General features: G+C 39.1%; 1 protein-coding gene and 1 pseudogene across 2 annotated transcripts; both read right to left on the bottom strand.

Moving 5' to 3' along the window:
• Positions 1–45969: 45969 nt before the first annotated feature.
• On the bottom strand, positions 45970–97641 carry GASK1B (golgi associated kinase 1B). 2 transcript variants are annotated; one of them, XM_057729090.1, is made up of 5 exons: positions 97468–97641; positions 95111–96243; positions 76920–77134; positions 51598–51824; positions 45970–48641 (listed from the first exon to the last, which is right to left on the bottom strand). In XM_057729090.1, exons 2-5 carry the CDS (start codon positions 96018–96020, stop codon positions 48434–48436), a joined length of 1560 nt encoding a protein of 519 aa, XP_057585073.1. In that variant the 5' UTR covers positions 96021–96243; positions 97468–97641; the 3' UTR covers positions 45970–48433. The 2 variants fall into 2 exon arrangements, with proteins under 2 accessions (XP_057585073.1, XP_057585074.1); XM_057729091.1 differs by lacking the exon at positions 97468–97641 and adding an exon at positions 96951–97067.
• Positions 97642–119771: 22130 nt separating this feature from the next.
• On the bottom strand, positions 119772–120630 carry LOC130849700 (SUZ domain-containing protein 1-like; annotated as a pseudogene).
• Between the last annotated feature and the right edge of the window lie 21698 nt (positions 120631–142328).

The following is a 142328-nucleotide window of genomic DNA, read 5'->3' on the forward strand; positions in this document are numbered from 1 at the left end:
GCACAGCAAAGGAAACTATAAGCAAGACAAAAAGACAACCCTCAGAATGGGAAAAAATATTTGCAAATGAATCAACAAAGGATTAATCTCCAAAATATATAAACAGTCCATCCAGCTCAAAATCAAAAAAATAAACAACCCAATCAACAAATGGGCAGAAGACCTAAATAGGCATTTCTCCAAAGAAGACATACGGATGGCCAAGAGGCACATGAAAAGCTTTTCAACATCAGTAATTATTAGAGAAATGCAAATCAAAACTACAATGAGCTATCACCTCACACCGGTTAGAATGGGCATCATCAAGAAATCTACAAACAGTAAATGCTGGAGAGGGTGTAGAGAAAAAGGAACACTCTTGCATTGCTGGTGGGAATGTAAATTGATACAGCCACTATGGAAAACAGTATGGAGGTTCCTTGCAAAACTAAAAATAGCACTACCATATGACCCAGCAGTCCCACTACTGGGCATGTACCCAGAGAACACCATCATTCAAAAAGACACATGCACTCCAATGTTCATTGCAGCACTATTTACAATAGCCAGAACATGGAAGCAACCTAAATGTCCATCAACAGATGAATGGATAAAAAAGATGTGGTACATACATACAATGGAATATTACTCAGCTGTAAAAAGCAATGAAACTGGGACATTTTTAGAGACATGGATGGACTTAGAGACTGTCATACAGAGTGAAGTGAGTCAGAAAGAGAAAAACAAATATTGTATATTAACACATATATGTGGACTATAGAAAAATGGTATAAATCAACCGGTTTGCAAGGCAGAAATAGAGACACAAATGTAGAGAACAAACATATGGACACGAAGTGGGGAAAGCGGGGAGGGTTGGGGGGGGAACGAATTGGGAGACTGGAATATCAAACTGTACACTCTAAATATATGCAGTTTATTGTAAAAAATAAAAAAATAAAAAGTGAAAAAAAAAAGAAAAGAAAAGCTCTCTTCCAGGATCACCTCTAAAATAATAATAATAATAATATATAAGTCAATGCTTGTACATACACAGACTGACTCTGGGGGGACACTGAAGAAAATCGTAATGATGATTGCTTCCAGGAAAGATAACTAGATAGTCAACTGACAGCAGTCTTATGGGAGATTTAATTTTACAGCATATCATTTATTTTAAATTCTGTAGTCTATTTGAATTACCAATTCAAACAAATAAATAAAATGCATTCTTAAAGAAAACTTACACTGATAAAATAATTGCCTGCTTTGAAATCAGCAATGAACTTATAGGCTAAATTATTGCCAAAAGCAAAAACTAAGTATTTGTGATATTTTGATTAAGGTGACAAATGAGAATAACAGAAGCAGGATTACTGTGAAGTCGGGAAATCTAAAAAATGTCCATGCTTTTCTAAAATTTATTTTATTTTCAAACACAGCTATATTTATCTATACCTGCAACACTATATTTTTATAATATTTACTGTATCACAATCCTTGGAAGTAAAATTATGCCTTTGATGAGCCTGCATTTAATTTAAAAGTCAAAATAATTAGTAGAGTGGTAACAATCCCTTTTAGGACACGCACCAGCATTTTCTAGTTTCAATAGCTGAGGATCCTTAGATGCTAAGGGGCTCAAAAAATTCCCTGTAACAATGATGAATGCATTCATCTGCAGATGTGCTTAGAAGCATCCCATGAAAGGACTTGCCTGGTGTGAGAACCGATTCCAATTCCTGTCTCTCTCTGGAGTACTTTTGTTAGAGCGTCTCTTTAATCTCAAAAGCCATTCACTTAAATTGTCCTTGATATACGTTACTCATCACTCTATGATAGACTTTCAGACTTCCATCAACTTGTACTCAGAAAGCTCTGAATCATTAAATTGAGGACAATTTCTTTCCCAAGTCTCTCTATTCACCTCACTTAACTGATAGGGACAATTCTACCTCGCAACAACCCTACAAAAACTGTATAAGTACATTTTATATTTCTAGAGTAGAATCTATAATTAGTGAAGACATTAAAGATTGCCTTTACTCAGGAACTGGACACTGGCTTATCTTGAACATATTGTGATCTAGTTGAAAACAATATTATGTGTTGTTAAGAAAGTGTACAGAGAGAATAAGAAAAGAAAAATACAGAATAACACTAATGCAGATTTATACTTCCCCAGATCTGGATCCCAGAGAATTTAAAGTATTAGAAAATTAACTAAGTACTCAGCTAAAAAAAAAATGAACACTTTATTTTATCTGAAAATGTTAATAAGATATTCCAATATTTCCTTGTTTAATAATTGAGAAAACAACTGCTAAAGTGAATGGTAACTAGTAATGTGATTTGATTTACAGAATTCAGGGAGACAATACCATTAACCTTGGTAATACTTTGAAAGGAAATACTCCCATATGTATAAATAGATACGTTGAAAACACAATGCTATTCCCAACTTTTGTACATAACAAAAACAATAAAAAATAAAACACAGCCAGATAAACAGGAATGAATCGGTATTGATTTTTCTTCCACATGGAAGGGAGGTGAGGTAAGCTGTTGTGTTGTTTGATCTTTTTAACTGTGATTTGTTTCAGTCATCAGGAAGCTTTTCCTGTAAAGAGATAGGTAGTAAATATTTTAGACTGTGTACCCCAAATGGCCTCTGTGACAAGACTCAAGCCCTGCCCTGGGAGTGCCATAGACTACAGGTAAGCGAGTGGACATGGCTGTGTTCAAATAAAACTTTATTTACAAAAGAGGAGGCAGGCCAGATTTGGTTTGTGGTGTGTGGTCGTTTACCTACTGCTGATCTATCAGCTAGAGATAAATGATTCATAAAGGTAGAGTGAGAAGCAAATAATAATTCCAAGTCCCAAATTTCATCAGCCACGTGTCTTTTGTGACTCCATGAATATCCCATCCCATATCGTCTGACTTGACACCATTTTATTACCATTCATTCATCCTTCTTTCCCCTTGGGTATACATCAATTATAAATGGTAGAATTGGTGGATTAATATTTTTGGCTTCACAATTTATTTTTCTGATCTACTGTGAAGATCTCATAAAGAAAATCGTATTGTTCTAGCAAATATTTTGCAGAATCCCAGTTCTCTTACTGGCTATTGTAAAGAATGCTGCTGTGAACAGGTGGGTGCAGAAATCTTTTCAAGTTAGTGTTTTGCTTCCTTTGGATGTATTTCTAGAAATGGAGTTGCTGGATCACATGGTAGTTCTATTTTTAGTTTTTAAGTAACCTCTGTACTGTTCTCCACAGTGGCTACACCGATTTACATTCCCACCAACAATGCACGAGGGTTCCCTTTCTTCCATGTTTTTGCCAACACTTGTTATTTGTTGTCTTTTTGGTAACAGCCTTCTAACAGGTGTGAGGTGATATCCCATGGTGGTTTTAATTTGCATTTCCGTAATGACTAGTGATGTTGAGCATTTTTTCTTGTACCTGTTGGTCTTTCATAGATCTTCTTTTGAGAAATATCTGTTTAGGTTCTTTGTGTACTTTTAATTTAGTTATTTAGTTTTTTGCTATGGTGTTGTATGAGTTATTTATATATTTTGAACATTAATCCCGTAACAAATATATGGTTTGCAAATATTTTTTCTCATTTCATAGGTTGTTTTCACTTTGTTGATGGTTTTTTTTTCTTAAGATCTTTTAATCCTAGTCTCTCTCTTGATATCATACTCCATACATAGAAATTGTCTAGGTAATAAGGTAATGAGCAGTACATACTAGATGCAAATACATGCTAGTTTTATTCTACTCTGTCTATTCCTTCATCATTTATAACAAATAGCAGTCTCTTTGCTATAATTACACAGTTACAAACATTTTCTCTTTGACCAGCTTGGCTGATGAACATATCTAGATGGTTATGGGATACACTGAGAGAATTTTAGACAAGTCATATCTTCATTAATATTTTATGGGAAAAGCTTTTTTTTTTCTTTTTTTCACTGAGCCACTGAGCCATACGGGATCTCTCCTAACTCCCTGAACAGGGATTGAACCCAGGCCCCCTGGAGTGGAAGTGTGGAGTCCTAATCACTGGACCGCCAGGGAATCTCCCAAATGTCTTTTAAATAGCAGAATAATTATATGCCCCAGTACATTGTACTTAAGACTCTGTATATTCTAGACTACTGCAAAATAACTGATGAGCAGTGGAAATTTCGGTCATGCTTACATAGCATAATGTTCCCAAGTACCTTATCATTATTAACAAGCTTTATTCTTTCAAATTCTGTGAAGCAGTTAGAGTTGGTAGTAATACTGTTGACCCCTGAACGAGGCGGGAGTTTGAGGCACAAACCTGCGTGCAGTCAAAAATCTGAGTATAACTTTACAGTCCGCCTCCACAGCAGGGGTTCTGCATTCCTGGATTCAGCCAGCCTTGGAGAGTGTAATCCTGTATGACAAATATTTATTGGAAAAAATCAGCACGTAGGTAGACCCACACAGTTCAAACCCATGTGCATTTCGCAGATACAGAGATGTGCTCCCAGGGGCTAAATAATGCCTATAGAATCAGACAATTAGTTAACGATAGAATCAAAATTAGAACTCAAATGTTCTTCCTTTCTTATTGGATGCAAAATCTATTAAATTATGGAAGAGTTGTCGAGATAATAATATCAAGCTATTAATATCAATCATATCAGATAAGACAATAATATCACATAATACGCACTATAAATGTGACTCTAAACGCAGCACATTGAGGTGTCTCCCAAGGGCGAGGAGGAGACAATTCAGAAAAGCTGTATTGGGCACAGGGACAGAAAGGGTGGAAACATAGTCAAGAAAAGATCTTTTACAGCAATTAAACTACTATTTTAAGGAGAGAAGTAAAAAGGCCTCGTTTTTAAAATACAAGGCTGACAAAGAATGAAATTTGCCCCAGACGATGGGTGGAGGCGAGCAGAGATCTGTCTGCTCTGCTTCTACGTATCCTGGAGGAGCTGGAGCTGGCACCCTGGCTTCTCCCTGAAGGGAGTCGAGGAGGCTGTCCCGCCTATCCTCCATGGAAACTATGGGGCCTCAATCCTCTATCCGGAGAACAGTCAAATTTATTTTCAGCTCCTACTGCCTCTTGGGCAAAGGGGTAATGACACGGGTATATACCTACCACTCAGCCTGATTTGTTTTGTCCCAAGAAAAGACAAGGCAGTTTGCCATTGTTTGGGGACTTGTTCCTAACAATTAGGAATTCTTATAAAAGCTTTTCTCTTTCCCAGTGAATAGAGAATCAGTTCTCTTTCAAGCAAGGTTTTGCATTTTCGACGCATGACTGTTTGTTAGAAACAAGAGAAAACATTTCCTCTTCATGTACTACAGGAAACTATATGAAAAGAAAAACAAAATATGTTCTCCATGCAAAGAGTTTTGGTAACAATAGAAGTTTGAGTTCTTTTCCAGAAAAACTCTGTGTGTGTGTGTGTCTGTGTGTTTTCCCCATAAGTAGGGTGGCAGTTGGACACTGACCTGTGCTCACTCCCACATACATTCTCAGATATCACTCCAGTCTTGCAGGGAGAAAGTGAGAAAAATTCAGTGGTCAGAGTTCTTAGACACCATGATACGACATTACAAGTTGCTTTTAGTAGGCCATTTTGCCTTTACAAAGGCTAGACTTTTAGTAGTTCTGTGAAACTATGTGGAATATAAAACCCAGACACAATGCTTCAGCCTGGCTTCCTGGTTTAACCATGAGGAAGCCTAAAGCATCACATTTGCGCACTGTGGCCCTACGTGTAGAAGCTCAAAGCAGAGACAATGGCTTTTCATGAAAGTAATAGAACAGAACTGTAGAGCAAACCATTCCTGCAACACCCGGTCTATATAACACCCTGTGTTTTCTCTACATGGATTGACTCATTCATTGATTGATTGATTGATTTGAAGTGCTGTTGATTTACAATGTTGTATTATATATTCTTTTTCAGATTGTTCTCCATTCTAGGTTATTACAAGATATTGAATATGTCTCGTGCTACAGAGTAGGTCCTTGTTGTTTACCTATTTTTTAATACAGTAGTGTGTGTATGTTATACAAACTCCTAATTTAGCCCTCCTCCACCCCCTTGGGTAACCATAAGCCTGTTTTCTATGTCCGTGGGTCTGTTTTGTAGATAAGTTGATTTGTCTCATATTTTAGATTCCACAGATAAGTGCTATCATATGGTATTTGTCTTTGTCTGACATACTTCACTTAGCAGATAAACTCTAGGTCCATCCATGTTACTGCAAATGGCATTATTTCATTCTTTTTCTTTTGCTGAGTCATATTCTACATGGATTTATGTTATCACACTGTGCTGTGCCTCTCCCCACAGGGCTAGAACACCAACACCCCAAACTCACCAGGTTCACACGAAACCATTCCTCCCTCCCCCTGGGAAATACACCTTCTCTGTTTCCTAGTTCAGATAATGACAACAGCATACTCCAAAGCTGTACAACCCTGTAGTGTTCTCACCTTCCCTTGCTCACCCTCCAGATCCAGATGGTAGCCATCCCTGCTCACTGTCGACTCCTGTAGCCATGATTCTCATTCAGACTTTCAATGTCTCTCACCTGGAAAATCACAGTAACTTCCTTACTTGGTCTTCTAGTCTCTACTGTCTCCCCTTCTTATTTCCTCCTTCACACAACTGCCCACAATCTTATATTTGCTCTTATTGATTCCTTACTGCTCTCAGCACCACTTCCTTGGGAAATCAGGTTTGGCTTGGGCTAAAATGCTTTTAAGCAAGGGAGAAAGAAGGAGGGAAAGAGATAAGAGCAAAGACAGTTGGAAAAAATAAAAGTATCTCAAAATCTACAAATTATTTTTACTTCAAATTTGGCTTTGGGTTTTATTTGGGTATATTTAATGGACCTATTGCACAAAACAATCCTATTTAGAGAAATAAGAAAACATAGATATCTGCTTATTTTTGCAAAAACAATCAGAAAAAGAATAAATCTGAAACTAATGTAATGAGTTAGTTACAAGGGAAAAATGTAGATTAGATTAAAAAGTTAACTTTCCTGAATCATCTAACTATATTTGGTTATGTAAGAGAATATCCTTGTTCTTAGGAAATAGTATAACATTAACAGATGAAGGAGTGTGGCATATGCAGTCTACTCTCAGATGGTTCAGATAAGAAAAATGATAACAGTGTGTGTGTATATGTGTATACATGTGAAAGAGACAGAAAGAAAGACACAGAGACAGAGAGAATAACAAAGCCAATTTTGCTAGATGTTAAAAATTGGTCAATTGAGGTCAAAGAGACAGAATATCTATCATTTATTGCTGCTGAGGACAAACCAGAAGACTTCTCCCCCATCACAACATCTATTTCTCATCACTTGGAACCTTGATAATTTGCTAATTCTGTAGATGGAAAGACTGTCAATGTTTGAGTAAAGTTCCTCATCTTCGACCATGGGTTTCTGACATATGTTTAGTGAGGGATTATTTTTTGCATATTTTCTCTTTGGTAGATGTGTGACCCATAGTTTAACTTTTATTCAGTTTTCAGATTTATTCCTGGTCCCTCATGTAGGACATGCTTGTGAAATGAACATTTCTGGGCTTAAATTTCCTCATCTGCAGAATAAGAACAGTTGGGTAGTCAATAGATTACATCTCTAAGGTCCTTTATTCCCCGAAATCTCTTTTATATTTTACTACCTAAATTTTCTTTTTAATTCCAAATGAATTTAATTATCTCCCTTGCAGCATTTCTGTCTCACTAGGGAGGAAAAAGCAATGCATTGGTGGTCATGATTAAGGTGAAACAAGGTTTGTTGTCATGCTTGTTCTTTCCTATTGAGTCTAGAATTGAAAGAAGCTTATTATAACAGGGATTCTAAAAATACTAACTCTTGCCTAAGATTGCTTGCATTCCTACAAGTAAAATTGTTGAAATAATTGATTTGTTGCCAGTCGAATGCTTTCAGTTTTTATTACTTCTCAGCACTGGCTTTGTAGAGTCATTGTTGCACAGCTTTGCTGCAGTGCTAATTTAGCATTGACTAAAAATACCCAGCATGGGGAAGGAATGATGTGCAGTATAAACATTGATAGTTGGAGACAGTATTTCTAATGGTAATCAATGTTTGTTTGTTTTGTAAATCATTGGTTAAACAATGTAAACGGCAAATGTGTTTCCTCTTCCTTTTCTTTCTCAAGAATCTGAAGGGAATGGAAGGCAAATGCAGCTGAGATGTAGACCTGTGACCTCTGACAGGCACTGGGTCTAGTTGGAATTCGCAGGGTGGAAGAGGTTAAAGGGCAAAGGGCTCACAGACCAATAGCTGCAACCCTGTGGGAGGTCTATGTCCAAGGGTTTGTTTCCTGCTTTCATTAATAACACTCACAGACACCCTCGGCTATAATAAAGAGCCTACTTTAGGGAAAAAAAATTAATATGTAAAAATGTATCAATAATAAGGAAAGCAAGGAGGAGGGCCTTGTTTCTATCCTCTGGGTCCCTGAGTCTGCATCCCTTCAGAGCACAATGATCTCTGCCAGCCCCAGGGAGGCCATCAGGAAGATGCTGACTACAGGGACCAAGCTAACAGCTAGGAGGAGGACGAGGCCCTCAGGACGGCTGAGCCAGGCAGATAAGCCACCTCATCACTCTGGAGGGCCAGACTTCAAGAACCCCTCTCCAGCCCTCTGCCCCGGACCAGAGGGGCTGGGAGGATCCTAGCAGGGGGAGAGGGAGGGCAAACCCTTCACCCCATTTGCCAAAGTACCCCCTACCCCACCTTCCTCCTCCCTCCATCCCTGATGGCTCTGAATCCTCCAATTCCTCTTGGGGTGAAGCAGACCAAGTTTATACCATGTACTCAAGTTTGGGGCAGCCTTTATTTTATAAAATATACAATCATATTGATACTTTTAAATAAAATCAATGTTAGATACTAGGATTAAGTTGAACAGGGTGGAAATCATTTTTTTAAGTCAATGAAAACTCACCAATTAAAAAATAGCTTTAATTCACTCGTTCAATAAACATATATTAAGTATCAATACTTATTACACGCCAGGTTCTGTGGTCCACAAGATAGATCTCTGTGCTCAGGAAGCTTACAGGTAAAGCATTTAAGAAAAATTTTACCCCTTAAGTATTAATTTTTTAAAATAAAAAGAGATTAATTTGTGGTGGTTGAAATTTTTTAATGTGTGTTTTTATTGTGAAAGATTTGTTTAAATGATAAAAATGCCAAGAAAATAATTTAAAAAATTTTGTTTACGGATTACAAGTGATATTGTTCTTGAAGACCCTTTGAGAATAGTCTGGAAAAATATACTAATAATGCTTTTTATAAGTCATTTTTCTAGTGTTTTCATTTATATTGTAATTTATTTTGACACTCTACAAAGAGTGTTAAAAATCAAACATGTTATTTCCAGGAATCTGCAGGATCAATAGATTAGAATATTGCTGTTTTGCAGAAAATATTTTTATTTCCTGCTGTGACATCCAGTTCACTTCAAGTTTTAAAGATTCAGACACCTAGCTGGTGTTGACAACATTATTAACTTTCCTACAGAGACATTCAGGGGAAATTACCAAGTCAGGGTAGGAAAAAGTTAGCGTCATTTAAAAAATGATTTCTATTCAAACAATATTGTCATTGTCTAAATGCCAAGGTCTTCTTGGAACTGTAAAACTTTTCATGGTATCAGGCTCTACTCTTTGTTATGCAATAAGCAGTTCTTGCTTTCCAAAATATGCTCTGTTTCTTCCCAAGACATGCTGTCTTTGAAGGAGAAGATGGCATTATTTTAAAAGTACTGCTTAATGAAATCATTTTGCTATGATTGATTTTTAATTGATTTTTCAATAAATATAAAACCATATTGATACTTTTACATAAAAATCAATGTTATCTATTTGGTTGAAGTAGAACAGGCTCTACATTAAGAGTGGAAATCATTTTTTTTGTCAGTTAAAACTCACCAGTTAAAAAATAGCTTTAGGGAAACCACCCTCATTAACTTTTTTAAGAAGCCTGTAACTCAACCATAAAATGACAATCCAATTAAAAATCAGGCAAAGAATATAAATTGGAATTTCTTCAAAAAACATATACAAATAGTTTATAGGGGGCTTCCTAGATGGTGCAGTGGTTAAGGATCTGCCTGCCAATGCAGAGGACACGGGTTTGATCCCTGCTCCAGGAAGATCCCACAAGCCATGGAGCAACTAAGCCCGTGTGCCAAAAAAAAAAAAAAATTCCTATAATGAGGAACAAATAGTTTATAAATACATGAAAAGATGGTCACCTCACTAGCCATCAGGGAAATGCAAGTCAAAACTGGGGGATAGCCCTCCCCTGTGACCACCAGGATGACTTACAGTTTTCATATGGTGTAGCCTGTATGACCAGAGCTCTATGGAAATATATTTTAAGAATTGTATTTAATTATTAAGTTATTAGGGCTAGTAATCTTTAATACTAGTGTTTAGAAGTATTGCAATTAGAATGCTATTACCAAAAATATTGGAATACCTCCATATTCCTGGATAGAATTCTAAACATATATGCTAATAACAGTATACATTTAAAATATTTTGATAAAAATGAGTAACATGAATTTGAGAAATTAATATTCTAAATGCTTGATGGAAATACTTTGGCTTTGCCCCATGAATAAGAATGTCTCTCTGCTTAACTTCATTACAGGTTAGCTATAAAGAGAATGGAAGGAAAATTAACTCTATTCCAAAAATCATTTATGAAATAGGGGAGCATCTTAGCCAGATGTGATACTGAAAGCACGTTTGTCTATTTACAACTCTATTCCACTGAATAAAATGTCGGAAGGAGAACGGTCACTTCTGAGACAGGACCTGGCAGCCTTTCACTACTACCACAGAACTGTTTGAAAGCAGAAACAGGAATTTGCAAAACTCAGGTGCAGGACTTCCCTGGTGGTGCAGTGGTTAAGAATCCATCTGCCAACGCAGGGGACAAGGGTTCAATCCCTCGTCTGGGAAGATCCCACATGCCATGGAGCAACTAAGCCCGTGTGCCACAACTACTGAGCCCATGCTCTAGAGCCTGAGAGCTGCAACTACTGGGCCCATGTGCCACAGTTACTGAAACCCAGGTGCCTAGAGCCTGTGCTCCACAATAAGAGAAGCCTGTGCACCGCAATGAAGAGTAGCCCCCGCTCTTCACAACTAGAGAAAGCCCGCAGGTAGCAACGAAGACACAACGCAGCCTAAAAATAAATAAATAAAATTAAAGATAAAAAAGCAAGTGCAGTAGATAAAACAAAAATTAGAAGCACATCAGTAACTAAACTAAAAGAACTAAAACCAACAAAAGTAAATTGGGCACTGAATCTTAAGGGAAAAGATTCTGAAATTTTCACACACACAAAAATAGCTGATAAAGGCATTTGTATCATAGAAAGTTTGCTTCATCAAGGACCACAAATCATTCATAAACACTTAACTCATGGAGAGTTTCCATGGAGACACACAAGGCCCAACATGGAAACATTTTTTAATAGGTTCTTAAGCCACATAATGGCCAAAACTGTCTAGAATCATGGTTACAGCTCAAGATATAATGGCCACAAGCTATTCCACAGAAAATTCATTTCATTAACAATAAAGAAATAATAAATCACAATATTCTAACGCAATAGATCACAAATACTGAAACATACATGAGGAGTTGCTGTACAAGATGACACGTCCATGTTTCTTAAAGTGCAGACTATTGATAAAACTGTTGATTCTGTCTCTTTCCTTTAATGCATTTCGTATGATTCACTGTGCTTGAATAAAACCAACATTAGCTGTTGCTATGGTACTTATGTACTCAGTATACATTTCCTACAAAACAGTTTATGAAACTAAATTTATGTGGAGACATTTTTATTTCTATGTTTGGGGATACACACAGAAGTAAAAGGTATTATATACAGGGCACAGATGAAATGCTATTTTACTCTAGTTACTCTTAACCTGTTTTAAATAATCACTACCGGTCTCCACACTTCCCTCCTCTTTCATTTAGTGGAAAGCAAATTGCAGGGCTATTTTGTGCCACTAACATAGCCTTTCCTAGATGAGACAATTACTACAATGATTTTGCTTCATTTTTGGGTTTCTCTAGCCTATATCCCCTTTCTATATTGGAAAGAAAAGACATACTTTAGAGTGGATTATTTGAGTCGACACACTGCAATTCTCTTTCCTCTCCATCCCACTTCTAATATCCCTGAACAAATTGAGAACTAAAATGCTGTTTTATTTCTTTATAAGAGTCTCAGTTACACTATCTATGAGTAGGTAGGATCTGGTGGTTTATTTCATTGTTTCTTGCATTCACTCCAGAGGACTAGAATTATGAAAAAAACTTACCTTTTCCCCTCCATTATTCTATAAGTGCTAAATATAAGCAGGACTTTCTTTATCCTTAATTATTTTTATTAATTAAAAGAACAGTGATTTCAATTTTATTATTACTTTGTACATATTAAAGTTGGATTTCTTAACATAGAAGCTGATCAATCTTATAAAACATCTTTAATAGAGTTGTTGAAACAGGCATATTCTTTTAATCTGTTTTATGACAATCTTCTTGATCCAGAAGATACTTATTGGGTTGATTTATCTTATTTTTTTATTTTTAAATTAAATTTAATTTAATTAATTAATTTATTTATTGGCTGCATTGGGTCTTCATTGCTACACACGGGCTTTGTCTAGTTGTGGACAGTGGGGGCTACTCTTCGTTATGGTGCGTGGGCTCCTCATTGCGGTCGCTTCTCTTATTGTGGAGCATGGGCTCTAGGCACATGGGCTTCAGTAGTTGTGGCATATGGCCTCAATAGCTGTGGCTCACAGGCTCTAAAGCACAGGCTCAATAGTTGTGGTGCACAGGCTTAGTTGCTGCGTGGCATGAGGGATCTTCCTGGAGCAGGGATCGAACCCGTGTCCCCTGCATTGGCAGGCAGACTCCTAACCACTGTGCCACCTAGGAAGTCCCTTGGGTTGATTTTTTAATCAGAGACTGTTACACTATCCATTACTTTCAATGACAAAGAAATCTAGGGATAGCAAAAGCAGCAGTAGGGCTGCATTTTTAGAATAAGGGTAAGAAGAGAAGTAATACAAGAATAACCAAACAGGGGAAAAATAACTCATGAAAGGAAGAGGATGAAAAACAAAACCACAGAAGATGAGAATAAAGGTTTAATTGTAAGAAATTGAGTTGCAAATTGTAAAACTCTGATACTGGAAATACTTTAATTTAGACAGTATGTTAATATTCAAGAATTGCAAGCATCTTCTTTTTTAACACAGTTTCTAGGACTTTCCAGGTATAAATGCATTTACGCCTCACAGCCCACACTGAGTAACACATGTCCATACTGTGAAGCTCATGACCACGACCAAAATGAGGCATAGATCCATCTCCCAAATGTGCCATCACTTTCTCTCTTCCTCCCTTCCTCCCACTCAGGTAAACGCTCCTGCTTTACATTACTATAGACTAGTGCATATTACATTACTATAAATTAGCATGTTACTGTGAATATAGCTAGAGTTATATATAAATGGAATCACAAAGTACGTGTTCCTCTTCTGTCTGGCTTCTTTTCCTCAGCAGAGTTATTTTAAAACCATCCGTTCTGATGCATGTATGAATAGGTTATTACTTTTTATTACTTAGCCATGTTCTGTTGTATGAATGTACCACTACTTGTTTCTCCATTCACGTGTGATACCCATTTAGATTGTTTTCAGTCCTTGGTTATTACAAATCAAGTTGCTATGAACATTTGTGTACAAGTATTTGGGTAATTTTCTTGAATAAATGCCTAGGAACAGAATGACTAGCACCTGTGATAGCTATATGTTTAACTATTAAAGATACTGCCAAGTTGTCTTCTAAAGTGGTGGTATCATTCTACATTTTTGCCATCAGCGTATGTGTATTGTATTTCTCCACATCCTTGCCCACATTTGGTGTGGTCAGTCTTTTAAATTTTTGTCCTTTTTGCACAGTCTGTAGTGACATCCTATTGTGGTTTTAATTTTCATTTGCCTAATAATTAGTGAGTGAGCATTTTTGTGTGTGTACTTATTTGCCATTTGTAAATCTTCTTTTGTAAAGTGACTCTTCAGATTGTTTGCCTATTCTTGATGACTTGGTTCTTTTTACTTATTGAGTTTTGAGAGTTCTTTATATATTCTGGATATAAGTCCTTGAATTTTCTCCTGGTACAAGGCTTGTCTTTTCTTTCTCTTAAGAGTGTCTTTTGAAGAGCATATTTTTTTAAAAAATTGACGATATCCAGTTTGTCAATTTACTCCTTTGTGAATTATACTTTTGGTAAGCTATCTTTGCCTAACACAAGGTCACAAAGATTTTCCCCTAGGTTTACGTCTAGAATTGTTACCATTTAGGTTTGACATTTAGGCCTATAATCCATTTTAAGTTAATTTTGTATATGCTGAGATATAGTATGGATCAATGTATTTTGTTTTTGTTTTTGTATATAGATATTTAATTGTCCCAGCATCAGTTATTGAAAGGGCTATCCTTTTTCCATGGAATTACTTTCACCTTTGTTGAAAATCCATTGTTCCTATTCATGCAGGTCTATATCTGGACCTCTATTCTTTTAATAGATCCATTTGTCTTTCTTAATGGAAATACCACACTACTTGTTTACTGTAGTTTATTAAAGGTCTTGAAATCAGTTAGAATTTGTCCTTTAAATTTGTTCCTTTTAAAAGTTGTTTTCATATTCTAAATCCTTTGTACTTCAATATAAATTTTAGAATCAGCTTGTCAATTTTTACAAATAACCTACTGAGGTTTTGATTGGGACTTATTTTATGACTGAGAATATGATTTATCTTGGTAAGTATTCCATGTACAGTCGAAAAAAATGCATATTACTCTGTTGTTGGGAGGAGTAGTCTATGAAGTCAAATAGACCAGGTTGGGTAATAGTGTGGTTAAGTCTATAATATTTTTGTTAATGTTCTCTCTGTTTGTTGTGTTATTTACTGAGAGAGGTGTATTGAAATTTCTGACTATCGTTAAGGATGTTTGTACTTTTTCTTGCAGTTTTATCTGTCTAGCCTCATGTATCTGTTACTAGAGGCATAAAGTTTAGAATTCATATATGCTTTTGATGAATTGATCCCAATCTCTTGTATTAAAGATTGAGATCTCTTCCAACTTTGGAAGCATCTTGGCCATTATTTCTTCAGATGTTTTTCCTGCCCCTATACTTCTCTCCATTGGGAACTTGAATTACATGAGACTGCTTGAAATTTTCCTACAGCCCACTGGTGCTTTTCATTTAATTTTTTTCCTCTGTGCTTTTTATTTGTATATTTTCTGTTACTATGGCTTTAAGTTCACATTTTTTTTCTTCTGTGATGTCTAATCCGTTGTTAATTCTATCCAATATATTTTTATGTCATACTTTGCAGCTTTAGCCTCTAAAATTTTGAATTAGGTCCTTTTCTATGTCCCTACTGAACATATGGAAAACAGTTATAACTATGTTAATGTTCTTTTTTGCTAATTATAACATCTGTGGCAGCCCTGGGTCAGTTTTGATTTTCTGATTACTGTATTCTCTTCACTACGCATTATATTTTCCTACCTCTTTGCATGCCTGGTAAGCTTTATTTTAATAACAAACATGGTTTAATTTTTTATATACTACTATACACACTACTATACATAAAATAGGTAACCAACAAGGACCTGTATAGCACATGCAACAATACCCAATATTTTGTAATAACCTATAAGGGAAAAGAATATGAAAAAGAATATACATATATTATTTTATATATGTATATATGTACACTAGAAACTAACACAACATTGTAAATCAACCATACGTCAATGAAGAATAAATTTAAAAAATGATAAAATAATAAATAAAAAAATAACAAACAGTGAATTTTGCCTTGTTTTGAGCTTTATTCTAAGATGCCATCAAGTGCTTGGAAATAATATAAGTTTTTTGATCTTGCCTTTCTGGCTTTTTAGGCAGATCCAGAGAGGTGCTCAGTCTAGGACTAATAAATTCCTGGTACTCAGGCAGGACCTATCTTGAATTATGAGTTTTTCCAGTCTAGCTACTGGAAACGGGAACTATTCCCAGGCCATGTGAGTGCCAACCACTGTTCCCTTCAGTATTTTTGGTTGGTTATTTCCTCAGGCTTGGATAGTTATTTCTTCCCCTGCACAGACCAGTGCTCCAATGATGACTCCAGGAAAAATCTACTCTTTAGATCTCCAGGGAGTGAACTCTGTGGAGCTCTCTAGGCTCCAGGGCTCTGTCCTGAGAACTCCAGCCTCCTTGGTCTCCCCACACGAACCCCCAGATCCAGCTCTTCAAGTCAGGAGTCCACTGGGCTCTGCCTGGGTTCCACCCTCCACCCCCAACCCCCCCAACCCTCCCAACACCCCTCCTCCCCTCCCCTCTCCCTCCCTCCCCCCCCCCCCCCCCCCGCTGCAACCTGGGGCAGTTAAACTGGGGAAATGACTCATTTTGTTTCTTTTTGGGGATCATTATGCTTTAAGTCTGAATGCCAGTGTCCTGAAAATGCTTTTTATGTACTGTCTTTTTTTTTGGAGTTTGGGTTGGGATTTTGTTTTTATCAAGCAGGCAGGTATTTTCAGTCTCTGATACTGTATCTGGTGCAGAAGAGAAAGTTATCCCTCACCTTTTAAAAGCAACTAAAGGAACAAAGGAAAAAAGCAAAAGACAGTTAAAGAGAGAGCAGGTAAAGGCTGAAAATGTCCTCTTCCTAGTTTGTTTTAATAATATACAGTACCTAATAGATTAAATCTCTGTTGCTGTTGTTACAAATTATCATAAACTTAGTGGCTTAAAACAACACAGTTTTATCAAGTATAGTTCTGTAGGTCAAAAGTCTGACACAGGTCTCAGTGAGCTAAAATCAAGATGTTGGCATTTCATCCTGGGAGTTTTAGGAGAGTATCCATATTCTTGCATTTTTCAGCTTCTAAAGACCACCCACACCCCTCGACTTACCGCCTGCTTGCTCCATCTTCCAAGACAGCTTGCTCCATCTTCCAAGAACGCAACTTTGCACCTCTCTGTCCATTCTTCTGGAAGCATCTCTCCCTCTGAAACCGCAGGGAAAGATTCCCTGCCCTTTAAGGACCCCTGTGGTTAGATCGTGCCCACCTAGATAATCCAGTGTGCTCTTGACAACCTCAAGATCATTAACGTAATCACCTCTGCCAAGTCCCTGTTGCCATAGAAAGTAAAATATTCATAGACGTTAAGGATTAGGAGATGGATATCTTTAGGGGAGCATTATTCTCCCTAGCACAACTAAGATCTGGTGACTTAAGCTTTACTATTCTATTCATTTTAAGCAATGAGAATGACGTTCACAGAAATCCTTTTAAAAACACTCAAATTCAAATTTTTAAGAGAAGAAATTCGCCAGTTTTTCCGTTCCACCCAGTTGATAAAAAAAATTACTTGGACAGACCACTTTCTCTACACAATCTACTGCTAAGCCCTTCTACACAATCTACTGCTAAGCCCTCCTTTATTGGCTCGTAAAACTGGTTCCTTCTCAGTCATCAAGATTAAAATAGTAAAGTCTAACATGTAATAAGTTCTATATATATTTATATATAGTTCTGTATATATTTATATTATAGATACAGATATAGTTTACGGTTGAGTTTTGCTTCTTAGCATTTATTTCCAAGAGTCTTCTCTAAAATTGTTGGGTTGGTTAATGTTGCTTCTCAAACTAATTTCATAAGTAATGTCAGTAATGCAACCATAGTCAATATTTATTCAGCACTTACTATTATATAAGTCAAGCACTTGATTTAACCTAAATAACTCCTTGAGCACATGTAGTAGCTGCTATCATTTGATGAGTGAAGAGATGATGCAGAGAGAGGGTAATTTGCCCAGCATTTCCAAAGCAGTTTGCATGGAAGTCAGATCAAAGCCAGGACAAGCTGATTCCTGGGTCTGCACCCTTGATCCCTATTTTCATCGCATTTTTAACTTCCTGGAAGACAGGGATCATGCCTTAATATTTTGTTTTACTCCTTCAAAGCATCTGGACAGTGCTAGCTAGCGCTTAAGCATATAACTCTTACTTGATCAATTAATATTTCCTCCTTTCATGTCTTTAACTATTATGCAATTTAGATAGATCTAGTCCCCAAGGTCCTCCCCTGATTTTCTTGGGAGGAGGGACATGAGGAAGAAGTGACAGAGACCATAGAATATAACTGCCATTACATGTTGGCTCAATAGACAAGTAATGTTACATGGTTGCTGTGAGAGCTAGTCAGCCACATGAGGGGTCTCATGATAGCTCATTGAGATTTGTTGTTCTTTGTCCTTATAAACACACATATATACACCTGAATCTGGAATACTAGGAGTGATTCCTATCTTTTCATCTTAAAATAGTTAAACTTTGAAATCGTTTTCACTAAAACAGTAGAAAGCAGAGAGTCACAAAGTTCACAAACTGTTGACCCTGTTGTTGGCAACTGTGAGCAGCTTCTAAACCTAGGAGGGAAAAAAGACTCCCTTTCTGGCGATTAGTGAGAACATTGAGCTCAAGGCCAGAATCCTCAGGTTTCTCAAAACCCGGTTTCCATCAGTGAGGAAGGAAATAGTTAGCTGACTACCTGAACTTTTTTTCTATAATTTGGATTTATTTTAGGCTCACCATTCAGGACAAAATTGTTTGGAAGAAGTTTCCTACCTATATTGGTTTCCTAGAGCCACCAAAACAAATGATTACAAACTGGGTGGATTACTGCAACAGAAATGTATTGTCTTGCAGTTCTGGAAGCCCTGAGTCTGAGATCAAGGTGTCGGCAGGGTTGGCTCCTTCTGAAGTCTCTGACAAGACATCTACTTTGTGCTTACCTCCCAGCTTTTGATCATAACCGAGCATCCTCGGTTCCTTGGCTTGTGGATATTTCCTTCCAATCTCTCCTACCATCCTCATAGTGTTTTCCCTCTGTATCTGCATCTGTGCCCCATTTTCCCTCTTTATATAAGGACATCAGTCATATTGGATTAAGATGCATGATCATGACCTTATCTTAACTTGATTAAATCTACAAAGACTCTATTTCCAAGTAGGATCAAATTCACAGGTGCTGGGAACAAGGATTTCGACAGATCATTTGGAGAGGACACAATTCAACCCATAGCACTACCCCTATTTGTTGAAGAATTTACACGTTAAGAATCACTTAAGCCAGGATTCCATTTAGGCCTGATTATTTGGATACTTTACAGAATTCAGTGATTTGATCACATGATATCTATTATACCTGGTAACTATAAAAAAAAGATACAAATGAACTTATATACAAAGAATATATATGTGTATATATATATATCTGAAATTAATAGTGTTGTAAATCAACTATACTTCAATAACAATTAAATTTATTTTAATTTAATTTAAAAATTATTATTAAAAAATAATTTAGTGATTTGGTTTCACTCTGAAGACTATCACCTCAGGCATCAAAGCCCTCATAGAAATCAAGGAAAATGGTCAGTTCAAATACAGGTCATTAAAATATGAAATGTGTAATCCTTCCTTCCTCCATACCACTTATGTATGATTCATCAATCATGTGGCGCTTGTATTCCCTTTTCTCCTGTGTTATGTGGTTACCCCCAGGTTCACCTGCATCTGATTCAACTGCCACTTAATCAGAAGCTATTTAATGGCTTCCTATGTGCTCAACACTAATTAAGAATCATGAGGTGACTGAAATTGCAATGAACGTGACTTGAGAAGGGGGTCAATGAGTCCAATCTTTTCATGGTGCCCAGAGGAGAAAACTAAGACCCGGAGAGGTTAGTTGTTTCTTTCTTTTTTTTTTTAAGTTCTCTGAGTCTGTTTGTTTTTTATTTATTTATTTTTATTTGTTTATTGGCTGCATTGGGCCTTTGTTGCTTCACATGGGCTTTCTCTAGTTGCAATGAGTGGGGGCTACTCTTCATTGTGGTGTGAGAACTCCTCATTGCTGTGACTTCTCTTGTTGCAGAGCACAGGCTCCAAATGCGTGGGCTTCAGTCTTTGCGGCACATGGACTCAATAGTTGTGGCTCACAGGCTCTAGAGCACAGGCTCAAAAGATGTGGTTCACGTGCTTAATTGCTCCGCGGCATGGGGGATCTTCCTGGAGCAGGGCTCGAACCCGTGTTCCCTGCATTGGCAGGCAGATTCTTAACCACTGCACCACCTAGGAAGTCCCTAGTTGTTTCTTAAGTTTATCCTCTAGTTACTGACAGAGCCAGACATCCCCAGGTATCAATTGTACCTAATCTATTCTTTTTTTTCCTTTTTAAAAAAAATTGTATTAAAATATAGTTGATTTACAATGTTGTATGAGTTCCAGGTGTACAGCAACTCAACTATATATATATATATATATTCTTTTTTCACATTCTCTTCCATTATAGGTTATTACAACTGGCGTTCCCTGTGCTATACAGTAGGTCCTTCTTGCTTATCTATTTTATTGATATACATAGTAGTGTGTATCTCTTAATCCCAAACTCTCAGTTTATCCCTTCCCACCCCCTTTCCCTTTGGTAACTGTGAGTTTGTTTTCTATATCTGTGAGTCTGTTTCTGTTTTGTACATAAGTTCATTTGTGTCATATTTTAGATTCCATATAAGTGATATCATATGATATTTGTCTTTGGCTTACTTCACTTAGTACGATAATCTCTAGGTCCATCCATGTTGCTGCAAAGGGCATTGTTTCATTCTTTTTTATGGCTGAGTCATATTCCATTGTATCTATGTGCCATATCTTCTTTATCCATTCATCTGTTGATGGACATTTAGGTTGCTTCCATGTCTTGGCTATTGTGAATAGTGCTGGTTGCAGTTCACTACCACCCCACAAAACCTATATAACTCATAAGAATGCATCTGCAGCAATGTCACTCCTATTTTTACTCTCCTTTGCTCTCCATCTCTGATTACAGACAGTGTGGAGGAGAGGGCCCCTGATTTTGTCTCCAGGAGAGGAATTCTCCCCTCTACGTCTCACTCTGAAGACCTAGAGTACATTAAAAAATGTCAATATGGCAAACATTTGCTATTATCACTCTTTACCTAATAAATAACTGGTAGGAAAAGCCAAAAACCTCATTCAGGTTTTATGCAGCTGCTTAAACCATCTCAGTCAGCTTTCATCCTGAAACTCTCCTGATTCGCAGCATTTTAATTTCCTCAAAAGAGCACTGAAGGGTTTGCTTGGGCAGCTGCGAAGGTCTAGCTCTGAATATAAAAAAAGACAGTTACACAAAGAACAATCACGTTCTTAATCAAACAGTGATTTATGCCCTTGAAACTGAGCAATAAAAATTCAGATTGATTTTTTGTAAGTTATGGCTTCCTCCCTGCAATTCACTCATCCTTTCTCCAATTTTCATTTTCTATGCAATCTGAAATCTCAAGCAGTATTGTGGCTTTACACTTGCAGAAATAAATTTTTAAAGGAAGCATGATTAATTTTGCCTCAATCCCTTTTTTAAAACCAAAGAGGAAACACGAATTTCAAAGTGTGCAAGTGTCTTTGCAGCACTAAACACATTCACTGATTAAGTTAGGTAACCACAGTTCAAAAAAAGGGAAGGATTGAGAACCTACATGGGAGGAGAGAAAATTCAGTCAAAATTAAAGGTAAAGCCATTCAGTTAGTTACTTAGCTACTGAGCCAAATATCCCTTAAAGTTATTGCCAAGCATAATTTTGATAAAAGAATTAGACCAATAAATTTGAATATAATCAATCTACAAAATTAGCTTGGAGCTCATAACTTGTATCTTTAACAGAGAAACATGCTAAAATTTTTTGGCAATAGCCAGATAATTTTATTTTCAATCTGTATAAATTCCACCAAAAGGATCTTTGCAGAGACACCATATAGCATAACATGTAAATCAAGAGCTCTAAAGTTAGGTTTCCTGGATGTAAGGCCAGGCACTGCAGTTTACTAGGCCATATAACCTTGCACAAATTAATTAACCTTTATAAGCCTTCCTCAATTTTTTTGCCTGTGAAACAGAGGTAATAAATTGTACCTGCCTCACGGGAATGTTGTATAGACGTAACAGGATAATGTATGTAAAGTACTTGTAGTAAGTGCTACATGGGTAATTCACTATTCTCTGCCTGAAAAAGCGATGTCAAATAAGGCATTTGGAGCATAAAATATGGAAAATGGAAAATAATGGACAAAATGCAACAAGATATTAACATTGGTTAACATCAGAGTGGTGCAATTATGACTATTTTTTTTCCATTTCCAAAAAAATTTAAATGCAATTATATTATATATAAAACAGAATATGATTTTATAAAATTCATTAGGGCAATACCTTACAATGGAAAACTTTAAGTTAATATTTTTTCCAATCTCTAGAAACCAGAATCCTCCCTACTCCCAACCCTACCCAATATACACTTCTCACCCGAAGATGAGGCTTTACCAAAGTCTACACCCCATAGGGCACGTGGAGAGAACTCATAGTATGGCATTGATTCAGCAGCCCTTTACAATTAAGAGTTCTGTTTTAAAACATCTCTAGAGGGACTTCCGTAGTGGCGCAATGGTTAAGAATCACCTGCTAATGCAGGGAGCATGGGTTTGATCCCTGTCCTGGGAAGATTCCCACATGCCCTGGAGCAACTAAGCCCATGTGCCACAGCTACTGAGCCCACGTGCTCTAAGACCTGTGCTCTACAACAAGAGAAGCCACCACAATGAGAAGCCTAGACAACCCAATGAAGAGTAGCTCCCAATCACCACAACTAGAGAAAGCCCACGTGCAGCAACGGAGACCCAATGCAGCCAAAATTAGAAATTCATGTTCTGCAGATCTCAAGAAAAATAGAGCTGATTCATTTGTATAGGATATGTATTAATGTTATCATATCAAAATTCTGGATTTACATTAAACATTTTCTTGTAGTATATTGTCCAAATGTGACTTTACTAAAAGTAACTGCTATTGATTGAATATTGCATTAAAGAATTGGGAAAAGTAAATATTTAATTTGGGGGATGGCTTTTTCAGTGTCAAGATTATTCATGTCAAGTTCAATATTTTGAAGTCTAACTAAGGTGGAGAGAAAGGGGAAAAACCTGCTGTTTATTTTTCAAAAATAGGAAATTCAGAAATAATTTATGGCAGCTTATAGAAATGCATTTAGTATGACAACTATGTCCACATAAGAGAAACTTATTTGGAAAGCCAATTTATAGCTTACAATTAGTGGATTTATGAATAGTTCATTTAAAGTATGTAAAAGCCATACGTCATTAACATGTCACAGCTAGTTATTTGATTTCTTATCCTTTATGAATTTTGAAGCAATATTTTGTTATAATGGGAAAAATGTTATACATAAAAATGGCTAAGAGGCTTTTCATAAAATTTCCTAATGAAGTTACAAAAGATGAGAATTTGGCCATAAAAGGTGAAATTTAACCTGGGGTTTTCTTTTTTTCTTCCTGGTAGCATTCTAAGAAAGTGGCTTATTTGCTCCCCTGGAATTTAAAAGTGTAAAATATCAGCGTGTTGTTGGCATAAGCTTCTCTGAAGACAGGTGAACAGAGAAGGCACAGAGGACTAGCAAGCACAGAGGACTGCTCCCTGGCAGCATTCTCTAGCGGTGAAACAAGGTAAAAATAAACATCCACAATGTCAGGAAGTGACAAATAAGCCAAAAGAAATCAAACAACCTGCTGGGACTTTGCCCCAAGACTCTTCAATCTTGCACCATCTGCAAGAAGAAGGGGTGGTCATCGACACCTCTTGAAAGTGATAAGTAGAGTTTTAAGTATTGGCTGCACACAACATCTTTTCTCTTTTCACCTACAGACAGGAGCCACCTCCTTACCTATCTTCCTGAGACTCCCAACAGAACCACATGAGCACAAAGTGTGAGTAACCCTGAAGGCATGTATACTCGAGAGGCGCATTAAAATGAAGTATGAAAAAATAAAGAGCTCTTCACTTCCTGCAAAGATTGGTGATAGCAAAGTAAAAGAGAAAGCATTCTTGAACTATTATTATTTTGACCATCATTCTGAATTTTTACAAGATCAAATGCAGATACCTGTGGGTCGGGAAGCTGAGACAGTCAGAGATTTATGCCCTTCCAGGAAGCAAATGTATGATTTATAAATATTTTTCACCTCCAAAAATAGTGAGCAAGTTTTCCATTAATTTTTTTTAGGGATTAATTTCTTTTTTTATTGAAGTATAGTTGGTTTACAAAGTTGTGTTAGTTTTAGGTGTACAGCAAAGTGATCCAGCTATATATATATAGCTCTTTATTTTATATATAGTAGTTTGTATCTGTTAATCCCAAATTCTCTGTATATCATATGACATCATATGATATTTTCTTGCAAAATACTCTTATTCCCATGAAATCCTTTTTTTTTAAAGGATTTACTTACAAAATGTTGAGAAACCCATCTTATGTTCTTGACAAATAACTTTGGCATTAGCAACTGCAGAAGCAGGTTCCTGTCCACACTGTTATCCAAAAAGAATAAACAAACAAACAAACAAACAAAACGCACCAAGTTCAGAGCTCTCTGAAAAAAATCCAATAAATGACAGACGAAGAAAATTACAGAAAATGAGAGATGTACAAGAGTGGCATGAACCAGTGATTCTGTCGCCTGACTACACTGACCTCAGGAGAGGAAGAAAGGCAGCCCAGCAGCATTCGCTGAGGTTAGTTTTATCAGGAGCTCCTCACTTGGAATTGTAAAATCCTAGCAAGCTGCTTTGTAATTAGGGCAAAATCTTAATTCCAGCTTCTTGAATTATTGCGGAAGCTTTCCCCACTATTCATTGAGATAAATAATTTTTTTTTAAACCATGAGTAAATGCAAACTCCAATCTGCAAAACAGACTATTTACCTTGAGGACCAAGCAACAATAGAGATTCATCCAATATCAAATGGCTGGAATTAAATGAGATAACTTTGCTGTTACAAAAGATAACCTTGAAAGAAATGATGAAGGGTGTTTCCTCTGGCTGCACACATCAAAGGAAATGCTACCCAAATGCCGCTCTTTTGCAAGTTTGTTTAGGTATGTCTTTTACAGACTTGGATTTAGGCAATAGGTTAATCCTTTGCAAAAGAAAAAGTGAACAAATGTCAAAGTTACGGAGGATCAAAGCTAAAATCTACCAAGTGATTAATTTGCTCTAGTGAAAAGTAATTCTGCAGAAGCACTTGCAAATCCAATGGTGTGTAAAAAATGGTAAATAGATGCTTCCTGACCAAGGGTTGCATGGGATTTAACTGCGATTTCAGCACTTACTAACGATTCCTCATGCTGATCTGATATTGCTCATGTCAGTTTAGCTATGAACGTCCAGCCCAGACCCAGTCTCAGTGTTTGGAGATGGGGGAGAGAAAAGCCCACGTGGGGACAAGTGAACATGTGGATTAGCTGGGACAGAAGCACAATTTATATTTCCTGCTGGTAAATTCAGGCAGGCAGATATCCTGACCCAGATTTAAGAGTCCCAGGAGGCCGCTGTCACCATTGGTCCCCCAGGCAAGAAGAAGTTGTAGTTTCCACAGGCAGCCTTGTTCCTTCACCTCTGCTCTGGGGTGTGGGGATTGAGGCCACTGTGAGCACAGGCTCAGCAACTGAGGCAGGAGGGGTTATGGCTTTACTTCTTCATACCCTCACCCCCTCCTCCCTGGACTGAAGGGGAACCTCGTTTTCTCCAGTTTGGCTGAGAAATGACTAGAGATATTCCTAAAAACTTAAAGAAAATAACATCTTTAATAAGGAGGCATTTCATGAAATAAGATTTTTGACCTACATGTAACTAATATTTTGGCTTGTGTGTAATACCTAGTCTCTAATTATTTTTATTAAAGAGTCACTTGATATTCAGAGAGACCACCCAGCACTAGATCCTAGACTTCTCAGTGGTGGAGCCTCTATTTTATCCATTGCTGTAAACTCCGCAGCATCCATCTAGCCCAGGGCCATAAATAAGGCCCGTTCCTGTCCTCAGCTCTCAGCATTGTACTGCACTGACATTTCCTCATCTCTTGTAATGTGGAAAGCAGATCCCATATTCTTCAAGTGGACACAGTCTATTCCAAGGATCCATGCCCAGGATTTACTTATTTTCTTTTAGTCCCCACCTCCAGCCATCTTCTCCAGCCCAGTTCTTTTCCGGTTATGTTTTTTGTGGTTTTTGTCAATCCTACTGCTGTTGTGTGCTTAGGCAGGTAACAGAGAAGATGCCGGAGTGAAGGGCAGCAATAAGTATATGCCATGGGGTTGACTGAAAGTCATCAGAGGAGGCAGAACAAGAAAAGTCAAGGAAGGTATGGCAGGAAGAAAACGCATATGGAACATAAACCAAAGTGGTGTCTCAGGGAGTTTGATCACCTAAACAGAGAACAAGAACCCCCGATACAAAACACAATAATCTAAAACTTACCGTACAGTTGGTCTTTATTTTTCTGAGAGTCAGAAAACTACCATCATGTGAGATATTTACAGACACCAATTAGTGAGAAGAGCACAGCCTGAGGCTTTCTGCTGGGGTATTCTCTAAAATATCCCCACCAATATTAAAGGAGTTTTCTCATTAAAGCTCCAGGAGTTCCTGTTTTTAAGGCCAGAAATAAAAAAAAGAGAATTATTTTTCAAGGTTGACTCTTCTCTTTGCCAGATAAGGATATTCTTTCATAGAATATATTGGTAGATTGGTATGTTAGGCTCAGAGATTCATAAAATCTTCAATCAAATGCCAGCTAGGAAGGCTCATTAGGAATACTGCAAATCAATGTTGTTTACATTTGAGGTGTTAAGTATAACTTCGTAACATTAAAATCTGCACCATGGTGATAGGTGTTATATCTGAAAATGTACAGCTTACCTAATAAATCATTTCATTTACTATGATAGGAGAAGAATTCGAGGCATTCTTGATTTTCCAGTTGGTTTGGTCATATAATGTACAAACAAGTCCTTAATGTATTAATTACTCTTCTTTGTCATTTATAGATCTTACCTCAAGGCTTGGGTGGGAAGAAATAGAGGAAAAAAATCTGGAGTATTATTAAGAATCCAAAAAATAATGTAAGAAAATTAGATTTTCCAGGTCATGTAAATTTCAAAATGAATTTATCATCTTAGACTATGTTTCGGTATATTCTTGCCATCTATAATTTCTCTCCACACATTTTTTTAAAACCACTCCAATTGGACTTTCACCCCCATGAACTTAGTGACACTTTGTTTGAAGGTCACTGAGAGTTGGTCAGTTCTCAGTTCTCAGGACAGTTTCTCATCCCTTCTCTTTGCCATGCCTTGTTTTTTGTTTTTCTTGGATTCCAGAGCACTAAATACCTTGGTTTTCTACCTACACTGTCATCCACTCTTTTTCAGGAGCCACTATGCCTAATAAACACCTCAAACTTAAAATGTTCAAAAGTGAACCTCTCCTCCCACCCCAACACCCATCCAGCCTGCAGTCTCCCCCATCATGGCCATCATTCATTCAATTCCTCTCAAACCCACAGACAGTCTGGCAGCTCCACCTTCAAAGTGTATCCAGCATCTGACCATCGTGGTCCAAAACATCATCGTGCATCACTTAGCAGCTTCCTTGTTGGCCTCCCTGCTTCTGCTCTTGCCCCTGTAATGTGTTCTCCACACACCAACCAGAGTGAAGCTGTTAAAAGGGCAGTAAAATGGTGTCACCCTTAAATCCTTCATTCTGAGTAAAAGTTAAAGGTCCTGCAATGCCACACAGGTCCCTACATGGCACAGCCCTTCAATTTTCTGATTCTATTCCTTCTGACTCCCCGCGTGGTGCCCTTTGCTCTGGTCACCCTGGCCTTCTTGTTATTCCCAGAATGCAGAAGGCAGACATCACGTCAGGACCTTTGCAAGGAATGTTCCCTCATCTTGGAATGCGCCCTTCCCAAAAACATGCGAACTCAGTCCCTCACTGCTTTCAAGCATTTCCTAAATGTCACCTTCTCATTGAGGTCTTTCCAAAATCACTCAGTTTTAAATTACCACCCTGGCACTCCCATCTCCTCGAACTTGCCCTAATTTTTTTTCCCAGTCCACTTGGATCCTTCAACCTTTTATGTAATCATTTGCTTTTTCTTTTAATCATCTGCTTCCCAACCACCCCCCACCCAACCCCCCCCCCCCCCCCCCCCCGCCAGAATGTAAGCTCCAAGAGAGTAGGAATTTGTAAACTGTTACTTTTAAATTAGGCACTCAATAATTTTTTTTTTTGGCTGTGTTGGGTCTTTGCTGCTGCTCGTGGGCTTTCTCTAGTTGTGGAGAGTGGGGGCTATTCTTCATTGTGGTGCACAGGCTTCTCAGTGCAGTGGCTGGTGGCTTCTCTTGTTGTGGAGCACGGGCTCTAGGCACGTGGGCTCAGTAGTTGTGGCGCATGGTCTTAGCACATCCTCAGGATGTGGGATCTTCTCAGACCAGGGATTGAACCCATCTACCCTGCATTGGCAGGTGGATTCTTAACCAGTGCACCACCAGGGAAATCCCTCAATAAATATTTTTAATTAAAGATTAGTATGAAAAATAACATGGTTTTCTCATGAAAAGCTGATACAGTGTCCCATTCATGGCCCTGATCTGTCTCTCTCTATATATATATTTTTTTCTTTCATTTCCTCAATTTTTCTCTCATATGTTTTATTTCCCAGTGAGTATCTGACAGAGGGTACATCTGTGAAGTATGGGAAATACTGATCTAAAAATCCAGAGTCAGACCCACCCCAACCAACTAGGGATTCACCAGTCTCCACTCAAACTTCCTCAGAAGCAGAGTTTATGAATAGTTCTGATTGTGAGAAAGTTTCTTACAGTGGAATGAAGTTAGGCTCCCTACAACTTCCAACCACAGGTCCTGTTTTGTTTTGTTTTTTTTTTGTTTGTTTTTTTTTTTTTTGTGAGGGAAGCCCTGAATAATTATTTTCCCTCTCCTGCATGCAATCTCTTCAGGTTTTGAATATGAAAATACTTTCCTATTGTTTCCAAAGTCTTCACTTCTTTTGCAAAATAGCACCCATTCCTCCTATTACTTAACTGGTTTAGAATTTTAAAATATAAAACTTATTCTGCGGCGTTTTGTAACATCTGCTCTATGGCAGACGCTCTAGCAGTGGGTACCTCAAATGCATTATTACCTCACTTACTCCTCACAGCAGTTCAAGCAGGTATGTGCTGCTGTCTTCATCCTGGGGTTCAGGAGATATGGGCAACTTGTCCAGGGTCACAGGGCAGGAAATTGGTCCAGCTGGGATTTGATCTCAGACTTGTCCAGCCCCAAGATTGGATTCTTAACTACTACACTTTGCTGTTCCTTGGCAAATTTCTAAACAATTAGAGCATCCAATGTCTCAGTCATTTCCTAAGGAAACATAGACTCTCTCATCTTCCCCGTGACCTCAGGGTTTGGAATACCAGGTCCGCTGCTCACTAGCTGGTGAAATTGAGCAACATATTTAACTGCTCTGGGTACCATTTTCTTCACCTGCAACACGTGATGATAACATGTCACATACGGAGTCATTATGGAAATCAACAGAGCTGATGCACAGGAGGACACCCAGCCTCGCAGTCAGAGCAGAGGCCCTAAGGTCCGACATTCTTTGCTTTGTGTCTGTTTCTCTCAGGCTCAGTCTTCTCACCGATACATCACAGGTCATCATCTTTTCTTCACACGTGATTATGAGACTTAAGACTAAAAATCTTTGCAAAGTATCTGCCACATAGAAAGAATTAGATACACTTGAGTTATTACTTTCATTACATAAAAACATCTGGCAACTACAAATAGTAGTCATTATTAATAGGAATACATACAACATAGTTTACTTGGCAGATGACAAAATAGAAACATGTAACCTAAAAAAAACCAGAAAGTGCAAAATTAAAGTTATACCAAGGACAGTGATCTTAACAATAAAATTAAATGACTAAAATCGACTTACTTAAAAGAGAAGGCTCTCAAACTGAACTATAAAACCATAGTTATTTGCTATTTAGAGAGACTTATCTAAATTCAAATAATACAGAAATGTTAAAAATAAGAATATAGTAAAATATACCAATGATATTTATGTTACAAACACAAGGACATAGGAAAAAAGTACACTAAATAATGTCTCTATGAGACTAAAGTAAAAATAATAATTTGAAGAGGAAATTTTAACAAAACACCATCAGCCGATGGTGGAAAACAAAAAAAATTCTGAAAGTCTTTGAGAGTGTTGTTGGTTTTTTTTTTACCTTTTAAAAACGACATTAACAGACAAATGAAATTTTCTAAGATTCAGAGAATATACCCATTTCAACTACTCATGCAATATTTACCAAATACTTTGGGATACAAAGAATATTTCAAATAAAATATAAATGTAAAGGCTATGTTTGATTACTGTAATTTGATAAAATCTGAAAAAAATGTTTTCATGCAACAGAGTTGATGCCTCGTTACTTTAATAAAATAAAAGGGAACTTAAAAAGTCAGACAAGTTACATTTCTTAACACCAGCTGAAAGATTTTGGGTGGAGGCTGAGGATCTCTGATTTGATTTGATTTGAAATAGACAGAAAGTCCCAAGATCAAATTATATATATAAAGAAGCAGAAGAGCTTTAAGTCCTAGTGTTAGATGGCCTATGTGCCCTGGAGGAAAATCGTTATATTTAGGTAGGTTGCTTTTTCTCTCTTTCCACTTGCATTTAGTGAATAGCAAAACCACTCAGGAACAAACATTCAAATATTAATCTCCAAAATATTCTTTTTTATTGAAGTGTAGTTGATTTACAATATAGTACTAGTTTCAAGAATACATGCTAGTGATTTGGATTTTTTGCAGGTTATATTCCACTATAGATTATTACAAGATATTGGGTATAACTCCCTGTGCTATACAGTAAATCTTTGTTGCTTATCTATTTTATGGACAGCAGTTAGTATCTGTTAATCCCAAACTCCTGATTTGTCCCTCCTCCCCCCTCTCCCTTTTAGTAGCCGTAAATTTCTTTTCTGTGTCTGTGAGTCTGTTTCTGTTTTGTTATATACATTAATTTGTATCATATTTTAGACTCCACATATAAGTGATATCATATAGTATTTGTCTTTCTCTGACTGATTTATTTCATTAAGCATAATGCCCTCTGGATCTATCCACACTGCTGCAACTGGCATCATTACATTCTTTTTTATGGCTGAGTAGTGTTCTATGGCACATATATATCTCACATCTTCTGAAGCCCGTCGTCTGTTGCTGGGCACTTGGGTTGCTCCTGTGCCTTGGCTGCTCCAATACCCTCGATTCACCTTCTCTCACTGTTGGTGTTCACCCAGGACGGCTCTTACTGACTCTTGTCATCTGTTCCTATTCCCTTTACTAGATGATCTCCCTTTTTAAAATGCTTTCCATTTCATTTCAGTGTTCTGCAGTTTCTCTACACTGTGTCTATGCTGAATGTATTATTTATCTTGCTTGAGATTTATGTTTTTTTTTTTCTCCACTTTGAGAGTTTGCATCTTTGATCAATTTTGGAAATTTGTGAGCATTATCTTTAATTACCGCCACTTCTCTCTAGCTGTCCTTTTGGAACACCTCAGGTACGTTGTAGGCCCTTTCCTTGCTGTCTTCCATAAAGAAGTTATCTTTCAGCTCTCTTTGGGCGCTGCCTTCGATTTATCTGTAATTTGTGATATTTCCTCAGCTCTGTCTTCCGGTTTCTTCAATTTCTCTAGGGCAGGAGCCTACTGTCTGATTTCCATTGTGTTTGCAATCACTTATCATAATTGCCATTTCAAGAATTCCGTCTTGTCCTCTTTATTTCCTGGCCTCTTGTTCTCTCTCTCTCTCTCTCTCTCTCTCTCTCTCTCTCTCTCTATATATATATATATATATATATATTATTTATAAGACAGGTGCTTGTTTTTGCCTGGGGTCTCAGGTGCTGACTGGTTCTGAGGATGATCCTCCAAGGAAGTTTTGCATCACTTCCTCTGCACATCCCAAAGGTATCCCAAGGACCACCTTTCATATTAATTTCTCAGCTGGACAGGGCAGCTCTGGCCTTCTCTGATCCTGCAAAGGTAGCCTCCAAACCAAAAGGGGACGCATGTTCAGGCTTCATATTGCTGAAGTGAGCCTTTTTCCTGACAGCGGACATAGGACCTTCCTTGTCAAACGCTGAGTGAGCGGTAGATAATTCATGTCCACCTTTCACTGAAGCGTCAGGTTTCTGCAGCCTAGCCTTTATGAAAGCATGTCTTTCAAGAGTTCCGAATCTTTTCCTTGTACAGTCCCTGCATAGTCCTTAAAATTCAAGTTCCATGTTCTCTTCATGTGGTAAGTAACCCTTCCACCTCCAGGGTCAGGGCTGCAGCATCAGAGACTCCATGTTTATTAAGTTCCATTCCTTCTTATTTTTATTATCATAAAATAGTAATCATATTATAATAATATAATATTATTGTACTATTGCCTGGGCGTTTTCTTTTGTTCTGTTCTCAGTGTTACATTTTGATAGTTAGATTTTATCAAGCATTTTAACCTTAGTGGGAGAGTTTCTGCATTTTTTGATAGGTTTCTGATATTTTTTTTTCAACTTGCAGGAATTGAAAGCCCCTGAGTGATTTCTTCTGCTTTCATGGATTTTAAATTTCATCTATATTTCAATAATTCCCAAATTATATTTCTTAGCCAGTCCTTCTCAACTGTAGTGGTTTTACCCCCCGAGGACATTTGGCAGTGTCTGCAGACAGGTTGATTGTCACACGGAAGAAGGGGTGTCACTGGCATCTGGTGGGCAGAGGCCAGGGATGCTGCTACACATCCTGTAGTCTCCAGGACATTAACCTCGGACCCAAATGTCAGTGGCACCAGTGCTGAAGGGCCCTGCCCAGCTCGTACCTCTCATCTGTGTTTAACGTCTCCACTCAAATGCACACTGTCTTCTGTCGGACAGAATATTCTTGTTTGTCTTTATTCACCAGAACTTTTCCTCACTTGATCTTTCCCATTTCAGTTAAGGGCACTGTGATGAACCTGGTTGCTCAAGTTAGAAGCCCTGTGGTCATGCTTGAAACCTCTATCATCAATCTGGTGGATTTCACTCTCAAATACACTTTAAATCCCTCAATTTTCCATCTCCACTCTCCCCGTCATGGTCCACCATCTCTCACTGGAGCTACTGGGTGGCCTTCTGTCCTGTCCCCCTCCCTCCAGATTGCCTGTCACCTGCTCATGTTCTACACGGACCCCAGAGTGATCTCACGGCACTTGTGATGAAATCCAAACTCCCTAGCAGGCCTTCAGGTCAGGTGTACATGACCTGGGCCCTCTGGTCTTAGCAGCTACCTTCTGTGCCTCTCTCATTAGCTACGTTTTAGAAAAATCAGCTTTGTGTCATTTTCTGGAGGACATTGAATGTTTTCCACTTCCGAGGTTCTACACAGGCTGATGCTTCTGCCTGAAATGCTTTTCCTTCAACTCTCAGGGTAACTGCTTCTCCATCCTCTGATCTCAGCCTACACATCCCCACCTCCAGGGCCTTCATTTCTGCCCTAGTCTGTAACACAGCTCCCCTCTCACAACTTTCACTGCAGTTTTCAATGTTACTGTATAAATCCGGCCCTAAAAACATCAAGAACCATGTCTGTTTAGTTCACTACTTCTTATTGGGTCTGGGATGTGGCAGGTATTCCGGAAATATTTATTGAAGGGATTAGTTACCAGAAATTTACCAGAAATTTACCAGGAGTGATCACTGCCTAACACAGACTGCAGAGCTCATGTGGATCTTGAACTTAGAAGGATTTCGAGCTCTAGGTCTGTATGACTGAACACATACTATGAAGTAAGTTATACACAGTTACTAAATAGTTAATGTATTTCATAATGTAGCTACATATATGCGTACTAGATACATTATAAATGCATGCATGTATACATTACACAAATATTTATGTGTAAGTGCATATGTGTATTTATTATGTATGTATTTTATGCACGTTTGTGTATTAAATATATACATATCTATGTATATAATATACGTAGACATAATATCTACATTATATGTATGTATAACCATATATCATATAATGCATTACATCTGTATTGATATATGATACAAGGTAAATATATTTTATACATTATAATTTGGTTTTAATCTTTAAAGCTAATATTAACATTGGTGAAGCTTTTATGTAGCTGTGACATTGAAGACAGTTCTCTCTCACATATTCATCCATCCTCGTACACTTCAATTGTGCTGGTCCTGAATAACTCACTGATTTTTTTTCTGTTTCATGATGTCCTATATCCAATACCAAGCTTTCAAAAGAATCACCTTATTTCTTAGTCTCTTTGTTTTCTGTGGATCAAAATTCAGCTTCCAAGCATTCATCATTTGCATTTTTATAGCTTAAGCATTTTGCTACTCCTGGCAAGTGAAACCAGGTGCTTCAGGTCCCTTTTGGAATGACATAGGGAAAGACATTAATAACAATAAATCAATGCTGTACAAATGCATGTCTTGATAGAAGGAATTTAGGGAGCTTTTTCAACAGTAGCCTCCTGTAAAATGGGTCTTGTATTAACCAATTCTTTGGGAATGGCTTCTCATTTTTACATATGGTGGTGGAACAGATTCGATCATCTATTGGCTTCATAAGAAAGAAGTGGCATTCTAAAAAAGCACCACATCTCCCCCTGAAACACTGTACTGAAGCCACGAATTTCATATTACTTTTGCATCCCACACTCAGATATCCCACTGGCTATGAGCTTTGATGTTGCTTCATAGCCACAATGAGACACATGGCTGCCTGGAGAGCCCAGGTTCTTAAAACAACTGTTCACAATGAGAAAGGGAGAGATGTCTATTTTCACCTCTCAATCTTCCACAATTCTCAATATAAAAGTTCCAAAACTTCCTATAAGCTGACCAGATAGATACTGGATTGTTGAGTATATATTGGGGACTTAATACCATTTTTGAATGTTGTCACTCATACAACTGGCAACAGGAATGCAAAAAAAAAATCAATCAAAGTTATGGTAACAAAACTTTTTATAAAGGATCACTTTTTGGTCATAAAAATAAACTTTTTTGTATGACTCTCAGTGAAAGTAAAAATTCTTTCACAGTACAGAGCTGATTTTATATGAGTTTAAATCTGTTCATTGCTTTCTCAATCTCTTGCTTTAAAACACACTAACTAATCAGTTGAACAAAGCTCTAACTGGCTATTATATCTACTTGCAAACTAGCAAATTCAGTTTTCGACATAACAACACAAAGTAAAATGAAGTGGAATGCTGTGATTTTAAGGGGGCTTTGTCCTCCTTTGTTCTGTGAACTTCACCAGCTTTCACACCATAGCAGTCTCACAGCCCTTTGTTCAAACTCACAACATCGAATGTAAAGAATGGCTTTACATTGTGATTTTCTTACCCGAGGAATCCAAATGCATCAAGAAAAATGCTCATCAAGGCTTGAAACAGAAAGAGGTATTTATTTTACATGTGCCTGAGTTCTGTGTAACTCAGCATCATGACAAATGGATTGAGATTGTAATTCTGAGTTGAAATTCTCTGTGTCCCATGAATCAGGAAGACCAAACACATGGCCCAAGGTGACAAAACTTTTAAAGATTAGGTACCCATTTTGGAGAACGTTGACAATAACCATTTCTTATACGTGAGTAGAATCAGACTTGTGAGAGATATTGCAAACTTGATTGGCTGACGCTTTTCTCAATTAGATGGCTATTAGTCAATGTTTCCACTTAAACACTTGCCCATGGTTTCTGCAATTTATCTCTGTGTGTATGAGAGATACAAATTCTCTCAGGGAAGTGAGTCACTGTGACAGAGTGGAGAGAGCCCTTGGATGGACTTAGGAAGGCTCTGTGGCCTGATTGTCATAAGCACAGGTTGTGAGGTTGGGCAGATTTGGATGTGAATATTAGTTTGTCACTTCCTGGCTGTTCTTAGACAAATTATTAACTTCTCCATCCTTTCTTTTTCTCATGTCAGATAGAGTCAAAAGGACTAAAGCTGATACTATTTTTGAAGTGTATCATACCATGCGAGTCTCATAGTGTAAACCTGATATGGGTATCTCTCTCTCTTTTTTTTTTTTAAGTTTTATTTTACATTGGAGTATAGTTAATTTACAATGTTATGTTAGCTTCAGGTGTACAGCAAAGTGGTTCAGTTATACATATACATATATCAATTCTTTGTCAGATTCTTTTCCCATTCAGGTTATTGCAGAATATCGAGTAGAGTTCCCTGTGCTATATACAGTAGCTTCTTCTTGATTATTTATTTTATATATAGTCGTGTGTATATGTTAATCCCGAACTCTTAATTTATCCTTCCCACCCTACCTTTCCCCTTTGGTAACCATAAATTTGTTTTCTATGTCTGTGAGTATGTTTCTGTTTTGTAAATAAGCTTATTTGTATCATTTTTAAGATTCCAAGCATAAGTGATATCATATGATATTTTTCTTTCTTTGCCTGACTTACTTCACTTAGTATGATAATCTCTATATCCATCCATGTTGCTGCAAATGGCATTATTTCATTCTTTTTTTGTGGCTGAATAATATTTCATTGTACATATATACCACATCTTTTTTATCCATTCATCTGCCAGTGGACACTGAGGTTGCTTCCACGGCTTGGCTATTGTAAATAGTACTGATATGAACATTAGGATGCATGTATCTTTTTGAGTTATAGTTTTGTCTGGATATATGCCCAGGAGTGGGATTGCTGGATCATATGGTAGCTCTATTTTTAGTTTTTTTGAGGAACTTCCATACTGATTTCCATAGTGGCTTCACCAATTTACATTACTACCAACAGTGTAGGAGGGTTCCCTTTTCTCCATAGCCTCACCAGCATTTATTGTTTGTAGACTTTTTGATGATGGCCATGCTGTGTAGCTATCATGATTAAATAGGACATCTACCATATTGCTCCATGTCACAACCCTCTAGAACCCACAGGTTATTATTTTCAAAATATAAATGAAAAAATTTTCCCAATGAGCCTGCATGATGACTAGATCTTCAACTGTGTCATTCTACCCATTATTTGTCTTTTGCTTTATCTCATGCTCTTTGCAGTTGATTTAAATGGTGTCCAGTACTTATTCAAGAAACATTTAAAGAGCTGAAAGAAAAGACAAGCAAGAGGTTTGTGGAAGTATTCCTAAGGCAAAGCTGATTTAGCTGTCATTGGCCCAGGCAGTAGAAACAAAGTTATAAATTTCTTAAGAGCCACAACATAGTGGGGAAAAGGATAGAGCCTTTGAGGGAAGCAAGACAACAGGGCAGAATATCAAAGGCTGTATCTCTGCATCTCAGAGAAAGAGGATAAATCAGCATTAGTGAAAAAGGGGAAGAACCACTGGAGATTTTACAAAAATGAAATAGCTATATATGGCAGAAAAGTATTTCAATAGTCAGATATTGCATTCAAGAGACTTTGAGACAAAATAGAATAGAAGGTAGCAATTCTGCAATGCACTAAAGTCAAAATAGAAAAAGAGGAAGATGGCTGATAATGGAGAAAGAGATCTGAGATACTGAAGGCAGTTGAAGGGGATTATGTTGCAACAAAGGGAAACAGGCTTATGGGACTGGCTTCTTGAACTTTGCTGTCTGGGTCCCATTACTCTTCCTCTTCAAAAAAAAATTGTCATCCATTTCTTTCAGGGCAGAACATTTTGCCAAATATGCTATTTAAATATTGATTTTAGAATATTTCCTTGATCTGAGAGCACACTAGCAAGATTGGCAAAAATCCAAGCTCTTTCTTTCTGGAGTCCTTGTCATGATTTATTCGAGGAGTTTTTTTTTTTTTTCCTACCAAAGATGAAATCAAAGAAGAACAGAATGTCAAGTGCACAAAACACACAATAAAGTACATTGGCTGGAGCTTTCATGAAGGCTATTTGAGATATTATGCAAGATATTCTGATTCAGAAATATATCTGAAAAATAATGTTCCTTTTTTTTTTTTTAGTAGGAACATTTGAAGAACAGAAAGGAAAGGCTAAAGGAACTCTATATAAAATTAGTTTTTCTTATGTTTTAGTTTTTCTTATTTTTTAGAAATTACTTAATGCCTCTGATTTCTGTTATACCACATATAGGCAGATATTAACTTTTACTGTTTCGTAATCAAAGATTTGAAAAAGGAAGATGCTGAAGAAAAATGTGCTCCCTTATTTCCCTCTGCTGGATCCCAAAATCTAAGGCAGTGCCTTACACATAGTTGGCACTCAAGAAATATTTATTATATAAATAAACCAATAAAGCCTTAAAGAAGTCAAGTTAGCAAATAAATTCTGTAATTATCACCAGCTCACAGCTAAGTGAGCCAGAAAATCCTGAGAGGTGGGTTTAATCTCATGGTTTGGGGCACCCCCATCTGAGTTCAAAGCCTCAATTCTGATAATAGTAAATTACTCAGTTTATAATCAACTGTGAAAAGAAATCAGCCTGTTCATTAAGAAACAAAAAAAGAAAAAGGAAAAGAAAAGGAAAAAGAGAGAAAGAAAGAAAGAAAGAAAGAGAGAGAGAGAGAGAGAGAAAGAAAGAAAGAAAGAAAGAAAGAAAGAAAGAAAGAAAGAGAGAGAGAAAGAAAGAAAAGAATCTAGCTCTGGATTTTTTGTCCCTTGTGTGTGTCTGTCTGTCTGTCCCTCTGTCTCTCAATCTTTCTGAATCATTCTCAATGATACAAACTCAGGTGACCTTCTCTAGTTGACATAGTCCCCTTTAGAGATGGCAACTGATGTGATATCTTCAGGTGCAGAAAATGCAGCCTGTTTTCCATAGTGTTTCTGGAATATCTTTTCAAGTTATCTCCCATAGCCATGACAGTTTTCTCAGTATGGTTAGTTAATACCCTTTGAATCTTAAAATATATAATGGCCCACAATTATGTATGAAAAACAGTTCAAAATTAGACTCCCTCTGTCTCATTCCTTGATTCCTTTGCACCTAAGTATCTTCTAGAGCTTCTAGCTCACTTCTCCACTTCTTCCCATCCCCCTCCCCAACACACACTCCTATTCACCCCAACAGACCCTTTTCTCACATGATTTCCTTTCTTAAGAATGTAAGAACTCTGCAAAACATAGCAGGGGAGAAAGGCATAGAGTTCTTCTTTGGAAACCACTGAAATGAATAAAGAAGATGGCAAAGGGAAAGAATGATGTCTCTAGTATAAAGCTATAAGATGACCAACATCAAAAGCAGAGAGCAGTGTGTAGATTTCTTTGAAAAATAAACAATAGGGTTCTGAGAAGCTAATAAGGGGAAGATGGAATTATACCACCAAAGACAAGGACATTTTGAAAGAAAAGTGACAGAGAAAGCAGGACAGAATGAAGGAAGGCTGTCAACCTTGTTAATTGCAGATCACGGGATTTCATAGCCTACATGATTCTACACGACAGAACCATAAAGCTCTTTGGTTATGAATGTGCACTATTCCTTAAGAAAAGGGAAGAAAGATGCTTAAGGTGATTCAGAGATCATCATGGCTGATCATCATCACAGTTCAAGAAGCAGAGCTAGTTCCTTCTGCTTTCACAGGGCCAGGATACCCCCACCCATGGCCCTCCCAGGTGTCAAATGGACAGGACCCTTTCAGAGAGCCACAGGGGCAGAGCTGTGGTGGTGATCCTGCCACCACAATGGCCCTGAGAGGTGGGACATCGGGCTAGAGAGGATTAGTCTCAAGACTTAAGAGCTAATGAAAGTTGCCTTTCTAGGTTTTGGATTTACTTGGGACCTGTCACCCCTCCCTTGTTTCCTATTTTTCCCTTTCTGAATGGGAATGTTTATCCTTAGCCTGCCCCATCACTGTATTTTGGCAGTACATAACCTGTCTGATTTCCCAGGTTCACAGCTGCAAAGGAATTTTGCTTCAGGAAGAATTGTACCTCAAGTCTCCTACATATGTGACTTAGATGGTATTTAAATGAGACTTCAGACTTTCAACTTTAGAGATGATGCTGAAATAATGTAAGACTTTTGGGGCTGTTTGCATGGAATTAATGTATTTCATATGCAAGAAGGATGTGAATGTTGAAGGGCTAGTGCTATAAACTGAATTATGTCACCCCAAAATCCATATGTTGAAGCCCTAACCTCAGTGTGATGGTATTTGGAGACTGGGGCTTTGAGAGGTTTAGATGAGGTCATGAGGGTGGAGCCCTAATGGTGGGATTAGTGCCCTTATCAGAAGAGACACCCAGGAGCTGGCTTCCTCCCTCTCCACCTGCACACCCCAAGGAAATGCCATGTGAAGACACAGTAAGGAGATGGCCATCTGCAACCCAAGGAGAGAGCCCTCTCCAGACATTGGACCTGCTGGCACCTTGATCTTGAACTTCCTGTCTCCACTACTGTGAAATGTAAATTCCTGTTGTCTATGGCATTTTGTTATGGCAGCCCAACCTGACTGAGACAGAGACCAAAACCCTAACCTAAATGTGCTGCCTGGTGGATGAGGTAGAGGGGGAGAAATCAGGGAACAGCAGCTTCTGCTGAGGACAGCACATGAAAATGCACAGAGACAGCCTGTGCTCTACTGCAGTGCTGGCCAATAGAGCTTCTACAATGATGGAAACATCCTCCATCTGTGCTGATATAATGACAGAGTATCTATTAAGCACCTGTGACTACTGAGCATTTGAAATGATGCTAGTGTGACTAAGGAAATAAAATTTTAACTTTATTTCATTGGAATTTAATTTGAATAGTTTCAGAAACTATTCAATACACTCTCAAAGAATATTTTTAAAACCCTTTGAAAAACTAGTTCAACTAAAATGAATGAAAAATTAAAAATCAATGGAGTTAATAAAGCAGAAAAAGATGAAAGCTGAGCTTTCCAAAAAGGAAATTTGAAGATAAATTTGTTAGAGGAATTAACACTAAGAAGCAGTAACAAGTAGACTAGGTGCCCCTGAAATAAAGTCAGAGATATAAAGAAAACCCTTGAGAAAATAGTACATTTTGTGAGGGAAAAAAATATAGAAAAGTAAGCAAATAAGGAAAATGCAATTGATTTGGAGGCAGATTCCATGTACCTATCATAAATATCTCTTTACCTGAAAACAGAAAAAATAGAAATAAAAGAATATTCAAATATATATTGTAAAAGTATTCCTGAAATGAGGAAAAATATAAATATGTTGATTTCCTGTTGTGTTCCAGGAAAATTTGATATAGAATGACCGACTTTAAGACATGTCCTGAGAATGTATTAAAAGTAAAGAATGAAGAAAGAACTCAGTGTGCATCAAAACTGGAAAAGCAAATCACCTACAAGTTGGAAAAATAATTGAAGGCTGGCCTCTGAAATCTTATCTGTAATGTTCAATGCCAAATGATACGGTAGCAGTGTCTACAGACCTCCAGGGGCATTTTGTTTTGGAAAAAAAAAAAAATGAAATCCAAATTTCCTATCACCAGGCTGTTGTTTAAATACATCAATAAAACAGAGTGTTATTCATGAAACAGCGCATCTCCGTGAGTATGGACCTCCTGAATAAGTCTGTAGAAATCATCTGATGAAGAAACCCATCAGCAAAGAGGTGAAGGAGAAAAAAAAACAAAGACCTCAGGAATAAGGAAGCTGTAACTGATGATGGGCAGGAAATCCATGCACACAAAGCAGTAAAGCACCTGTGACAGGTGTAAGCCGGAAGGTAAATAGTAAGAAGATTTACAATGTGAGCATGGTGGTACATATTTCAGAAGCTGCTTTGTGAAGGAAAGAAGTGGGGGGAAAACACTTAAGTGCACAGACACCTTCATCTGTCATAAGAAGAAATCACAACATGCTTTCTAAACTTGGCATTAGAAAAAGACCTACTTGCCTTAGAAACCAATCAGAGATTTTCTGCTGCTTGCAAGTATCAGAAAAACAATCAACCCAGATTAAGTTGAAGCAAAAAGGTGAATGAACAAAGGACACTGAGCCATTTCAAGGAAACCAAGAATTGGAGGACATCTCCAGGGCAACGAAGGCAATGGGGGCAACAAGACCACAGGCACCAGCCACCCCTCCTCTCAGCTCCTCTGTGGGTTCCCTTCCATCTTTCCTCTCTTTCTCTGCAATCAGCTTTCTCCAGCTCACATAAAGTCTAAGATCTCCAGAATATTGCCCTTTATTCCTTTAGTCCCACTTTTTCTCTTTCTCAGTTCTAAAATTCTGAGGCACGTTTTCCGATTGATCCACTTGGGTCAGGTGTTCACTTTGGAACCAATCAATGTTGATAGCAAACAGAGCTGAACAAAGAGACTGTGTTTGCCCAGTGGAAGTTACATCCCTGAATCTCCCAACTACGGCCTAGAGGCCCAAGCAGAGGGGAAGTGAGACGGGGGATTGGGGTTCCCAGAAGAAGAGGGTTATTGGATAGAGTAGGCATAGGTTGTATTTGCCTCAGATATAATCAGAGACACCATTTATAGCTTTCACCGTCCACTGTAGTTACCAATGTTATTCACCAAATAGTTCAGGTGTCCCACTTTGTGGACAGCTTTTGTCCAGTGACTTGTAACTGGATGTGCCAGCCCTTCAGAACTTCCCTTCACTCGGCCACAGCAATGGAAATATCCAGACTGCTCATCTGCTTGGGTCTCCAGTGTCTGTGAAACACAAAGCCTTCCTGCCAACCTGGGATGGGCTTTGCATGAGAAATTGACCTTTGTGGTTTCAAGCCATGGAGATTTGATGGCATTTTGTTCCTGTGACATTACTTAGTCTATTTTAGTGATACTCCATCCTTTTCTTGGATCTTCCACATGATTCTGCTCTGCCCATTGGCTGCTAACTGCATCCTAGTCCAACAATTCCCTTCTAATGCACTCATTACTCTCCTTCTCTCCTGTTCATAAGGAAACGCCCTCCACAATGTTTGACCTTCTGTTGGGGGGTGGAGGGGTGTCCCTGGGACTGTGAGGGCCCTGATTAGAGTGTGCCTTCTTTACAGACCAGTCTTTGTGTCAAAGGATACAGGCACTGGCCCCTGGGACGGAGGAATATAAAGCAATTTTACCACCACTCATTCCAAAATGTTTGCCCTGATATTTAATACATCCTATGTGCCTAGATTTATTCCTCAACTAAAATTTGTATTTTAGAGCCTAAGATGTCTCTTCATCCTGACTCTCATGTGACTTATTTCAAGATTCCTTTCCCCAAACCATCAAACCTCTTGGGGCTCTGTTTGGTGACATGCAATGTGGCAATCCATTCTATACATGAAATTTGACAGAGAAAATCTTCATGAACTGAATGTAAAAAGACAAAAGAAAATTAAAGGTTTACCTTCTATGAGGGGGCCTTTTATCAATAGCCTAAAAAGCAGTGGTTTTGAACCAGGGGATAATTTTGCCTCCCAGGGGATAGTTTACACTATCCGGAGACATTTTTGGTTGTCACAACTTGAAGCTATGTTACTTCTGGCAACTGGCAGGTAGCCTGGGGCCAAAGTCAAAATTTAATTAGTAATCTATGTCCTTAATCAGGCATTTCCTACTCTGGATGCTACTATGTCACTTCTCTTTAAACGTATTTTATCTCTACTTGCAACTAACAACAAAGTAAGACTAAGGAAATGACACAAATAGTACTGCCACAGTCGTCACCAAAACTCTTGGGAAAGTCCTATATTTTAACTGTCACTTGTTACCTGATGAAGAGAGAGGAAGACTGACTCTCTCCTAGGAGATGCTATAAATTATTTAAAAATTCTCTTTTGAAAGACCTGAATCTTGCAGTTTTCATTGTAATGTATTCTCGCCAAGTTAGAGAGGATATTTGAATCACAGTTTATTTTTTTAAGTACTATGCAATAAAAAAATAATGTTGACCTCAATTTTTAATACTCCTAAGGGTCTGAAATGAGGATACAGAACAAGATCTCTTGTTCTCCTAAACAGAAGTTGAGCCAATAACATAGAGTACTTTATGAGCCAGATAATGTCTGGTGTCCTGGAGCTGAAGAAAATGTTGGTACGTTTTGCAGAATCACAGCTGTTTCAGTCTCATTTAGTGACTGGTCCCACTCCCTGTAGCCCAGTTTGCCATTTGAAATATAGCTCAGCTAGCTATTCTGCAGTGTGACAAAAACACCCCTGACAAGGGAAGATTTTTTTTTTTAGCCCTTTGTCCCGAAAGCTTTAGAAATATTGACAAGTACTGCTAAGAAATTCACATTACTATTTTAGAAAGAAGATGCCTAGAGATTTCTTAATGTGTGCAAAACTGTGTGCACATTTTTATCAACAAATAAAATGCACTTTGGAAACATGAGAATAGAAGAGTTTCTAAGATGAAAAAAAATGTTGAACTAATTTAACCATATGCAATGCGGTGTAAGGAAGGATTTCTGTGACTTCATTCACTTACCATGTGCATTTTTAGGCTGCAAAACAAAGTCTGCCAGTAACCCGTCTGTCAGATCTTTCAAGTAGATAATCAACAAATAATTTTTAATAAATTAAAGGATTAAGTGAAAATATACTTAAGCTGTTGATCAAATGGTAGTATTCAGTTCTTAAAATTATGTGACCCTTTTGAAAGTTGTTAAAGTTTCAAACTTTTAAAATCATGGCTCTCAAGCAAATATGATTATATGACTCTGCAGTCAAAAGTTTATTAAAGCAACATTTTCAAAAAAGGTAAAACTGCAACTCCTATGCAAATGCACAATGAATGTATATCAATGATTTTATTCAAATAATTAACTAAGGAGGGAACCAGTAAGATGGTAAAACCAAATCAAAGAGTGTTTCAAAAGCTAAATATTTACAGGCAATGTTAGGATAAGATTGTGGGACTAGATATAAAAACTGGTTAATGTCCAACAGGGTAATAAAATGTAAAACCATTAAAGTTGTCTTTTCCACTAGACAGAAATTACTTGTATCTCCCTGGGATAAAAATTGACAAGTTAAAAAAAAAAATTGACAAGTTAACCTCTGCCTTAAAGCACTGTTAGTTAAATAGTCCATTCAATACAAAATCAAGCCCAGCATTGCACTGAAAGAACACTTTTTGCCATTTCCAAGCGTCTGATAACTTTTCTGACAAGTTGAATCATCTTTCATTTGTGAAAGCAGTTAATCCTTGATGACACTATTTAGTTTTTAGAGAAAGGTCTTCCATCACCTTTATTTGATCCATGTACAATTTCCATATCATATTTTCAGACTAGTGCCCTAAATGTGCCTTATTTGTTCTGTGCTGAGATAAATATTAGAATTTCATAAGACAGTGTGTAGATGAATGTAAATCTAGGTTATTTTATCATTAGCTATAATTTAATGTATATTTAAAGGCACAATGATATAAACAGGCTATTACACAAGTTCAGAGATTATAAATGTTTTAAGCATAAGTCTAAGACATTTTATATTTCAATAAGTTCCCCAGATACCTAATAAGCTTAATAAATAGGAATGCTATAAAGAAAAATTTAAACATCATAAGACTCACCCAACGCAAAGAAAACCCCAAATTAGTGTTTTCTTCTAGTTTATGATATCTGTTAACTAATTTGCATACCACCTAAAACAATGCTAAATGTACACCAAGACAAGGCATGACATCACTATTAATGATATCAAATATATGCATACACAAATACAATCCAGTATAATTCTTGACTTATTCAATTGTTTCTTTTGTCATGGAGAAAGGTAGCAAACATTCCCCTAGACCTCACTTCTGAAAAGCAACTCATCCACAAAAAACAAAGTCTACAAAATAATAAGCACACATCTTCAATTTCTAATATTTTTATTATATATGTATTTATTTTCATAACATCAGCTTAAAAATAATCACATAAGAATAAGCTTTTGTATGTCTGCCCAGGTAAATTGCTCTATTTTAAATTTATCAAGTTATAAATAAATCCCATAATGTGCTATGTGAACAAAAACACAGCATAATGAGTACACGTGAAAGGCACAGAGTTTTCCCATTGTTTCAGTAAGAGAAGAATATTCCTTATTAGAATGAAAAGTCTGGCCTTCAGTCATCCATTATTCAAAAATAATACAGCATGAAATATTCACAGATTCCAAAACAAAATACATTGTTGAAACGCAATGGTGACTAAGATAAATATGTGTTTCTGGACCTTTCATTTGATATTTGGCATTTCAGAAAAACTGGAGGCAAATAAACAATCAGACCCACTAGTGGGAGGACCAAGCTGCCCCAAAGTGGTGTAGTTTGAAATGCAAAATTAAAGCCGCTTCTGAGGAACCTGGAATTCCCAGCACCAATATCACAAATTTGGATAAGATGATATATTCCATAAAAAGCATCTTAAAATGCAAATATACCACCTTGATAAGACAAGGTATAAGGCAACGTGACAAAGAGTTATTTTAAAGTAGAGTATGGATTTCCAGACTTCTGTTAGGCCAATTTTTCATTAATATGCTGATTATTGAGACATAAAGAGATCTTAAAAAGCCCAAACACAGCAGGTAGAAGTGGAGACTCATGAAAGTCCAACAGTACTCTGAATGTGTAGGACGGGGGAGGCACTCAGGGCTAGAGAGGGAACAGTGAAGAGAGGATGGGTGCTGAGAGTAGGACTTGAATGTGAGACTAGAAAAGTTATAATTAGATGATCAAATGATCCCTTTTTGCTTGGCCTACATTCTCTTGCACTCAACATGTTATTTTGACAATTTGCCCTCATATATTTGTATAAATTAAAATCTATAGATATGTTAGCCTTTATTGTAATTCTTTAATGTTTCTAATTTACAGTGATATTGAGTAAGTCTTGATCAGAACACAAAAACAAAGTGCTCTTTAGGAATAACATGCAGAACTGAGAAAACAGAGGAGAGAATGCAATCTAAACATTCTTAAATTGTATTTTTAAAGTTCAGGGAAAGAAGTCAGTATATTAGCTTCTTAATAAGGGTTGGGATGGGGGAGGGTAATAATGATTTGTCCAAGATTTGAAATCTCTATGTGAACATCTATCAAACACCATGATGGGGACACCTCCAAGGACATGAAGACTCAACACATGAATATTACGTGTTCAAGTCCTTCCACCTCATTAAAAAGTTGGTAGAGTTTGGAGAGAATTATTTGAGGCTAAATGTTCTCCAATTTGCTGTTTCAGTTCCAGTCATGTGCTTCCATCGAGGAGAATCAGAGTTGGGTTTTAATTTTTGCTGTCCATATTTTCCATATTAGAATAAGCTAAACAATATATTTAAACACATTCGATGTCTGGTCCTATGGTCAATATCTGGACAATATCAATTAATTCTGCTTAAATACAATTACACAGAACAAATCCGCTATCATTAATGAAATATACAGAAAGTATAGTATATCCTTTGTAAAAATGACAAAACATGTAAAAAGAGAGCACATCCACCTAACAAAGAGACACTCTGTAAGTACAATTTCACATATGTAAATACCTTATAATTGTTGAATTTCTAAGCCACTAGATATACGTTGGACCAAAACTGAAAGAGTAAAACTACCTAAGGTATATAAATCATCGGATGTGGATGGTTTCTATACTGGCAACAAAATACATTTTTTGTTGCCAGTATAGAAAAGGAATTTCTAAAAAGGAATGGAAAATGTGATTCTTGCACTTAGGATCACAGAGCTGGCTGATCATCTATAGATATAATAGAATATACACTGGGGGCTTTACGAATAAACCACCATTTCTCCTAAGAATTACTGTAGGCTCTGAGATTTCTACAGATCACACACCTCCGTTTTCCAACGTACAGTTGCCTGTGGGTAGGGCTGAGCCAGCTCTCTGTTCTAACAATTAGCAGCAGAAGGACGTCCAGAACCATTTGCGTTAGAGCAGCAAAATGGCATCAAATCTGGTTTATTAAAGGAGTCATCACCTCTGATTCGCACTGTCCTGTTAACTGACATGACAGATGTTTTAACACAGCTAGCTGGGATAATAATTGCAACCACTCTGTGCTCAGATGTTGAGACTCACAGGTCATAACGTTAAAGGAAAATGTAAACAGATATTTTTTCAGCAGTGCATTTGTAAAAGCTTTTAAAGTCTGCTTGTAGTGCTCAGGCTCATCATATATACTTGATTAAATTCATTTAGTTTGTGTATTCTTCTCCACTGCCTCATCCCTAAAAGGACTCAAGGTTGATGTACTTGATTCCAAAACAAAAATGTATAAATATGTGTAGAACTCTAACCTCAAGACTTCTTGTTATTCATTCATAGGTAACACTTTGGCCCCATGTGCATTGATGTAGGTGAGAAGGATTTTGGCTCTCTGCTCTACTACATCGATAAGCTTTTCAATTCCTTGTCTACCTCCCTGACTCTCCCAGTAAACTTTATCAAGAAATAGAGACTGAAGGAGTTTCTGCCGTAAGTGCTGGCTCTTCAAAACAGAAACTGCAGATTCGGGAAACCTGAAAAGAGAAAATGATATTTCACTCTTCGTAATTGCCTGGAAATATTATGCCTTGCCCAAATGGCTCTGCGCTTCATTAATCTGCATAAATCATGCTATCAGATAATACATTGAGAACCAACATTTTTGTCACTGTCAGGCTAACACTTTTCTTAATAATTATATACCAGAAGAATAGGTTTCAAGGGAACTGAATTTTCTATATCATTGAGAACTTGACATAAATACCAACGTCTAACTGACATAACTTGACATAAAGTAAATACCAACGTCTAACTAACTTTGCCTCATCATATGTAGGCAAAGAGAGGCATAGAATTAGAAAGGATTCTGATAACTGGAAAAATACTTTCCTCAATCTTAAACTCCACTGGACCCATAAAAACCACTTTAATCTGTCAAGTAGAATCGTATCCTCATAAGTGTCAATGCAGGATTTTATGCAAGAAAATATGAGAAGCAAAATGCTGACAATTTCAGGAAAGTGCTCTTTCTGAAGAGAAGTTGCATAACTGAATTTAATGAGAAATAATCCAAAATGTACACGGTATAAAGAAAGAAAGAAATTCCAAAATGCCCAATAAAGTAAAGAACTGCCTTTGATTCAGATAATATTTCAGAAGTCTAAGAATTTGGGAACATTCTATTAAACTGGAATACAAAATTGTTTTCAAAGAAATTTAGCGAAACTCAAGTTTGAGAAGCCAGGGCATTCCACACTGAAATATCTCTCTGAAAAATCTAGGGTCAATTTAGAAGGCTCCTTGCTGAATCCCCTAAAGAGAGTGCTCTGTGATCTCTGCTCTTCATTTAGAAAGAGTAAAGCCAGGGCTCTAGCACAGACGTTATCTGAAGGACTTAGTAAAATTTCTGGTTCAGAATTATCAGCAATGTTTTGCTGAATCTCCCATTTGGCCTCTCTCCCAGTTTTCATTAAAATGCTGATGAAACCACAGCACAAAAATTGGGGTTTAATAGTAAACTTAGTTGTCCCTTAAAACCTAAAACAGAGCATATACTTGTTTCAAGAGTACAGTGTGCCAGGCGTTTCAGGCCTCTAAGCATCTTTTCCAAATGTCAGTGGAGCAAGCTGGGGACAGCGCTGAGGGAGAATGAATACCGCCGTCCGTGTGTCCCAGCGTTTCTGATGCTGCAGAGACACCGAAGGCCACAGAGCTGGATGCGCTGAACGGGTCTGAGTAAGTGTGGAATTAAATAATACTAATCAGATGCTCTGAGCTCCCCAAAGACATGTCCTATATAATTTAGTGACCACAGTATTAATTAAGTAAGCGTTTTTGCTCTGTGAAGTATTGATAATCCATGATTTATCAAGTCTATGGCCCTTAAACTAATTTAGCTGTGGCAGAATGTATGAGATAAAACCGCTAAAACTATGGATCTCTTTAGTGAATAATCCTTTTCATAAAAGAAAATTAAAAAAATTACCTGACTTTGCATTACACTGATTAATAGAAATAGTCTATGCATACATCTGGGTTAGCAAACTCTTCATTTTTGCTTTTGAATGTGTAAATTACTTATTCAAAGAAGATTTAACTTTAAACTCATTACTCCTCATAATGCATTTAAGGTTAAACCTTCTCTGAAAGCATAAATAAAATGTTATTCATATTTTTATGAATGCATGGGATAGATGGATTCTCCAGGTACGCACTTAATTCTAAGAGGAAATCCAGGGATTTAAAGAAGACCCCATAATACCAGCTCAATAAGTGATGCCTTTGGTATGCAAATTTTCCTACACATAAAATTTCCTGAGCTTATACACTTAGGAGAGAGAATCTGCCATATATATTCTACCTTCAATCCCTTCAATCCACAAAGAGATGTGAAGAATGAGTATTAACAGGGAAGGACATGGCAAAAACTCATGAAATTGGAGGTCTTGAAACTCTTATTGTCTCTGGTATTGGAAGTACACAAAATCCACATTACGTAATTCATTGTGCAAGGAAGAATTGTTGAAATATGCTTCAGAGTTTTATTAACAAGAGAAATAGGAAGAGCAGAAACACCACGAGTCACCGTAGAAGAGTTATTGGACTTGGACTTGGAGGACCTGGGTTCTACCCTCAATTTTAGACTTGCTCATGTGCCCCTCGCAGTCACTCAGCTTCACAAGGCTGGTTTCAATAAAGCATCTTTCAATCTTCAAGTTCAGACACACACCCCAGTTTCTCAGTCACCCTGATTTCTCACTAAGGTACAAAGACTATGAAGGGTGCTTATAAGGGGGACCCTGAAATGTAGCCTCAATCTCCGCAGCTGGCGGTGAATAGCTCAGACTCTGCAGGGAGGTTCCAGCCATCATGAAGTGTCTTAGTTTCCTTTGTTTCCAAATACTTCTTGAGTGTAAGCTTAAGATAGTTTTCCCCATAATCTATGTCTACAGAAGGATTTACAAATGCTCAGGAACTCTCCTACTTGAATGAAACAGCCATCATCCTTTGCTACTGTGTCCTACTCAGCTGACTGGCTCTGACTTCCCAGGTGTTAATCAAAGTCACTGAGTTTATTCTGCCTTTGGACATCCTGCCTTGTCAATATCAGCATGTCTGTTGGTTGCCCGGTCCTGTGCCCTGGTAAAGGAGCCTCTGACTGCCTGCTCCCCCTTGCTGTGTTACTTCCTATTCCAGAGATCCCTGCATGCTTCCAGCCTCACCCAGTGAATTTGCACTCTGAGGGTGGAGCAACATGATGGAGGTGAAATGCAGCAGGACCTTCATAGGCTGCACGGGTCAGTGACAGTGAAACCTGGATGTACACTTGTTTTGTTCTGCTTGGGTTTGGTTCCTTCTCTGGGTCTCCATTCCCAGATGTTCTTTAAGGGCTAAAGTGATCAGACACAGGATATGATTTTTCTCCAGCCCTTACTACTTACTCAATAGAAATGTAATGTCCTGAAGATGTTACTACATCAAGAAACTTACTCTTTGATGCCTTCTAACAGTTTGAAGTTCAAGTTATCTTCACTTCTGTCAAAGAAACCTTTGTTGTCTATAAAGACCAAGTGCCTTGGGTCCTGTTTTCGCTGGACAATGTGGGCTAGAGCCACAGCACCCTGGTCATCACATTTTGGCCTCTGTCCACTCTGTACACAGGCATCTTCCTTCCGAGGTCGGAACCCACAGCAATTTATATCCAAGCGATTATAAATCTAAAAAGGGAAAACAAAAACAAAATCCAAGATGCTGAGTAAAAACGAAACTTGGGAAAGTTAGAAGACTTCCAAAGAACGAGTGCTTTCTGAATAGCTGACTTGCCAGAATCTAATTGGAGCCAGGTTCGTTTAATTAAAGGCAACTGTTAGAATAAGTCCAAGGTTCATATCCTTCTGACTCAGCGATGGGTATAAGCATTTCCAGCTCTGCTAACAGTGCCAAAGGCAGATCATCCAAGCTAAGCATCTCCACCCTTAATATTCTGGGTTCCCACTGACATCATATGTCGATGCCTGGCCAGAAGCATCTCTGATGCTACTCAGGACAGAAGATAGAAACCATTGTACTTTGACACATCCAGAAAACCTGAGTTATCTCAGTGGCTGGAAATTTTACTGCATCCCCTAACCTCTCTGGATTTCAGTATTACAGTGTCTAATCTGAAATAACAGAGAACAAATCTACAGAAAAGAGGTGTGATCCAATAATGATAGCCAAGAACTTTCCATGCATAGAGCCCACAATTAGATTTTAAATAAGTGAGCAGAATGAGGAGAACACTTAGGCCTGTTGGAGTTTATTGTGGGTAATAGGGCTACTGCCCTATAAAAGAGGGTAAACATTAACTAGGAAAGGGAGAATTAGGTTTCTTCTATTTCTTTTGAGCAAGGGAAAAAATAATAGCTATTAATCAGGGTAAAGTAAAGCCTGGGCTCAGGAGTTAGATAAATTTAAACTCAAATCTCTTCTCTCACACTCTTCAGCTCCGTGAGCTTGTATAGATCCTTTTATGTTACTGACTCTCAGTTTAACTATCTGTATAATGGGAGTGATACTACTCACCTTGCACATGTAGTGGGAAGATTAATGCAAGTGCCTGTATACACTCCAGCCCTGACCCAGGCATCTAGAAGATACTCAAAAAATGAAAACTGTCCCTCGTATTGTTGAGACACACATGTGCACACTGTATGAAATGATCTACCGCAAAACAAGCTTCCAAGGCCAAAGGTAATTTCTCCATTTCAGTGAAGGAAAACTGAGCCGCAAAAAGGTTAGATAATCTTCTCTGCTACTTAAATATTAGTCAGTAGCAAAGCTAAGATTCAGACACAGTTGGGTTCGTCTTCAAAATGCCATGATTTGCCCCTAATCCAGCACATTGAATAGTTTAAGGCTAGACAAGATTGCACTTACGCTCAAGATTCAAAAGAAGGCTCGACACAGACCGTCATTTTTATTCTTTTATCACTAAACTCCCATCCTTTCTCCTCCTCCTGGGTTTTTGCAGATCCTGCGGGGCTGGCCAGTTGCAAAGACAGGAACGCAGAAAGCGTAGTACCAAAATTGAACCTACTCTGAAACAATCCTTCATTCATTTATCCAACAAATGTTTATGTTACATCTTCTACCACCTAGCAGTGGGCCAGGCACCAAGGCAAATGTCGCCCGTGGCCAACATGCCTCCACCCACACTACTTCCAGAGGAAAATGAAGTGGTTTAATTTTGCCTCACTACCACAGCAAACTTTCAGAACTGGACAAATGACCCTCTTCTCTGTTTTCTGCAGGTAAGTGGACTCGGTATCAAAGAGCATTCTTTGGGATGCAGCGATAAGATGAGAAGTTACCATAAGCCAATTCTCTGTGAAGTTTATATAAAAGCAGTCACGTGGGATGGGGTGGTCTGTGAGACACCAGGATTCGGACAGTTCAGAGGGTACAGTGTTTGTCGAGAAACAGTCTACAGATCAGAGAGGCCACTGGCAGAACGGGCTTCGGGCAGCTGATCCATGGGGTCGTGAGTCTAACCAGTGGTTTATCCAAAAAAATCACAACAGCTGACTCCAGGGCACGGTGAATTCCCAGGGCTAGTTCAAAGTTTCCCAAAGCAAGAGTGCCCCAACCACATCACTATAGGTTACATGAAAAAAGCATATGTTGGAAACTATTAGAAAAAATGCATCGAGCCCTGTCTCCTCAGTTTGATTCCTTTTATGTAGTATCCTGACTGCCTTTGAATATAAGAGAATCAAAATGATACAGAGCGAGTGTATTATGTTACCATCAGGGGGTCAGGGCAAATGTAAAAGATAACTCTTCTGGAAGCTGCTTCTCATCCCAGGTCACTTTTTTATATACATTAGCTAATAATTCTCAAAGATTTTTTATATTTTCCCATTATCACCATAGGTTTTCATCTAATTATTAATGACATTATATACAGGGAAAAAACCTTAATCCTATTTCATTTTGGCTACAACATCAAGGTGTATTATGTCAGATAAGTGTGTTTAGAACTTAATTTTTAAGGACAAATCTACCAGCCAGTTCTTAAATGGTGCTCTGAACCCTAAGCTCTTTCTCCATTGTCGATTTCTAGTAGCAGGAAAAGACCAAGACATCCAGCAACATTTCTGTTGTTTCTGCGACAAAGCCACAAGTATCATACATGTTATTGTTCAATAATAAGCCCTTTAGCATTTAGGCCCTAACTTTCAGTGCTTCTGTAATTACTATACTTTTCTGTTTTTAAAATACAAGAAAGCATTAATATTTAGAGGTCGGACAGACCAACTTAGGACATCTTTTTGCTCTCTTCTAACATTGGACTCTTTCCTACAGTGGATTTTTAAAGCGCTTTGTCTGATCTAATTTTGAATCACTCAACAGTCCGTGATGATTTCACCTCTTCCCTGTCAGACTGTTGCGCCCTTCAAGTCTCACAGAACTTGTTATTAAAAGCGGGTGTGTGCGTTCAGCTAACTTCTCTTCCAAAAATGTGTATCACTCCTTTTATTCAGATCTATGCATGACTCGGTGGGTATGTTAACACGTGTTGAGTGGGGGGGGGGGGTGTGTATGTGTGTGTGTACACCTACAGGTAGAGAATCAGACTATATGGCTTCAAATACTCTGAGTTTTACTTTGTTTTTCCTAGCCTCAAACTATAATAAATTGTGTTTTTGTATTATTATCCTTGTCTAGCAAGGGCTTAAGCAGCTGTTAAATCTTGTTCCCTAGCTCTTCCCAGAATTTTGTTTATAGTCTCTCTTTCAAATTAACATTCAATATACCCAAAATAATTTGACAACAAAACCATAATCCATTCCCTTAAATTCAATGCCATTTTGCTTGGCATTTAATTTAGTTATATATTGAATATATTTCTGCTTACCTTAAGGAGCATGTACCCATGCCTTTTTAAGGCCTAATAAAGCACATCCTAGACATCTATGTATCCATAAATATGGTTTTAACATATGTACTTGTTTAGTGCACACATTAAAACAATCTTTTCATTTAGCTGTCACATGATCAAGCACCATAGTTACCATCTATGAGTCTATGTTCTTAGATAATAATCCTACAAAGAAACCTATTTGGGGGTAAATGTTCTCAGTTAAGCAGTTACGTGTTGATCACCATTATTGCAACTTGTTCAAATTCACATCTTCTTACTCTTTAAAACAAAGAAAATGTTTTGCCAAACTGGTCTTCTGAATCTGAATGTTCCTGCTAACCATCATTTGCCATAAAATTATTCTTTCCTCTTTTAGGAAAATATACCTTTTCAATGTTTACCTAATTAAAATTATACTTAGAAAATTCAGGTGCTCCAGCTAAATATTTTGTTGATGGAGATATTTTTAAATATCTTGCCTTCTTCTCAAGTTTCTTTTTTTAATTCCATTGTCCTTTTGGTAGTATGAGTTTTGTCTGCAAGGAAAAGTACCATATGAGTGACTCAAGTTGTGTGCATAGAGCTGAAACCAGGATGCCTCGGCTGCCCCGACCAGCTCTCTAAGGCCCAGTAGAAATCTCCAGAAATCCAATCACTTTCCATGCTTCTGCACCCCACCCTTTCCACCTTGTCTTCAAAAAATGGATCTGTTAACACAATTGTGGGAGTCTTTTATCTATTTTTCCTCAAAGCACTTAAATGACTAATTTCATTGCCTGAACAAAGGCAATAAAAATATTCTAAACACACTGCTAATATTAATAACAAAAAATATAATAGGATTCATGTATTGAGTGTTTGGTATGTGCCAGGAATTGTATACTTAATTCTTTACGTGGATTATTTGATGTTCATACCAACCTTAAGAGCTAAGTGCTAACAAGAATCCCATCTTATAAATTAGGACGCTGAGGCACAGAGAGGCTAGTTGACTGACTCAAGGTTCCTCAGCTCACGTGTGATAAAACTCAGGATTCTAACCCAGGTGTCCATCACCCTGTATGTCCCAGGGGCAGCCTCCAAGGTGGTGCTGCAGAAACACACGTGCATTTGTACAGAATGTTAAATGATCCAACTTGCAGTAAATACTGGTCACAAGGTTTCAGCAGAAATACAAAGAACTTCAATGCAAGAGTTCAGGGAAATTCATGAAGGAAAGGATATTACAGCTGGGTTTAAGAGCTAGGCGGTATTAGCTAAAAAATAGGCAAAGGCATGAAGGGAGGAAATCAAAAGGCATCCTTAGAGAACCTGAGGGTATGTTAGACCAGCACTTCTCAAACGGTCTGCAGTGAAAAACCTGGCGTGTTTGCCTTTTCTCTCCCCAGGCCCCACATTCCATATGCACTGTTGCTTTGTTAAAAGATAATAAAATAGAGATTATCATCTTAAGTGAAGTAAGACAGAGAAAGACAAATATCTTATGATGCCACTGATATGTGGAATCTAAAAAAAAAGAAGAAATGATACAGATGAACTTATTTACAAAACAGAAATAGACTCACAGACTTAGAAAACAAACGTATCGTTTCCAAATGAGACAGTTGAGGGAGAGATAAATTAGGAGTTTCCAAATGAGACAGTTGGGGGAGAGATAAATTAGGTTAACATTTACACATTACACACTACTATATATAAAATAAACAACCAGGACCTATTGTACAGCACAGGGAACTATATTCAATATCTTGTAATAACCTACAATGGTAAAGATTCTAAAAAAGAATATATATATCTGTACATGTATAGCTGAGTTATTGTGCTGAACACTTGAAACTAACACAACATTGTAAATTACTTATACTTCAATAAAAAATAAATAAAACATCATCGTTCATAGTTAGAAGTGCTTAGATTAAATTCATTTAGTCACCTCAAGAACTCAGGGATCAAGAGCTTCATAAAGACCATATTATGATAAATGCTCTTTAAAAAGTATTCACTATCCTTTTTTTGTTTGTTTGTTTGTTTGGCCAAACCACGCGACATGTGGGGGATCTTAGTTACCCGACTAGGGATCGAACCCATGCCCCCTGCAGTGGAAGCTTGGAGTCAACCACTGGACCACCAGGGAAGTCCCACTATCCTTCTAATGAAACTTAAAAAAAAAAGAAAGAAAGATAATACAATAAAATAAAACAAAATTTATTATTAGAGAAATGAAATTTTTTAAAACATAAAATACCAACCAAATATGTTATTAGATCCAACGGACAAAACGACTCTACCAAATGGACATCAAAGTTTCTAAATGCTCGTCTGTGATGTTTGCATCCCTCTCTCCATGGATGGGTCTGGACTGACCAGGTCCCTGACTCACACCTGGAGCAGCACAGTCTGAGTCCACGCCATGCAGGTAAGGGGAGCATGAAGGCAGGGAGTCAGAGCCAGAGCTGAACAAGGGCCCAGTGCCTGTCTGCAAGCTCCACTACCATCTTCTCCTGTAGGGCCGGAAGAGAGGTGAAAGGCAAGGGAGCAGAGAATCAGGAGGCGATGTCAGAACAAAAGCTGAAGGGAACCAAGGCAGGATGCGCTCAGAAGCTAAAGAGAGAGTAAAGTGAACATGTATTATCTAACAGAGATGAGAAATCCCCTGGGTCCAAAAATTTCTCTCATTCAATTCTTTTAGCTAAATTACATCACGCTATTTTTCTACCTGTTTTCCTACCCCTCTTTAACGGTCTGAGTGAGCCCACACATGTGTGTGTGTATGTGTACCTATGTGTGTGTGTACTTGTGTGTGTGTACCTGAGTGTGTGTGTACCTGCATGTGTGTGTACCTGTGTGTGTACCTGTGTGTGTGTACCTGAGTGTGTGTGTACCTATGTGTGTGTACCTGTGTGCGTGTGTGTGTACCTGTGTGTGTGTACCTGTGTGTGTGTATGTGTACCTGCATGTGTGTGTGTGTGTGTGTACCTGTGTGTGTGTGTGTTCCTGGTTTGTTATCAGTTTCTCAAGCTTCTCACCATCTCTTTTCAAGTTATTTGTTTTAAAAACTGCACCTTTGGGGGAGAAAGGATAAATTGGGAATTTGGGGTTAAAATATATACATTACTATGTATAAAATAAACAACAAGGATCTACTGTATTGCACAGGGAACTATATTCAATATTCTGTAATAACCTATAATGCAAAAGAATCTGAAAAAGAATATATATATATATAATTGAATCACTTCTCTGTACACCTGAGTCATTGAAAATCAACTATTCTTCAATTTAAAAAGGAAGAAAGTGTAAAACTATAAAAAAATAAAATTAAAAAAAGTAAAAACTGCTGCAACTTTACAAAGAAAACTGCATTTTAGAGAGAAAGTTTAAATTATGCAATAAAACATGTAGTGAGTGTAATTGAACAATTCACTGTAGTAACTTATCTGATGTGTGGCATGGAGCAGGTACTTGATAAATATTTATTATTGAGAGAATTCTCCTGATAGTTGGTATCCACTTTGCATTTGGCTATTTCCAAAGCTCCACCAAAACTCTGTCTTCTATTGGGAAGAGTCAAATAAAGAAAATGATGCTGGCAGAGTAAGAAGTTGGTCTTTTTAGAACAGCATAAAGTGACTGGAGTGGAAAACATGGGCAGGGAGCAAAGAATGAAGCTGCATGTGCTCGTCATTTGCTCCTAGTTAGCATCTTTACGTGGGTTTAATTTCACTAACCGTGGACCACAGAGTCTCACATCCCGCAGGGAGTCCACGTAACACCCTGCTTGTAAGAGGTACTTGATAAACACTCAACAAGCAGATGTGACAGAAAAAAAAAAAAAAACAATAGGACTGTAATTCACAGTTTTCTGGAAGATTCCTTTGAATTCCAGTGATCTCATTTGACACCTCATTTGTTTTTGGAAAATGAACATAGAGAAAAATTTCAGTAATTACCTTATTTCTGAAAGGTAAAAACACAGTGAGCATTATCAGCCCCATCCTAGGAAGACAGAAACACAAACATATGGGCTTAGTGATTTATTAGCTAATAACTCACATTGGAAAATCCTTGTACTTGATTTGTCTTGATGTCACTCAGTGCATGGTTGCCATGTTACCAGTGGAACCAGATTAGGATCCCTGTGATCTAATGGGTATGTGGTTCTCTGCTAGATCACAGGGAAGGGCAACCTCAGACAAACCTCCTGGCCCGCATGGTACTTGTGATCACAGACCTAGCCCCATCCCTTGGGAGCTCAACAAAGCAAGAGCAAAAGCAGCATTCTCACCAGCCTGCACCTGTATCACTGGGGAACTCTCACCTCAGAAAATAATAGGTTTAACTTTTGTTCTGTGCTACTATGGCAACAAGTAGCCTGTTAAATGAGTATGCATGCAAATGTGACCCACAGAGCAGCTGATGAACGATGAGAAAAGTGAAAATCGTTTGTAGTGTACACATTTGACTACGGGCATTGGTTCCCCTGTGCCTCAGCCTCTGTAAACAGCAATCAAGGCTCTACATTGCCTATACTCCAGAATTCCACATTTAAAAATAATTATCAATGTGTACCAATTCAATGCAGACTCTCCAGTTTCTGTCCCACGACTGAATCATAAGTAAAGACACAATGGTATTTCTTTATGTATAAGTAAAACCATTTTAAATGCTACAATACTTTTGGATCTATTTCTACAGGTGCAATATTTGAATTCATGTACCTCTCAATAAATACCAGAAGTCAAACATCATTCTGCCACAAAAAGACTGGAAAGAGTCACCAGGCAAGTGACAATCTATTTTTAGAGAAAGAAAATTCACGTTCTGTAATTTGCACAAGCAGAGCTGCATGAAAATAGCCTCTGTCAAAGGCACACCCACCTTCTCATAAAGATTTATAAAGAGCACCTGGACCAAGAAAAACAATAATTTTTACATTTTATGAAATTCTGATTTATAGAATGGATTTATAGGAAGCAAATAAATTTAAAACAGCAGTAAAATAACCTTAATATAAGTACAATTACTTAAAAATGCTTCCTTTCAATGAAATGAAACAGCCTTTTTAATGATTTAACATTAAACAGGGTCGCCAATAAGTTTAAAATGATGTACATTTACATCTCGGAACAGTTTGTTAAAAGCTTTTCCTTTGTTTGACTTGATGTATATTCATTTTCAGCATTCTTATGGAATTTCTATCAGTTTTATTTTCGCCTGTTATGTAGTATTTTACTATAAGGATAGTGACAAAAATAAGCAAAGATAAACTAAATGACTAAAACACAATTCTGATTATGGTGACACAGCTTCTTTGCTTGACCAAGCTTGAGTCAGGCTCCTGAACCTCTCCTAGGCCTATCTGTGTACTTCCTTATAAAATCAAGTTTTTGCAAGAACCCTGCAAAGTCAGTTTAACAAGAATCCCTCACCCTCGGAGATACCTGGGGTCCTCAGCTTCCACCATCCCAAAGGTGATGTCTGAGCACCTGTCTTTAGCAAGAATCCGGTTACACCACTTTACCTAGAACTCCCCTGTCCCTATGTTTGCTCTTAGCCATTTTCCACCCCATTCTGCCCCCTGAATATAAATTCCCACCTGCACTGCTGTATTCCGGGTTCAGCCCCATCTCTCTCCCCCACTGTAAAAGTCCACTGCAGTGGTCCCTACAACTAGTGTGATGGTCCTGAACAAAGTCTGATTTAGCATCTTTAACAAGCACCATGGAATATTTTTTCTTCAACAATGATTAACACATCTAATGTAACATATCCCAAAGTTATTTAAACTCATTTTTTATGGAAATAGGTTCTCTTTCTAAAAAGTTAATTCTGATAGACTGATTATTTTCTGGTGATTTAAAAATAAATACTGCTTGAGAGTAGGATGGTGGTTGTCAGGGGCTGGGGAATGGAGGAGATGAAAGATGCTGGTTAAAGAGAACAAACTTTCAGTTAGAAGATGAATAAGTTCTGAGGATCAGACTGCATTTAATAATATTGTATTGTACACTTGAAATTTGCTAACAGAGTAGAGCTTACACATTCTCACCACACACACCCACCCACACACACACACACACACACACACACACACGGTAACTCTGAGGCAATGGATGTGTTAGTTAGCCTGACTGTGGTAAATATTTCACAACATATAAGTAAATCAAATCACCCCTTTGTACAGTTTAAGCATATTCAATTGTATTTGTCAATTATACCTCAATAGAGCTAAAAGGGAAAAAAAAAAGAGAAAATAAGTAAATGAATTCTGCTTTACTAAATGAAACTTCTTTTTAAAAAAAAGATTATTTTTACACATATGTATAGAATTTCCCACTTGAAAATGGACTTGTTTCTATGTTCCTTGGGTTGGCAAACAGCTATAAAGTAAAGCCCTTTATGTAGGTTGGATACAAAATCCCAGGATACTGCTTAAGTACTTAATATCACACAGTTACTAATTATCAAAATAAATCAAAAGGTTAGGTATCACATTACAAATAAAGAAAAAGTTCAGAGAGGCTAAGTAGACTTCCCAGGGAGACACAGCTAGAGAATGATGTGGATTTCTACCAACTTCTGCCTTTTCCACACTGCCTCCCAAGGTAGAGAAGACAAGATTCCTGCTTTCATGGAGATTCCAACCGAACGCCTCTAAATACAATTCACTGTGTATCCTCCACATCAACCAATATCACTTTTTTGAGCAGCGAACATAATAAATGTTTGCTGGAAAAAATGAAGGACTGAATGCCAGTTCCTACTGAAATCTGTCTAATGAAGAGAGCTAACTACTAAAAGACCTCCATGTTTTCCTCTATCCAGTACCTTGTAAAAAGACCTGCCTGTTAAAATAAAAATCAAAGCATCTTAGAATTACAGAAATGTAATACTGCTGAAGTTACCAGAGACTATACAGGCAAAGGTCAGGTTATTTCAGAAAAAATTACCCTAGAGCCATAGTTCTAAAACTTTTTTATTTCAGAACATTTTGACACTCTTAAAAGTACTGAAGCCCCCACAAAACCTCCTTTATGTGGGTTATTTATAATATAGAAATTAAAACAAAAAAATTGAATAGTGATGTATTAACTCATTTAAAAATAACATTGATGCACCCATTATATGTTGACATAACATATTTTTACAAGAAATTGCGGTATCTCTAAAAAAATAATAAGAGAAACAGAATTGTTCCTGCAAATTAAAATGGTGTTAAAGTTAAAAACAGCAGCGAGTTCAGGTCCTGATTCAAACAATTGCATAAGTGATTTTCTTTCTTCCCACTGCTCTGCGGGAGTCAGCAGAAGTGTTTTATATACACTTTCCACTCTGTCACCCAGAATATTAAAAAGATGGACACTTACAGGTAGAGACTTAAGAACATTAACAGTTTTTATTGCTTCATCAAGGACTTTCTTAAGTGAACCAGGCATTCATCCCATGTGTATTTTCATGGGAGTCCTTTGGCCACGAAGAACAGTGGGACTCTTGGTAGAGCCTGGTGCCAGCTTTAATTCATCCCAAGGCACCAACAGATTCACCCACGATTACAAATTTTGTAAATATTGTAAAAAAAAAAAAAAAATCAAAAAATCTTTCAACATTATTATGGAAATACTTGTGATCTCATGGACCCCCCTGAAAGGGGCACAGAAAAGCCACTGTCCCAAACAGTCCCATTCAATGTGACCACAATCAGTAACAAATGTTAAAAGTTCCATTTTTCTCTTAGTTATCTGTGTCCATAAACAACTTGAATATTGTTGGGAAGAGCCTGGCACTGATAGAATCCTTATGGACCAGCTCTCCCTTCACTCTTGCTGAGTCTACTTCATTGGGCAAAACAAACCACAAATGTTTTAAAAATGATGACATACAAACATATATATATATATATTGAGCCAGATAGATAGCTGCTTGTCCTCTCATTGTGGCTATGGCAATACTGTTGTGTTGGCTTTTCCACAGTCTTCTTATTTACCTCCTCACAGATTTTATCTAGAGGTCCAATGTTTAGACCTCCTGTTTTCTTGGAACACAGCAGTCAAGGATGGTTTCAAACTATGTTTCATTGGCATAGGATCAGTGGTGAAGCCAATCCCAAAAGCTAGCTCAAACAATGCATTAAACAATATTTGAGGCTTAAAAGATTAAGGACTCACACAGGCTTCCTCCAACCCCTGATCTCTCTAGCCCAGTTATGGATACAACAAGATTTAGGACTGACGTGTACTGACTACACACTGATCAATTTCAGCACAGGCTAAAACTTCCATGGCAAGGTTTAAATAAGCAAAAAGGACCTATAATTAAGGAAAATAGACTGTGCTTTTAATAATTAAATTAGAATTGACCCAGAAATGCTCAGCTGGTTGCCACTTGGCAGTATGAGGTTTATGAATATGATGTATTTGACTGGACATTTCCCCTTTGAGTCCGACAGATACAAGAGCAAAGACCTATGTCAACCAGCCTACATTTTATGCAAATGATGCTTTAGCATAATCCATGACAGGAATCTCTGAGAATAAATGCTCAGAGGTGGAAAGGACATGTAACATTCTAAAGGCTTGGAAACTGGAAGCAGACATCTGAGCATCTCTGTGCTTCTTCATGGGAGGGAGGTGCTTTGAGGCACAGAGAACCTTAACAGGAAGTGGGCTGGGATTCAGAGAAATACCTTCTTGTTGCAGAGGCCAGGTGGCTCATAGGCTACACCTCTGCCACGGACTAGGATTGGTGTGGCTGGGTAACTCTTTCTCTTCAAAGTTGCCTCCATGAAAAATCAAATAAATAGCTTAAATTCTGTAGAGTGAGAGAATGTGGTCTCTAAAAGGTCTCCACCAGAGAAATGATGTCAAAGCCCAAAAGACAGATTGACAAAGGTCAGGGCTTTTGTATTTACTTTCTCCATGCCGTCATGTTCTTGTAGAGAATTTTTAGCAGCGGAAGTACAATCCACGAAAGGGCCATAAAAAGTGAAACTATTTGCGTGTTGAAATATAGGCCAATACAATTCTACTGTTGATTTCCTAATCTCCCCAAGGTTTGAGACGGCCTAACTTCTCAGCGGGTAGGATGATCTAACAGGTCAATGTCTGTAGGAGGAGATTTTACCAACTTCCTAGATGGAACTGGGCGTGTGTATCAACCAACGGACCATTTGGGAAAGAATCACACTGAGAAATGAGGGAACAACAGTTCCCAGGCCTGGAGGTGACATTGTGTCAGATTCAAGAGCCAAGACACAAAATCTGAAATGATGCCTGAGGCCCACAGATTGGTTGGGACTTGTTTAGCTGGAACACAGAAATCCCTCAGTGCAAGTTTGTTGAATTTAACTGAACTCTATAAGCAGTATCCTGTATGCTTATAATTCCTAGTTTGGTTTATAACCTAAAATGAAAAGTACTAAGAAATGCTAACAGGAAAAACAGAACAAATGGTTATAAAGCAAATGATTTAAATAGAACACCTATGAAGTCAAGCAAGCCTTTCATATAATGTTGAAGAGTCCAAAAGCAATACTGTGATATTTATCACATTAAGACTCCAGTTCCAATCCAGAGAAAATTTCTTGGCTGTTACCTTGTAGACCTATGTTCTCGGGAATAGACCTCCCGCCAACACCCACCTCCCATCCCCCGCCATTTCTGGCATCCTAAAACCACAGCCTAGCTGGATCCTGCTCCTCTCGAATCATTAAAAGTAGAAGCAATTGTGAAAAAAACAGCAAATGAAAAGTCACAGAATAATGCATGTAGTCAACTGCATTTACACTATGTAAGTTAAAAAAAAACAAAAACACAGAGATAGTCACCTATTATGCAAGTAAAATAATCTTTAAATTGGCTGGAAAGGTGTATACTAATCTCATGACAGTGATCACCTTGGGGAGAAAGTGTAGGAAGGGACATGAGGAGATGGTCAAAGGGAGTTTAACTGATTTTAATGTATTTCTATCTTTAAAGGAATTTCTGAAAGCAAATATGCACAAGAAGTTGACAAGATAATTCTAGAAGTTGGAAACACAATACTTGTTAGGTTTGTCATTGTTCTTTGGTATTTTTTTTTTTACATGTCTTGATGAGGAGAACTTGAGGAATAGAATCTCGGCGTAAAATTCCAGCTAGCTTCCCAAATGCTGTCGGCTAAGGACCCTGCAATTAATGAACACAGAAGAAGGTATTGTCTGTAATTCCCCCATCTACGCAAAAATGCCCCTCACCCCAACCCGACTGGGATGGCAGGTCCATGGAAACTGCCTTCCATGCTTTCATGGTTTCCTACAGCACCAAAGGCTACCATGAGCAGCTCTATGCTGTAGAAAATTCAAAGACAGACCTACATGATCCTTGCCACTAAAGGCTTGCAGTATTTGGAGATGCAGGAAATCATAGCTCTCTCTCTATATATATATACACACACACACACAATTCAAATTCTTATAAATGCGGTGGTTCTAGATGATAGCAATTCTGATCTATTGAGTACTTACTCTCCGCCAGCATCTTAGTCCGTGTAGCTGTTATAACAACATCCTGCAGACTAGGTAGTTTATAAACAACAAGCATGTATTTCTCACAGTTCTGGAGGCTGCAAGTCTGAGATCAAGGTGCCCATGTGGCTGGGTTCTGGTGACAGCCCTCTTCAGGGCTGCACACTGCCAACTCCTCATTGTGTCTCCTGTGGCAGAAGGACTCGAGGTGGGGTTGGGGCGGGGCTTTGTTGGGATTCTTTCCTAAGGTCACTAATTCCATTCATGGGGCTCTGTTCTCAGGACCTCATCACCTCCCAAAGGCCCCACCTCCTAATACTGTCACCTTGGGGTTAGGAGTCACCTATGAACTTGGGGGGAACAAACATTCAGTCCCTGAGAGCCGGGTACTGTGATAAGTACTTCATGTGCATTATTTCATGGTATTCTCACAACAAATCTCCAAGGGAAACAAAATCATTTTCTTTTTCATTTAATAAGAAATTAAGGACCTCCTAGATGGCTCAGTAGGTAAGAATCGCCTGCCAATGCAGTGGACACGGGTTCAATCCCTGCCCCAGGAAGATCCCACATACCGTGGAGCAACTACACCCATGTGCCGCAACTATTGAGCCTGCTCTCTAGAGCCCGTGAGCCACAACTATTGAGCCTATGTGCTGCAACTACTGAAGCCCACACACCTAGAGCCCGTGCTCTGCAACAAGAGAGGCCACCACAATGAGAAGCCCGCACACCACAAGGAAGAGTAGCCCCCACTCGCCGCAACTAGAGAAAGCCTGTGTGCAGCAATGAAGACTCGACACAGCCAACTAAATAAATAAATACATAAATAAATACATAAATAAACAGAAATTAAAGCTCTGAGAGATTATAAACTTGCCTAAGATTACAGAGCTGACTATTGAAGAAGCTAGGACTTGAATCCAAGTCTGTTTTACATAAATGCTATTCTATGCCATTTCTCTATGAATTTAGTGAACTGAAAACTTGTAGAATTTCTTTTTAATTGTATTAGATGTTCAGAGGAGAAAGGGAACTTGCGCAGGTTAAGTTAGTCGCAGAGGCTCTGCTGAGATGGAATTTGAGCCGGACTTGGAGCGTTGGGCAGCCTAGGCATCAGGGAAGAACAGGAGCAGGCTTTGGGTCGTGACTAGAGAATGAAAAAGAGTGTGGGAGCATGGCCAGTCACTGACAGTTTGGAATAAACCACACTACAAAATTCACACACACAAACACACCACAGTTAACAAGCACATATCTCCCTATTGTGCTTGTTAACTGCACAGTTCTCAGCCTACGGTACACAAATACTATACAAGAGAATCTGACAGATGAGAATAAAAGGGAAGTTAGAAGCTTAGGTCATGGTTTTTCTTAAAAGTGATGCTAATTTTTTTCTATATAAACTGACCACTAGATAAACAGATGCAACATGACCTTTACCACTAGAGAACCAGATAAGAGATGAAGAGAAATTACTCCCTGAAGAAATATCCCAACTAATCAATGAAGAAGGAATGGTAGAATTAGAATACCCCCATTTTCAATGCTTAGTGAATGCATGGATCAATACTCAGCATCTAGAGTGGCTACTCTCATGAAAAGAAGGACTAACTTCACATCCACCAGCATCTCCCAGTGTAATACACTACTATCTATGATGAAGTCTAGATAAAATCAATTATATCTAAGCCTGATCAGGTCTCTAAGCCTGACACCAACGTATATGGAAACAGATAAAAGAAGGATAAAGTCACCAGAAATGCAACCAGCAAATTGCAGAGTCTAGGACTCTAAAAACGAGCAACCTGATTTCTTCAATGAGTAGATCCATAGGGAAGAAAAGAGATGAAGTGTTTATTCATCAAAAGACATACCAACTGTTCACAAAGTGTAGCCTGCATTTAAATCCTGATTGAAATCAACTGTGAAATAAATGAGTAGATAGATAGATAGATAGACAGGCAGACAGGCAGACATTTAGGAGACAATTAAAAATTTGACCACTGACTAGATATTTCACTGAAATTATTATTAACTTTTCTTACAGGTGTGATAATGGTTATGTGCCTGTATGTTTTATCTTCTAAAGATAAGTACTGAAATATTTACAGGTGAAATATGATGTCTGGGACTTGCCTCAAATAAATGTGGGCACAGGAAGTATACAGATATAGAGATGAAACAAGACTGGCCATGAGTTGATTGACTGTTGTATCTGGATAACAGGTACATGAAGCTTCATTATAACATTGTATCTACTTTTGTGTATGTTTACTTTTTCCATAAATAAATTTATTAAGGCATTTAAAATTTACTTTTCCATCAAATAGAAGCCTTAGGAGATTTTTTTCACAAAAGCAATATGATTAAGGGATGTAGAAGAGAGAAATTCAGCAGTGATTTGCACAACAAATTGCCATTGGGGAAGGCTAGAGACAAGGAACTCACTTAGGAGTCTCTTACAGTATCTTGATCCATATGGATGAGTCTGATTTGGGTCTGATTTGTTCTTAGCATTAACAAGAATGAAAAGAAAAAGTGATTGGAGTCATTTTGGAGATCTGTCAAAGTTCTGTGCTATTCAAATATGAAGCACTAAGCAAAGGAAAATTCAAAGATGACTCGAAAATTTCAAACCTGGCTGATTATAAAAATAGGAATTCATAAATAGAAATAGGTAAGTCGAGAAAGCACATTGTTAGGGAAGGAGGTGACAAATTTGCTTCCAGACTTCAAGTTTGAGAGCCTGAAGTGACAACTCGCTTTTATTAAAAATAAAAGTTTGTCAAAAATAAAAAGTTTTACTTTTATTTGTTAAAAGTGAATTACTGTTTAACTACACATGTATAAAAATGATGTCCTTTGTGCTCTCTCTCCAACTGGGATGACTTATTTAAAAATAAAGTACCATAAATTAAAGTTGTATAATAAAATAATTAAATAAAAAAATGTAAGTCAAATCTTCTTGGAATTAATATTAAGATAGCCTAAATCCTTCTTTAATAAAAATGCTTTCTTGGCATGGTTTAGCCATTTCATTTACATCCTTTTTCCTGCAAAAATCCCTATATTCTTTGATACCATCAGAAGGAAATCTATATGCTTCTGTTACCTCAATTCCCTATCTCTACACATATAAACATAAAAAGAAATAAAGACACCATAGGGCTCAATACATACCAAGTTTTCTAGTCAATTTGCTCACATATTGCAAGCAGTACTCAGAAGAATGAAACTATAGTGTCACAAGAAAATTTGGCAAGTCTTCTGAGGCCTCTTTAATAATTCCTGTATTGTGTCATTAATACTAAAAATAATTTCTCCTAGTGACAGTGTGAATATATATACGTATAATAGAAATTATGTCAAAGTCAGACTTTTCAATATCAAAAAGGCAAATTTAAGCTTTACACCTTGAAAATTTTATAATTAACCAGAATATATTCAGTGTATTTCAGCACATGTATGTCTGCAAAGTTAGAAGTTTGTCATTTTTAAAGCCTAGACTGACATATTCTCCATGTCTTTTACCTTAGTAAGTGACTCTGTAGTCAAGTGATCCGCTGTGATTTTTCAACAAACAATAAAAAGCAGGAATGTAATGTTCTCTAAATCTTCTCATCCTTGGCAATCTCTGCCAATAAATACAGGGCTAGGGACCATTTAGAGTGGCAGTGTGCTAATGATGTAAAACAACAAAACTGACCCAAATTATGTATTTGAAATCCCAGTGTCTGGGCCCCTGGATTGCTATGCCTTTTGCTATCAGAGCACCTACTTTCTTGTTAGTGTTTTTCTGCACTGACCTCTAAAAGTTGGAAGTGACGCCCTGGATCACTGAGTCATAGGGATAAAGGGAGGGGATGTTTGGAAGACCATCTTCAAGTACCATGGAGACCACAGTTGGAATCTTTCTTTGCCGGGCATATAGAATGTTTCTACAGAAACAATATTTTTTTATTGAAAATTAATGTTTCCTCTTGTTTAGGTGATAGTTGGTTGGAATTTTTACTTCTACTATCATCACACCATTAAGAGGAAAAATGACCCACAGAATCAAGGAAGGGGAGGATAGGTCAAAGATTAACACCTATGAATTTAATTTGTTATATTGAGGAACTAAATCACTAGGCAGGTCAAAGTTAGGAGAGACAGCTCTAGGTGACCAGATGTACCAATTCATACTGTTGCTGCTTATTGAATTTATGAATATAAGTGTTTTCTTCACAAACATCTTAATGCTTGAGGGAAATTATCTTAATGGAACAGGAAGTTTCCAAAGTACCATTTCTTCCACTCAGTGAGCTCTTCTTCACTTCTGGCCCTTTGTTAGAATCCTTCTCTCTGAAACTCTCTTTCTGACTCTTGTGCTCACCTGATTTCTGCAAGTTCTTCAATTTCTATGTTAAATGTTACATTCCCGGTCCATACTTTTTTACCTCAAGTGCCACAAGAACTAATAGCATCTTGTTTCTATAGGATGTTAAGCTCAATTATTAGACCTGATATATTCCACTGTGATTATCTGTCTCTTCTATTAGACTGTATGACTCTTGTGGGCAGGGAGACAGTCTCAGTCATATTTTTATCACCAGCACTGAGCCTGCTGAGTGTCTAGAACAGAAAAGAGCTCATTTGGGGTTATCATACACACACTACTATATATAAAATAGATTACTAATAAGGACCTACTGTATAGCACAGAGAACTCTGTTCAATATTCTGTAATAACTTATATGGGAAAAGAATCTGAAAGAGAATGAATATATATATATAGATTCATATATATATATATATATAAATCACTTAGCTGTACACCTGAAACTAATACAGCATTGTAAATAAACTATACTCTAATATAAAATAAAAATTAAATTAAAAATAAATAAAAATAAATTTTTAAAAAAGAAAAGGGCTCAAAAAGCATCCGTCAAATTCAAGTTGAAAGAAATACATGTAACATATTTTGTTAATGGTGGAAGCAAACATCTCCCAAGTCACTTCTCTGTTGGTCCCCTCTATAACATCCCTTAATTTCTCATCAAATAAACAGAAAATATAAATACAGGGAGGACTTTATTAATAGTAAAATATTAAATATTTTCTATTCATTTGATTTTTCATTTTCTGAACATCTCATTCTCTTCCTTTAAAAAAACTTTACTTCTTTACTGCAAGTAGGCTTTTATTTCTTTCACTTTTAACACTTTTGACACTTGGGATTTAATATTTTGATATAACTAGGTAAATTTTCCTTGATAAAAAAAAACAATGCCCTGAGTAACTGCGACATTTTCAGACATGCTGCTGTTAATTGAAGGGTTACGAAGTTGAATACGACAGGGACTTGCCCTTGAGAAATTCACAGCTTATTAAAGAAGACAGACTGGTCAAAAATAATTAAAACTTAATAGGGTAAAATCTAAATGTAAGTATGAAAGTATTACATGCAAATAGAAAAATGAAATGGTTTGGGAGTAACACAATTTAATAAGTAAAAGTAATGATAAAATACTTTATTTAATTCTTACATTGATATTTACCCTACTATTATTTCTGGATGATCAATTTCTTAATTAATATGAAATAGTCACTGAGCACCTGCTCTGTAACAGGCATTATTCTAAATCCTTTATGTGTGTAAAAGTACTGAATCCTCTCAACAGCCCTCTATTGAGAGCTATAAGCAATATTATTATTCCTACTTTACCGATGAGGAAACCAAGGCAAAGAGAGGTTAAGTAGCTTCTCAATGTTCAAAAATTAGCTACTGGCAGTTGGAATTCAAACTCAGCAGGCTGGTTCCAGAATCTCCGTTTCTACGTATTATACAGACTATATCTGAGGTCAAAAAGCAAATTTTCTACTTCCTAAATCTTCTTCTGTTATATTATTTAGTCTTTTGAAAGAAATTTGACCAAATCTTGGAAACTCAAATGCTCTCTGGAATACTACTCCTTGTCATCCTGATGAGGAAAACTTTTATCCATTCACTTCAGACCCCCACGCTTCAAGAATAAAAGGTTATTTGTGCCTCTATCGCATTTTACAGACCCAGGAAAATGCCATAGCCTTTGGGAATGTAGATTTGCTAATTGGGTGAAACGGAAAGAATGTTGTGTACAGAAAATTAACAACTGCATTCTGTATTCCCTTGCCCTTGTGGTAGCATCAGAGCAAGGGATTTCACTTTGTTTCAGGCATAACTTTTCTAAGATTACTCACAGAATCCACCCAATACAATCCAACATATTCCCAAATACCATTTAAATAAGACATATATTTGACTTTAAAATAAAATTTCAGTGTAATTGATGAGAAGCATTATCGTATAAACTATAACCATTTATTATGGTGCTCATGAAAAATGGCCTAAGCTTGTTCATTTATTCATTTATTTGCTCAGTAAACATTTTCAATAAACATCTCTCTATAAACATTGTATGATGCTAAATATAAGAAGTAAAATGATTAAATAAAATATGATCTTACAAAATATATAAAATTTCTCTGGAGTAAAATCTACTATTAGCATAGTTGAAAGAAAAACAACAAAGTAAGAAAATTTATTTGAGGCATTTACAATTAGATAATGCCTAATTTTCATCATATAAAAATTTTTTTGTAAATAATAAGAAAAAGTTATAGAATGCAATAAAAACATCAGCGATTTAAACAGGCAATTCACAGAAAACAAAACACAAATAATCAATATATGAAAATTTGTTATCCTCAACCTCACTTGTAATGAAATAACTGGAAATACATACAAGACCCCACTACCCTCCATAAAATCAGCAAAAACATTAGTTTTTCACTTCCCAAAGTTAAGAGACGCTCTCATATATTACTGGTGAAATTTTAAAACACTGCAACATGTAGTAAAAATTAGCCTTTTGTCTGTGACTGTGGGAGTAAATAAATGCTGGATGAGTTCAAAAATGTAAATCCATTCTCACAGATGCCATCCTTGTAGATATAGTTTGGTCTACTTTTGTAAATAGTGACCCAATGAACTCTTAATGGTCAGATTAACTTCAAACTTTCAGATTCAGTGCTTTAACCAGAGCCAAAATTGGGAACTCCACTCTTGGTGTCTTAACTTGTACAGTTCCAGGAAAGCCTTGCTAAGATCTCACCCTCATGGATGATCAAGGATTAGGAAGACTCTTCCCCTCCCCCAAGCAGAAGGCATAGAGTGTAGACTACAAATAGAACTGATCTCCCAAGGGCATCAGTTCCTGCAGAGGTGGCAGCAGCCTGATGCCTGGTGTCTCAAGCCAAAGGTGACCTTGGCTCATACAGTTTGAGTGGATTGGAGGAAGTCATCCAGTTAATAAGTGGCAAAGCCTGGACTAAGATAAGAGCACAAACTATACCTGAAAGAAGAGGGACTAGGGAGATTCCAAGGATTTGGTCACTGTATGGGTGTGAGAGCAAGTACCACAAAGAACCTACATGACTCCAAATTTATGACTTGGAAAATTGGATGATAATGGTGCCATTCCCCCATAAAATGAATAGGGAGAGGCATTGTAGGAAATGTGTCTCTTAAGCCAGAACTCTTGAGTGTGACTCCAGGTTCTATTGCATATTTGATCCTGGCCAAATTACTTAGTTTCTCTTTACCTTGATTTCCTCATCTCTAAGACAGGAATAACAGTTGCTATGAGGATTGATATGATGGTTGATATGAGGATTAAATAAGTGAATACTTTAGTACTTAGTTTCAAGTGCTTAGAACAGTGCCAAGCACATAGCACGTGTTACATGATAGATTATTAGTAGTATCAGTTTAAGGATTTGAAATATTTATCTTTCTTGAAAATTTACAAGAGTTATTTTACATGCTCGGCTACATCCTCAAGACAACCGACAATAGACACAGTGATGATACAAGCTGATGTACCCAAGAGGAGACTGCAGCTCAGCTGGGACTGGTTTTTGCTAAGTCAGGGTAGTGAACAGAGAGAGCTACAATGTAACCCTATTTTGTGAAAATAGCTCTCTCCTTCAATGTTCTATCATATCTCTTTTAGGCAGGGAGTATCACTGCTCCCCTAAATAACTGCTTAAGACAAATGGTATATAGGCATACATCATTTTGCTGTGCTTCCCAGATAATGTGTTTTTTACAAGTTGGCTTTGCAGTAGGGAAGAACAAGTCTGACTCCATATTTTACTTTAACCTTTGTATTCTATTGCTTTTACTTCAAGTTAGGAATGTTACCTATAGGCTAAAATATACAGGATAGCCCATTCTGAAGGGTCTGATCTTAAGGGTATAATACTTTTCTGCTCATATAGAGACAAAAGGTTGCAGAACAGAGAATAACATGTCTTGTTGGAGGTTTACAGGAACATTGTGGACTGATCTATGGGGACAGCTGCAAGAATAAAGGATTCTGACACCAAGAAGTCTGCAACAACCAACCATGCCCCTCCTTCACCTTGCCTTTAAAATGCCTTGCTGAAACCCTTCCAGGAGTTTGGGATTTTTGAGCACCAGCCACCCATCTCCTTGAATGACCTTGCAATTAACCTTTCTCTGCTCCAAACTCCAACGTTTCAGTTTGTTTGACCTTACTATGCATCCGGCACACAGACTTGCATTTGGTAACAGTTTTGACACCCCTGCATCGATAAGTCTATTGCAGCCATTTCTCAACAGTATTATTTTTAATTAAGGTGAGTACATTGTTTTTGCAGACATAATGCTGTTGCACACTTAAGAGATTATAATATAATGTAAACATAACTTCTACATGCACCGGGAGACCTAAAAATTTGCATGACTCGCTTTACCACAATATTGGCTTTGTTGACACCAAACCCAAAATCTCTCTGAGGTGTGTCTGTATTTTGGATGCACTAAGTACCATAGGAACATTGCCAATCTCATGTTCTTCCTCATGTTTTCCCCATCCTCTTTATCATTCCCAGCCTACAATCCCTCAAACTTTCTCCTCCACTATTTTATGGCAAAATGTTCTTCTTTTGACCTCATAACAGTGAGAACTTATGTTATTTTCAGCCAGCCATTCTTACATGGATCTTTCTTTCTGTTTTATTCACTATATGTTCCAAACTTGGTGTGCAGCAGTGGGGATAAGCATCTCATACTACTTTGCTGCCCCTGTGGTTGTTTTCTACGGTTTAATGCACAGCAGATGTCAGATAAATACGTCTTCGTTGGTTGAATGATAGTTGGAGCTTTCCTCAACAGAAAGGAGAATGATAAAGTAGAGGGAAGGATACGAGTTAGTTGAAGGTTCCAAAATTAGAACAAATGTCACCAGAGACAATTTCTAACAGGGTTTGACATCTAATCATCGTAGGTTAGCTCTTCTGATCATCAGCTGCTTACCTCAAGATCTTTCCTTTCTTGCAGATTTCACCACCAGGTTCATAAATCTCCTCTTCTTCCCTCCAACCTCCCCCCGCCCCCAACATACACACACACACACACACACACACACACACACACACACACACACACTGCAGTCATCATCCTCAGAACCTTCAACATCTATGTTGACCACCCCCCAGCATAGATAGTGAGTACCCTTACCAACTTCACCCTAGCAATCTTCATCCATTCTCCACTTTATTGCTACTACATGTTATCACACCAACTTCTTTCATTAAGCAAAGAATAACTGCATAGCTGTTATAATAGTTAAAAATATGGAAAACACAGTTAGCCAGACTTGCTGAAATCTCTATATGGGAACTTCCTAGCTAAGTAACACCAAAGAAGAGAGGTAACTGTTGAGAATCAGTTAACCATGGCATTTCTGCACATCTTATATCAAGCTTTCTTCTGCGCTATCTCTTCGAGGATGTCAGTATAGCAAACAGCCTTGTAAGATACAAAGAGTGTCTCCCTCTGGGGTGGAAGACAGATTTGTTTCCTGACCAAGATAATAAAGATAATGTCTCCTTCTGGGGCAAATATTAGGCAGTTGTGCCAGCAGCCTCTTATAAGATTGGGGGTTTCCTCAGAAGGTCCCAAAACCCACCGTGTGCTGCATTCAGTAGGGACACCCTACATCACCCCCGCGGGACTCGAGGGCAGAGGAACATGAGTAATGAAGTCATTTGTCTCTGACTCAGGGGTCTTTTGTCTTCTGCTAGCATCTGTGGCTGGCTAACTTGTTAGCTTGCAAGCAGGGTAAGACTTCAGACTCTTCCCAGTCCCTGATAATGACTTCTTTATGCCTTAGTTTCCCTACCCGTACAATGGAGAGAGGGTGCCTACCTCACAGAGATAGTGTGCTAATTAAAATGGAATAAGCAGATTATACATATAGGGAGCCAAAACTGAGCCTCACAGCTGCATCAGTATTTGATGACTCCCGACTGCCTCCTTGCCCAGCCAAGTGGCCTGCTCTCGGCTCAGTTCTTACTGGTGGCTCCGAGGCACGAACACTAGAGACCATCTCTCCTTTTCAAAGTTCATAACCCCTGCCCTGTGACTCTGCTCTAAACTGGTTTTCTTCCTACATTTTTGTCTCTCTCTAGTTCCTTGCTAAAAAGGCACACACACACACACACACACACACACACACACAAGAATTAACAAAAGGAGAATGTTTTGTAGATGTCCTAAGGCACTCCTAAATTGCCACAAAAATGGTTATGAACAATACAGCAACAGGAAACCAGTTTTTCTAAAGTGGAAGAAGGGGAAGGCAGTGATTGAAATGAGGGGGTAAGGGAGAGTCATGAGATCCTTCTTCAAAAGGAGATAAGAGTTAAAAGAAACCTGTAAAACATCGAGTCACTCAGTTATGTAGATGACTGATATTTATTATTCTCCAATGTCCAATCTTAATGACAGATTTGCAAAGAATTACTGGAAAGAAAGCAGGGGAAATGGTAGCTGGTAAGGTATGTGGCCAAGTGACCATTGAAACAGTGTGGAATAATAGAAAAAAGACAAACTTTTCCATCAACAGATCCCAGGATTCCAAGCCACAGCTTTTAGTAGTTGTGAGAATGTGGGTGACTTACTTAAGCTCACCAAACTTCAGTGTACTTACCTCCCAAGTGGGGTAAGACTCTCCACCTTGAGGAGCCACTGATGGGTTATCTCAATAACCCATACCTATGATGGGGGTGATTATTTCAGGAGTAAAATACTGAAGAATTACATCTTCAAAAATTAATAAAAGGGCTGAGGGACATTTCCGAATATTTCCGAAAAGGATACAACATCTCTGATGTGGTACTAGACTTGCCAAATACAGCCTTGTAGAACACCAGGCTTGCCAAATACAGTATTATAGACCTTAAACTCTGGCTTCATAAAAAGCCAAGGTGCAGAAAATTCCTTAGAGGCAAAATTCTATAACTCAGTGTCAGTCTCAGATAACTACTTACTAGATTGAATGAACTTACCTGTAACAAAAAATCAAAGAGGGCCATCTTGGACCACTCGTGGTGATGTATTTCAGTACAGCCCCACTCAGGTTTAGGTACTCGGCCATTCTGCCAGCACTTCTGTTTCAGCAACTGCTGATAAGTTCCCCAGGTGAGCTTAACAGAAGAGTGGGTCTCGTTACTTGTTGGAGATAAAGATGAGTCCCAGAGAATGAAAGGACACGGGAGGCCGTCTATAGAATCCAAAAAAATAAATAAATAAATAAATGAACAAACACACTGTTAGCATATTACTGACTAAGTGTGTACTCTTGGCTGTCACTCATTTTTTCACAGCTTCACACTCTCACCTGTCACGTGTGACAGTTTAATTAGATGACATTTAAGATCCCTTTGTTTTCTGAATATTTACTATTTTTATACCTCAATGATGCTTCCTAATAGGAGTCTTATAAGACAGAAAGTTATTGTTAGACAAGGAAAGAAAAGTTTTTCTTTTTAATAAGATACTTTATAGATGTGGCAGGAATAGGCCACTACCCACCAATAACAATGTCCTCTGGTTAATGTGGTTTTATTCCACACCTAAAAGCAGCCACCATGAAAAAGAAAAGAATCCAGACATTTATAATTGTCTGTTTAGTGTCTGAGTGGAGCTGCTCTCTATTTGTAATAACAACTGTCTGATTTTCTGAGGCCACATTATGATGTCAGGAAGAAAAAGAATTTTTAGAAATTGCAAATTTAAAAGTGAAATTGTATGTTTCACACCAGTCCCTATAATCTCCAAAGAAAGAAAAAGGAAGCAAGAGGGTTTTTTCATTCCTGATAGAAGCAACGGCACTCCTGGGAATGGACAATTTACTCACATAAAATCTTGCAAAGTGTATTTAAGCAAATGTCATTTCTTCAACTCCCTGTGCATAGAATATTTTTTCAAAAAAATCTGTCACTCGAATTTTCTGTCTCATTCTTGATAGTTTAGAAATGTCATTGGTAAACTGTACATTAAACAACACTGTAAGCTTAAAACCAAAAGCATCCCTCTCAAGCCCCCATGTCTATCAAATAAAGTCACTGAAAGATGATGAAGCATAGCTTTGCTTATAATTTAGAAATCAGAAGGATCTCTTGGAAAAACAACAACAACTAAGTCACAAAGATCTGAAAAATCCCATTTAACTCATTCTTAACAGGCCTGGACAATAGAAGCCTCTGAAACTATGGCTGGAATGTCAAGATACATCAAAGGGATTTTTAAAGCTCTTTCAAATGACCTGAGAGGTTCTCAATTTATAACTGTTTGCTTTTTGTTAAAGACTTTTATTTTCCCATCTTGCTTGTTTGCCTTTGTGTAGAGTTCTTATCTGTGGTCTTTAATGCAAGGACAGTCACTCCTCTAACCACTCTTGAATGTGGTGTTACTGTGACCTCAACAGTATTAATAACATTCACTTAATCATTCTATTCACCCACATTCCAGTTTTGTTCAAAAGAAAAATCTTTCTCCTTTTAGCCTTGAAATTTAGGCCAGGGCATGGAGAAAGTCCTTTAGCTTGTGGAAAATAGGCCATAGTCACTGATGTACAATTAAAAGACAAACAGAGAAAGAAACATGAACCATAACTAAAGAACTTAATTGTTACCTCTCTCCTTTTTATTTTCTTTTACTGTACTAAAATGATTTGGGGCTGCTGGGATCCAATTAGCTTCTTAGATATTAGATAAATATAATGTTAAATGTATATGCTCCAAATACTATGCCAATTTAAAAAATAAGAAGAAGAATAAATTGCAGGTAAAAGCAGTCCATCATGCAATGCAAGACATGTAAACCAGTGTAAGCAAATACACGTAAGAGACACAACACAGCTTTCAAAGATATGCACACTTCAGACTTCCAAATATCAACACCAAGAGGCTCTATCAGTCAGGGTCTTCGGAACAAAGTGATACACAGCTAGCTATTCTCAGGGCTAGGAAGTATTCAAAGGGAGTAGAAACCTAACACTGAAATTCAACAACACAAATCAATACACAAGACAGACAACCACCAGCTTCCTCAGTACACAAGGCCCTCAGAGCAATGAGGACATGATGCACATAAACAACTGAAACAGTTAACTTCTGCGCTACTTTTCCTTCCCTGTAGAAACATTTGCTTCATATTTTAAAAGTAATTAAAAGTAAATCTACACATTTTAAGAAATGTGGAAAAAACATTAAAATATACAGCTAAAAGATGACATGATACTATATATATGAAACACTAAAATCTCCACCAAAAAAAATATTGGGGGACTTCCTAGGTGTCTCAGTGGTTAAGAATCTGCCTACCAATGCAGGGGACACGGGTTCAATCCCTGCTCCAGGAAGATCCCACATGCTGCAGAACAACTGAGCCCATGTTCCACAACTATTGAGCCTGTGCTCTAAAGTCCGTGAGCCACAACTATTGAGCCCATATGCCACAACTACTGAAGCCCATGCACCTAGAGCCCATGCTCTGCAATAGGAGAAGTCACCACAATGAGGAGCCCATGCACCACAATGGAGAGTAGCCCCTACTTGCCACAACTAGACAAAGCCCATGTGGAGCAATGAAGACCCAATGCAGCCAATAAATAAATAAATAAATTTATTAAAAAAAACACTATTGGAACTTATAAAGGAATTCAGTACAGTTAAAGGATATGATATTAATATACAGATATCTGTTGCTTTTCTATACACTGATAATGAACTCTCAGAAAGAAAAATTAAGGAAACAATCCTGTTTACAATCATATCAAAAAGAATAAAATACCTAGGAATAAACTTAACTAAGGAGGTGAAAGATATATATGCTAAAAGGTATAAAACATTGATGAAGGAATTTGAAAATTATACAAAGAAATAGAAAGATATCCCATGCTCTTGGATCAGAAGAATTAACATTGTTAAAATGCCCATACTACCCAAAGCCATCTACAGATTTAATGCAACCCTATCAAAACACTCATGGCACTTTTTACCAAACTAGAATAAATAATCCTGAAATTTATATGAAACAACAAAAGATCCCAGATTGCCAAAGCAATCTTGAGGAAAAACAACAAAGCTGGAGGAATTATGCTCTCTAACTTCAAACAATACCACAAAGCTACAGAGATCAAAACAGTACAGCACAGGCACAAAACAGACATACAGGTCAATGGAACAGAAGAGAGAGCCTGGAAATAAACCCAGGCATTTACTCAATTAATCTATTACAAAGGAGGCAATAATATACACTGGAGAAAATACAGTCTCTTCAATAAGTGGTTCTGGGAAAACTGGATAGCTGCATGTAAAAGAATGAGATTAGACATTTCCTCACATCATGTAGAAAAATAAGCTCAAAATTAATTAAAGCTCTAAATGTAAGACCTGAAACCACAAAACTCCTAGAACACAGGCAGAACACTCTTTGACATAAATTGTAGCAATATTTTTTGGATCTGGCTCCTAAGGGAAAAGAAATACAAGCAAAAATAAACAAATGGGACCTAATTAAACTTAAAGGCTTTTGTACAGCAAAGGAAACCATCAATAAAATGAAAAGACAACCTACTGAATGGGAGAAAATATTTGCAAACAATATGACTGACAGGGGTTAATGTTCAACATATATAAACAGCTCATACAACTCAATATCAAAAAAACAAAGAACCCTTAAAAATGGGTAGAAGACCTGAATAGACATTTTTCCAAAGAAGACATACAGATGGCCAACAGGTCATGAAAGGATGCTCAACCTTGCTAATCTTCAGAGAAATGCAAATCAAACCACAATGAGATTTCACCTCACACCTATAAGAATTGCTATCATCAAAAAGACTACAAACAACAAATGTTGGAGAGGATGCAGAGAAAATGGAAGCCTTGTACATTGTTGGTGGGAATGTACATCGGTGCAGCCACTATGGAAAACAGTATGGAAGTTCCTCAAAAATCTGACTACCATGTGATCCAGCAACTCCACTGCTAGGTATATATCCAAAGAAAACAAAAACACTACTTTGAAAGATACGTGTGCCCCAATGTTCATAGCAGCATTATTTACAATAGCCAAGACATGGAAGCAACCTAAGTCCATTAACAGATGAATGGGTAAAGAAGATGTGGCACATATATACAATGGAATATTACTCAGCCATAAAAAGAATGAAGTTTTTGCCATTTGCAACAACAAGGATGAACGTAGAAAGTATTATGCTTAGGAAAATAAGTCAGTCAGAGAAAGACAAATATTCTACATTACATCACTTATGTGCGGAATCTAAAAAAACAAATAAACCAATGTATATAACAAAACAGAAACAGATTCACAGATATAGAAAAAAAACTAGTGGTTATTAGTGGGGAGAGGGAAGTGGGGAGGGTGAGATGGGGTAGGGGATTAAGAGACACCAACTACTATGTATAAAACAAATAAACAACAAAGTTATATTATACAGCACAGAAAAATATAGCCATAGTTTTTAATAATGTTAAATGGTGTCTACAACTATAGAAATATTGAATCACTATGTTGTACACCTGAAATTAATAATTAATATTGTAATCAACTATACTTCAATACAAAAATAAACATAAAAAAATGTAGCCAAGAAAACAATTATCTACAATCTCCTACCCTAGTAATTCATTCTGTTATTTGTATTTTTACATCTGATATTTTCCTATCCCTTCTTTTCACACCTGAAAAGTAAATTGTTTTTAGAAATTTAAGGAGTAGAGCCTATGGTTAGAGGTCAGACTCTGGAATCCAATGGACCTTTTGAATTCTGGTCACATTACTTGTTGGCTTTGTAATGTTAGACAAGTTATATAACCTCTTTAAACCTCACTTTCCCCACCCTCTGTAAAATGTGGGCAATACTGTACCTTCCAAAACAAACTTTGTTAAATAGGATCACGCATTTAAATTTCTCAGCCTGGTGCCTCACATACATGCATATCCCAGAAAGGTTTTGCTATGACTATTATTATATGCATGCATTATACAATCACATAATTCATCAGCTTTCCACTAGCCCTATTGTTTATTGAGCATCTACTATGTCTCCAGCTCGGTTCTAGGCCTAAAGCATACGTACATACATACACACACACACACACACACACACACACGCCAGGTTTTCAGTTGTCTGTTGTTTCATTTTTTTTGTTTTTTGTGGTTTTTTTGTTTGTTTCTGTTTTTTGTTTGTGTTTTGTTTTGTTTTGATTTGTTTTTTGCTTTCATACAGTTTACATTTCCATCAGGGAAAAAAGGCAAAATTTATGCAAGGAAAATAAACTATTTGGAATCATCTTATGTATATTATTTGTCATTGTTTCACTAACTGTTACATCACAAACATTTCTCTTATAATTAAGTGTTCTTAAACAGTATCACTTTAACCGTGATACAATCATCTAGCCCAGTGGTCAGAAAAATTCGTTAAGGGCAAACAGTAAGTATTCTAGGCTTTGAGGGCCTTGGGTTTGTCAACTAGCAAGCACTCAACTCCATTGTGATACAAAAGCAGTCAAAACACTGTATAACCAAATGGTGGTGGCTATGTTCCAATAAAACTTTATTACAGGCACTGAAAGTTACATTTTATATAATTTTTAAGTGATGTAGTAATATTATGATGATTTTTTTTCAACTATTTAAAATTGTAGAAACCATTGGTAGCTCAGGGACCACATAAAACTGTCTGTAGGCTATCTCTCATCCACAGACTGTAGGGAATCAATATCTACTGTATGGGTTTATTGCATTTCATTTAACACTTCTCTCCTTTAAGTCTTAAAAAATTTTGATACATTTTCTATTAAATTACTTTAAAAATTGTTCTCACACTGCCACAGGGAGCTTTCAGTGGATAGGAATAACTGGTTTTCAGTTAATATACTCTGTTTTCCTCCACATCCATCTTCCCGCAGCAAAATATTCTGACTGTCTCAGAAAGATGTTCTGTCCTGCCCCGCCTGACATCAGTCACCGCAGGGAACAGGGGCTTCCAGAAAGCCGTCTGAGCCAAGCTGCTTGCTCTTCTTTCCAGCAAGCAGGTCCTGCAAGAGGCTCCAGATCTCAGAGCTGTGAGCAACTACTGTGAGGAGCATTCCCCCTTGTATAAAATACGGCTGATAACGGAATTAAATGAACTTTGATAGATCTGAAGGGATGACAGAGAAATTGCCTCTGAAAGCAGGAAATGGGTTAAAGCAACTTACCTGAAGCGTTTCAGAGGTGAGGGGCATTCATCTCTTTGCATTCGGGTTTGTCAAAATGATGCAGTGCTGGGATCTCTAGAGAAATCTTAACAGGGAAGAGATAAAATTCTAACTGTCAGAGTGGGGAGGAAGCAGAGTTTTAGAAGATATGTGGGTGTTCATGTGAATTAAAGGTTATACAGCTGTCTTTAAAAAAATGAGACTTTCCAGTAAAACTTACTTTTTCCAAAATCTGAATATTTCCTCTGAATTTTGATGCTCTCCAAAGTCATTCTTTATTCAAAAGCACAAAGGAGACATTCTTTTGAGAAGATGAACGTGAAAATCCACTAAGAATGAATGCTATACACAAGCTCCTCTGCCTTGGTTTATTAAGTGCCCTTCACCTTGAACCAGTGACCGCCTTTGTTGAACTACAGGGAGAGTTGTCAGTGTCTGTCTGCATCTATCACTGGGCAAAAATAAGCAAAAACATCCTGAGCTCTGAAATCAAAAGCCTATTTTATCACATGGGCCAACTTCCAAGACTTCTTGTGAACAAGACAGAAAGGAAAGTGTTCAGCTCAGAGCCCTTCATTAAAAATAACTCTAAAACCCAACAAAAAAAATAAAGACAAGTCAAAACTTGAGACTCATCTTTGTTAAAGGAAACAAATCCTGTCAGGTCCCACTGCAACTGTCCAATGCACTGAAGGAACACTTGAACGTTGCAGACCTCTAAGCTGCTAAAAGCAAATGTTGACAGGGGCGTACCTCCAGTGAGAGGGTAGCAGGTGTCTGGTTGTTAATGATCCCTTAAGTATGATCTGCTCTATTTTTCTACAGTGCCTCTCACAGTAGAGTTCTGGCGATTAAAAGTGAAAAAAGCAGGTAAGATCTCTTGGCTTAGCATTGGTGAACGTGGACAAGTCAGTCAATGTGAGAAAGGGTGAAATAGGATTCTGTGACAGCCTTGCCAGGGGAGGAAATGTGGAGGATAAGATGCTCAGGCTTTCAAACATGGTTAATTAATTCACTTATTGCCAAAGCACGTATTTACCATTGTCCCCCAATATCTGAACCCAGTTGGTTCCTGTGTTTCAGATAGAAAGGATTCTGAGTGAGGCACACCAGAAACAGGGGCCCTACAAGATCCCAGTCCCAAGTGAGGCCCCGGCCATGGCTAGGAGTTTAGTAGAAACAGATAAGCATGCGTGTGATGACGATCAGGTTGCATGTCTGCCAGTTGAAGTGTGTCTTGAAGGGAACAAGTGAAGGACTAAAATAAAGGCTGGACTCTCAGTGCAAAGCCGAGCAACAAAGAACTGCCAGCCCCCGAGTAGCAACATGGTGAGCCGTGGCCATGAATAAGGAGCAGAGCCTTCTCTGAAGAGGAGCTGAGTATGAAGGGTGGCGCCCAGAAAGAAGTCACAAGTGTTGATTCTACTCTTGAGTGTCTCTGGTCTCCACAGGACTCAAGATCAGTCCTCCAGCCACCCTGACGGAGGCACCGGGCTCCTCAAGGCATGAAAAGTGTGAGATGCAGAGACACTGAAAATACAGCACTGTCAGATGTTAGAAAGAACCCACCTAGGTTAGGTTTCAAAAGGGGAAAGTGGTAGAGAGGCAGAATTGCATAGACTTTATACTGCAGATTCTATGCAGCCAACGAAGTCCTCGACACGAGGGCTTGTCTTAGGAATCCAATTTCTGGGTGATTTAGAATACAGTTCTTCCAACAAAAATACAAATGTATTGAGTTACTTTCCGGTTTCACTAACTTCTTTTCTCGAGGTTGGACTGAGTTAAAAGGATCTCCATGTTTCCTCAAGCGTTAGCTAAGCGTGAAGCCCTTGTGACTTCCTCCTTCACAGACTACTCAGACAATCCAAACCATCCATTCTACTGTAAAAACAAAGTGTCCTCCTTTGCTCTGAACCTTTGACTAATGGACAGGAACTTCTGCTTTCTAGGTCTGCCAGGGACTTCCGCTATGAAAATGGAAACTCCCAGACTCTTCCTGTCTCAATATTCCATTTAGAAAAACAGGAACCGACTTTGACTTCAGAGGGCTGTGATGATGGAGTCACTTTCAGGCTCCACAAACGATCACATTTTGCCAATAACGTCTTGGTCACATCAGGGGTACCTGGTCCTGGGCCATGTAGTGTTGGTTGACGTAGATGAAGAAGCCGTGGATTCCTGACCAGGGTGAGCTTCCTAATAGTCCAAAGCTCATCCCATCACCCCTCTTCTTCAGGCCCTTCAGTGATTCCCCATTATCTGTGGGATGCAGTCCTTGTCCTTCCATGACATAAATCCACCCACTCCCCACTCACCACCCCCCCAGCCCTAATCTCCTTTCTCCAGAACTGTTTGCAGTTTTCCAGGCACACGTTGCCTTCACAAACTTCTCACACATATGTTCTCTCCATTCATCCGTACCCGCCCATCCCTCACCCCACCCACAGCGACACTGAAGAACCAGTCTGACATTACTGCTTCTAAAACTTTCTGCAGTCCCCATACCCACCCCCCAAACGCACATATCCCCCTCTGTGCCTGCAGGGTTCCCTAAACATATCTCCATGGAGGTCTTCATCCTACCTTTCTTGTAGGATGGGATTTGCTTAGCTGTCTCCTGCCCTCACACTGAGAGCCTGTGAGAGCAGGGACTGGTTTCCAATCATCTTTGGTTCTCCAGCTCCTGACATAATGTTCAGGCCAAAGCAAGCATTCAAAAATGTTGATGAATGAATGAGTGCATTTTCCAGAATCCCTATTTTCATCTCCAGCCCTTAGGTTCTAAGGGTCAATGGGCCCTGAACAAAGGTTTGGTTGGTGTGACCTCCTAGTAAGCAGTGATTTCACTGTCCTCACTCTAGATGAATGGAGGAGGATTAAGAGACACTAGAGAAGTAGAGGTGGGGGCATTCAGGGGGTTTCCAGTCCCTCATTCCAACATCCACCACCATGACTCCATAATTCCCTGAGACTCAGGAATGATGATGCAGGGGTGGTGGGGACACCACTGCCTCACTCCTTCTGAGCCCAAATCACTGTCGTGAGAAGAGGATGGTTAAGGCATCGTGACTACATTTGGGAAAGGCCACAGAGGCTGAAAGGCCGTGGAGGCAGCAGGTTCTGATGTGGACACATGATTACTTAGGAAGGCCCAGCCCATGTCCACCAAGGCTCCAGGTGAGGTGAAAGTATAATGATGACGGTACAGACAGCAGTGAGGACCAGGCTGGGGAGCCCTCCCACCCACATCTGCAGCCCAGCCCTGCTGCACACAACCGGACACATGCTACTCTCTGAGCCTCATTTTCCCCACAGGGAATCTCTCCGAGTGTATCTGATGTGCGGGGCTGTGGCGCAATTTGGTGAAATGATGAATGTAAAGTGCTTCGCCCTCCACCAACCAGAGAGACTGGGATCATCCACCACCCACTCCAGCACCGTCTTTAAATGACAACTTGAGGTGCCTGTTTATTTCATTCAAGTAAACATCAATCTAGAGAAACAAACTCAGAAAATCTAAGGAGACGTATCAGCAAGAGCTGACTCAGCTTAGAAACTGAATGAAAATAAAAGATAGCCATCACTGCGTGTTCCTATGTGAAGGATGCTGCTATAGATATTTTATCCATATCAGCTCACTTCATTCTCACAACTCAATAAGGTAAATACCATTATCAACATCATCACACTATGGAGAAATGAGGTAAAAAGAGATTAAGTGAATTCATCCAGATCACACAGGTATCAGAGGGTAGAACCAGGATTCAGATTCAGGGAGTCTACACTGCGAGTCATTAGGAGCTGAACTGCATCCCCCAGAATTCAGAATGTGACTGCATTTGGAGAAAGAGCCTTTAAAGAGGCAATTAAATTACCAATAAGCTGAGGCTGTTAGAGCGGCCCTAATCCAATCTGACTAGTGTTCTCATGAGAAGGGGATATTTGGACACACCTAGAGACAGGAGGGGCAGAAGATTACAGAGGAAAGATTGTATGAGGATGCAGTGAGAAGGCGGTCCTCAGCAAACCAAGGAGAGAGGCCTCAGAAGAAACCAAACTGGCCGACACCTTGACCTTGGACTTCCAACCTGCAGAACTTTAAGAAATAAATGTCTTCTGTGTAAGCCCCCGAGTCTGTGGTATATTGTAATGTCAGCCCTAGCAAAGGGATATGCCAGTCCACGCTCTGAAACACAAAGCTATTTGAATTAGAAATTATACAGCTTCTTCCCCATTTTAGAGGCACACATAGAAAGTAAATGCTATCAGTTACAACCAAATTCTATCAAAACATCAATATTTGCCCATTAACTGAGCTCAGCACTCATCCAGATTCAGCAACACATTTAGTCCTAATGGAAAGGTCATGACCTTGGGCTCAGGCTGGTGCTGAGTGAATCTTGAAATCAGTGGCCATATGAAGAGTCCCTCCAGGCCACTGAGCTGTCACATGGTCCAATAGTGTCAGCTCCGAGGGGGCAGGGATTCTTGACTGTTTTGTCCACTGATGTAGCCCCCAATGACTAGAAGAGAGGCTAGCACGCAGCAGGTGCTCAATACATATTCCTTAAAAGAAGAAAAGATGCTATAAAAGGGAACAGATTGCATGCAGCTGAGGAACATGCATCTTTCAGGCTGTGGGCACTGTGGCAACTACTAGCCACTGTCCCTTCTATCCCAGCCTCATGTGAGATCTGGGGACACATCCCAGAGGCCCAGCAGAGAAGGTTCCCCGGTTCCCCCACTTTGCCAATGAAGGTATGTAGTGAGCAAACAAGAGGACACTGCAAGTCCAGCACTGCTTGGAGCCCACATTCAGTAAACTTTTGTTCACTGATGAATGAAAACATTAAGCTGACCAGCTCAGTATGATTGCTAAAGAAATACCCTTAGGGCTTTTCTGGTAAAGAACGCAATGTGCTTTTCATCCAGATTTTCAAAAATAAGACATGATTCCTATACCCCCGAGTCAATTATTTTAAGAGAGTTTGCACCCATGTCCAAGATTTCTAGGATTTTGAAGTCAGTGTGTTTCCAAGTTGTGGGGGCATCTTTGTTATTCTCATAACTCCCTGAGAAAAACGCCTCTATCCTCACGTGAGAGCCTGGGACAACATCAATTATGCAGCTGCCACCCCGCCCCGCTCTGGCAGCCACACAACCACCGGTAGCTCACAGCACTGCTTGCATGGACTTGAGAAGAGAGTGGAAAATACACAGTGTATTTCTCCTGCTTTATGATAAGATGAGGCAGTACAAGTTGGAGAACAGTGAGCAACTTGGGATCTACAATGAATTTAAATGGCAGTTGGTGGGGTGTCTGCAGTTTGTCATCCAAGCAGCCCTGACACAGAATTCCTGGAACGGGGCTACCTTAATTCAGTCTGACAGCTCTGTGGCAGTAAAGCAGCATCCTAAAAATAAAGTACACATAATGCATCTTCCATGCTGGGCATGAAAAAGAGTATGATGCTTAAGTGCTACCAAAATGGTAGCCCTTGGGATTCGTTTGCATCTCTGTGCAGACTGCTGGGGAGCTTGGCCCAGCTCCTAAGTGGAAGATCACAAGGGTGCTGGGGTTCTTCTGCTCTCTACATGGACATAGTCTGCTTTGTCTTGTTTTAGATACATATTTTAAAATACTTTGTTAAAAAATAGTATATAAATGTATCAGCACCACATAGTATCTGGTGACCTCTGTCATGACTGGTGATTTTCCCAAGGACATTTTGGCAGAAAATATACTAATACGTTCAGTTATATTTGCATACATATAATTGTTTATGGTAAAACAAGAAAATCTGGGAAGCACTGGCTTGGATTTAAACAACAACAACCCTTGTAGCCGTGTTTATGGCTGTACTTCCCTTGAGTGAAAATATTATCAATGTTAAATGGTTGAGTTGAAAAAAGAAGTTAAATAGAAAGGCTGGCATAATGGTAAATCAGAAATCACCATGTTAACATTTGCGCATTGCTGTCTTTATCCCATGATTATATCAAGTTTCATTTGAGAGGTAATGTGGGTTAAGAGAAGCAATGTGGGGAGACTTTAGTATCAGACAGAATTGGGTACAAATTGCACTTCCACTGCTTATTAGCTATGCATCCTTGGGCAAATTTCACACCTCACTGAGCCTCAGGATTCCCGTTTATAAAGTATCAATACTATCTGCTGTGTGGAATTGCCAAGTAATGCAATAGACAAATGACACCAAAGGCAGTATAGACATTCTGTGATGCATAACACTAGATTCTCTATAGACTCACAAATGAAAAATATGTCATTACAGTAAGTCCCCTACATTTAACCTTCAAGCTGAAAACTTTCAAGGAGGCAAACATGTTCTCACATCCAATCATGTTAGTTAGTTCATGTGTCTGGCGTATATTGTCATATACGTGCATCCTCTACAAGTGGTTGTGCTTTTGTGTACTTTACTGTACAGTACTATATAGAGTACAGTAGTACAGTCTCTTTATTTCAAGCCCAGGATGTCCAGAAGCAAGTGTAAAGGCAGTGGGGATGTAGCTGGTACTACTATACTTTTCAAGGTACTATACTGTAAGATTAAAAATAATTCACTTTACTGTACAGTAGAAGCTTACACAACATTTTAAAGCAACTATATCCCAATAAAAAATTTTTAAAACAGCATAAAAAACACCAAAAAAAGTTTGGTTTATTTTTAGTATTTGTTTTTTAAGTATTATCTTTGTGGAAAATATTATAAACCTATTACAGTACAGTACTATATAGCCGATTGTGTTAGTTGGGTACCCAGGCTAACTTTGTTGGACTTAGGAACAAACTGGACTTATGAACACACTCTCAGAACAGAACTCATTCGTATGTAGGGGACTCATTGTATTGCAAGCACGGATTTTTTTTTAAAGGCCTTTGATGCTATATTTCAGTTCACTTTTGCATTTCCCACACAGATAAGCATAGAATGAGATTCTGGTCCAGTGATCATGGCTGGATTTTGTAGGATGGTACCCTCCTGGCCTTCCCTACCTATTTACAACTTTGCCCTTCCCCAAGCACAACCTTCTCATTTTCTTGGATATCTTTGGAGTGACACCTGTCAGAAAATGGTCCCGTACACAGTTCAAGGCCAGTAAGCCTGCTAAATTCACATACATATTTTTGGATTCAAGGATAGTCATCTAGAATTCATCAAGTTATACCACCAAGAATCTGTCCCAGATGAACCTGAGCTAGTGGCTCTGGGCAGATAGGATCACTGGTGTCAGTTCTACAACAAACAGACAAACAAATAAATAAATGCATGTTGATTCATCTGCGAGCCTGGGGCAGGACATCATCTCGTCACAGCCTCTGATGCTCTTTTACATCTCCTTTTTCATCATATGTATTGTTATTACATCCAGGTAATTTACATAACTCTGAGCAAAGGTATTTAATTACGTGGGGCCTCTACTTCCACATCCACAATGGCTCTCATAGAGTACCCACCTTGTAAAAAGTTTAGGAGGATTTAATGAGATAATAGGCACATGGTACTTAAAACAGTGCCTGGCACATTCAGTATTCCTCTTGCTATGGTTACAGTGCTATCTCCTTGAGAAATAAAATAGCCCATATCTGTGCATCAGAATGCAAGTCATCAGGGTCTAGTTGTGTTAGATAATCAGGTATAGGAATAGGTTGTGGTGATTAAAAAAGAAGACATACTTTAAGGCCCCCGAGAGAATTTGGTGAGAAAAGCAGATTGATAAAAAGGAAAGACTTGGAAGTTACAAGACAAGGGCTTGAATTTTTCTGGACAATTAACTCATTGTTTGACCTTGAGCTGCCCTCTTCTTATCTTTCTTTCTTCTCAAAATTGAGGTAAGAAAATGTCTCCTGAATAGACTTCTTTGAAAGATTAACTGAGATAAGCCAAATACCTATATTCGACTCACAAGACAGACTAGCGATGTTCTTGTTACTAAACATGAATTTATTTTCACAAACATTCATCAAAAGTCAGAGAACAGAAATAACACTTAGGGCAAATTACTTACATGACTGGCTGACTATCCACTCTCCCATATATGAGAAGATCTCCTCCCAGACCAAGCCAGATCATCAGAGAAACGCATACCTAAGCAGAGTCCTATCGTTCCTCCTACAGAAAATGCGTTATCAAATTACTTTACAGTGTGAGACCATAGACCATATTACATTGATGGTCCTCATGGGAATAAGCTCTATTCTGCCTATGGACTGTGTATCCATCTAAATAAACTCACTTTCACTTTAAAAAATAAAAAAAAGAATAAGCTCCATAAACCTTATTATTTTCATAATACAGAGGCTGCCAAGAATATTTTTCATTACCTTTTCAATGAGTGTTTATAAGAATCTCCAGGAGAAATCCAGACTGGATTTAGGACTAAAATGGTAGCACTTATCCTGAGTTTTGGAAGGTGGAAGCAAGTACAGATTTACTGTTTAGAGTCAGTGAAACAGGCCAAAAATGCATTTTTGCATTCATGCACAAATATGAATTGAGCACCTACTATGTGCCAGAGTCTCCACTGGAATCTGGAAACGCACTGATGGGCAAGAGAGGGAAAGTCTCTGCTTTCACAGAGCCTAGAGCCTAGTGGGAAGGAAGAGATGATTCGATAAGCAATTATAATTACAAAGTAATGATACAGACTGAGCCAGAAACAGATGCTGGGTAACTAGATAACATCTATTATCCCCTTAGGTGGATAGAGAGCCTCAAATAAAGCTAAGCTTGGACCAAGAGAAGACTGGGAGGACCCTGGAGGAAAGAACACACATCTGTGGAAATCAGGCGAAGAAAGACAGAAGTCTGGAAAAGACTGGAGGTAGGTACTGAGAACCTAACTGTGTATCCCCTACCATGACCAGAACTGATCTATTTATGTACTTTACATCAGTACAATGTCTCCATGAGTATAATTATATTGTGTAGAGAGCTTATAACTGTATCTAAATTATGTCCTAGCCTCCTGAGGAAACTGGCCTGATTTTATGACTCTCAATAACTACATTCTAGGAGAAAGTATAAAAGAAAGAATAAAGGTCTGGTGTTCCTTGAGGTACAATCTTAGGTATTTAACTCATCACATGAGAATCATGTCAGTACAAGCTTGCTGGTTTCTTTCTATCACCACTTACTTCTGAAAGGAGAGAGGAACACGAGTCTACATTGGGAATATAAATACCTCCTTTCAATTTAATGCAACTGCCTTCTTCATTCCCAAAGGTGCTTGGTATTCGGAGAACAGAATTAAATACCTAAGAGGTATCCTGGCACCAAAAATTTAAGCCAGCAGGAGACCTAGGTTTTAGTCCTAGCCCTGTCACATAAAGAAATGATATGTATGCAGAGAAAACTCTAATTCGAAAAGATACATGCACCTCAGTGTTCATAGCAGCACTATTTCCAATAGCCAAGACATGGAAGCAACCTAAATGTCCATCGACAGATGAATGGATAAAGAAGATGTGGTATATATACAATGGAATATTACTCAGCCATAAAAAAGAATGAAATAATGCCATTTGCAGCAATATGGATGGACCCAGAGATTATTATACTAAGTGAAGTAAGTCAGAGAAAGACAAATACTGTATGATGTCACTTACATGTGGAATCTTAAAAAAAAATGATACAAATAAACTTATTTACAAAACAGAAACAGACTCACAGACATAGAGAACAAACGTACAGTTACCAAAGGGGAAAGGGGGGGGTTAGGAATTTGGGATTAACAGATACACAGTACTATATATAAAATAGATAAACAACAAGGACCTACTGTGTAGCACAAGGAACTATATTCAGTATCTTGTAATAAACCATAATGGAAAAGAATCTGTAAAAGAACATATATATATATATTCTATGTATAACTGAGTCCCTTTGCTGTACACCTGAAACTAACACAGCATTGTAAATCAACTAGACAAATTTAAAAAAAAAGAAATGATAGGTGAGGCTTGGAGGCTGTATGAGTAACTCAGTGAACTTGGTACCACATGTGTTTCATGTAGTAACACAAATAGCCAATATTTATTGAAGGTTTACCGTATGTCAAGCACCAGGTCCACGTGTTTTCCTTGTATTAACTAGCAACAACCTCATGAGCTAGGTATTGTTGTCACTTACAGCTGAGGACACAGAGGGACAGAGAGATATTGTGACATTTGTGGGTCACATAGTTGGTAAATTCAAACCCAGGAGGTCCAGATCCAGAGCCCAGGCTCCTAACCACTACTTTCCTCTCCCAACTTCTGTCCAGGAGTTCCCAGGGAAGCTGGAAGGACAGGTCAGAGTACCCCGCCTCAGGATACATTCAAGCGCACATCACCTCTTCTCAGGGCCTTTGTGACATGAAATGTACAGCAAGAGAGCCTTCCAGGGGGACCCTCTGCCCTATTGTCTCCATGCCCACCCACATCTTCCTTCTCTCCAAGGTGCTCCCATCTGGACAGAAAGTGGTACAGTCACCTAAGCCCAGTGGCTAAGAGCTGATGTTTTGAAGTGTGGTGGGCCTGTGCTAGAAACCCAGTTTAACCATTAACATGAGGCCAATTACTTTGCCTGAATAAGGCTCAGCTTTCTCATCTACTAAGTGGAAATAATAATGGGACCTGCCTCCTAGCACTGTTGCGAGAAACATAAGAGTCAAGATGTATATGGACTATCTGTCTCAAGCAGCATAGCACTTAGCAAATAATGAGCACCCACCAAAAGTGAGCTTTAACCACCATTTGATAGAATGTTTGAGAGGCTTTCTCACATTAGCATCAACCTGGTGGATGACTTTGTGAACCTGAGACATCAAAATGTACCTGTGAATCTGCAGCACTTAGCCATGAACCAGGATGAGTAGAGAATGCCAAGTCTTTCTAAGTAAACCTACTGGTACGTTAAGAAGTACCCATTCTAAGACTAAATTATACTCTTAAAGCCATGAAAATGCAGTTTGGCTTTTGGCCACTCCCAGAGCTTTAATCCATTCCAGTGCAGACTCCACAGAAACTGAGCTGAAATGCTACATTTTATGGTAACAGGAAGTAAGGAAATAGCCTTTGAGTTTATAATCTCTTTGGGGCCCTTTTTAGCCTCTTGGACCAGTCTGGATTCAGAGGGGCAACTTCTGGGATCACTCTGCTTTCAAACACAGTCAAGGACCCACCCTACTTTGTTCTGGAAGCCTGGAATAGCCTCAGGATTCAGAGAAAATCCTTTCTGTGGCATGAGCATGGCCCCACACCAGCCCTGACACCTGCAGCTGAAAGGGCCAGCTGCACACCCTAGAACCCGCCAAAATGTCTGTCACCTGGTGGCATCTCGGCACTCAGGCACACTAAACCATAGTGATAGACTTGGGGAAAACACACGGCTGGTTAGTATATACACAGAACAAAGCACCTCTTTTGGCCTCATTTTCTTTGTAAACAAAGGGGGTTAGATCCATCCTGAATAGTGAAGGGATTGAATCTAACATGGTCTGGCTCTGGGCCTCTAAAAAAGATTGCTTAAGAAAGATAACCCTCTTCCCCTTTATTTTTAAAAACGTCCAATGCACAAGATTCTACTTACTTCTACAGTAACCTATTTAATAATATGCCTGTCAGCAAGTTCTTTGCCTCCACCCCAGCTTCCTCTCCTCATCACGCAAATTGCCACTGGCTTTAATTAGATTTAATAAACCTCTGGGAGGCGCGGTGAGGGAAACGGAGAGCATAGATTACACCGTGGGGGCTTAATCTTGCATAAGGAGTATAGCATCTCCTCGGCACTCCTGTATCCTCCCAAAGCTGGGAAAATCAAGGATGCCAAGCGTATGGAAAGACACGCTGGGAAACGTGGGTGGAGACAATCATTTAGAAAAAGTGACTGAGGGAAAAGAGAAAATCAAGCCCAATCCCCAACAGCTGCAAATAAGGAAGCCTGGGAAATGGTTACCTTGGATGAACTCGGATTTCCTGCTCACAGAAGGCAGGGTCCTGTTGAGTCCCAGGATCCTGTCCAGGTGGAAGGCAAACACCTCGCTCATGTCCAGAGGCTGCTTGAGCAGCCCGCAGGGGCTGGGGCCGCAGGCTGGCACCGAGGGCCGGGCGGTCTCCTCTAGCACCAGCAGGCGCGCTCCGCTCCTGGACCGGACGGGCTGGAGACCCACCACCGCGCCATCAGCCAGCAGGCGCATCCAGCCGATGTCTTCTCTGCTCAGCCACGACGGGGCGCTCTCGCTGTAGATCCTGATGTTGCTCTCCCTGGCCCTGGGCAACTGCACATCTGCGCCCCCACCTCGCGCTCCCGGACCTCGGATCCACGTCCAGGGTCGCTCCCCAGCCTTGGCCAGGTTTCCTCCCCGGACGTGCCCAGGCGCTTCAGCATCAGCTGCCCTTGCAGCTTCCTGAGGCCGAAGGGATGGTCCGACCAAAGCCTCGGGTCCTTGAACCCGAGGAGCCACCGCATACTTCTTCCTGCGCTTGGGTTTCACCGTGCCACGGATGTTGGAGGGCTTGCTGCGCTTGGAGCGCAGGGTGATGTACACCACGTTGGGCTGCAGCGTGGTCCCATTGCCCTGGGCCTCGGGAGGGGCCAGAGTGCCGTCCAGGGGTATCTCAGGGTAGGGGGCCTCGAGGGCGGCCCAGCTCCGGTGCGGCCCCTTTTCCGCGGGCCCCCCGTGCTGGACAGAGGCGCGCCCCACCTGGCTCACCAGGAAGCCCAGGTAGATGGCGCAGGCCGTGCCCAGCAGGAGGTTCCTCCGGGTCCTGGGGCGCCGGCTGCTCCAGAGTTTCAGCACCCTCGGTACGCACAGCGAGCGGAGGAACCAGTTTATGAGTTGCCCTGGCTTGTCCCGACAGCTCATTTCTGCGCCGCGTCCACATGCTGAACAGAGTTTAAAGTTGGCCGTTGGCGCCTGCTGACATGATGCATGGTTTCCTGAACCCAGCTGTCGCCTTTGCTCAGGTGTCTTAGTGGGTGGAGGTGGAAGTTAAGGGTTAGTGTTGGAGCCGGGAAGGCTTCTGACAGTGGCCACAACAAACCTTTTAAAGCCCCTTCAGCATCCCAAGGAGAAGTCTGGCTAGTTCCTGGGAATGAATGGAAACAGAGTGAACTGAGTCACAGTCTCAAACTCTGTCAGTTCCTCCACAAGAGGAAAGAAAAAAACTGAACTCTTTCCTTTCATCACCATCACCACTAAATGCTGTTTTAAATGAAGTTAAAAAAAAAAAAGAAAAGAAACAAGATAGATGTATAGATTTGATAGTGTTTCAATTACTGAAAACAAACCATCAAAATCCAAGACTATTTTATAACTTGCAGCTAGAGTCATTTAATTTGATCCTGAAGGAAAAACATTAAAATTTGACGAATCCAGGCTTTTCTTTTTGAAATTCAGAAATAATTTAAGAAAAGCAACAAAAGATTTTAAAAATCTATAACTGTCTCCTAATTATTTTTAAAAGTCCTGCATTAACTAATTGGGCAGAAGCACCAAGTATTAACACTCAAATTCAGAAACATATTCTCTTAATCTGATGGCACAATCTTTTCTTCATACTGTATTCCATTATTTTACATTAAAGTTTATTATAATATAAAGCCATACATGCCCATGTATCTTGGAAGCAATTACACTTATTCAGTCAGACACACATAAACACAAAACACACATCTAACTGCTTTTTATTCCTTTTCTTTCCACCAAAGTCAGCTGAAAGAAAACCAAAAGCTCTCTAGCTCTATTTTTTCACGTTATTAAAAAGAAGAAGAACTGGTAAGCAACGTTACTTACACAGCTGGCCCCGTTCTTGGCTCCAGGAAGAATGTAATCCCTGACTCTAATGCAAAGAACTTTTAAAGGCTGAGGCATGTAAGTAGAACATATTTCATGGTCAAGAGTGTTCCACATTTCAAATATTTCAGCTCCGCTTTAAAAGCTCCCTTGAAAACTACTGATTGCAAAGCAAAACGGGTACTTGTTAACTGGCTGCTGACAGCCCACTTTTAAGACGTGTAAGGGTTTTTTTTTTAATATTTTAAAAAATAAACTTTAATTTTAAATTCTGCGGAAAAAAATGCTGTACAGAAGCAGTTTTCATTCAAATATTTTTCCACTTATTTTTAACCCCTGGGAGCCCTCTAGTGTCCTGTTTGGAAACAGACTCGGAAATAGCCTCTTGAAGTGAAAAAGCATTTGAGAGTGTTTGCTTAGCAGCAGTGCAATAAGGGCCTCGAGAAGTGAATGCATTCACCCCCTCCGTCCATCCCAGGGGCCTGGGATTAGAGCGCCAGAGTTGCCAGGGACTCACCTTTCCATCCTGGCCATGTCCAGAGTAACATTGGTCTCCCACCACTTCTGAGAAGAGGATGCCCAGAAGTTCATAAAGAGGTAAGAAAGGGTTAATGCAAATGAGGGGAAAAAAAAACAGAACAGGAAGATAAGAGTACACATCAGTGAGAAGAGACATTTATAGTGTGCCGTTGCACAGTGCAACAGTTCACAAAAAGAAGTTGTGGATTCTCTCTGATTGGAGGTCTTTTAAACACAGGTTACTGATTGGTTTAGGTAGTTTGCGTGTCCCGGCACAAAGTCAGGGGTTGATGACCTCCGGCTCTCACTTAGACTTATCATTTTTGCTTCAACAGCAAATATAATCTAGAAGGCAGGCAGACAGGCAGGAAGGGGACAGGGATTGTTTTCCCCACTGGAAAAGAAGATTGCGATATGGGGGTGGGGGCAGGGGAGGGAATTAGAGTACGTTTAATTCTCAAAAAACTACATTTGAAAATGCGGAAAAGATCAAAATACGTACAGAAAGAAAGAATAAACTTCCAAGTGATCAAATATCAAAGATTATAATAAAACTGTTCCTTTAGCACTCAGACTCAGAACTTTCTTTCTCTTTAAAAGTTCTGGGACATGAGGAAGGAGACAGAACAAATCCAATGTTGACAGTGGCTTAGAAGTTCCCGTAGATTCTGGCTAAACTTCATGAGAATTTAAGAGTCAAATTGATTTCCTTTGTGCTCCAGTACTCTTTTTTTTTTTTAATTTTTATTGTATATTGAAACATAATTGATTAACCATGTTGTATTAGTTTCAGGTGTACAGCAAAGTGATTCCGTTATACATATACATGTATCTATTCTTTTTCAAATTCTTTTCCCAATTAAGTTGTTACAGAATATTGAGCAGAGTTCCCTGTGCTATACAGTAGGTATTTGTTGGTTATCTATTTTAAATATAACAGTGTGTACATGTCAATCCCAAACTCCCAATTTATCCCTCTCCTCCACTCTTCCCCCCAGTTATCCTAAGTTCATTCTCTGAGTCTGTTTCTGTTTTGTAAATAAGTTCATTTGTATTATTATTTTTTAGATTCAGCATGTAAGCGATATCATATGTTATTTGTCTTTGTCTGACTTACTTCACTTAGTATGATAAACTCTGGGGTCCATCCATGTTGCTGCAAATGCCATTATTTCCTTCTTTTTCTGTGGCTGAGTAATATTCCATTGTATACATGTACCACATGTTCTTTATCTATCCCTTGTCAATGAACACTTAGGTTGCTTCCATGTCTGGCTATTGTAAATAGTGCTGCTATAAGCACTGGGGTGCATGTATCTTTTTGAATTATAATTTTGTCTGGGATATATGCCCTGGAGTGGGATTACTGGTAGCAATACTCTTAAAGCTCACTTCCATGACTGCAGAATTATTTTCTAATAGAAATATTAACTTCTTGAAAGGAAACTATAACAAAGCTGGTTTGTATATCTTGTTATTTTCACATATTGAGAAGAATTAACTGATCTGAACTCTTTAAAAAGTAAAAGTAAGTCTTTGGCAGAGGCCAGATTACACCAAACAGAAGCCTCTGCGAGCTGTTTGCAAAGCAGGTTTTTTAGTAGAAAAAAGCTTAGGAAGTAGATAAGAGTTGTCTGAGTTAGTAAACGTGATTAAGTATCCCTCTCCTCCCCCAAATTTTTGTCTCTGACACCTCATTGAACTTCTCAGAGACCCTTCTCCCAGCCCTGACATCTGACAGGGAGTCACCATTGCCCCAAAGGGAAGATCTCTGGTCGAATTAGGAACCAGCTCATGGAATCATGTGTGTAGCTAATACACTGATATTACAAATACACTGGATAAACAGGACTCAGCAAATAGAATCAGAAAACAATTTGAATCTTCCTCCTCACTGCCTATACAAACCTGCTCTGTGGACTAGTAGCCCTTTTCAACTCCTTTGCCATAACTTCTGTAGTCCAACTTAGATTTTTTTAAAAAGTCTCCATCATTTTAGTCACAGACACGCACATACACACACATAAATGAATCAAAAGTTAGCTTCTATGTAACAGTCAAAATGTTCACGTCTCTTTATGTTCACATTTCTTTTATGTTTACAGCATTATCCCTCTCCGGAAGCTTGCGGATCCTCAAAAAGTACGGCTAAAAATCTACTGAAAAGGGAGAAAGGAAAGCCATACCAGATTGTTTCTTCTGTCTAGATCTCCTGTTCCTCATCCTCCCACCCACTCACTCCGCTTTGAGTTTGGCTCTGGCTGGTCCAGAGTTGAAGGGTGATGGGGAGGGAGAGGTAGCAGCAGAAATGTCCTCGTTACCCCCTGACGTTGTGAATTGGCAAACCAGCTCTTGGGGCTGGGCAGGTAAAGCTGACCCTCGGGGGTGGGGGTGGGCGGGTGCCGTCACTTTGAGGATCATGGACTCTCTGGCTGGCTGTCAATGTGGGCTCAATCCCTTGGAATCAGGAAGCCCACTATTCTGCGGAGATCACCTTGTTTCTTCAGGCTGTTCTCTTGGGCAGCATTTAAGATGACCAGCAGGCTGGCTTTCTCATTTGGGCCTGTGTGTATCTCCCACAGTGGTCCAACAGACACAGTGACGTCCTCTGCCCAACATCCTCAGCTCCCCCAAGGCAGCAGCCGCCTTCCTGGGCTCAGCGGACCCACCCTGCAGTTTGAAATGGGGAACCAGTCTCATCTTTTGCTCGTGGTCATGGTGAAAGCTGAACAGAAATGTATTTTCTCCCATCAGGTATCATGGAGCTCCAGAGAGAAATTCCATTTAGTTTTAGAAAAATAAGGCTGAGTTCTTTGAGTGAATCACAGTTTGAAAATTTATTGCTGTGACATAATATTCACATACACCACGTGAGAACACGTAGAACTCAAAATATTTGTTATTGCTCTGAATAGCATTAGCTCAAAGGCTGATATGATAATCCTCATAAATAAGGATTCTCTCTGCATTAAAAAGTAAATCTGTGAGCAAAACAAAGTGGAAAAGTAGGCAGTAAGATATGTCTGATTTAATGGTGTGGCCCATTAAATAACCCAGGAATTTTTTATATCTTTATGGAGAAGTAAAAGGGTTTGTAATAATGTTCCATTTCTTTCTTTCTTTTTTTGTGGGTTTTTTTTTTTTTTGGCCATGCCGCACAGTTTGCAGGATCTTAGTTCCCTGACCAGGGGTTGAACCCCGGGTCCCTGCAGTGAAAAAGTTGAGTCCAAATCACCAGACCACCAGGGAATTCCCTAATATTCTATTTCTTGACCTAGATGGTATTTATTGGGAGATAACTCCTTGGCTATTCATTTACTATTTGTGCACTTTTCCATATGTATCTTATCCTTTAATAAAACTGGAAGCAGTAGTGGGTAAACAAATATTCATTTATATTCTTTATACCATGGATATCAACCCTATTCCCTCATATAAAAAGGGACAGAGAGAGTAATAATTTTTTACATCTTTTTTTTACAGTGAAGAGTTCATGCTACTTTCATCATTTCAAAATTAAATTAAAAAGTTGAACAATGAAATCGCTCAAAATTTGAAAAATACATAGATGCCTAGGTCCCACCCAGCTCCGCGGAGATTCTCTCTTAATTGCTGTGAGGAGAAGCCCAGAAATCCATAGCTGGAAAAATGTCCCACGTGCAAGGTTACCATTCCCTCTTCTAAAAGGTAAATGGCTAGTTTCAGAAGTAAATTAACACCGTTTTATAGTCAAGTGATACATATTAGGTTTTACTGGCAGGAAATAATCTAAATCCTTCAAGGCTTCCAAGGGAAAGATCCACGTGTGGAAAGACTGTTTCTCCTTCACCTGGGAGAAGTCCGGACCAGGGCAGACAGTGGGGAGGGCTCCACACTCCCCAGCACACGGCTCTCCTTCTCCCATGTCTTTCGGGAGTACCGTTTGCTGCTGCCGTGGGCACAAGCTCACCCACCAGAGGGATGCTTAAGGGCTCCAGTCACTGAAAAGCTAACTGTTAAGTTTTCCTTGCTGTGGTTGACCCAGACTTGTTACTTAGGTTATAGACCCACAGATGGATACTCTGTCCCTGGTCTGTGCTGACCAGACCCACCACCCACTGGGTCCCCAATCCTTGCCCACCGTCCTCCTGACCTGAAGGACCCAAAGCCTTCCTAGAACTATAATCCTGGCTTTAGCCTCGGTTCTTAGGTCTGACTTCTATCCTACTTGTCGTGAAGAATTTGCTAGTACTCTTGCTGCCCATCCTAACAGCAGGCCTGGGCAGCACCAAGCTGGCCTGACTTTTCCCTGAAAAACACAGCCTGATAAGCTTTGAAATTTTGTTACAAAGGGCTTTAATTGGTACCAAGAAGTTGGTGGTTTCTTCAATAGTGCTTATATCAGATCTGTCTTTAAAACCTTATAAAGAAGTTACAAGTTTTGTGTTATATGTTGTAGAAATACATGTACTTTTATCTGATACTTGATGACTCACTGCGGAGGTCATCTTTCCTGCTGACCCAGGCCACCACATCTAGTCTCAGTAGGAGATGCACTTTCAAAGATAACCCTGTGTCTCCTCAAGAGCTAGCCTTACTGATCTATGAAGTGATGCTGAGTGTCGTAGGTCCATCTCGCACGTGTGACCAAGAGGGCACCCAATAGACCTGTTTCCAGGGGATGAACTGCCTGGCCTTTCACTGCATTGGGTCTCCTCCCCTCTGTCTACTACTATACCTGGCAAAGAGTTAGCTGCCTCTCTCAGGTGTAGAAATCTCCCGCAACAATCCCTTTAGGCTCATCTCCCTAGAAAGGCTGGTTCCATTTACTCAGAGTTGTGTTTGTGTTAGGATGGTCCTGCCACATGACCAGAAACTGAGCAATGTTTCCAGGAACACAGCATAGTATAGGAAACAGGTAAAATGTATGACGGCCAATTTGACATCTATTTGACATAACAGATATTCATAGGGGTGTCACTTCACTTCTGGATAATTAGATGATCTATGTATGTTATAATAATCAGCATCTGTTTTCTAATTCTAAAACCTGAGAATACACAGAGTCATTGTGGAGTAACAGAAAAAGTAGGTAAGTTGGAGGTAAGTGCCTTCTAAAAGCCCCAGACAGTCTAGACAACTAAGCTTCTCTGTTTCAGCCATGGATGCAGAAGGCCTCAATTCTCTGTTTCACACCCACACTCCCAGGCCACACACGGGGAAGCCAGGACAGACAGACACGCTGGCCCTGGGTCATTCCTGGCTTAGGACAGAACACCCTGAGCAGCAGTGGTTTTCGGCCTGTGTCTCAATCCCTAGGATCCTTGCAGGAAACTAGTACAGACAAAGGATCTCTTCTTTCCTTCCCTAAGGCAAGTTGGTGTAAAAGAAATAAGCTGCAGGCAGAGCCCATGTAAAGGAAAGAATGCCCCCTGGGGATCCTAGGTTAAATTCCGCACATTAGAAATGGAGCTATAAATAAACACCTTAAAAGTACAGGGAAAAGAAGCTGAAGAGAAATCCAGGGTCCTTTTGTGCATTTGTATCCAGTACTTTTGAGACTCAGTTGTGTCCCCAGGATGGCTCAGACACACATGGCACATCTGATAAGTTGTCAGGCTCTGAAAACCACACACGTGTTGTTATAAATTGATAAAAAGAAAAAAAACTGGATTAAAAAACACAGACTGTGTTCCTGTCACGTATCTAGCCCATCCACCATATGGATTCAAGCCCCAGGGAAGAACTACAGGCAAACCCCAATGGAGGGATTTTCATGATTTACTCTGAGACACTGAGGCTTCCAGGCAGGAAATGGGACGCAGGGTCAGGGAGCAGCCCTCCCTCCCCCCTCCCACTTCGAGGCGTTGACAGTTTGGGGAACGTGGGGGCGGCACCCCTGGCGTGGACCCCACAGAAGGTGGCAGCAGCATCAGGAGTCGCCCTTAAGTAGCTGCACAGACAGAAACATCCTGGAGAGAGACTGGTGTGCGGTAGTCAGTATCGACTGGTTGTAAGCACACGAGTGACAAGCCCAGGCATCCCTGTGACACAAATGAGTGCTTTTTTGAGAGCTGTTGGAGGTCTGATTTTATGCAGAAGAGTGTGAATAAGTGTGCACTTAGAGTCAGTCCCACCAAAGAGGGCTTGGTACCTACAGGCTGTTGGGACTCGGAGAATGTAGGTTACACAACAAATTAACATTTATTAAAGACCCACTAAATACCAGTTCCGAAAGCGGGGTTCTGTTGGGGGGATGCAGTGTCTAAGGCTCAGTAAAGTCTCTATAAATACAGAATGAGTGAGTGAATGAATGAATGAATGAATGAATGAAAATATTCAGATGATAAAGCACAAGTCCTAGACTAGTGGTCCTCAAACTCTGGGCCTGAATCTGCCGCATCAGCTTCACCTCGGAATTTATTAGAACTGCAGCCCTTCAGTCTCACTCCAGACCTGCTGAATTAGACATTCTGCAGGAGAGGTCTTGTAATCTATATGGCAACAAGCCCTCTCTGGAGTCTGAGGCATGCTAATGCTGGAGACCCACTGCCCTGGTGGACAGACCCCAAAAAGAATGAGGCAGGCCAGGAAGACGAGAGGAAAATGCCAAAAGGGGAAGGATAAAGTAAAAAGTTGTGTGAAGACTCAAAACCACATTATGTGAGATCGTTCTGTACCTTTTCTCCCTTTGTGACTAGCGTCCTATTTACTCCTTGACTTTTCATCCATTGGATTAGAAAGGACAGGACAGGTTAATATCACATACTCGGTCACCACCCAGCCCTACGGATTCGAGCCCCTTTCTCAAAGCAAGGTCATGGTATGTAAATACTGATAAAAGAAGAAATTTGACAGAGACTAAAATTTACAATCCATGAAATGAAAACCAGAAGCCCTCGTGGCTGGGTGTGGAGGGACTGACTAAGGAAATTTTCAGAAAAAATCGAATCCTCTACCGGCCAGCACTAGTTCTGCATCCAAAAAGACACCTTTTATGGTAGAATCACACTGGTTTCCAAAAGGCAGTCCTCAGGTTCCCATGGCCACATAATGTGATTCGTAGTCAAAAATTATAAGCCAAAAAATTTTGGTAAGAAGCCTGGAATGGATTCTGAAATTAAAAAGATGAACAGATACAAAGCACTGTAACACATAGAAGAAAATCAAATATTTTTATAAGAATCAACATGTTGCTTCTCAAAATATAACACACCCCGATTATTTCCCCACAGGAAATAACCAATGCTTTGGTTGAGAAGGCACATTATTTTGCAGTTCTTTGGGGGATGGAGACAGCCTTGACTGAGGTCATCACCAGCTCAAAGGCAATGTTCTTTGCTTTATCTTTGCATAATTACTTAGGATGTAGAAATAACCAGACAATAGAGCTGATGACAATAAATCTGCATTTAACTTCAGTTGAGCAGAGGAATTTATAAACTAAATATTCTTATCTCAGAGAGGTGCTTTTGGCAAGCACTAAATGTGTATGTCCCCTCAAAATTCACATGTTGAAACTCTAGTGGCCAATGTAATGGCGTTTTGAGATGAGGCCTTAGGAAGGTCATGAGATCATGAAGGTGACATGCTCACGGTGGAGTTGGTACCCTTGTAAGAAGAGACAGAAGAGTATGCTTCCTCTCTCTGCTCTGTGCCACGTGAGGACACAGCCAGATGACAGCCATCTGCCAACCAGGGTTAGGGTTCTCAACAAGAGCCTGACCATGCTGGCACCCCGATCTCAGACTTCCAGCCCTAAAACTGTGAGAAATAAATGTTTATTGTTTTGACCACCCAGTCTATGGTAATTTGTTCTAGTAGCCCAAACTAATACACCAAGAAAGTTCATTTTGCTCAATTGATTCATCTGAAAAACTGAGGTTATTATATCTAGTCCAAGGGTTGTTCTAAGTATTAAATTATATGTTACATGTACGTACAGCACTTAGCACAGTGCTTGATACACAGAAGAAGTCATGGCTTATTCACCTGCTCTCTTGTTCTTGCAAAGATGATACTGATGACTGAGCATTCTCTAAGGAGACTACAAGAAAACACTAGTGGGTAAAACATTGATCAACACTTAGCTTCAGTTTCAAGAAACAGTCATCAGCCTTACTGAGTAATTAATATAGCAAATTATCCAGAATTTGGTCAATATCGCCTTCCATACTCAGCAAAGTATTTAAAAGATAATCAGGTACATTCTGCTGGCTCGTTTGGATTCAAACCTTTGGTCTTTTTTGCCTTTATTTAAAATTAGTCTATGCTAACCACTGGGAGACCACAGTTAGGAGTCTTAACAATGTAATTGATATCACGGGCCATTCGTCATACAAGATATTACGTGTAAATCACACAGGGAAGGACATCCCCTCGGGTGATTTGACATCTTCAGGCTCATTAGACCTCCAGCAATATTACCAGAACAATAATGACTGATGACAGTAGAAGTATAATAGTTTACTAATAGTAAATAATAATAGTTTACTGAAACAAATAGTAATTTGTTTTACTCTTCTCAATAATAGCACCTCATATTATTATTAGTGTGAGGGTTAGATGAATTAATAAATAAAAGCCCTTAGCATACCAAAAAAAAAAGAGTCATTACTGGAAACTGTGGTGGGGAAAAATAGACCTTAGAAATGTTTACTTATCAAGGCCAGAAAGAGGTTCAGAGTTGGCTACACCCACTTGCTCATAGCTCAGGGGAGGGGTCACCTGTTGTTGGATGGTTTTTGATGGTCCCTTCGCCAGGCAGGTATCTCCCTACTATGGAGACACTTGTAAGAGGTTATCGGAGCCTGAGGTGTCTGTTGTCATATCCTTAGACTCCTATATGAGTCTTTTTGTTTTTTTCATTTAAAATATCTTTGGAGCAACTACTCTGCGGGAAGCCCTGTGGAATCACTTTGGATGTGGCCATGGAGGAGAGGGTCAATGGTCTCACCATCAAGAGGGGTATCGGATTCCACCTTCCAGGCCAGAAGCTCTTCCAGAGCTTTCAGCTCTGTCCGTTCTCCACTCTCTTCCCCAGTTACCACCTTAGGACCTGCCCAGACTTAACAGACATGTCTGGTTTCAGATCTAAATTCTTCCCATCCTATCTGGTCTCAACACAGTTAAGCAGGTCCCGCCTACACATAGCCTCAAATATGACAGTTCTAATCAGGCCAAATTTGTCATCTGCCAAGTGGCAGAACTAGACTGCTTTGATTAGTTTTATAGATGATTCATTTTAGTTTTATGAATAATTCAACTACCAACCTGTCATACGTTTCAAACCAAACAGAAACTTATTTTCACTTATTCACTTATTGGATCTTGGGGGGGGGGGGGGAAGACATTGTCCTTTTCCTTAAGAAAATACAAATCCTTTAAAATCAGTTGAATTTTAGCTAACAAGTGAATAACTTTCCCTCTAAACTATATTAATTTTTAAATCAATTTTAAAACATTTAAAAGATGAGTATGGAATTTCCACAGCTAAAGCTTTTAACTGCCTGAGAAGCTTTGTGGATCTAAGTTCATCACTAAACATTTTTATCACTTTTCTAAGTTTCCTACAGGGAGCACAATTCAAGATGAAAATGTATAACTTCTGATTCAGCATTACGTCAGTCCAGATACTCTCAAAGGCCTTTGTACTTTAAACCTAGACACAGGATAAATAAGGAAAAACATATAACCTACTGTTTGCAAGTTCCCTAAAAAAAAAAAAAAAAAAGCCCAAATTTAAATTTTCCACAAAACGGATATCAGTTTCTACAAGGTGAATATCAGAAATCACAAATATTAAAAAGAAAAAGAGAGAGAAATTTTAGACTTGGAATCCAAATATACATTTAGTATATACTATATAATATTTAAAGGACAACAAAGCGAGCATTCAGTAAGAAGGGATTAAAAACAATTGAGCTCATATTCGAAAGAAATTTTAAAGTAACATTTAGAAATGATAAAAGAAATTGTAGAAATAAAAATTTTACAATTTTGAACTCTGGGCCCAATCGTGTAGCTTATACTGAATGAAATCTTCTACCAAAAATAACTTTGAAAGTTATAAAAACATGTAAGCAATCCTTTGAAGGCCTTGGAGAGCCAGCAGAAGTGGTTTGAAGCAACTGGAATCCTTAGAAAGGGATGTACACGAGGGCATCCGAGTCATCTCAGAAGTCTCCCATGGGCATCTTCCAAATTGTGGCCAGGGTACCAGGAGCCCAGGAAGAAGGTAGGAGTCTCACAGGCTGAGACAGACATGGAGTCAGAGAGGCCAAAGGAGCTGGGCTTTAGGAGAGAGGAACTTCAGACAGGTTGCCCCCAAATCTGCAATTGCATTTCCCTCTAATGGCTGGGCAACTTTGGGCTGTGAACGTGCAGAGCAGGCCTGGAAAAGGGCAGGAAGCAGCATCCACCATTGGGGTCAAAGATAAGGGCCAGGTGCTGGATGGGGTCCACCAGGAACTGTGAACTGGAGGTCAGGAACAGTAGAAATAGTGCTATTGGCACCCTTTCCACTGCCCACAGCCCAGAAATACCTTGGGAGGGAGACCTCCATCCAGGGGGCAGTTGCTCACTGATGTGCAGCTGGGGCTGCTAAGTTCACCCCCCACAAAGGGTAGTGTAAGTTGAGGGCACCTGGGCTCAAGCTCCTTTGGGTTCATGAGACATCTCCCTGGGCATACAGCCTGGGTTAGGAGAAGCCTGTCTCTCCAGAAATAGTCAGGAGCTACGCTGGCAGAGATGCTGAATTCTCTGCCTCACAAGGGAGGACACTTTTTGATCTTTCCTGCACTCCTTTCTGCAAGATGGAGTCAGTTGTCACCTGCTCTCCCTGATTTATTCTTCCACTGTACGTCTGTAATTCCCTCTGCTTTTTCCAGTATTTTACTTATTCCATGGTATTGTTATTTGTCATTAGTGCAATGCTTTTTTTGTTTCCAGGCAGCAGGAAACCTAAAAACCCAACTCAAGCTTCCACAAAAAGAAGATGTCTTGGCTAGCACCACCGGAACAGCCAGGCTTAGAGCCGGCTCAGTGCCACTGGGTCACGTCTGGTCATGTTTCTCTGTCATTTTCTTGTCTGTGCCCAAGTCAATGGCTGACTTCCTCAGGCTGATCAGCAGGTGGGTGGCTTCCTGAAGCAACAGACTCTATGTGACCCCTCTTTCACCTTTAGGTGAAAAAAAATTATAAGCATTTCACAAGCACCGAACAAGATTTCAGAGCTTCACGCAGAAGCCAATCACTATAGATAAAAGAATGTCATATAGGTTTACAGCTTGATTACATGCTCATTGCTAAACCAATAACTATAGCAAGCAACTTTGAATTGTCCCTGGAGCTGCATGTGATATCAACCCCATACAAATCTTTAATCTCTTGGCTGCTACATGGTGGGAAATGGTTAGAATTGTATTGGGTAGACAAACAAAACATCCATTATCATCATGGTCGATTTTTCTCTATTGCTCCATAAAACCGTGAGAGCCTGTAAGACAGAGACAGTCCTGGCATACCTCTGTGTGTTCAGATCCTGTCTCATGGCTGGCATATACAATCAGGATTCCACAGTCACCTGAGTGAATGAACAAATAAAATAATAGTTGAGTCTCCTCAAAAATATATTTGTCGCCAACCATCTCTGTAATTCTTAAAGCATATTGTAGTTGCAGTAATATTTGTACAACAGCTCATTTTCAACCCCACCCTGCATAGCTGTAATTTTTGCCTATTGCTTTCTGGGTCTTTCACATGATTTCAACACATTAGGGATTATTTTTAGAGCTGCTATTAACACAGACTTCAATTGCTGTCCTGTTTTTCCCCTTGAGCAGTGAAGCAGTTGCCATGGAAACAGAATCCAACACCTCTCTCTAGAGTGTCACATCAATGCAATTTGATGAGAGGAACTCTCACACCACCTCCTACCTCTATTTTATAAGTCTTAAGATCTATTACTTCCAAAAAATGCAAGTCATCACCAGGGTGAGGCACCCTTGATGAAATGTGGGTTTGACAGCTTGTCTGAGAAGATGTATCAGAGCTCTCATCTGGAAATAATTCCCTAATCAGAGTTAGAGAAAGGGTTTAATGCTTGAATTGACAAAAAAAAAAAAATTCCAAGTCACAAGGTGAATTTTATTTATAAGTCTAAGGAAGGATCATTTTAATTGACAGCATGCAATCGGCACAAAATCACAGACTCAAAACTATTCTCAGAAGGACTATGTATGGTTACTACGTGGTGGAAGCATCTTTCCCTCCAACTCCATACATGCAAAAAATGAGATTTGAAATCTAATGTAGGTGGGCTACTGGGGGAGGGAGCAGTAAGGCTCCAAGTCTCTCTGGGATGGGGGGGTGCTCTCATGAGCCAAGGGCGAGGGGGATTCTCTGGAGGAAGCTGTATTTCTAAGCTTGAGCTCCTCTACTCTGAGCAGCTGGGGGGAGGGCACACTGGCTAAAGAACTCTGTGGGAACCAGCAGCATCAACTACGTGTGAGTAGAAACGATTCATCACCAGGTCCTAAACTCTCAGCTGGAACAAATTTCCCCAGACCAATCTTTAACCTTGTCAGCACTCCAGAATTTTTTATTTGGTACCTGGATGTGCTATGATGGAATTTTCTATCCTGTCATGAGATGTTTTCATGAAGTCTCCCTGTAGGTGTATCTCTGAGGGTAACCTGGGTTAACCCAAAGACATGGTCTTGGAGAAACCAGGATGGGGTGGATGCAGAGGACAAAGGGGCAGCAGTGGAAAGATTATGATACTAGAGCCTACTGTACCATCAGGGACCTAAAGCACAGGGATCTAAGGAAAGCAAGTAGCCAGTGGACAAGCCACAGCCGAGTCATCATAGGGGTATTGAGTCTTGGACATAGGCACCTAACAGCAAGCTCGTGGATGAGACACAAAGCGTAAAAGTACATGTACAGACCAGAACAGAATCAACAGACAGAGATCGGTACCAGAAAAGGGGAAAAGGCAGAGGACGAGGCTGGGCTATAAGAAAACAGACAGGAGCCCACCCTGATTCTGCTATGAAATCCCAGTAGATTTTGTGGCAGGATCTTTTTCTTAGTGCAATGTTTTATGTTTGTTTTGTTTTTGATTATCCACTTGTTTGTTTTATGATCCTGACCTCATCAAGATGAGACCTTAAAGATGACACTTAGTACATTTTTCTTGGTCTGTGTTTTCTCTGTCTCAAGAAAAAGGAAGATTATCCATGAGCTGGATCAAGGCTGATTCTCTCCAGTGCCTTGGTTGCCACAGTTTTGTTCTTTGCTGTGTTAACCTTTGCCCTCACCCTAAACCCGTCCCAGTGTTCCCAAGGAACATTCACTTTCCATCACTTTTCTAGGAGAGAAGCAGGTCAATATTATTAGTGGAGCGTATTCTACATACCACCAGATTTGGAAATATTTTTTGTCCAGACATGCACAGGCTTCCTAACTCTAAATACTCCACAACAAAGCCAGACCACACTTGGCCCATGTCTACCCAGGATTCAGAGGCAAATGAAGGTTGCCAGGTTCTCTGCAAGTACTAGTTGGGGCTGTTTTCTTGCCTTCTTTAAACTAGGCCCGTTTCCAAGTGACTTGGTACAGGTCATGCACTTACTTGATTTGCTTTGGACAAAATCCCTGACCCTCTCCTACTCCGCCTCTTACTTGTTTACTCTGTACAACCTAAACCCTGCCCTTCACGTCCACCCCCAATTCATTCACTCTGTTCATCTTCCTTCTCCTCTATTCTTGTTTTAACAATCCTGCTATACTCCCTGCTACCACTCCATTCTAGGATGGCTAGGATGGCCAGACTGGGTTGACTGAGAGGGTGTCGCATCCCAAGAGAGCTCAGAGCAAGGCCAAGTCCATTGTAAAGACATTGGCTTTTGCTCTAGGGAATTAGAAAGCCATGGAGGATTTTCAGCCAAGAAGTGGACACAATCTAAAAATGACTGAAAACAATCACTCTGGTCACTCTGGTTGTTGTTTTAGGAACAGACTGTGGGGGCAGAAGCAAGGGAGTGAAAGCAGGAAAATCATCTACGTGCAGGCCATCAAAATAACTCAGATTGAAACAATGGCAGCTTGCTACAAGGTGGTCATATCTTGGTACAAGGTGAGGCCAGAGCCAGATGTGTATTTTAAAAGGCAAGGTAAAAGATTTCCTAGAGGATCGAATCTAGGACATGAGAGAAAGAACAGAGCAAGGCTGACTCCACGGGTTTTAGCCTGCGCAGTTATTTAAACACTCACATACTGTTTCAGGGAATCACGACTTTGCCAGACAGTATTCTAATCCCTTTGCCAATCACAACTCATTTAATCAGCAGGAAAACCCTATGAGATAAATATTATTAGCATCCCCATCAAGCAAACTTGATGTATAGATCGTTTAATGACATGTGAATGTAGTTGCCATTAGCTGAGAAAGATCCATCTAGGAGGTGATCAAATTTGGAGTAATATGAGAAGTTTGTTTTTCTACTTTTCAAGGTCTAGAGATCATCACTACACACCAGTCCAGGCTCAATCCGCCTGTGCTTTCATGGTACACACTTCTTACCTACAAAGTTTACATCAGATACTCCAGGTTGGCACCAGGGCTCCCACAGCTTGATCTAGCTCTGGAAATAGTGGTATGATGGGAAATGTTTCCCAGTTCCTTGGAGGGGGGAGTAGCATTTTCTGAGCATTTGCGATTTCTGTGATTGGTGTAAACATTCAAATTCAATTTCAAACAATGTGATTTTATTGAATATGGAGTTGGAGTGAGGTGTACACAATGTCCAGTCAGTTGCACCCTTTATGATAATTTTAAAGGGTTAGTGACTGTCTGTCTGTCTATCTGGCTAGCTAGCTACCTTGTATTTGGGGCCCCTAAATGAGGAGAAGAATTTGTGGTTGGAGACATGAACAAAGTAGATCGGAAAAGTAATTTAGACTTGAACTAGAGATTGAAGCATGGATGATAAAGTAAGAATAGACAGAATAAACCCAAGGATGTGGAATTATGAAGGGGCTAATAACTATAGGAGAGCTCGAGTTGAAATAGCTGATTCCTGATTGATGGTCCCAGGGTCCCAGAGCAGAGATGACTTGGATGTGAACTTGAAGGGACTCCAAAGTTCAGGACAGCCAATCAGGAATCTCAGGAGTAGGCAGAGGAAGAAATTCAGTCAATGTAGGGAAGAGGCATCAAAGAACCCCGCTAGCAGGTGAGAGCAGAGACACTCAAGCATGGTGTTTGTCAAATGACCACTTCTACAAACCATCTGCTTCTGAATCTCCAGTTCATTTCAAAAAATATTTCTGATGCAGCGTATCTGGGTTGAGTCAGGAACTGCTCTTAAAAGCTTCCTAAGTCATTTATAGATAATAACAGATTTGGGAACGTGGTAAATATCAAAGGCAGAAGGAGCCAGGATATCAAGGAGTCCCAAGAGCCAATAAAAGACACCTAATTATGAGATTAGAGTTTAAGGCCAGGACATTGATGCCTGAAAGGAATAGGACCAAGATAAGATAACACAGCACCCAAATAGCAGGAAACATAGATAAGAGTTGATGCTGAGACCTGGACACCAGGACCATGGGAGACATCCTCAACAAAAATTCACAAGGGTCCTGAACACGTCACCAGGAAGTTTTTAACTTCTTGGCAATGGGTCCAAGAGAAAAATGTATTCAGGGAAGTGACATGATCATTTTACTTTCACAACAAGATGGTGGGCAGAATGCAAAGAAACAAGACTAAAAGTAAGAAAACTAACCAAGGGGGGAAAATCAAACAAAAGATGATGAAGGCGTGAACAATGGCTATGACCACAAAAATGGAAGGGTGAGGTTGGTTTTAAAGATACTTAGAACTGACATAAGATATCTGATTGGATATGGAGAGGGGGGGATAGGGAGAAATGGAAGAGTATCCCCACATCCCCAACTAGGGTGATCTTGTAAACAACATCTTACAGGGAGACAGGCACCTGAGAAGAAAAACAGAGATGAGATCAGGACTGTTGATGGCAAATGAGAGAAAATAACTGGCTGAGACAAAACTTTGCTTTTCTTGTTGCATAGAATTGAAGAAAGACTTGAGCCAGCAACAATGTAGAGAACTGTGATAACTACAGTGCTCTCTTCTCAGAATGCATTTTCATATCCCTTCTAACAGCAGTCCCAGGTTTTGAGTACAGCTACATCTGACTTACTCACAGACACAGGAGCAGTGAACGAGCCAGGACTGGCCAGGCAGAGTGCCCCATGCTTTATGCCAGAGTGACCGGCTCAGAGGTGGTCATAAGACCTGAGCTTGCCAATCAGTCTTAATTTATGAGACTTCTCCAGTAAAGCCAGCAAAGACTTTTCTCCTGGAGCTGTTGTCTTCTGGGTAACATTTAGGAAAGATGAACAACTGGAGCAGCATGCAACTGTCTTCCTCATCAACCTAGAAAAAAGTCTAATTGCATGAAGTTTGAATGAAACCAACTCAAATGCTGAGAGAAGTGGAGATGAAAGATGGACGATATCAGTTCCAGGCATAAGTAGAGGCCTGGGTAATGCACTTATTTCTTTGATCTTATTAGCTATTTCAATATCCTTCCCAATCATATTATGAAATAAATTCCTTTTCCCCCCTTTGGCTAGCTACCTATGGGTCTTTGGAATATAAAGCATTAGATTTTCCACGAATACTTGCTGAAAGGCCAGAGCTACAACTGGGCCTCAGGGAAAAGTCGATTTGGGGACAGGACTGTCAGCAGAATCTTGTCTACCTTTCATCTGTGCCTCTCTCTGTATGCTGATTTCATTCTCTCCCACTACAAACTACTTTCTTTTACATTGCTGGCAAGGTGGCCACCACACAGCTCCCTAGGCTTACTCTTCATAGGTTCTGTCTCTATTTTTGAACTTGGTTCTATTGCTGTGTTTGAACTTGAAAGTTCAGAGAGTAAAAGGCAGGAAGTTTTAGTCTCTGCCTTTTTCTCTCTTTGCTTCCAAGTTCAAAATTTCTAAGGGATGATTCTGATTGACTCACCTTGTGTCATGTCATAGATCAAGGAATCATCACTAGGGTTTTGCAGTCCTATCACCAGCTTAGGTTGGGCCAGGATGACACCCCTGAATGAATCAAATGAGGCCAGTGGGGCAGACTCCTGTAAGAAAACGGCCATGCTCATGGAAACCACAAATTTAGGGAAGGGAGAAGAATAAATCCTAGAAGGATAGCCGTACTATTCCCGGAAGAAGGGCAAACAGCCATAGGTGTCCTTTACCAAAAGGATAATGTTTTAAATATGTTGAATCTGAAGTCCCATGGAGGGTGAGAGGGAGTAATGGATGGTCAACATTATTACTCACGTCTGTAAGAGACAGTTTATGCATGTAATTGGTACTGTTGAAACAGGCCGTCTCAGACTAAACTTCAAATTCAAACTGTAAACTGTGTGTCATTCTACTCCAAGATTAGCTAGAACTCTAGTTTTCAAAACAATTTTGCTCACTTTAAAATAGCTCTGGGCTATAGTAGAGTGGACATTGTGAAGTAAGAGAGAAGAAAGTGTTATGAGTCACAAAAAGGCCAGACCTCAAGAGCAAAACATAATCTGTGTTTCACCCTCTTAGGTAGGAGAGAAGGTCATGAGCTAGCAGAGCCTTGGACCCCAAGATTTTTGTCCTGAGCAACTTGAACAATGGGGTTGCCATTGGCAGAGAAGGGGAAGATTATGAGCAGGGCAAGGCTGGGGTAAGTTTAGTTTTCTCTCAGATGCTTATGTGGAGAGGTCAAGGAAGCTGTTAGAAACATGGGACTGAGTTTCAGAAGAGCAATCCGGGCAGTCCAATATTTTTGATTGAATTATTGGGATTCATTTGTATTTCCCGCTTGTTTTTAATATTTGACTTTGGGGTGGGTGCATTTCATGATTTCAACTTATACATTCTATTTAAATTTTGGTGAATGTCTCTTTTTTGTCATTTGTTTTTGAAGTGTAGTTGATTTACAATGTTGTGTTAGTTTCAGGTGTACAGCACAGTGATTCAGTTATACATACACATATTCATTCTTATTCAGATTCTTTTCCCTTACAGGTTATTACAAAATATTGAGTATAGTTCCCTGTGCTATACAGTACGTCCAATATTGAGAGTTTGGGAATAAACGAGGAACCATCCAAGCAGACTGATGAAGCCTTCAGAGGATGGGAGGAAAACGAGGAGGATGTGATGTTCTGGAAGTCATGTCAGTGAAAAACATCAAAGAGAAGGGAAAATCACTGTGATAGATGCCACTGAAGGGTCACATGAATAATGACAAAGAATTAGCCATTGGACTTAGCAATGTGGCTGACATTGGTGATTTTGACAGTTTCCATGAAGTGACGGGAGCACAAGGTGAGAGTTACACTGGAGCCGTGAATGCCAGCAGGGGAGACAGAGATTAAATGGGACACTGGCCTGTAAACAGAGGATTCCCATGACATAGCACCTTAGGGCTCTGACTCTGCCAGAGTTGTAATGTCTCATAAACCATGCCCCTCCCCTCCACACAGGGACACCCCCCTAAGGGAGATGAGCAGGGCTGGGGGGCTATTGATTAACTGACAGATGTTGTGTTGTTTTTATTTTATTAAGAGTATCTGAGCATTAAATAAAGCATCTGCTTAAATGAGCAGATCACAATAAGCCTTAAATCAAAGTTCATGTTTTTCCTTCTTACCAGCAGGTAGGGCGAAGAACCAAATCAGCTACAGACAAAACTAAAGAAACTACATGTTATCCTCATATTGGATTTGTCACCTGTGTTAATAAGTTTTTGACCCTAATTGAATTAAAGTTTCATTATAATTTTTCTAGCTTTATGGAGATATAAATAAAATTGTACCTATTTAAAGTTTGCAATGTGATGAGTTGATATACATACATTGTGAAATGATCACCACAAACAAGCTAATTAACATTTCCATCACCTCCCATAGTTACCTTTTTGTGTGTGATAAAAGTGATCAAGATCTACTCTTTCAGCAAATTTCACATATACAATATTATAAAGGATAGTCACGATGCTGTACATTAGATCCCCAGAACTTACTCATCTTATAACTGAAAGTTTGTGCCCTTTGACCAACATCTCCTCATTTCCCCCACCCACCCCCAGCCCCTGGCAACCACCAGGGGTTCTACTTTCTGCTTCTAAAAGTTTGCCTTTTTTAGATTCCACATATAAGTGAGATCGTGCCTTTTAATTCTTGCTATGACTGGCTTATTTCACTTTGCATAATGTCCTCCAGGTTTATCCATGTTGTCCTGAATTGCAGGATTTTCTTCTTTTTTATGGATGATACTATTCCATTGTAATATATATATAGTAACATTCCATTATATATCACATTTTCTTTATCTGTTCGTCTGTCAATGGATGCTTAGGTTGTTTCCCTATCTGGGCTGTGCTGCTATGAACATGGAAGGTCAAGTATCTTTTTGAGATAGTGATTTCATTTTATTTGGATATATACTAGAAATAGGATCACTAGATCCATTATAAATTTTCATCAATAAACTTCCCATATCAGATAAATAGCTTATTTTTCTAATTTTATTTCTTTACTCATTTATTTATTTATTTTTATTTTTATTTTTTTGACAAGTTTAAAACATGTATTTAAAATACAATTTATAAAATGCTTAATCTGCAGACTCAGGAGCCCGCGGTGTGGGGTGGGGTAGGGTGGGCAGCTGCCTGCTAGACCAGCAGAGCAGGACTGCAGGGGTGCAGCCCTCCCTCTCATGCCCTTCTCTTCAGATACCCAAGGGGCCCATGTGCACCCCTGGGATCACATGGCCGAAAACAGGACCCCAGAGGTTTCCAGAGTCTCTGCCTACCAGGGAGGCTGGGGCAGCCCTGCCGGCCCATCCCTGAGCAGAGCATCCCCAGATGGGGCAGAGCAGGGTATGGCTGGGCTGGACAGGGCAGGGCGGGGCAGTGGGCTCTGGAAGGGGCTGATGGTAGCAGATAGGGTGTTGCCTCCTGCCTGCAGGTGGGGAGCACCCTGATTGAGTGGACGGAGAAGGGTTGGTCACCAGGCCCAGACCCCCAGCTCCTTTGGTTATAGGCTGACATCAGAGTAGTGGCTCATGGGAAGCAGTTAGCTGGAAGGTCTGAGGCCTGGCTCATGGGGTCAGGGAGGAGCTGGGGGGAGGGGACAGTACCATGAGGCAGATAAAGGGGCAGCAGCCTCAGGTTTCTGCCCCCCACTCCCCTGGGGTTTTCCAAGCCAAAGCCTGCAGCTTACTTTTAAAAAATTTTAAAAGAGAAAAAAAAAAAGCACTTGAGGAAAGTTATAGACAACTAAAAAAAAAAAAAAAGAAAAAAAGAAAGAAAAAGAAAAACAAAAAAACCCCAAAACATCCACAAACACACACACAAAATCCAAACCGTTCTCCCATCTCCCCTCCCACCTCCCCCCAACACAACAGTTTCCTCTTTTCATTTCTTTCTCTTAAAATTTTGCCTGTCACCTCTCCATCTGGGAAGCCAGGATATGACTGCTGGTGGGTGGTGACAGGTACACAGCGGGCAGAGCCCCATCTTTGGCCAGAGGGAGGTGGGAGCACCAGTCCCTAGAACATCCTCAATCCACAGACACCCATCAGCCAGCCTTTCCTTGGCTCCCACTAGAGGAGGGGAGCAAGAACAGGTGTTCCCAATGACTGAGCAATCAGCACTTCTGGCCTTCCCACCTGGCCTATCTCTGTACCTTCTCCAACCGAAAAGCATAGTCTCATCTTGGGCCAGAAACCACTATTACATGAGGGATAGACACTATCTGTTTAGAATGCGGAAACTCGGTCAGGGCAGTGGAACTGGAAAGACAGCAGCAACCTTCTCCCTTGCCCACTCCTCGAGGTCACTTCCCCTCAGAACAGCCTGTGGGCACCATTCAACATCCTGTGGGTTCTCACTGACTGAAGCTTTGTTCCAGCTCTGCTCACGGACAACTTCCTGGCTTCACACAGTTGTAAGCCTGTGCTATGGACTAGCTGCTTACTCAACTGACAGCTGACCTTTCCTCCCAAGTGGAAGATGTAGTGGGCCAAGGCTTGCTGGACCCAGCTGACATCTCCAGAGGGCAAGGCTGAGAGCCAAGCAAACCAAAGGTGGAGTGAGCCTGCAAGACCTAGCTTGCCACCTTGGCCACCACAAGCCGCCCGAATCACAAATGTCACACCAACCACTCCAAAACTCATCTGCTGAGTGAGGAGGCCGTCTGGCTGGCTGAGGGACATAAGGCGCAGTGCAACGGAAGAGATCAGAAAGCCTGAGAGGGGCCAGATTGTACACACACAGCTGCTCTGGGCAGGGCCCCCTAAGCCTCTTCCACCTCAAAGAGCCAAAGCAAATCTCCAGGCTCCGAGGACAGAGAGGAAACTACCTTCATTCCAGGCCCTTGCTCTGGAAAAAGGGGTGGAGGGTAGCCTAGGCCAATGGGGAACCAGTCTGTCATTACCAATCTTTGCAATGCACAGCTCATCTTTCCCCAAATGTTATTCTGCATGGTCTGCTCCCAAGGTAGTGATTCCACAAGGGAAATGCACCGGGCAGAGTCACCGAGCTGACGCCATCAACAGAGAGGGCGCTCCACAGACACTGAGAGTTCTAAGCTTCGCCGGCGTGGGAGGATCCACCTATCTTCTGACCACACTCAGCAGGAGGCTCAGAGTCCTGGAGTCAGACTCTCTCCTGGCGTTCCTTGTGCTGACAGCAAAATACGGAGCAAGTCTCCCAGCCCTTACTCCTAAAGCCCGGGAGTGCAGCCTCACTCCCTGCCCTCTTCTAGAAGTAGTAAGCCTGGCTGGTAGGGAACCACCCTGAGGGGTTTTGGAAGGGGGAGTCTGTTCACATTCCCTATCTCCCAAAATACTAGAGGTGAGGCGTTGGCACCCTCCCCAGGCTCTCTGAGCCTATAGAGCTAACCCAGGCTCCAGGTAGGGCCCAGATGCTCTGGGACTTAGCTGGTGGAAGGGAGGTATAGGCATGGGGTGCTTATCTGTCCTGGGGGCTGCAGAGCCCTGACCCTTTACTGGGCAGCAGTAGGAATACAGAAGCTAAGCTCACCAAAATCCTATTGGTTAATGTTTCTAGTGAATTGCCCAGAAACATTTTTAAGTAGACTACCAAACTACCCTTTCTCAATTAAAAATTCATTAAACTGCTAAAACCCCTCCCATGCACTTTGTTTTTTGCAAATCAAATATTTGTATAAACAAAAATAGGAAGGAAAGGAAAAAAAAAAGGATATGTTCAAATGGAACTTGCTTTTAAGTGATGAAGACATGCACTTGAGGGGGCTGGACGGGAGTTCTCACTTGTGTTCTGAAACCCCAAGTTACTGAGCATGATAAACTGTTATTGCTGGCACTGGCTTTACCCCAAGTGGCCGAGTGGCACCGTCTGACTCCCTATTCTGAGTCCTTGGTGGGTCCCCCCAGCCCTCCTCTAACCCCCACCCTTTCCCCTTCCATTGACTTGGGACAGCCCTTGTAGACATGCCAATCACAGTGGGAAGGGGGGAAGGGAGGTCACAGTGCATGGGGTTCAAGGTCACAGTGGGTGGAGCAAAGGGGATCACAGTGCAAGTAAGTCAGGTCGTTCCCTCTGCTCAAGTCCAGCTGTCTGCCACGGCAGTGCGACCCGCAGTGGACGACCCAGGAGGTGGTGGCGGCAGCGGCGGCGGCAGCATCCTTTCCTGCCCATGTTTATCTGCGCTGTTTGAAGCCTTGTGACCCATCAGGACCCAAAGGTTGTCTGATCACATTGTTGGGCTGCCTGCTGTCTTCGGGTTGGGAGATCCTGGTTGGCCTGTCGAGGATGGGTTTCTTCTGCTCCTCCTCGGGGCTGGCGCTGCCCAGGATCCGCTTCTGGGCCTCCGCATACTCTGCCTCTCGCTGCGCCAGGGACTTGATGGGAAGGGCTGGCCTGCTGGTGGAGTTGGGGCTGCTGACCACACCGTTACTGGTGGGCCTCTTGAGGATGCGGATCTGTGGAGGGGGCCCCGTGGGAAGGCTATCGTCCTGAATCACAATGGGCACTTTGGGAGGAGATTTGGATTTCCCCGCTGTCTGCCGCCTCCTCCCAGCTCTCAGCGACCTCCTCATCTTCCATCTTACTCGCCGCTTTCCCTCCCATTTATTTATTTTTATACATAAACATGTATCTATTCTTTCTGAAATTCTTTTTCCGTTTAGGTTATTACAAAGTATTGAGCAGAGTTCCCTATGCTGTACAATAGGTCTTTGTTGCTTATCTATTTTAAGTATAGTGGTGTGTACATGTCAATCCCAAACTCCCAATCTATCCCTCCCCCAAACGCTTCCCCACTGGTAACCACAAGTTCATTCTCTAAGTCTATGAGTCTGTTTCAGTTTTGAAAATGAGGTCACTTGTACCATTTTTTAGATTCCACATATAAGTGATATCATGTGATATTTGTCTTTCTCTGTCTTACTTCACTTAATATGATAATCTCCAGTTCCATCCATGTTGCTGCAAATGGCATCATTTCATTCTTTTTAATGGCTGAGTAATATTCCATTGTATATATGTACCACATCTTCTTTATCCATTCCTCTGTGGATTGACATTTAGGTTGTTTCCATGTCCTGGCTATTGTAAATAGTGCTGCAGTGAACATTGTGGTGCATGTATATTTTTGAATTATGGTTTTCTCTGGGTATATGCCCAGGAATGGGATTGCTGGATCATATGGTAGCTCTGTTTTTAGTTTTTTAAGGAACCTCCATACTGTTCTCCATAGTGGCTGCACCAATTTTACATTCCCACCAACACTGCAGGAGGGTTCCCTTTTCTCCACACCATCTCCAGAATTTATTTGTAGATTTTCTGATGGGCATTCTGACTGGTATGAGGTGATGTCTCGTTGGAGTTTTCATTTGCATTTCTCTAATAATTAGCAATGTTGAATTTCTTTTCATGTGCCTCTTGGCCATCTGTATGTCTTCTTTGGAGAAATGTCTGTTTAGGTCTTCTGCCCATTTTTTTATTGTGGTTTATTTTTATGGTATCGAGCTGCATGAGCTGTTTGTAAATTTTGGATACTAATTCTTTGTCAGTCACTTTATTTGCAAAACTTTTCTCCCATTCTACGTTTGTTTTGTTTATGGTTTCCTTTGCAGTGCAAAAGCTTTTCAGTTTAGTTAGGTCCCATTTGTTTATTTTTGTTTTTATTTCCATTACTCTGGGAGATGGATTGAAAGAGATATTGCTGTGATTTATATCACAGAGTGTTATGCCAATGTTGTCCTCTAAGAGTTTTATAGTATCTGGCCTTATGTTTAGGTTTTTAATCTATTTTGAGTTTATTTTTGTGTGTGGTGTTAAAGTGTGTTCTACTTTTGCTTTTTTTTTTTACTTGTAGCTGTCCAGTTTTCCCAGCACCACTTATTGAAGAGACTGTCTTTCCATTATTGTATGGTCTTACCTCCTTCACCGTAGATTAACTGACCATTGGTGTGTGTGTTCATTTCTGGACTTTCTATCCTGTTCCACTGATTTATATGTCTGCTTTTGTGCCAGTAACATACTGTCTTGATTACTGTAGCTTTGTAGCATAGTCTGAAGTCATGGAGCCTGACTTTTTCAGCTTTGTATTTCTTTCTCAAAATTGCTTTGGCTATTTGGGGTCTTTTGTGTCTCCATACATATTTTAAGATTTTTTTTCTAGTTCTGTGAAAAATGCCATCGGTAATTTGATAAGGATTGCATTGAATCTGTAGATTGCTTTGGGTAGTATAGTCATTTTCACAATATTGATTCTTCCAGTCCAAAGAACATGGTATGTCCCTCCACCTGTTTGTATCACCTTTGATTTCTTTCTTCAGTGTCTTGTAGTTTTCTGCATACAGGTCTTTTGCCTCCTTAGCCAGGTTTATTCCTAGATATTTTATTCCTTTTTATGGCAATGGTAAATGGGATTGTTTCCTTAATTTCTCTTCCTGATTTTTCATTGTTAGTGTATAGAAATGCAACAGATTTCTGCATATTAATTTTTATCCTGCCACTTTACCAAACTCGTTGATGAGCCCTAGTAGTTTGCTGGTAGCATCTTTAGGGTTTCCTATGCATGGTATCATGTCATCTGCAAACAGTGACAGTTTTATTTCTTTTCCAATTTGGATTCCTTTTATTTCTTTTTCTTTCCTGATTGCTGTGGCTAAAACTTCCAAAACTATGTTGAATAATATTGGCAAGAGTGGGCAGCCTTGTCTTGTTGCTGATCTTAGAGTAAATGCTTTGTTTTTCACCACTGAGAAAGTTTCCTGTGGATTTGTTATATATATCATTTATTATGTTGAGGTGCATTCCCTCTATGCCCACTTAGAGAGTTTTTATCATAAATGGATGTTGAATTTTGTCAAAAGCTTGTTCTGCCTCTATTGAGATGATCATATGGCTTTTATTCTTCAATTTGTTGATGTACCATAGTAATTTGTGGGTATTGAAAAATCCTTGCATCCCTGGGATAAATCCCACTTGATTATGGCGTATGATCCTGTTAATGTGTTGTTGGATTCAATTTGCTAGTATTTTGTTAAGGATTTTTATGGCTATGTTCATCAGTGGTATTGGCCTGTAATTTTCTTTTTTTGTGCTGTGTCTCATTTTGGTAACAGGGTAATGGTGGCCTCATGGAATGAGTTGGGGAGTATTTCTTCCTCTGCAATTTTTTGGAAAAGTTCAGAAGGATAGGTGCAAGCTCTTCTCTAAATGTTTGATACAATTCACCTGTGAAGACATCTGGTCTTGGACTTCCATTTGTTGGGAGTTTTTAAATCACACTTTCAATTTCAGTACCTGTGGTTGGTCTGTTCATACTTTCTATGCTTCCTGGTTCAGTCTTGGCAGATTGTACCTTTGTAAGAATTTGTCCGTTTCTTCCAGGTTGTCAATTTTATTGGCGTATAGTTGCTTGCAGTAGTCCCTTATAATCCTTTGCATCTCTGTGGTGTCAGTTGTAACTTCTCCTTTTTCATTTCTAATTTAATTGACTTGAGTCCTCTCCCTCTTTTTCTTGATGAGTCTGGCTAAAGTTTATCAATTTTGTTTATTTTTTTCAAAGAACCAGCTTTTAGTTTCATTGATCTTTTCTATTGTTTTGTTTCTATTTCATTTATTTCTGCTCTTATCTTTATGATTTCTTTCCTTCTACTAACTTTGGGTTTTGTCTGTTCTTCTTTCTCTAGTTGTTTTAGGTATAAGGTTAGATTGGGTTTTTTTTTGTGATTTTTTTCTTGTTTTCTGAGGTAAGATTGCATTGCTATAAAATTCCCTCTTAGAACTGCTTTTGCTGCATCCCATAAGTTTTGGATTGTTGTGCTCTTCTTTTCTTTGGTTTCTAGGTATTTTTTGATTTCCTTTTTGATTTCTTCAGTGATCCATTGGTTCTTTAGTAGCATATTCTTTAGCCTCCACATGTTTGTGTTTTTTAGAGTTTTCTTATAGTTGATTTCTTATCTCATAGCATTAAGGTTGGAAAAGATGCTTGATATAATTTCAATTTTCTTAAATTTACCAAGGCAAGCTTTATGGCCCAGCATATTGTCAATGTTCCATATGCACATGAGAAGAATGTGTATTATGTGGCTTTTGGATGGAATGCTCTATAAATATCAGTTAAGTCCATCCAGTCTTATGTGTCATTTAAAGCCTGTGCTTCCTTATTGCTTTTCTGTCTTGATGAACTGTCCATTGACAAAAGTGGGGTGTTAAAGTCTCCCAACATTATTGTGTTACTGTTGATTTCCCCTTTTAGGGCTGTTAACATTTGCCTTATATAGTGAGGTGCTCCTATGTTGGGTGCATATATACTTACAATTGTTATATCTTCTTCTTGGATGATCCCTTGATCATTATGTAGTGTCCTTCCTTTTCTCTTGTAACAGTCTTTATTTTAAAGTCTATTTTGTCTCATATGATTATTGCTACTCCAGGTTTCTTTAAATTTCCATTTTCATGGAATAAGTTTTCTCATCCCCTAACTTTCAGTCTGTATGTAATCCCTAGGTCTGAAGTGGGCCTCTTGTAGACAGCATATATACAGGTCTTGTTTTTGTATCCATTCAGCCAGTCTATGTCTTTTGGTTGGAGCATTTAATCTATTACATTTAAATTAATTATAGATACGTTTGTTCTTGTTGCCATTTTGTTAATTATTTTTGGATTTGTTTCTGTGGGTCTTTTTTCTTCCCTTCCTCTTTTTTTCTCTTCTCTTGCAATTTGACAACTAACTTTAGTGTTGTGTTTTGATTCCTTTTTCTTGTGTGTGAGTGTATCTATTGTAGATTTTCAGTTTGCAGTTACCATGAGGATTTGATATAGAAGTCTATATATAAACAAGATTGTCTTCAGTTGCTGGTCTTTTAACTTCAAACACATTTTTAATACCCTGCATTTGTGTTCTCGCCTTCTCACAATTGCTGGTTTTAATATCATATTTGTGTGTGGATAATTTCTTTACTATGTATTTGCCTTTACTGGTGAGCTTTTCCATTTCTTATTTTCTTGTTTTAGCTGGAGCTTTTTCTTTTCCACTTACAGAAGTTCCCTTAGCATTTGTTGCAACACAGTTCTGGTGGTGCTGAATTCTCTTAGTTTTGCTTGTCTGTGAAGCTTTAGATTTCTCCATCAAATCTGAATGATATCCTTGGTTATAGGTTCTTCCCTTTCATCACTTTAAATGTATTGTTCCAATCCCTCTGGCCTGCAGAGTTTCTGCTGAGAAATCAGCTAATAACCTTATGGGGTTTCCCTTGTATGTTATTTGTTCCTTTTTTCTTGTTGCTTATAGTATTTTTTCTTTGTCTTTAATTTTTGTCATTTTGATTACTATGTGTCTTGGCATGTTCCTCCTTGGGTTTATCCTGCCTGGGATTCTCTGTGCCTCCTAGACTTGGGTGTCTGTTTCTTTTCCCATGTTAGGGAAGTTTTCAGCTCTTATCTCTTCAAAGATTTTCTCAGGTCTTTTCTTTCTCTCTTCTCCTTCTGGGACCACTATAATGTGAATGTTGGTATATTTAATGTTGTCCCAGAGGTTTCTTAGACCAGCAGTCCCTAACTTTTTTGGCACCAGGGACTAGTTTTGTGAAAGACAATTTTTTCATGGATGGGGAGAATGGGGGGATGGTTCAGGTGGTAAGGCAAGCAATGGGGAGTGATTGGGAGTGGCAGATGAAGCTTTGTTCACTCACCCACCCACCCACTGCTCACCTCCTGCTGTGTGTCCTGGTTCCTAACAGGTCACGGATCAGTACTAATCTGCAGCCCAGGGTTTGGGGACCACTGTCTCAGACTGTCCTCATTTCTTTTAATTTATTTTTCTTTATTCTGCTCCACAGCAATTATTTCCACTATTCTGTCTTCCAGGTCACTTATCTGTTCTTCTGCCTCAGTTATTTTGCTATTGATTCCTTCTAGTGTATTTTTCATTTCAGTTATTGTATTGTTCATCTCTGTTTGTTCATTAATTCTTTTAGGTCTTTGTTAAACATTTCTTGCATCTCCTCAATCCTTGCCTCCACTCTTTTTCCTAGTTCCTGGATCATCTTCACTATCATTATTCTGAATTTTTTTTTCTGAGAAATTGCCTATCTCCACTTCACTCAGTTGTTTTTCTGGGGTTTTATCTTGATCCTTCATCTGGGACATATTCCTGCCCTCTCATTTTGTCTAACTTTCTGTGATTGTGGTTTCCATTCCCCAGGCTGCAGGATTGTAGTTTTTCTTGCCTCTGCTCTCTGCCCCCTTGTGGATGAGGCTATCTATGATGCTTGTGGAAGCTTCCTGATGGGAGGGACTGGCATGGGTGGAGCCGAGTCTTTTCCCTCTGGTGGGCAGGGCTGTGCTCAGTAAGACTTCAGCAGCTCATCTGCTGATGGGTGGGGCTGTGTTCCTGTCCTGTTGGTTGTTTGGCCTGAGGCATCACAGCACTGAAGCCTACAGGCTATAGGATGGGGCTAATAGAGTCCTCCAGGAGACCAATGGGCACTTCCCAGAACTGCTGCTTTCAGTGTCTTTGTCCCTGCAGTGAGCGCCAGCAACCCCCCACCTCCATAAGAGACCTTCCAATACTAGCAGATAGGTCTGGCCTAGTCTTTTATGGAGTCACTGCTTTTTTCCCCTTTGTCCTGGTGTGCATGGGTCCTTGTGGGTGCCCTCCAAGAGTGCAGTTTCTGTTTCCCCCAGTCCTATGTAATTCCGGCAATCAAATCCCACTGGCCTTCAAAGCCAGATTCTCTGGACATTCCTCCTCCCATTGCTAGAACCTCAGGCTGGCAAACCTGACATGGGGCTCAGAACTTTCACTTGGGTGGGAGAAGTTCTGTGGTATAATTGATATAGTTTTTTCCAGTTTGTGGATTGCCTACCCAGTGCGTATGGGATTTTATTCTATCATGATTGCACCCCTCCTACCATCTTGTTGTGGCTTCATCTTTGTCTTTGGATGTAGGGTATCTTTTTTGGTAGGTTGCACCATTTTTTTAATCAATAGTTTTTCAGCAGTTCTTTGTGATTATGGTATTCTTATAAGAAGGGGTGAGCACTTGCTTCTACTCCACTATCTTTTTTTTTTTTTTATGATGTTGGGTCAACATCTCTAACTTTATTTAAACTTTTTTTTTTATTTTTCAACAAAATAAACACCATCTTTGCCACAATGAGAAAACTGGATTGGGAACCAGCTATACATTTTATATGGGGGCAGTCCTAAACTCAGTAGAATGCTTTTCTATTTGTAGTAATGAAAAGATTTCTATCTATATTTCTTGAAAAACATTTTAAAGAATCATTCCTCAAACACCCTAAAAAAGCAAAATTGCTAGTAAGTAAATGTTTGGTACTTATTTTAGCTAGTGTTTCTTTTAGGAGACATTTTTATAATGATTTGTTCCACTGTAGCTAGAAACAACTCAGATGCCCCCCAGTATTCTGCCATCTTGGGCTAACCTCTCTACAGCACAGATTTTAGATCCATAGCTTATTGTTGACAATTCTTTCAAATATACCTGCTCTTTTTCTTGTGATCATGTGGCAACTGTAAATCTGTCTCTTACTATTGGTTTTGAGCCCCAAAACTGAGTAACACCCAAATGAGATCCTAAAGGGAGAATGAGTAAGTTAAGTTTGAAAATAGGACATCCACCTGAAAAGTATAAAGATAGTGGGAACAGAGTCAAGTTAGGAGGACTCAGAGGTCAGGAACAAAACAAGTAAGGTAGTAGTTGATCAGCAGTGGATGAAGCAGGCTTAGAGAATTTTTGAAAATGCATCACAGTTTTTTACCTGTTCAGACACTTGGATGCACATTTCAGGTCTCTTTACAGAGGTCAGAATAAGGCACGGATCTCATATTTTGGAAAGTATATTAGAAGAATAATCCAGTCAGAGAAATCAGAGAGATTTTGACTTGAGAACTAGTACTACCACTGATGTGCTATGTGAATCTGAGTAAATCACTCGTTGAAACTTCTCAGCTTCCTTATCCATCAAATGGAGGTAATAATAGCATGTAACTCACCCAGCTGGTCTAAGAATTGAACAAGATATGCAAAGAAGAGTCTTCATGCAATCTCTGCCTACAGTAAATGCTCAATTACTATTAGTTATCATTAGTGTAATTATCCATCATCCAGAAGGCTTCCTTTTGGGGTCCCACTAGTGACCTTCTCTCCTGACTTATTTCTGCCCCCTCCCCCCAGGAACCCGTGCCAGCTCTCATCAGCAGTGCCCATCAGCACTCCTATAACCTTGCTCCTCTTTCCTTTCACCACAGGTGTTGTGTTGCCTCCCTCTCATCCTTTGACTCCATCGACTGGAAACACCACTGAAGGAAAATCACATGTTCATACCAAGAAGCAAGCAGAGAGGCCATGTGGGTTCATTGGCTGGCATGTTAAAGATTACACAGTATTCTGGCTAAGATTGGACTCAAGAAATTTATATTTTTGATGAGTAAGATCAAGTAAAAACTTTTAATTAAATGTGATACTAGATGTTTTTGGTCTACAAAGATGGAGAGTTTAAATTACCTTGTATTTAGAAAATCAACAGACGAGTACTTTGAGTACACACACTTAGGTCCTTTGTTCCTGACAAAGTTGCAGTGTCCCATAGGCTAAAGTTAGGTGTTGTGGTTTGATCAGTCACCACGTAAGGTAGAATGACCTCAATCTCTGAGAATACTGACATTCTTTCTTTACTATTATTGCTATTATTGGTTAATTTGTTTCTTTGATTTTGTTTTGTTTGCTTGCTTGTTTGAAGCATTGAGGATCACATGCAGGTGACGAGGTCCAGAAGGCAGAAGCAGGAGATCTTCTCCAGACAACTGGTAGCTGTTAGCCTGGGAAAACTAGAACAGGAAAAGAAGATGAAAATGTCAACAAACATACTGTGATCACTTGGGAGGCCCCCCTTTGGGGACTGGAAAACATAAATGTGGGAACTCGGATGCTGCAGTCGTGTAAACATACTGCAGGAGGCACTGTAATTTCAGCATTAAAAATAAAAGATGTTTAATTTTATGTGCACCGACTGGTAAGGACTTCTTTCAACCTCCTTATATTTCAAATTAAAAATATGAGGTACAAACTCTTTAAGTGTCTTGACCAAGATTACTCAAGAAGGGGGAATGATGTATGCATCAATATTTTGAGCTATAGGGACTTCCCTGGAGGTCCACTGTTTAAGACTCTACGCTTGCACTGCATGGGGTGTGGGTTCAATCCCTGGTTGGGGATCTAAGATCCCACATGCCTCGTGGCACTGCGAAGAAGATAAAAAATAATTTTTTGAACTGTAGTAAGTTATAATAATATAGAGCAAAAAAAGTGAAAATCAACTTGGACTAAGAGAGTAAATATCTTCCTTATCATTCATCAATTCAGAATCAGAGATGCAGGTAAAGCCAGGCGCAAATTTATCAGAAAACAGCAATTCTCCCAAATACACACTGCAGCTATAAAATGTCCTAACAGCCCAATTCTTGGAGTGACCATGGATTTCATACTGAGAAGTCTTATTGTCTGAAATCATGGACTATCAGAAACATTTCTGTTTGAAATTATTTCAGTAAGATAAAACACCGGAGTCTGGTCTAGAGGTGTTTAGTGATTGTGACACAGCGAAGCAGCCTTGATTTGCAGTCCGTGTGCAGAGCTTTGGGTAGAAGGTCTTAGACACAGCATTTGACATCTATCTTAACTTTGTTTCCAAGGAAATAGAACCTTGGGTTCACTTCACAGGCCAGAACTGATGTTGACCCCTTTTACACACAGCCCAACTTTGCTCAGAGCCCATCAAAACACTGCTTCATTACACTGCACCTAAATGACACTCTTGCAAAGTCCCATAATAACTCTTTCTTTTCCTTTCTTTGGTGAAACTTCCCATGGTTCCTTGGATGTGCAGTGCCCCACATGGCAATGAGTCGGTAAACCTGACTTGGTCCACAGATTTGTCTCTGGTGGTCCCAGGCTGATTGGGTTAGGAAAAGGCCATATCTAATATTTTAAATGTCTACTCTTAATTATCTGTATTTTATTCCATTCCATAAGCATAAGTAACAAAATAATCTAATTGCAAACCAAAAAAAAGTTTATAGCTTAAAAGTTTCTGTTCTATAAACATAGAAAGTTCTTAAGATTGAAGAGGAAGAAGATCACTGTCTTTAAAATGAAAAACACAGAGTTTTTTTTTTAACTTCCCAAAACCTAGCCTATGCCTCTTATAATAGAACATTTATTTAAAAAAAGGGCTCTTTCTCCTTAGTAATAAGACTGAGTAATGCTTAGTGGCGATGACCGCTGCATTGCTTGAAAGATACTGAAAAACTTGAAATACTGATGAATTTCCAAAACCTCCTTCCCAGTTCTTACTCTTGATCTATGACCTTATTTTATACTTCAGTTCGAAGTAGGGAAAAATCAGAAGGGAATGTGCACAAACCGCCAGCCCATCTTCCCAACCTCCTGCAGCTGCACCAGTACATTTGTTCCTGTCCATGACCTTCCTGTGCACCCAAAAAAGGTGCCTCCCTCTGCTCTGGGCTAGATCCCTTCTGCTTGCACCCACGCAAGGACATTATTCCAGAAATTCTCTCCTTCCTTTTCCCTGCTGGTCCACTTCCAAGACAGCCCCTGATGATCCTCAATGCCCTGTTCCCATGCCGTGATTTGGTCCCCTCTCACACCAAGTCAGGGGTGGACTGTGTGACCAGCAGAATTCTGCAGAAGGCCTGGTGTGTGACTTCAGATACCAGGTCATAAAGACAATGGCGCTGCCACCTTCCCGGAGTTCTCATTCTGGGGACACTGCACCGTGTCATGAGGATGCTCAAACAGTCCTCTGATGAGGCCCAGGAAGAAAAACTGAGGTGTCCCCTGAGCAGCAAGGGCCAGCGTGCCAGGCCTGTGAGCAAGCCTACTCCAAAGTGGAGCCTCCGGGCCCACCCACATCTTCAGATACCTGGAACCACAGCCAGCATCTCTGTGCAGCTTTGGGAGAGACTCTGAGTAAGAACCCCACCCAAGATGCTCCTGAATTCCTGGCCCACAGAAACTGTGAGAAAGCACAAACGTCTAGCATTCCCCAAGTCACTGCATTTGGAATAATTTGTTACACAGCAATAGATAATACATCTCCTGTGATCACAGGACTTGAGCTGCTCCCCATCTTCCCCAGAGGAAAAGCCAAAGTCCCCTGGAGGCCTTACAAGGCCCCTCCTACCCTGTTCACCCCCTTCTCACCACTCCAGTGACCTCCTTGCCTTCCTCAGACGGGCCTCTGTCCTCACTGTTCCCTTCCCCGCAAGGGGGTCCCTCAATATCTTCCTCTTGGGGAGGCCTTCCCTGATGACCCTTCCAGAAATGCAGCCCCCCACATACATCCACACCCACTCACATTCTCCTTTCTCCTTCCTTTATTTTCTCCTTCACACATATTACTGTCTAATAAACCATGTGTATTGTTTATGGTGTGGCTGCCCTTGGAATTTGAGAGTTGATTTGGTGTAGGGATTGTTTTCTCCTCCCAATGCCTATAGCACTGTTCACTTTACTGTGCATCCTTCATAAAGATGAATACATGACTGTTAAGGATGCAAGGATACCCAGTTAATAGTACCTTAAAAATGCCTCAGACATAGGCCTTTGTGACCCACTCCCATTTTATAAAGTTGCCACTAAAATTTACCGCTAGTCTATACAGCAAATATATGGGTGCTTAGAATCCATACCTTTTGTTCTTTTTTGCCTTGATTTTCTTCTCTTATTTGTAAGTTTTGTTTTTTATCTTTTATTCCTATTATTATGTCCTCATTCTACACTGCTTCAAAGACTTCATGAAATTAATATAAAGTAAAGAAATAGTGTTAGTGCTCTCCTAAACTCAGAATAGGTGATTAAAAACTGTCACTGGTTCAGTATATTAGAGAATTGTAAACGTTTTAAGGAATGAAGATCTAATTTTTTTTGTACTTTATTTTAAAAAGTCAACAAAAGGTAGTAGTTTTATTTTTCATTGAGGTAAACTTTATTGTGAAATACTTTACGTGAAAAATAAGTTTTGGATCAGGACAGGAACATTTATTTCTAACACTTTGCATCATCAGTTCTCAGTATCACAGCATTTTTTTTCTAATGTCAGGTTATTCTTGGAAAATTTTGTTTGTTTTCATGATACAATAAAACTCTTCTTGAAAATTATTTGTGTTAAATTGATTTCTTCTTTTACAAAAAACCCAGGGAGAGTTCTTTTAAACACTACAGTGAATGATTACACTATCTAGTGAATGAACAGGTTTTTTTTCTGACTTCACACAATTCATAATCTCTCACTATGTATAGAATCCTCAAATTTGGGAGCAGGAGAGTACACTCTGTAAAATCCTATAAGATCATTTAGCAACTAGAGGGACTGAGAATAGCCTAAATTTTGGAAAGCCCTCACAGCCATATGTACCCCAAAGAGTCATGAAATGATAAACAGATGTTCAGAGATGAAAATAATTGGTTTTGATTCTAAAGGGAAGACTAAAATAGGACTTCCCAGTATATGTTTCCTTTTGTAAGTACTTCTCTTGTATTTAATGAATGGTTGAAAAAGACAATCAAATGAAATATAATCATTTATATAACTGATATACTTTAATGTGGCTGAGGAAATAGTGTAACTCTCATAAAATAATCACAAACAATACTTTTGTAGATTTTATTTATTTTTTTATTTACCTGTGCTTTTTTATTGAAGAATAGTTGATTTACAGTGTTTCCAGTATACAGCAAAGTGATTCAGTTATATATATACATACACACACATATCTATACACCACACAAAAATCTATATATCTATATCCTTTTTCATTATAGGTTATTACAGGCTACTTAACATAGTTCTTTGTGCTATACAGAAGGTCCTTGTTGTTTACCTATTTTATACACAGCAGTGTGTACATGTTAATCCCAAACTCCTAATTTATCCCTCCCCCCATAAACTTTATTTTTTAGAACAGCTCTAGATTTACAGAAGACTTAAGTGGACAGGACAGAGTTCCCATACACCCCATCTCTCCTCTCTCACGTCTGTAGTTTAATTAGAGGGTACTCTAGGTTGTACAGTTCTATGGGTTCTGACAAATGTATAATATCAAATACCCACCATTACATTATCATACAGGTAGTTTCACTGTGCTTAATCCTCTGTGCTTCACACCTTCATCCATCCCTGCCTCCCCTTGAACTCCTCAAAACTACTGATCTTTTTACTGTGTCAATAGTTTTGTCCAGAATATCACATAGTTGGAATCATACAGTATGGAGCCTTTTCAGATTGGTTTGACTTGGAAAAAAGCATTCCTTCATGCCTTTTTCTGGTTAGTTTCTTTCTTTTTGTTGATAAATAATATTCCACTGTATGGATGTACCACAGTTTGTTTATGCACTCACCTATTGAGGGACATCTTGGTTGCTTACAGTTTTTAGCAGTTATGAATAAAGCTGCTAGAAACATTTGTGTAGACATAAGTTTCACTTGGGTAAATACCCAGAAGGAAGATTGCTGGATTATATGGTAAAAGTGTGTTTATCTTTGTTAGAAATCACCTGTCTTCAAAAAGTAACCACACCATTTTGCAGTCCCATCTGCAATGAAAAAGAGTACCTATTGTTTCACAGTGTTTTCACAATTTGAAATTGTCAGATTTTTGGATTAGAGCCATTCAATAAGTATAGTGGTTTTAAAGTGTGATTTAATTTGCAAACGTTTTAACTTGTAATTGCCTAGTGACATAATGTTGAGCATCTTTTTGTATGATTATTAGCCATTTTTAAAACTTTTATGAGCTACCTGTTCAGATCTTGAGTCCGTTTTTTAAACTGTGTTGTTGATTTTCTTGCTGTTGAATTTTAAAAGCCCTTTGTATATTTTTGGATACAAGTCCTTTATCTGATATGTATTTTACAAATGTTTTCTCCTGTATCAGCATTGTCTTTTCATTCTCTTAATGTCTTTCTTAGGGCAGTTTTTAATTTTAATAAGTTCAATTAATCAATCGTTTCTTTTATTCATTGTGCTTTTAGTGTTGTATATAAAAGCTCATCACCAGGTCCAAAATCACTTAGGTTTTCTCCTATGCTATCTTTTACTAGTTTTAAAGTTTTGTATTTTACATTTAGGTGTATCACATGTCAAAATTTTGGAAAAGTGTAAGGTCTGCATCTAGCTTAGTTTGTTTTGCACATGATGTCTAGTTATTCCAGCATTATCTGTTGAAAATACTGTCCTTTCTCCACTAAATTGCCATTGCTTCTTTATCAAAAAGCAGTTGACTGTATACATATGGGTTTATTTAGGGCTCTCCATTCTGTTCCATGGATCTAGGAGTCTTTCAACAATACCACATTGTCTTGATTATTGTATTTTTCAGTAAGCCTTGAAATTGAGTGATGTCATTTCTCTTTGTTGTTCTTCAGTATTGTGTTGGTAACTCTGGGTCTCTTGCCTTTCTGTATAAATTTTAGGATCAATTCACCAATATTCACAAAATAAGTTCCTAGCATTTTGATTGGGATTGCATTCAATCCACAGATCAAGTTGAGGAGAAGTGACATCTTAACAATACTTTTTTCTATCCATGAACATGGAATATTTCTCCATTTATTTAATTCCTTGATTTTGCTCAAAGTAATTTTGCAGTTTTCCTCACATAGATCTCCATACAAATTTTGTTGGATTTATGCCAAATATTTTACTTTTTTAGTGCTAATGTAAACAGCATTGTGCTTTTAACTTCAAGTTTTACTGTCCTTTGCTGGTGTATAGAAAACAATTAACTTATATCTATAATCCTTATATCTTGCAACCTTGCTATAATTACTTACTAGTTCCAGGAGTTCTTTTTGGCAATTCTTTGGAATTTTCTATATACATAGTTAAGTCATTTGTGAACAAAAATACTTTTATTATTTCCTTCTCAATCTGTGTACCTTTTACTTCGTTTTCTTATTTTTTTAGCTGGCACTTCTAGTACAGTGTTGAAAAACAGTTGTGAAAGGAGCTATCCTTATCTTGTTCCTGATCTCAGCGGGAAAACATCTTCCACCATTAAATATGGTGTTAACTGTAGGTCTTTATCAAATTGAGGAAGTTCCCCACTATTTCTAGTTTACTGAGCATTTTCATTCTGAGTGGGTATTGGATTTTGTCAAATGCTTTTTCTATGTCTATTGATATGATCATGTGATTTTTCCTTTTTAGTCTACTGGTGTGATGGATTACATTAAATGATTTTTATTGCTACAAATAATTTTATTAGAAAAATAATGCAAGATGGGATCAGATAATTTCGAACGATCCAGAAAAATGGTGAAATAACATCATATAACAAATTGTAAACTCACCCTTTGTTTTACAAAGTTGAATGTTTGCTCAAAGTTCACCTTCTCAATGAGTGCTGTCCTAACAGTTTGTTTACAAGGGTACCCTTCCTCACTCTCATATCCCCCTCATTACTCTCAAACCTCCTTAATCCTGCTCACTTCTTTTCTTTTTTTTAAAAAAATTTTTATTGGAGTATAGTTGATTTACAATGCTGTGTTACTTTCTACTGTACAGCAAAATGAATCAGTTTTACACATACATATATCCCCTCTTTTTTGGATTTCCTTACCGTTTAGGTCACCACAGAGCACCAAGTAGAGTTCCCTGTGCTATACAGTAGGTTCTCATTAGTTATCTATTTTATACATAGTATCAATAGTGTATATATGTCAATCCCAATCTCCCAATTCATCCTACCACCCCCTTTCCCCCTTGATATCCATACATTTATTCCCTACCTCGGTGTCTCTACTTCAGCTTTGTAAATAAGATCATATATACCAATTTTTCAGATTACACATATATGCATTAATATACATTTGTTTTTCTTTTTCTGACTTACTTCACTCAGTATGACAGTCTCTATGTCCATATCCATGTCTCTACACATGACCCATTTTCGTTCCTTTTTATGGCTGAGTAATATTCCATTGTATACATGTACCACATCTTCTTTATCCATTCCTCTATTGATGTACATTTAGATTGTTGCTGCATCCTGGCTGTTGCAAACAGTGCTGCAATGAATATTGAGGTGCATGTCTTTGAATTATGATTTCTCAGGGTATATGCCCAGTAGTGAGATTGCTGGGTCATATGGTAGTTCTATTTTTAGTTTTTTAAGGAACCTCCAAACTGTTCTGCACAGTGGCTGTATCAATTTACATTCTCACTAACAGTGCAAGAGAGTTCCCCTTTCTCCACATACTCTTCTTCATTTATTGTTTGTGGATTTTTTGCTGATGGCCATTCTGACTGGTGTGAGGTGATATCTCGTTGGGGTTTTGATTTGCATTTCTCTAATAATTACTGATGAGCATCTTTTCATGTGCCTCTTGGTCATCTGTATGTCGTCTTTGGTGAAATGCCTATTTAGGTCTTCTGCCCATTTTTTAATTGGGTTGTCAGCTGTTTTGATATTGAGCTGTATGAGCTATTTGTATATTTTGGAGATTAATCCTTTGTCAGTGTCTTCATTTGCAAATATTCTTTCCCATTCTGAGAGTTGTCTTTTCATCTTGTTTATAGTTTCCTTTTCTGTGCAAAAGCTATTGCATTTCATTAGGTCCCATTTGTTTGTTTTTGTTTTTATTTTCACTACTCTAGGAGGTGGGTCAAAAAAAGATCTTTCTGTGGTTTATGTCAAAGAGTGTTTTTCCTATGTTTTCCTCTAAGAGTTTTATAGTGTCCAGTCCTACATTTAGGTCTTTAATCCATTTTGAGTTTATTTTGGGTATGGTGTCAGGGAGTGTTCTCATTTCATTCTTTTACATGTAACAGTCCAGTTTTCCCAGCATCACTTATTGAAGAGGCTGTCTTGTCTCCATTGTATATTCTGCCCATCAACAGATGAATGGATAAAGAAGATGTGGCACATATATACAATGGAATATTACTCAGCCATAAAAAGGAATGGCATTGAGTTATTTGTAGTGAGGTGGATGGACCTAGCATCTGTTATACAGAGTGAAGTAAGTCAAAGAGAAACACAAATACCATGTATAATGCATATGTATGGAATCTGAAAAAAAGGTACTAATGAACTCAGTGGCAGGGGAAGGATAAAGATGCAGATGTAGAGAACAGACTTGAGGACATGGGGAGGGGGGAAGGAGAAGCTGGGACAAAGTGAGAGAGTAGCATTGACATATATACACTAGCAAATGTAATGATGGCTAGTGGGAAGAAATTGCATAACACAGGGAAATCAACTTTATGATTGGTAATGACCTAGTGGGGTGGGACAGGGAGGGTGGGAGGTAGGCTCAAGAGGGAAGGGATATGGGGGAAAAAATTAAATTGGGTTTCTTGTAAACAACCCATAATTGGTACTATATTGTATTCACTCTTTCCATCTTTATCTTTTAATTGGTGTATTTAGACAATTCACATTTAAAGTGATTATTGATAGAGGTGGATTAATATCTACCATAGTTTTATCTATTTGCTCCCCTTCTGCTTTGTTTCCTTTTTTGTCTCCCCCACCTTTTTCTGCTTTTTCTGGTTTTAATTAAGGATTTATATGATTCCACTTTTTATCTCCTCTCTTAGCATATTAATTATACTTTTTGAAAGATTAAGTGTTGTCCTAGAATATGCAGTATATATTTATAACTAATCTAAATCCACTTTCAAATAGCACGATGCATTTTTACAGGTAATGAAGGTTCTTTATAATAAACTATTCCCATTTCCTCCCTCCTGTCTCTTATAACATTGCTGTCATTCATTTCACTTACCCATAAGCTTTAATCACCCAATGTATTTTTGCTATTATTATTGTAAAGTTATTTATTAGATCAATTAAGAATAAAAAATAAAAGATCTTATTTTTACTTTCATTTGTTCCTGTTCTCATGTTCCTCCTTTCTTCATGTAGATCCAAATTTGACTTTATCCTTTTTCTTCTCAGTGAAGAACTTTTAACATTTCTTCCAAGGCAGGTCTACCAGTGAAAAATTCCCTCAGTTTTTGTTGTCTGAGAAAGTCAATTTCCTCTTCACTTTCAAAGGATAATTACACTGGATACAGAATTCTAGATTGGTGGATTTTTCTTGCAGCATTCTAAATATTTCATTTCACTCTTCTTATTTTCATGGTTCTGAAGAGAGAAGTCTGATATAATTCTATTCTTACTTTGTTATAGGTAAGGTATATTTTTCCCTCCAGCTTTTTTCAATATTTTTTCTTTGTCTGATATTCTGCAGTTTGAATATGATATTGCCTACATGCAGATATTTTTAAATTTATGCTGTTTGATGTTTTCTGGGCTTCCTGAGTCTCTGGTTTGGTATCTGTCAGAAATTCTGGAAAATTCTCAGCCACTATTACTTCAAATAATTCTTCTCCTTTCTTTTCTGTCTCATATTCCCATTACTTATATTTTACACTTTTTGTAATTTTTCATAGCTCTTTAATATTGTCCTTTTCAAAAAAACTTTTTTCTCTTTACACTTAAATTTGGGAAGTTTCTATCAACATATCTTCAAGTTCATGGGTTATTTTTCAGCTGTGGAAAATATTCATTTCTGTTGCAGTGTTTTCTGTTTTCTAATATTTTATTTTAGTTCTTGGAGTTTTCATCTCTCTGATTATATTACACATCTGTTCCTGCATGTTGTTCACTTTCTCCAATAAAACTCAGCATATTAATTATAAGTATTTTTAATTCCCAGTCTGATAATTCTGAAAACTCTACCATATCCGAGCCTGGTTCTGATGCTTGTTTTATCTCTTCAGACTTTGTTTTTTCTTGCCTTTTAGCAAGTCTTCTAATTTTTTACAAGCCACACATGATGTATCAGATAATAGGAATGAGGTAAGCAGATTTTTAGTGTGAGGGTTTATGTTAACATGGTCAGGAGTTGGTCTGTGGTTAATGTTTGCCGTGTCAGATGTTTCACTTTCCTCTAATGTCCTTTGTTCTGTCTGCTCTTGTGTCTTTAGAAACTCCTTTCTGAACTGTGTCTATGTCCTGTAGCTCTCTCAGTTGTAATCCACTCTTACTGTACTGGAGAACTGTTAACACAATCATAAGGTATTGGGAAGGGGATGCATTCTACAATCTTGTGATTAAATCTATCCTTTTACCCAGCAGTAATCCCTGGCTATGACCAGAGTAGTTGTTCACTTTCTCCTTGTTCTGATGACAGGCATGAGAATTTCCAGCATCTTCAGATATCTGAGTGGGAACTAGCAGTTCTTTTTCCCCTCATGTGAGACAAGCTAGAAGGGGCCCAAGTTGTCTAATTGTCCTCTCTGGGGGTCAGATAGAGCTCTGATATTGAATTTTCCCTTGAGGGCTAGCCTTTGTTTCAGGAACAGGAAGCTCTGGGTGTATTTCAAAATGATTGCTTTTTCCCTCCCCTTGGCAGACTCAAGAAGGAATTTTTCTCTGATCTTCACAGGAGAACCTGGTGGGGCTCCTGAAGGTAAAACTCATGAAAGTATGGGTGCTCCCTAAACCTGAGTCCTGCTGTCCCAGAGATTTCCACTCTCAATTAAGCCCACTCTTAGTCTGCAGTGATTCTCTGATTACTGCTTATGTGCCCCCCACCCCCTCCATTAATGGCTCCAGTGGCTTCTGCTCCTAGTCTGCTGGGATTGTCTGCATTCACCTATTTCTTCAGTTTTCAGGTAGGTGATTTGTTTTGTGACCTTAAATCTTTGGTAGATGTAAGAAGAATTGTTGATTTTCAGTTGGTTCAGCTTTTTTCTTGCTGTGATGGCAGTAGTGAACTTCCCAAGGTCTTCAAATGTCAGAGTGGAAACCAGAAGTCCTAATAATATTTTATATCCATTATATCTTTTGACCATATAAAAGGGTGTCAACAAAATCAGTTGATCTAAGACAGAAATGGAAAATTTTATTCGAGCCAATTTTATGGATTGTAACCTGGGAAGAGTATCGCAGAAAGCTCCAAGAATGGTTCCACCCATCAGAAGTCAAGGTGTAGTTATATAACTTTCTTGAGACAGGGCTGTACATCAAATGACATATTACTGACAATTTGCATAATCCAGATCTAATCATCATTGTGGTGGGTCATGTGACCCCTTGCAAGATCAAGAAGGAATGTTATCTTTTAAGGAGTTGTTTTGTTGATGCTATGAGAATGCTGCTCTTTGTGGCTGAGCAGGTATTCCTACCGATGGGGGAGGTCTGGCTGATGCAGATGCACAATGCATAGTGTGGGGAGAGAGGAGGCCAAAGGTCAGAGAAGGATTTTTTATGTTTAAATTTTTCTCATCTTGCCATTAAATACGAATTTTTCTTTCACAAGGCTGAGGTACACAGATCTTATTGTTGGCATTTAACATACAAGAAAACTGAGGATGAGGGAGATTAAATGACTTTCCCAAAGACAAAGGGCCAGTAGGTGAAGCTAATCCACAGTCTTCTAGAGCCTGCCAAGACTCCTCCAATGCAGACCTTTATGCTCAGGCTTAATGCACGTGAAACTGTGTAAAAGAAAAACATCAGTGTAAGAGAGGATTGTCCACATTTCAGTTTGCTCTGTGGCCTGAGGTAAAAAGCCCTACACTGGGATATTTCATAATAAATGTCCTCAAGCCTGACTCAGCCCCCAGCTCACATTTAGATTTTAGGGAATTCACAACAGTAGGAGTCTCCGTTTCTCAGTATGAATCTGGAGCAAGAACTAACCACATGATCATTCATTGAGATCTCTTGCAATCACAAAATGAAGCAATTCTAGGCTGAATTTAGGCCCTCTATTTTTGGAAGAGAGAGTTTGTGTATGTATGTATGTATGAGTGTGGATGTGTGGAAAGAACTTATTTCTCCACAATTTTTCTGAACTGCTTAATTAATCTTTTCCCTTAAATGAAAAGCCTTAGCTTCTTTAATTCTGTAAATGGCATGACACTTTACCTTCCCATCTGCCTAATTACACTATAACTTATGAGTGAGAGTAATATTTAAAGCAGGACTTCCTTTGTCTCTGAACAGTCCTCATGTTTTCTCCTTGTAACTCCACGACCATCACCAACAGTTGAACTGTCTCAATGCAACATCACTTCCTCAGAGAGGCCTTCCTTGAACTCTTAGACGGGACAGAACCCAGCACTTCCTCTTTCTGAACCTATGTGTTCATATCTCTGTCCCTTGTTATTCTGGAATCTTCATGAGGGTGGACTCTGCACAAGTCACAGCTGCACTCCCAAGAATGACAGCCCAGGATGGTGCTGTCCTCTAGATCTTTCTGTAGGGATAGAAATGATCTATAATCCACACATGTGGCTAGTGAACACTTCAAAAGTACAAGTGACTACTGAAAGTTTTATCCTAAGTTAAATTTAAATAGCTAAATGCAGCTTGTGGCCACATATCAGACAGTGAAGGACTAGAGCAATGTTCCTCAAAATCTAAATCAAGATATCAGAAATCTGCTTCTTGACCCATTCTCCCGGTAAATCTTACCAGCAATAAAATTTCACAACTAGTGGTCTAGAATGGGATTCTCAAGCCTGGCTTCACATTAGACTCACCTGGAGGAGGTTTTAAAAGAAAACGTGTCTCAGTCACACTCCTAGATATTCTATTTCAGTTGGTCTGGTGTCAGGTCCAGGTTTTAGTATTTAAAACATGAAACAAAACAAAATCTCCCCCGGTACTGTTATGGGCAGTCAAGCTTCAGCATCAGGAAGATGTGTTCCCACAACGCCCTCAGACTAGACCAGATAAACATACAGATAAATGGTTTGGGGACGTTTATAAAGGATTAGTGAGGGACTTCCCTGGTGGTGCAGTGGTTAAGAATCCACCTGCCAATGTAGGGGACATGGGTTCCATCCCTGGGCCAGGAAAATCCCATATGCCGTGAAGCAACTAAGCCCATGCACCACAACTACTAAGCCTGTGCTCTAGAGCCCACGAGCTGTGATTATTGCGCCCGCATGCCATAACTGCTGAAGCCCATGTTCCTATGCTCCATAACAGGAGAAGCCACTGCAGTAAGCCCATGCACGGCAAGGAAGAGTAGCCCCCGCTGACTGCAACTAGAGAAAGCCCACGCGTAGTAATGAAGACTCAATGTGGCCAATAAATAAGCAAATAAATAAAATAATTTTATAAAAAGGATTAGTGATTACAAGTGAAATCGTGATGTCGCAAGAGATTAGTTACATTAGTGGTTCAGGTGAATTTATGGATATGCTGTGAAAAAAAA

This window comes from Hippopotamus amphibius, chromosome 3 (genome assembly GCF_030028045.1).
Source record: "Hippopotamus amphibius kiboko isolate mHipAmp2 chromosome 3, mHipAmp2.hap2, whole genome shotgun sequence".
Taxonomy (NCBI): Eukaryota; Metazoa; Chordata; class Mammalia; order Artiodactyla; family Hippopotamidae; genus Hippopotamus; species Hippopotamus amphibius.

What these genes read in the sequence shown, in the direction of transcription:
- GASK1B (XM_057729090.1), bottom strand. Translation starts at nt 96,020, where the DNA reads ATGAGCTGTCGGGACAAGCCAGGGCAACTCATAAACTGGTTCCTCCGC. An exon ending in GAAATCCGAGTTCATCCAAG is followed by an intron (nt 77,135 to 95,110) that starts GTAACCATTTCC and finishes TGGATTCTATAG; the next exon opens with ACGGCCTCCCGTGTCCTTTC. An exon ending in CTGTTAGAAGGCATCAAAGA is followed by an intron (nt 48,642 to 51,597) that starts GTAAGTTTCTTG and finishes TTCTCTTTTCAG; the next exon opens with GTTTCCCGAATCTGCAGTTT.